Source organism: the organism of the source record quoted next, unplaced genomic scaffold (assembly GCF_019419815.1).
Source record: "Pyrus x bretschneideri cultivar Hongxiangsu unplaced genomic scaffold, Pyrus_bretschneideri_v1 Contig10, whole genome shotgun sequence".
NCBI classification, from domain to species: domain Eukaryota; kingdom Viridiplantae; phylum Streptophyta; class Magnoliopsida; order Rosales; family Rosaceae; genus Pyrus; species Pyrus x bretschneideri.
The window spans coordinates 887356-1031534 of NW_025999391.1; the positions used below are offsets into that span (position 1 = coordinate 887356).

General features: G+C 37.4%; 15 protein-coding genes and 1 pseudogene across 18 annotated transcripts; 13 read left to right on the top strand and 3 right to left on the bottom strand.

Annotated features, from left to right (window-relative positions):
- The first annotated feature begins 865 nt into the window (after positions 1-865).
- LOC103938355 (probable magnesium transporter NIPA6) lies at positions 866-4744 on the top strand. 2 transcript variants are annotated; one of them, XM_048564445.1, is made up of 9 exons: positions 866-1283; positions 1465-1521; positions 1637-1727; positions 1822-1982; positions 2091-2218; positions 2288-2458; positions 2955-3047; positions 3167-3290; positions 3820-4744. In XM_048564445.1, the coding sequence occupies exons 1-9, from the start codon at positions 1160-1162 to the stop codon at positions 3912-3914; spliced, it is 1044 nt and encodes a 347-aa protein (XP_048420402.1). In that variant the 5' UTR covers positions 866-1159; the 3' UTR covers positions 3915-4744. The 2 variants fall into 2 exon arrangements, with proteins under 2 accessions (XP_048420402.1, XP_009346637.1); XM_009348362.3 differs by having other exon boundaries at positions 869-1283; positions 2321-2458.
- Positions 4745-13574: 8830 nt separating this feature from the next.
- LOC103938358 (eukaryotic translation initiation factor 4B3) lies at positions 13575-16141 on the top strand. Its single transcript, XM_009348364.3, has 2 exons — positions 13575-14813; positions 15705-16141. Exons 1-2 carry the CDS (start codon positions 13672-13674, stop codon positions 15790-15792), a joined length of 1230 nt encoding a protein of 409 aa, XP_009346639.2. The 5' UTR covers positions 13575-13671; the 3' UTR covers positions 15793-16141.
- A 5816-nt stretch (positions 16142-21957) lies between these two features.
- LOC103938356 (protodermal factor 1) lies at positions 21958-24067 on the top strand. The gene is made up of 3 exons (XM_009348363.2): positions 21958-22217; positions 22590-23115; positions 23486-24067. The coding sequence occupies exons 1-3, from the start codon at positions 22067-22069 to the stop codon at positions 23835-23837; spliced, it is 1029 nt and encodes a 342-aa protein (XP_009346638.2). The 5' UTR covers positions 21958-22066; the 3' UTR covers positions 23838-24067.
- A 915-nt stretch (positions 24068-24982) lies between these two features.
- LOC108865416 lies at positions 24983-29066 on the top strand (annotated as a pseudogene).
- Positions 29067-29282: 216 nt separating this feature from the next.
- LOC103938365 (probable amidase At4g34880) lies at positions 29283-31929 on the top strand. Its single transcript, XM_018645236.2, has 5 exons — positions 29283-29874; positions 30339-30553; positions 30706-30945; positions 31042-31240; positions 31462-31929. Exons 1-5 carry the CDS (start codon positions 29347-29349, stop codon positions 31816-31818), a joined length of 1539 nt encoding a protein of 512 aa, XP_018500752.2. The 5' UTR covers positions 29283-29346; the 3' UTR covers positions 31819-31929.
- Positions 31930-35230: 3301 nt separating this feature from the next.
- On the top strand, positions 35231-36670 carry LOC103938359 (dirigent protein 23). Its single transcript, XM_048564496.1, has 2 exons — positions 35231-35551; positions 35763-36670. Exon 2 carries the CDS (start codon positions 35993-35995, stop codon positions 36572-36574), a length of 582 nt encoding a protein of 193 aa, XP_048420453.1. The 5' UTR covers positions 35231-35551; positions 35763-35992; the 3' UTR covers positions 36575-36670.
- Positions 36671-36965: 295 nt separating this feature from the next.
- On the top strand, positions 36966-38115 carry LOC103938363 (dirigent protein 4-like). Its single transcript, XM_009348367.2, has one exon. It carries the CDS (start codon positions 37543-37545, stop codon positions 38113-38115), a length of 573 nt encoding a protein of 190 aa, XP_009346642.2. The 5' UTR covers positions 36966-37542.
- A 6144-nt stretch (positions 38116-44259) lies between these two features.
- Positions 44260-45232, top strand: LOC103938364 (dirigent protein 23). The gene has a single exon (XM_048591687.1). The coding sequence runs from the start codon at positions 44367-44369 to the stop codon at positions 44943-44945; it is 579 nt and encodes a 192-aa protein (XP_048447644.1). The 5' UTR covers positions 44260-44366; the 3' UTR covers positions 44946-45232.
- A 23426-nt stretch (positions 45233-68658) lies between these two features.
- LOC125470250 lies at positions 68659-70012 on the top strand. Its single transcript, XM_048569050.1, has 5 exons — positions 68659-68765; positions 68896-69114; positions 69226-69324; positions 69408-69488; positions 69590-70012. Exons 2-5 carry the CDS (start codon positions 69097-69099, stop codon positions 70010-70012), a joined length of 621 nt encoding a protein of 206 aa, XP_048425007.1. The 5' UTR covers positions 68659-68765; positions 68896-69096.
- Positions 70013-71081: 1069 nt separating this feature from the next.
- On the top strand, positions 71082-71663 carry LOC103932390 (dirigent protein 22-like). Its single transcript, XM_009341973.3, has one exon. The coding sequence runs from the start codon at positions 71082-71084 to the stop codon at positions 71661-71663; it is 582 nt and encodes a 193-aa protein (XP_009340248.3).
- A 3034-nt stretch (positions 71664-74697) lies between these two features.
- Positions 74698-79892, bottom strand: LOC103932389 (translocase of chloroplast 120, chloroplastic). Of its 3 annotated transcripts, none has more exons than XR_664972.3 (3): positions 79731-79892; positions 75403-79406; positions 74698-75047 (listed from the first exon to the last, which is right to left on the bottom strand). XR_664972.3 is itself a non-coding variant. In XM_009341972.3 (2 exons), exon 2 carries the CDS (start codon positions 79373-79375, stop codon positions 75500-75502), a length of 3876 nt encoding a protein of 1291 aa, XP_009340247.2. In that variant the 5' UTR covers positions 79376-79406; positions 79731-79892; the 3' UTR covers positions 75185-75499. The 3 variants fall into 3 exon arrangements, 1 of the variants encoding a protein (XP_009340247.2); XR_664975.3 differs by having other exon boundaries at positions 74698-75073; XM_009341972.3 differs by lacking the exon at positions 74698-75047 and having other exon boundaries at positions 75185-79406.
- Positions 79893-96673: 16781 nt separating this feature from the next.
- LOC103932387 (pentatricopeptide repeat-containing protein At2g21090-like) lies at positions 96674-99003 on the top strand. The gene has a single exon (XM_009341971.3). The coding sequence runs from the start codon at positions 96985-96987 to the stop codon at positions 98818-98820; it is 1836 nt and encodes a 611-aa protein (XP_009340246.2). The 5' UTR covers positions 96674-96984; the 3' UTR covers positions 98821-99003.
- A 1548-nt stretch (positions 99004-100551) lies between these two features.
- On the top strand, positions 100552-101971 carry LOC103932386 (PI-PLC X-box domain-containing protein DDB_G0293730-like). The gene has a single exon (XM_009341970.2). It carries the CDS (start codon positions 100694-100696, stop codon positions 101648-101650), a length of 957 nt encoding a protein of 318 aa, XP_009340245.2. The 5' UTR covers positions 100552-100693; the 3' UTR covers positions 101651-101971.
- Positions 101972-102608: 637 nt separating this feature from the next.
- Positions 102609-106555, bottom strand: LOC103932395 (RNA N6-adenosine-methyltransferase mettl16). The gene is made up of 8 exons (XM_009341978.3): positions 106294-106555; positions 105469-105674; positions 104932-105364; positions 104624-104831; positions 103913-104020; positions 103674-103823; positions 103517-103586; positions 102609-102943 (listed from the first exon to the last, which is right to left on the bottom strand). Exons 1-8 carry the CDS (start codon positions 106542-106544, stop codon positions 102876-102878), a joined length of 1494 nt encoding a protein of 497 aa, XP_009340253.2. The 5' UTR covers positions 106545-106555; the 3' UTR covers positions 102609-102875.
- A 22554-nt stretch (positions 106556-129109) lies between these two features.
- LOC103932383 lies at positions 129110-131807 on the top strand. Its single transcript, XM_009341963.3, has one exon. The coding sequence runs from the start codon at positions 129812-129814 to the stop codon at positions 131756-131758; it is 1947 nt and encodes a 648-aa protein (XP_009340238.2). The 5' UTR covers positions 129110-129811; the 3' UTR covers positions 131759-131807.
- A 7568-nt stretch (positions 131808-139375) lies between these two features.
- LOC103932384 (glycine-rich protein 2) lies at positions 139376-140418 on the bottom strand. The gene has a single exon (XM_018643772.2). The coding sequence runs from the start codon at positions 140344-140346 to the stop codon at positions 139702-139704; it is 645 nt and encodes a 214-aa protein (XP_018499288.2). The 5' UTR covers positions 140347-140418; the 3' UTR covers positions 139376-139701.
- Positions 140419-144179: the final 3761 nt, after the last annotated feature.

A 144179-nucleotide genomic window follows, 5' to 3' on the forward strand; every position in this document is an offset into this window, starting at 1 on the left:
TGTTTCTGGGAACTCACACGAGAACTTCCCGATGGGTCACCCATCCTGGGAGTGCTCTTGCGCGCTACTCGCTTAACTTCGAAGTTCCTATGGAACCGGAAGCCAGTGAGCTCCCAAAAGGCCTCGTGCTAGGTAGGATGGGAATATACATTTAAGGATCAGTCCCCTGGGCGATGTGGGATGTCACAAAAAGAGTTTAGATTATAGTAGGACTCTAGGGAATTAGTTAGAGAATATGTAAAGCTTAGTAGGACTCCTCTGTGCAGTCGAAGATAAGATAAGATAAAGTGCACAACAACTCCCTTATCTCTTTAATAGTGTTTCACTCCATCTAGGATCATCTTCCTTGATATTCCTCATCTTCAAATCCTCAAGATTTTTGCACATGTTTGACACTTCCATAAGCTCCAAAACGCCTAGTTCTTGTTCTCCCTCCAATGCAATCCAAAATCAAGTCCAACTCTGTTCCTTCTTGTTCTATGTAATCTCTAATTGTCACCTTACCAAACTGGACCGATAACAAAACGAAAATGACATTAAAAATCATAAAAAAGGAAAATCTACTAAGTCAATAAATATATAAAAAAAAAATATTAAAGTCGTAGAAATATGATCTTATCTCATAAGCCCTAAAGTAACTTGATAAGAAACTCCTCTAGTTTAGGCAGCCAATCCGTGCTCAATATCATAAAATATAATTTTTTTTATTGCTTTTATAATAACACGTGATGTACCATTTGTGTTACGAGTATTTCTCAACCAAGTGTACCTTTTGTTGACGTGGCACCTTCCAGAAGAGGAAGGATACTCTCTTCATTTCAGTGTGGCTCCATCACGGACCAATGAAATCAGCTCCCGCAACATGGTAAGAAGCACGCGAAGCAGGGGATCATTACTTCCTTCCGCACGGCCACGGAAACTTCCGGCCAGACGACGGAACCTGCGAGTCAAGAGACGGAGAGAGAGAGAGAGAGACAATTTCAGTTTAGCAAAATAAATCAGGAATAATTAGAATTATTAGAAATTAGAAATCGCGATCAGATCTCTGTCTTCTCGAGAGCTTCACAGGCGTATTGCAATTTGCAGAGAGAGCGAGAGAGGAGTGAGAAACCAGTTGTTCGACTCTGATTGGCGGGAAATCGAAACCCTAGAAAGAGAGATGGGGGTTCCGGAGAATACGAAGGGGTTGATACTGGCGATGGCGTCGAGTGCGTTCATCGGCGCGAGCTTCATCCTGAAAAAGAAGGGTCTCAAGCGCGCCGGGGCCGCCGGCACCCGAGCAGGTCAGTTTTATATGAATTTCAATCTCAGATATTGAGAATTTGGAGTAAATTGCAATTGTTTAATCAAAGGTTCAATTTTTAAAAATAATTAGTGATGTGTTGATTGAAAATTTGGAGTAATTTACAAAGATTTAATCAAAATTTGTTATGGTGCTCCCTTGGATTTGTTTGAGTTGGGTAGGAGTTGGTGGATATACATACTTATTAGAACCACTCTGGTGGGCTGGCATGATCACTAGTAAGTGTAGCTCCCTCTCTCTTTTTTTCTGCAGAAAATTTTACTGAACTCATAACTAGATATGATCATGAGTTACTGAAATTATATTTGGTTTTCGATTTTTTCAAATGGGTAGTGATTGTTGGGGAAGTTGCCAATTTCGTGGCCTATGTATATGCTCCGGCAGTTCTTGTAACCCCACTTGGTGCACTGAGTATAATTGTCAGGTAAATGCACTTGTAGACGCTGAGTTCATCGCTGTGCTGATTATTGTTTTGAAAGTTTTTGTTACCGACTTAGGTGTTTGTTGGATTTGTCTAGTGCTGTTTTGGCTCACTTCTTGTTGAAGGAACGAATAACGAAAATGGGTATCGTGGGATGTGTTACCTGCATTGTGGGATCAGTCGTGATCGTGATCCATGCACCTCAGGAACATACTCTAAATTCTGTAGAGGAAATCTGGGTCCTGGCTACCCAAACAGGTTCGTGACCCCATATCTCTTCCTTTTCTTTTTCAATGCTACTTGTCGTAAAACCTCCATTGACTTGTAAGTTGTAATTAACTTTTTGTGTTTTCCTTTTCTACACAGCCTTTCTGGTTTATGTTGTAGCTACAATTTCCCTGGTGTTAGTTTTGGTCTTGCATTTTGAACCACAATATGGGCAAACAAATCTACTAGTCTACTTGGGAATCTGTTCCTTGATGGGTTCACTTACGGTAACTATCCTTTTCTTGTTTGCTAAGCACGTATAGTCATTTTGTTCTTATGTGCTCAAATATTGTTAGGCTTGGCTGTGTACCTCTGTTGTGCTACTTCAGGTTGTAAGCATAAAGGCAATTGGAATTGCAGTAAAGCTAACTCTTGAGGGAGTAAGTCAGATTGCTTATCCTCAGACGTGGTTTTTTCTGACAGTTGCTATAATCTGTGTTGTTACACAGTTAAATTATCTTAACAAGGTCAGTTTTGCTCTTTTAATTTTGGCACCTTCCTCCACGACCATCGTCATTGGCGTTTGACTGGCCTTTTTTTTTTTTGGCTAAAAGTCTTTGCTCCACCTGAATGCCTAACTTTTATTGGCTTTCTTAGATCCTGTTCAGCCCATTTGTTACCTTTCAACTACTTTGTGTTCCTAGCCTATAAAGGAGGGGAATTTGATGTACTCTACTTTTGCTATATAACTTGTCAATATAAAGCAGTAGATAAAGCATACAGTATTTGCGTTCTGATAAATTTTTAAATTTCTCAAAATCTAAAATTTTAATTGGAGTTTGAAAGTAACTTTAAGTTGGCCTACTTATTGAAAAATGCAACGTATCACATGCTGCTTGGATGTTAATCTTGTTGGTATTTCATTTCAGCCATCTGTAACTCAGATCTCTCTAGGAAGTTCAGATTATAAATTATTATGTGCTCCGTCTCATATCACTGATGTTGGCTGCATCTTTGTTTCAGGCTTTGGATACATTCAATGCAGCAATTGTTGCCCCAGTATATTATGTGATGTTTACAACTCTGACCATAATTGCTAGCGTAATAATGTTCAAGGTAGATCGCTTGTTCTATATAGTGGGGTTTCCTTCTGATGCCTTCATTTGTTACTTGTTTTCCATGCATTTTTAAGACATGAGAATCTGATTTCATGTTGTTTTCTATATTCTATACAGGATTGGTCTGGTCAGAATGTAAGCAGCATAGCCTCTGAAATATGTGGATTCATTACTGTGCTGTCAGGAACCATCATACTCCATGCAACAAGAGATCAGGAACCATCTGCTCCACAACCACAAGGTATTTATATGGACTTTTTTTCCTTAACTTGTATTATATGGGATTTGGGGCTCTTTGTTACCTTTTAATTTGTCCTTTGAATTCGGATCAATATGACAAGTACAAATTCTTCTCTAATAAACGGGTTGAACATAAAACAGATGCATGCTAAATTTGATCCCAATGATGCGAGACATTTGGTTTCCTCTTGATATGAAAACAGTGATCAGGAATAATATTTACAATGTGCCTGAAGCTTTACTCAGTTGTAACATTCCATCATCTTTGTAACTACTACTCTGTTTGAGCACCAAAAGAGAAAAAATTTTGCGGGTACTGTTTCTTTATCAGGTTGAACTGTTTCAGGTTGTGATTAACACATTGGTTTGACTTAGGGTCATATTACACTTACAGTTGGCAGTAATATTTTCCTTTTTTGCTTATGATTGGTACGAGGGGATGCTTCTTCCTAGTGCTTTTAAAACATATCATGTAAATCTTTGTATTGAGTATTGACTTGAGCTTACAGTAGTTCTTCTCGTCATAGCAGGAACTGTTACATGGTACATTAGAGGAGATTCAGTGAAGAGTTCTGAAGATGAACGTTTGCTCACTTTACAGAATTCAGATTATCCAGAACCGTGATGCCAATTTTAATCTGAAACAATCATCTTGAAGAATGCAATCCCAAGCGATGAAGCTGCACTGCAACTATCATTTTGAGTAGGAGTGAGTCTATGGGCATCCAGCACATTGCTACCCATTTTACCCTTACTCTTTAATAAGTTGGTCCCCCTCTCCCCTCCCTTCACTATCCCCTTTCGTCTCCTCACCTTTCCTCCCCTTTCCTCACATCCCCTCAATCCCATGGCTGGCCTGTTTTATAATTTCTTTTCTTTAGCAATGTGCTGGGTGCCAATAGAGCCACCCTTTAAAGAGTGTGTGTATAGTAGGGAGCTCCTAGTTTGTCCGAGGCAGACCTTGTGGATAGTAGCAGATTGCGGAGTTAATTTTATGCACTTCACCGGCCAGCAGATGAGACCCTCAGCCGGACACTCAAACAAAGTTAATTTTGTGTGGTGTGTTTCTGGAACCCTCTGAATGCTAAGTTCCGAATCATCCTCGGCTCTGGAATGGGGTTGCAGTTCTGTATCAATACCAGGGGATGAAGAGACTTCTTGTCATTGTGGCGATGTCCTATCTCTCCGTGATGGCTAATTGCATCTGTATATATTGATGCTCGGTTTCTGATTCACTAGTTTTTCGTTTATGATTCTCGTTGATATCCAGATTGAGTTTGATTCTTTCCTCTATTTCTAGTGTGTATAATACCGGCATTGAAAGATGATAGAATGGAGCTGCTAGGCACAGTTGCCATGTAATGGGCAAATACATGGAATCTGTAAATCTTGCATAAACTCTTGAAATTTTGGGTTTTGTTGTTGATGAATGATGAGTTCGATTGGGATCTTCAATTTTGTTTTCTTGTTTTGGACATCTTCAATTTTTTAAGGGCAAATGAAGTGCACTTTATTTGTTTGGGCTAACTATATTTTACTCTTTAAGTTAGGGTAATTTTGAAATTGGGTTGAGGTTTAAATTTAATTTACATTATACCTGAGGTTTTAAAATTGCATTAATTTATGTCTTTTGCTTAACCAATTATTTGAGTCTTAATTAAATTATAATTACTGAACTTACAAAGCACACTGGTATGTTTCATAAGCCAATAGGAATACAATTTATGTCTTTCGTTGGGCTTGTTGCACCTCCCTTAGCCACTGGGCTTTAGCCTGATTCACTCATATTTTATTTATTTAATTTATTCGATATTTTCTTTCGGATTGAGCTTTTTTATTTTATTTTAGTTCAAATAACTAATAATAAATAGAAGACTCAAACCAATTAATTAATTATAAAATAAAACATTTAACATAAATAATTTATATTAAATTTGGTGCTTACCAGTTTTATCATTTGATATCATTCTACCATGTGTGACTTTGTAGTTTTCAACTAAAGTTGGTAGTGGATAATTTAATTAATCTAGTTTTACATAATTAGAAACCATTCTAATTTAACCTTGTAGGAATATCCACAAACTGACTAGTAACATCTAGCTATGACTATCGGCTATCCAGATTAGCCAGAATATGTTTGAATTCATACCACACATATTTAGAATCTTAGCTATGGTTACAATGCAATTTGGTTTCATTGTATTCTACATTCCAATCATAATTGTAGAGTATGAAACTATTTTCAAATTCTCCATGTAAACATGATCACCTATATGTATCTCATGTACGTTGCTTTGGCCAAAGACTTATGGAGATAGATCAAAGGGATCCAGGAACATCTACCTTCATGATTACCTAGAAGGTTGCAGATTCTTTATTGTGCATTCACGTATCTTCATATTAATACATATGACCCCGATCCTCATTCTATGGGGCCTTTCTATCATTTGAGAGCTTTAAGGTGTGGCCAAAGATCACATTCACTAACATGAGATAACCAATGATGCTTCAGAACTAAGAACTAGTTGCATCCATACTTGGAAGTGTGGTACGATTGACAACTATGTAATCTTCCATTTGTACACTTCTATGGTTGGTCAATGTTCAATGAATTCAATCTCATAGACGATCACCCTTATGTCTATTATATGTCACTACATGCTTAGTATGAGATTTACTACATACAAACCGGCTTTTGCAGATGTTCGATAGTTCGGTCATCCTATGACTAGGATCATAGTTTAGGACTTAATATTCTTAGGGTATGTATATCAAGATTGGAACTTCTTTCCAATCTTGTCCCTACAACTTAAGGTATTCCTTAGGCTCATCCTAATCAACAACAAACCTTCCTAATCTGCTATCAGGTCACGTGCTTGATTGAAAGATGTTTTCACTTGCACTTGTCGTCGATGGATTGATATTGGGCTGTTATGAATAACCAATTACGTGTGGTCACGTCAATTGCTTTTTGGGCATGTTCCAACAAAAGAATTTCTCAAAGATCCTAAGTGGAAGAAGGCAATGAATGAAGATATGCAAAGAATGGTATGTGGGAACTTGTTCCTCTTCCAAAGGGAAAATGAATTGTGGGGTTCAAATGTGTTTTTACAGTCAAAGTTATGCTCAATAGAAAGATACAATACAAGGTTAGTAGCAAAAGGGTATATTAAGAAATATGGAATTGATTATCATGGAACATTAGCTAGTGGTAAAAATCAACACCGTTGGACTTCTATGGATTTCTATCTTTAGCTGCAAATCTTGATTGGCCTTTGCAATAATTTGTTGTAAAAAACTTTCTTGCATGGTGATTTGGAAGAAGAAGTTTATATGGCTCCCCTACCTGGGTGTAACATGGTTTTGAAGAGTTGTGTGTAAAATGAAGAAATCATTACATGGCCTGAAACAATCTCCAAAGCGTGGTTTTGAAATGAATAAATCACTACATGGACTAAAACAATCTTCAAAGCGTGGTTTGGAAGATTCATTAAATCTATGAAGGCATTTGGGTTTAAACAAAATAATTACTTTGTTTTTGAAACGTAAAAGAGATAACATTACTGCTTTAATTGTGTATGTTGATTACATGGTGGTAATAGGAGATGATCAAGAAGAAAAGGACTCATTACAGAAGTATTTATCTTAAGAGTTTGAGATGATAGATCTTGACTCCTTGAAATATTTTCTTGGGATTAAAGTTTACAGGTCATAACAAGGTATTTTCTTATCTCAATGCAAGCATGCAAACTTGTTGACACTCCAATTAAGATGAATCACAAAAATGTGTGAGCAAGAAGGTCATACACGAACTAATAAGGAACAATATTAGCGCCTTGTTGGAAGGTTAACATGCTTAGCACACACAAGGCTAGATATTTCATATGTTGTGAGTATTGGTAGTCAGTTTATGCATGCACCTAATATTGACCATAGGAATGTTGTGGATCGTATATTAAGATATTTGAAGTTTACACTGGGTAAAAGGGCTTATGTTTGCAAAGCATGGACATCTAAACATCCCTATGTATGCTGATGCTGATTTGACTGGATCCATCATTGATAGACACACTAATTCAGTTTATTTCACATTTGTTGGTGCAAATTATTACTTGGCGAAGTAGGAAAAAAAAATGTTGTTGCAAGATCAAGTGTTGAAGTTGATTATCGAGGTATGTCATATGGAATTTGTGAGTTGTTATGAATTCATAATGTAATGTCTTGTCAAATTTAGGTTTTAAGACTTGGAAAAGTTATGGAATTAATTGTGATAATTAGGCTGCAAATGATATTGCTCATAATCTGATTCGACATGATCAAACTAAACATGTTAAAGTGGATAAAGATTTTATCAAATAAAAACTGGAAAAAGAATTTATTTGTTTTCCTTTCGTAAAGTATCAACTGGCAGATATTCTCACTAAAGTTGTATCAAAGCAAGTGTTTCATAGCTCACTTGGCAAGTTGAGTATTAGTGACATCTATGTACCAACTTGAGGGGGAGTGATAGAGTAACTACACCTAGTGTCCTGTTCTCCCCACTTCTTATGGTATCTTCATATAATCCTTCTTATGGAGAGAAATGCAATCATAAAATTCTCACATATTCTAACAACTTCTATAATAATTAAAGCCCTTTATTTTTCTTAAACCTTGGCACCTTGGTTCAGATACTCAGAGTTGTACCAATTAGTTTTTCATTTGATGATATTTTTCTTCCCATTAGTAAATAAAGGTTACAAAAGAAATACTTCAAATTCAATATTTCACAATTTATTTTTATATATGATGTATCATGAATCGTTATCCCTTTGCTTTTAATCATGTCCCTCTTCATTTCATCCGACATGCATATTTTTTTATTTTTCAATGGATTTACATTTTTCATTAATGGAAAAAATTGATGTAGTGAGTAATAGCTCTAGTTGTTCGTTGTTCAAGAATTCTTGTTTAGGTAGTTCATACCATCTATACATAATGTTTTGATATAATATTTCAATGGGTAAATTACACTTTACCATCTCTGGTTTGGGTCTATTACAATCGCATACAACATATTTAAAACATTTCACTTTTATACCTCACATACTATTTTATTTCAATATAGTACCTCCATTACATTTTCCATCTATTGATCCGTTAAGAGCTGACGTGGTTGCCACAATTGTGTCACGTGCGTGCCAAATTTGTGCTTTTTTATTCATTTAAAAATATTTAAATAAAGGGAAAAAAAAACCAAAAACAACAGACCCAGAACCCATCTTCTTCCCCAACCCCCTCCCTGCAACCTAAACCCCTCATCCCACCCCACCCCCACCTCCCTCGCAACCCCCCTCCTCTGACCACAACAGCAACCTCCTCCGTCCAAGGCTGCACCGCTCTTATCTCGGATTCTCCAACGTGAGCCCATCGTAGTTCTCTCTCTCTACTTCTCTCCAATGGTAGCCATAGCTCGCGTCTCCAGGAGAACCTTAACCTCTTTCGACTGGAACGAGCCGGAACCCAAGCCCATTGAACCTACAACCGTTACTTTCCCACTGCTAGCACCTGCCGCGCCCTCCATTGCTGAAGCACCGGTGCTCCGCCATGCAACGCCCTTCAAGCCTACCGAGCAATCAAGCAGTGCCAATCTACCATGCCCATCATGAAAAACATGGGGAAAAAGATGGGTTTTGGGTGGGGGGGGGGGGGGGGGAGGGGCTACGGGGGAGGTGGGGGTGGGCTGGGATGGGGGGGTTTAGGTTGCAGGGAAGGCGGGATGGGGGAAGAATATGGGTTCTGGGTTTTTTTTTTTTAATAACTTTTCTTTAATTAATTATTTTTAAATGAATATAAAAATTATTTTTTTGCCACGTAACACAAATTTGGTAGCACCAGCTCTTAATGGATATATGAATAGAAAATGTAATGGATGTACTATAGTGAAATAAAATAGTAGGTAAGGTATGAAACTGAAATGTTTTGAAGATGTTGTATGTGATTGTAATAGACCCCAAACCTAAGGTGGTAAAATGTAATTTACCCTATTTCAATTCTTCCATGTTTCAGCAGTAGTTAGTATATTGTTCCATGGAGCTAAGGTCCAAAATATGGAAGAAACAAGTGTTTCCACGACTTTACCAGTTGGAATTGAGATCTCATTCAAAGAGAAAGACATCAAATATCTGGAGTTTCTTTTTGTATATTATATGGATGATCCGATCTGCAAGGACCATGATTGGGAATTGTTTGATTGTTTTTCCCTGAGGAAGAGGCAAAACATAATCAACTTGAATTCGGGTCAGCTATTTGAAATCTTAGTGAAAGATTGGATTTGTTATCTCATGTTTGCTTTTCGTGAAAAAAATACCAATTAAAGAGGAGGGTTTCTTCAAACAACAAGGAGCTAGGTCAATTATTCAATCAAATGAAATTGAGCATGCTTCCTATCTCTTCTCGAGAAACAAGTTGGCTATGCAAAATTGTGCTCAATTTCATATGCTGCAATTCTGCCAAGATCTCTTCTTTGGTTAGGGGAAAAATCTGCACGAATCGAATTTTTTGAGGAACATATTGAGAGAGAATTGGTTAGACAATGTGTGGTTGTTAAGCAAGGATCGGTTTTTTAGCAAGGTACATAATGCATCGTCAAATATTCAATATGATTCCACAAGATCTAGTTTCGTTCAAGTAACGGATTCTAGCCAATTTAAAGGATCTTCTGATCAATCCAGAGATCATTTTGATTTCATTAGTAATGAGGATTTAGAATATCACACATCGATCAATCAAAGAAAGATTCAACAACTAAAAGAAAGATTGATTCTTTGGGATCTTTCTTTTCTTCAAACGGAATGAACAGAGATAGAATCAAACTGATTCCCTAAATGCCTTTCTGGATATTCCTTAATGTTCGGGCTATTCACGAAACGTGAGAAGTAAATGAATAAGCATTTGCTTTCGGAAGAAATTGAAGAATTTATTGGGAATCCTACAAGATCCATTCATTCTTTTTTCTCTGACAGTTGGTTAGAACTTCATCTGCTTTCGAATCGTACTGAGAGGTCCACTAGAGATCAGAAATTGTTGAAGAAAGAACAAGATGTTTCTTTTGTTTCTTCCAGGCGATCGGAAAATAAAGAAATAATTAATATATTCAAGATAATTACGTATTTACAAAATAGCGTCATAATTCATCCTATTTCATCAGAGTCGGGATGTGATATGGTTCCGAATGATGAATTGGATATGGACAGTTCCAATAAGATTTCATTCTGGAACAAAAATCCATTTTTTTATTTATTTCATATATTCCATGACCGGAACAAGAGGGGATACATGTTACACCACAATTTTGAATAAGAAGAGAGATGTCAAGAAATGACGGATATATTCACTCTATCAATAATTGAGCCGGATCTGGTGTATCATAAGGGATTTGCCTTTTCTATTGGATTGGATAAAAAACAATTCTTGAATGAGGTATTCAACTCTAGGGATGAATCGAAAAAGAAATCTTTATTGGTTCTACCTCCCATTTTTTATGAAGAAAATGAATCTTTTTATTGAAGGATCAGAAAAAAAAAAAAAAAAAAAAAAAAAGGGTTCGGACCTCTTGCGGGAATGATTTGGAAGATTCAAAATAAAAAATAGTAGTATTTTTTAGCAACAACTTAATGGAGGCAGTCAATCAATATAGATTGATCCAAAATCTGATTCAAATCCAATATAGCACCTATGGATACATAAGAAATGTATTAAATCGGTTCTTTTTAATGAATATATTCTAATGCAAGTGCGTTACATAATGAGGTAATTTCATGCACAAGAATTCCGGTTGTGCGCCCTTATGATTATGTCCTCTTGAGCGATTTATTGTGGAGTAGGTTTTTAAAGTTCGAAAAATTGAAAAAACCAGAGTCAGATTCCTTTCCATATCAAAAACCAAAAAAATAAAAGAATAAATTACATTTTACCATCTTAATTCTGAGTCACATAACAAACTCATATCTCATATTTTAAACATTGTAACTTCATACATAAACTTACAAATTGGTTGGAGTGTCAGGCCTCCATCTTCTGGTTCGTCAATTTATCTGTTAACTGCTGATGTGGCTGGCGCGTAACCGCTTGTTCAAGATACCTATCTCGATGCCGTTCACTGAATTTGATAGCCGTCTTCATCAATCCATTGCCTCATTGTTCAAATCCAGTTCTCGATCTTCGACCTCGACTCTAATCGTCGCGATTGGGTGACATTAGCAACGCGCTAGTGAGGAGGTGACATTTCTGTGAGGTTGAGCCTTCGAGGTATTTGAGGTTAGAGAGGTTAGGGAGGGTGGCGGGTAGGGTGCCAGTGAGGAGGTTCTAGGCGATGTCGAGGTGCTCGAGAGTTTGACACGTGAAAAAGGAGGATGGAGTTGTTGTAGAGGGAAAGGTGGGTGAGGTTTAGGAGGCGGCATAGGAAGGTTAGGAAAAAGTTGGTGAGGTTGTCGCTGGGAGGAAGAGGGAGCATACGACGGGGGAGGCAAAGCTCGAAAATTTGATGAAACTCGGGGTCCTCTGGCTTACCGAGTGCAACTTAGTCGGTGAGATTCTCAGTTTGTTAGGTCGACTCAGAAACCTCTAGGATTGGACCTCTCCAACCAGTGGTGGATCCAGGATTTTAACATCGGATGGTCCGATCCCAATTTAGAAGCTTTAAAAAAATCAGACAAAAAACCTTGAAAAATTAAATGATGAACTACTAACTTTTCATTTACACGCTACATACTACAGCTTGAGATCATTTCCAAAATGAACAACAAGGTTTCAGTTTCGGCATTTTATATCTAAATGTTTTTATTTTCAGTTTTTATGACTGGTTTAAAACGAAACAAACAATGCAAGTGATGCATTGTTTTGGTGGTTAGAGTTTTACTATTCAACCACAACGTCCCGGATTCAAACTTTCTTTCTTCCTTTATTGTAAAATAAACATAGAAATTGTCTTCTATAATTAGAAAACGGTGCAAACAAATGAAAATAATAAAAAATGAATAAAACAAAGAGAAGAACATACACACAACAAACAAGATGAAATTGATAGCAATTAAAAAATAGATCAAAAAAAGATGGGAAGAATGAGGAAGCGGTAGAGAACAAAAGGATATAATTTCAACAACAATAGAAAAGAAAAGCAAAGACGTAAAATAAAGTGACGTGGCTTAATTTTCTAAAAGCTAGAAAACGCCTTGGCCCAAAAACAAATGGCCATAAAGCAAATGCTTATTAAATGACGGGATGAAACGACGCTGTATCGTTGAAGAGATTTTTCAATATGACCGTCACATAAGACGGTACACCATATATTTCTATATAAATAGTAAGATATGTGTGTTAAAAGGTTTTAAAATTTTTCACCACTTATATAAAAACACATGGTATACTATCCGTATTCCTGTCATAACTAAAAATTTCTCATATTGTTGAGTGTAAAAAGTTGAAAAAAGCTGTTTTTCTTCTTCCTCCTCCTCAGGCTGCCCTTTCTGGTTTTCATTCCCCGCAGCCGCTACCACCAAATGCCCAGATTTAGATGGTCCTCAGTGGTCTTCACAGCCAACTATTTGGATTTTTGGTCCTAGGACCACCTTGCACCCTTAATAGATCCGCCTCTATCTCTAACATCGGCTTAATCGGCTGGATTCCTCCGTGTCATTCCTCGGACTTGGTTTTCTTGGACACGAATACGGGTGGAAGAGTTGTCGTGAATTTCAAATAGGAATCATAGAAGATATGAATGGAAATAAGAGTTTTTTTTCATTAACTATAATTTTGTTAAGACATAAAAAAAAAAAAAAATCTTAATTGGATTATATTTAGTTAACTTCTCAACCTAGTTGAGCAAGGAAATAAGTTCCTCGCCTGTCACGCCAACAATTTACAAATTAATTCACAGAAAATGAGATAGATGTTTGACATTGTAACAAATTTGCTAATTAATGTATGATACTGCAATATTCATAAAATGTGTAGAGAATTGTTATTGGCACTTTAAAAATCTCATTCTACACTTCAAACTTTCTATATTTGGAAAGAAAAATACACTTGTGATGAGTGTAGAATAAAATTTTTAAAGTGCCAATAACTTTTTCCAATGTGTATAAGTTTATTATATGACTTAAATTGATGCGGTGAATATATAATTTACATAAAATAAAAATAAAACCTCACAGATTCCGTCTCTGACAAGGAAAATCATAAACTCCAATCTCAACCGTCGGATTAAATCCTCATCCCTTACCTTACCCTATACATTCGTAACCTCTTCACTGCATCTCCTCTACGCAACCCCTAAACTCACTTCGTGCAAGAGAAAAAAGGAGCGACCATTTTCAGTTTTCCACAGAGCTACCACGGCAACCATGGCGGCCACCGTGTCTCCGTGGGCCAAGCCCGGCGCCTGGGCCCTCGCCGCCGAGGAGCAGGAAGCCGAACTCGAACAGCAAGCCAAAGAGGAACAACAGCGCGCCGTTGAGCCGCCCTCCGCTGACTTTCCATCTCTCTCAGCAGCCGCCGCCACCAAGCCCAAGAAGAAGAAACAGACCACCTCCCTCGCCGTGGAGCATCCCGTGGGCCTGACCCACGAGGACCGGATGCTTTTGCCGACCGGTCCGCGCGAGCGAACCGCCGAGGAGCTTGAACGGAATGGGCTCGGCGGCGGGTTCAAGACTTATGGGGGCGATCGGGGAAACAGTAGGTATTCCAACGGTGACGAGTCGTCGGATTCGAAGTGGGGTCAGAGGAAGGAAGGTGGGTTTGGGAAGGAATCGAATCGAGATGAACCTTCGAGGGCGGATGAGGTTGATGATTGGGGCGCCGCGAAGAAATCGATGTCGGGAAATTCCTTTGAGAGGAGGGAGAGAGGAGGAGGAGGTAGTTTTTTGGGTGGGTCACAGTCGAAGGCTGATGAATCCGACAGCTGGGTGTCGAATAAGAGCTCCATGCCGTTGGAGGGACGGAGAGTTGGCGGTGGTGGTGGCGGTGGCGGGTTTGATCGGGAGAGGAAAGTAGGGTTCCCGTCTAATGGAGGTGCTGATTCTGATAATTGGGGGAGGAAGAAGGAGGAGACTAATGGTGGGTCTGGATTTGATCGAGAGAGAAAGGTTGGGTACGTGTCCAGTGGCGGTGGTGCGGATTCTGATGTGTGGGGGAAGAAGAGGGGGGAGAGTAATTTTGGTCTTAATGAGAGTACTGCGAGAACGAGGCTCAATTTGCAGCCTAGGACTTTGCCTGTGAGCAACGAGACCTCACCAGGGTCGGCCACTGCACCGAAGCCTAAGGGCTCGAACCCATTTGGTGCAGCAAGGCCGAGGGAGGAGGTGTTGGCGGAGAAAGGGAAGGACTGGAAGGAGATTGATGAGCAGCTTGAGTCTGCTAAGATTAAGGAGGTGGCGGGGCTAGCTAACAGCGAGTCGTTCGGGAGGAGGAGTTTTGGGATGGGAAGTGGGCGTGCTGGTGATCGAACTGAGAGAGCTTGGAGGAAGCCTGATTCACGCCCCCAGAGGTTTGTTGTTTTAGTAATATGATCGATTGGGAACTTCAAATACTCGTAGTCAGGATGCTTAGTTGTAAAGTTGATCCTTTCGGTACTTGCATGTTGATCTTGATTGCATGTTAGCAATGCATTGCTGTTAGAATTTTTTGAATGAATTTTTGGGAAATGTTGCTTGATGGAACAGTGAATTAGCGTATTAGTTGTGTGTTGTGTGTGCTGAGTCTTTCAGTTTTTCTTTGTATAAAGGGATTGTTTAGGTTAGCTCTAGGAACCTTGTGGGAAGTTGTTGGGCATTGATGCACACATCTATGTTCAAATGAAGCTTTTCGAACTCTGAACGATGTTTCTGTATTCAAAAGAATTTTACTTTGCCGACCATTGCCCGCTATCTTATTAATTGGTAGAGTTTTACGAAATTGTTGGTTTGCAATCCAATTTGTCATGATCTGTCTCATGTAGAAAAACTTAAATTAGTGGCACTATTATCTCTTTACCGGTCCCTCCTGTAATGTATTTTTTTAAAGCACCCTTCTTTTTCATTTTTTACCTTATTACATATTTTGAAGGCCAAGCAGTGATCCATAGATGTTCATCCTTCTGTTTGAACACACACACTCACACACTTGGCCCCCTATCCCGGCAACTGCATAAAGAAAGAAGGTGTTTTATGCACTACTTGCAGTTGCAAGTATATGCTAATTTCTGAATATTGGGCTAGAAGGATATAGCTAGCTTGAATGGAATCATTTAGAGTTTAAGGCTAATGCAACCATGCTTTCCTCCTCCGTTAGTTTCAACTCTGTAACGTGTCACCGTGCAATTGCATGTGCTTCTAACTACGTGTTTGCTATTTTCAGATTTTTATTAAACTTTGATCCTCATTGTTTTATTTGGGTGCAGTGCTGATAAAAGTGAGACTAAGAGCAACTCTGAGGTACCAGAGGGCGACCATGTTGAACCAGAGAACGAGCATGTTGATGAGAATTGAAGAGGAGGTTTTACAGGTTTGGTGTAAGCCGTGGGAAAATATTTTAGGTTACTCGAGATGTTGGATCCATGAAGCTGTTGAACTTTCAGTTTTTATAATTTATGCTCTCGGATGTGACTGTTATACGTTGAACTTGAGACGATTTTTGTAGGCTTTTTTAAACAGTTATACTAGTTTTGCTCATAGGATTTGTTTGTATCTTGGATTTAAGATTGGGAACTACTGTTACTCTAATTATTATTTTTGACCCTGAATTCTTGGTTCCCACATTTGTTGAGCGCTTGTGCGCGGTTGCTGAGTTTGGTTTAAATTTGTGATCAAGTAAATCTAGATGTTCATGTGTTGTGCATTTGATGATTCACGATTCTTCGTATGTTATCTGGATAACTTTTTCATTGCTTTTACGCGGATGCTGTATAACTTTGTGCATTACGGTGTGATCGATATGTTGCTGGATGTGTAGGCTTGGTGTGAGCTGAATAGGTAGACAATTGACATGTACCGATCCCGATATTCAAGGGACAGCGGGATGGTCACGTGCTGGCCAACACTTGAGGGTGACGCAAGCCATTTTGTGAAGGTATATGCTGAGAGCAAGTGAAGCATGCATATAAATTTCACGCGAATTACATAATGTAATATTCTAATACAAACCTTACCAAAAGAATATAATAATATTCATTCGTCAATAAAATGATAGTGATAATGCATGACATGTTCAGGGCATACATCTAATGCAGAGTACAAGCGGAAGGTGTGACAGAGAGTGCTATTACAAGTGATGTCAAAAGCAGAGAGGATGACATGATATCATTGATAGGGGAATGCTTCGTAACTCGGATCGTATACCTCGTTCCTATGTCCTGAGGGAGCGCAAAACAAATATGAGTGGATCAAGTTGATATATAAATAGTATTAACATAATTATTCAACAACGTACTAACTTCCAAAGTTTATGAAAACTCATATAGCATAATAAGTAGTAGGTTTTCCGAAAACCCTAGCATGCTATAAAACCTTTCAAAAACATATATCATATATAGTGTGTTAAATAGTGGTATCAGGATCACCCAAAGGTATATAGAACTCTTCAGTCGCTTCATTCGCCCGTAGGCTCCTATCACACCCACCCGAAGGCATATAGTATCAATCACACCCGAAGGCATATAGTGACCACTAGATAAGCACGAAAATCATTGTATATAATCTTTCCAACATGAGTACATATATCTCAACGGAGCTCAGTAACTCAAACATCATATCTCAAAATATCTTCATAGTATATAGTCATCCATCATATATACTACAAAGAATATGAAATCGATAAAGCATGGTATTCCAAAATATTCTCAGTAAAGTATAATATCTCATAAAACGTTTCATAAAACGTAATCATTAAATCATTCTTTTCATGTATGCATTTCTAATAGAAAAATTATGCATTTTGGAAGGGGTCCACTCATAGATACTCCGTTGTTGATGAGCTGTGCGAAATAGGAAGGATAGAAATGCCGCTAATAAATGCACCTAAGCGCATAAAGGGTCTAATTAATAAAACTCTACCATAATGATTAAATTTTGAAAAATGGACGTCATAAACTGATTTAGGGCATCAAAAAACATAAGGAGGACCTCGAGTATCCCTAGGCGCCGCCACACGCACCCTCACGGGTCACCACAAGGTGGTGGCCCCGACGCCATGCACGTGATGGGTTGCCGGAAAGTTGGTCAGAAAAGTCGCCAGCGCCATCGAGGACAGTGGAGCACAATGCCTCTGGTGGATGCGTGTGTGCTCCACGCGTCGACATAAACGTGCACGCACGCGCAAGCCCAAGCGTGACCTAATTTTTGGGATCCGATCGGGTCGGTTCAGATCCGGGTCTAGGTTGGGCTTGGTTCCAATTGGGTTTAGGACTTGGGTTCAAGGAGTTTGGGCTTAGAGTTTGAGTTTAAAGGTTTTGGGTTTGTAACCCGGCCCAAGGGATTGGATTTGAGTTGGGCTTAGTGGGCTGAAGGCCCTAGGTTTTGGGTTAAAAGGTTTGGGCTTGGTAGCTGATTGGAGCATATTTATGCAACTTTGTTATCTTATTTCTTTGTATTTACTTCGTTAATTTCTATTATTTTGGTAACTTATGTTATTTTCGTATTATTGTAGGTCCAGTTGGTATAGATGACAATAAATAGCTAAATGGATCTTATCTTATCTTATCTCCAGCTGCAAGGAGGAATCATAATCACACTCCAAGACTCTCTACCTGATTTTTAGAGTCCCAAAATAATTCAAAATGCCAAAACCTTTTCCTCCTTGGATTTAGCCATTCCCCCTATATATATGAAATTCCTGCAGAGATTTAGGGTGTGTCATGCCTACCATTCATCCATTGAAGTTGTTGGAACTTTCAGAGTTCTTTCTATCTTTATTTTAAGTTTCAATGTTTATTTTAAATTGTTTTTCAGTTATGTTGAACATGTGTAACTAAGTTTCTTTTTAGCTAGAGATGAATTCGAAGCCATGATCATATGTTTTATATAAATTGATTACATCCAGTTATTGTTTTGTAAGATACGAATGCGATTTACTTATATGCTTTATAGAGAACTTATTCTTGTATGTTTATTAAGGATGCATACTTAGTTTGCATGTAGGGATTTAATACTAGAATATAAGGGAATTTCACCTAATCGTTATGAACTTATATTTGTAAGTAGTAAAAGTCACTAGTCATGATTCAGTTAAGTAAATTCTTGGCACGAGTATCATGCTTTTCATAGTCACGAATGCTTTGTCAATGCTTATGATTTTTACAGAACTTAATAATCTTTGAGATGTATCTCTATCATGCTTTTCATAGTTAGGGAACTTGAGAAGAATAATTTGGTTGCGTCGCTGAGTCCAATTCAATGAACTTGGGAAAATTTGAGAGCTAATTAGTGCTGTTCACAATTAATTTGGGGCATTGTCATTTATGGTTTATAGGAAGAATAACTGGAAATCGATTTGTATGCATATGTTTCATGTGTGGAGAAGAATCCTTTAGCTATCCTTTCATCCATATTTCATTCACAACTTAATTTACTTGCAGCTATTTACTTTTGTTTTCATTAAATTCGTCCAAAATCCCCCCAGTCACTGTTTTGTTGTTAGTTTAACTTAGTTTTCAGTTTTATAAGTTTAATTTGTGTTGATTAGCATCCCTTCTAATCCCCGAAATAGAATGATCCCTACTTACTCGTACTACGATTGCATAATTAAAGGGTTTAATTTGTGTGTTAGTTTCTACCACATTAGTAGCCCGGCCAAGGCTTTGGCTTTGGGTTGGGTTTCGATCCAGGTCTGACCCGGTTTCAACGAGGGAGAAGATCGGAGCTTCTCGAGCTCTGATCAACTTTGCTACTCAACCCCAAGGTGTGATCTAACTACCAAATTGAAGTTTGGGATGAGAGGAAGAGATTCAACCTAAAACACGTTGTGTGGTGGTCAGAGCTGGCCGGAGTTTGGCTCGAAAGCCACTGGACTCGCCGAGAAAGCTTCCTGGGTTCTCTATGCTTCACAATGGAGAAGAGAGAGAGAGAGAGAGAGAGAGAGAGAAAGAGAGAGACCCAACATGGTGGTGCCGTCGTCGTTGTCGTTTGTTTCGATTTGGATGTGTGGGTGTGTGTAGATCAGGGAGAGGGAGATGAGATTAATGCGAGAGAGAGAGAGAGAGAGAGAGAGAGAGAGAGAGAGAGAGAGAGAGAGAACTCAAGGGAGACAAGGGAGAAGAGGAGAGTGTTATAAAAATAATAAAAAAAGGATAGGGAAAATCCCAAAAGGGAAAAGGGGAGATCCGGGTAGGTGAGGGGATAAGGGGGCAAAATGGTAATTTTATAAATCCGTTAATATGAAAATACACATAATTTGGGATGGGATTTCACAACAATACTGGAAGAGGGTGTGTTGATTGTTCGTTTATTTGCAATTTTGCAGTGTTAGTGTTTTGTGAAGTTTAATGCCTATTTTTTACCTCCATGGAATGCATGGTAGTTTCGAGTAAATTATAGCAAGTTGACATTCTGATTGAATGAAATGTAATGTATTGGTAGGGGTGGAGTCATACACTGGGGCAAGTATTGTATGCTTTATTACGAGAAAGATGTTTGAAATCATTTTCTCATTTCGCCAGACTTGATGTGAGATGTCTTAGGTTCGAATTCGATGGATGACGAATTCGATACCAAATTAGGCTGCTCATTATTTGGTCTAGATGAACTCCCTCTTCTCTTAGTATAAAAATATCTATGTGCTAAAAAAAATAAAAAATTGTTCATGCATTTGTTCTGTTGCTATAGCGACAACATTTGGTTTGTATAATTGATATCTGAACCTAAATGGCGCGAATTTGGAGAATAGAGATTCTCTATGCATGACGTCTATTCTTTCTTAAAAGCCGGACACATCTAAAAAATTTTATTAACTCCAGCTTTTCCGACACAAGAACGACGTCCCGTCTAGAAAAGAACTGAGACATGGACATCAAATGAAAAGTTCACCTTCTTTATGTGCCCTAGCTATCATATAGACATACAGAAGAGAAAGCCCATATCTTTTGCAGACGTATGAGGAGGTGCAGTTGAAACACATTAAAGAAACCCCATTCTTTGGAGTTGCTGGCTTTGCAATTCATCACACACTCTCTCTCTCTCTCTCCTCTCTCTCTCTCTCTCTCATGAATGTGTGTTGCTACTTTGACGGCCAACTAATACCCTCCATCCAACGGCCAGCAGGGGCTTGAAATTCATGTCTATATCTGGCAGCAAACCGACCCACGTTTCTTGATACTTCCAACATGGACCTTTTTTTTGGTCTCTCTCAATGTGAATTCCATGTCCGTGTATTGAGTGACTCTTAAACTAAAATGTCAGCCCACCGGCTAGTGTTTTTTTTTTTTTTTTTTTTTTGCCAATTGTCAAAATTAACAACGTTTACTCATCTATAATTTACTTAAAGTTGAACTCCACATTGAGAATGCAGCGATTTCCACTATTAACTTATGTAACTGGAAGTAACTAGTTAAGTTTACGACGAGTCTTAGATTTCATTAGTACATATAATTTGGAAATCATGCACGTAGATTTGATACATATGGATGTGAAGTTATACAAATCATTGACAATAAACATTTAAATCAAAACTAGTATCGGAAGTAAACCGTAAGCATAAAATTGGTAAAATTACAATCAACACTTAAATTTACTAATTACCATAAACCGCAAGTACCACTTATGACTTTCAGTCAAAGTTCAGAGAAGTCTCAAATTGTAAATTTGTAGATCTAGATTATTTAGGCCATTAATTGTCGGTGGATGACAATCGTGATTCCAACAGTAGTTGTAATGAAAATTGGGCAATTAGTGCCAAGCCTTAAATGTACCTCTGCAATCTGTACCACGTCCCTCCTAGTTTGAAAAATTGTTTTCCCTTTCCACACACCATGAATACAGAGGGGCGTTGGGGGTGTGTAAAAAGTGCAGTGACACATGATCCTAAATTTTTTATCCTCCTATATATCATAAATGTATAAATTTTACAATGAAAAAAGAAAATTTATTAAAAAGAAAATCAACATCATATAATATTATTAAGGGAGTTTTAACGAAACACTCCTCATCTGTTCATTTTTAATAAAAAATCATATTTTTACTTTTCCCTGATAATATTCACTAAACCTTTATTTGTCATTTTTCATTAAAACTAAAGTTTTTTTTTGACTTTTTGTTATTTTATTTATTATCAATTGATTAAGTGGAGCTTATACTTAAACATTTATCTAGCAATAGAAAAAATAGTGTATTATTTTCTTTCACTTTTCTTTAGTAATAAAAAAACTAACTTGTGTATTACTTTCTTCCACAAACACAAACGTATTTATGCATCTGTCTTTCAGTCGTGCTCCATTTTTTTTCATAGATGAACCATAAATCATAATGTCATGGCAATTGGAGATTATTCAATTAGTAAGAATGAGATGTTGATTTCAATTAAGTTTGAATATTTATTGTTCAACTCTGTATGAATATATTGTTTAATTTTTATTTATTATTATTTTTTAAATAAGGAGGGTCACTTTATTAAGTTGGCAAGTGTCAGAGACGGCCTGCATAAATATTGGCTGTTGAGAGTTGGAAATATAAAAAACTTTGCCTTCTTCTTCTCACTATTGCTAGTGTATTGTAGTTCTTCACATTCTTCTTACACCAACAACCTTCTCTCTCTCTCTCTCTCTCTCTCTCTCTCATGGATTGGCCGGAGAATTTAATTTTGGCAGCAATTCTGGTTTTGTGTGCAGCCATTGATGGAGCTCAGGCAAATACAATGGTGAGTGGCACTGTCTTCTGTGACCAATGCAAAGATGGTGAAAGATCCCTCTTTGATTACCCCATCTATGGTGAGTTCCCTATTCTCTGATTCCTTGTTCCACATTCTCTTTTTAAATTTATTTTCGGTGTTTGAAGCCGAAAGAAACTGAGAAACAATCAATCTAGACCTCCAAAATGGGATAACCGGTATAAGATCGGTCCCCGTTTTAGCTAGGAAAATTATTTATGCACATTCGCTAAAGGGACACGTATATATAGAAGTGTACAGAAGGATAAAATTTGTGTATGGAAATCATTTTCCTTTAGCTGACATGTCCGCAGTTGGAGATTTTTTAGTATGCTCTGCTATATACTATAACTTAATAGAATTTTCGTGGCAGTTGGATCACATTCTCTATTTAGATTCTTAATGCTAAACTTATATGCTTTGATTTTTCCAGGAGTTAAAGTACAAGTGGCATGTAGTGACAGTAATGGGCAGATCACAATGTCAAGGGAGGAGACTACAAATTTGTTCGGAAACTATGCCATCAAGTTTGATGGGACACCAGACTTGAGTGGTTGTTATGCTCAGATTTCTTCAAGCACAGGTAGTGGCTGTGTGGTTAGTGCCGGTCCTGCTCAAAGTCTTAAACTTATGTTTAGGATGTTTGACATGGAGATGTATGTCGTCGACTCTTTGCTCACTCAGCCTGCTCAGCCTATGTCTTTTTGCCCTAAGTCATCTTATAATCCTGTGCCTGCACCCGTAACGCCGGTTAACCCCCCGCATAAACCAGTAGCGCCAACTAACCCTTTGCCTAAACCAGTACCGCCGGCTAGCCCTCCGCCTAAACCAGTGACGCCTTGGATCCCTCCGCCTTTTAGGCTTCCCCCAATGCCTCGATTGCCCCCACTGCCACCACTGCCCTCATTGCCTCCAATGCCACCAATGCCATTCGTGGAAGCTACAGCATGCCCACATCAGTAAGTTATTCATTAAGTAAGCCGTATAGGATTGTGTCAATCTATCATTTACGAAGCAAGTAGGAATGACTTTTACCGTTCAATTGACCAAGTTGTACTAGACTGTAGAAATATACTGTATTTCTGTAAGAAGTTTCAAGGTTCTTTAGCACATCAAACACCGAATAATTTAGATTCGTTGCTCCGTAAAAACACAAAATACATAGTTTACTATGATGTAATGCGTTACAACTGTATTATAGTTACCAACTAACTCTTGATAGAGTGATATATGTATTCCCAATAATGAAACAAATTTCAACTTTGAATCCCTCCTCTCCTTTTTACCAATGAAAAAAAGCTGACTATTGATTGGATTGTGATCTCTCAGGCAGTGGACATTGCGGGAGCACAAATGCTACTGGAGGGCGGTGAACCCGAACACGAAGGTAGCCGTTATTTTCGGACCGCTGGCCGCTAGGAGATATGGGACTGACCTAACATTGTGGCAAGGCTTACAAGGAAGAGGAGACCCTTATAGGACACTCCTAAGGGAAGGGATTACTGCCCTTCTCAACTCCTACAACAGTCTTCAGTATCCTTACAATTCAATTGCTGTGGTTCAGCATTTGAATTGGGGCTTGATTGGCTCCAACAGAAATGTCCTCCTCACAGGACTGAGGTTCATTAGGGCTAATTCAGGTTCTGGGAAAGTCCCTTGCAAATTTATTGCTTGCAAGTGATTTATGTTTAAGCTTCTTTCTATGTTTATCTTAAGCTACAATTATGTATTTTTTATTCTAAAGAGAGAGAGGTTGAGAGTCGAACTCTAATTACGAGTATAGAGTTAAAGTGTTTTGCTGCTGAAGCTATAATCTCTTGCATATTATGATATGTACAAGACGTTTTTATGTATTTTATTTGAACAATAGTTCATCTTAATCTATATTTTGAGTTAATGAGTTGTAGTTCATCCATCATCCAAATTTTATAATTAATTACAAATTTAAAGTTTTAGACTCATAAGAATGAGCAAACACTTGAATGCAAAAGGTAAAAACAAAACAATTACTACATAACAAGTAACCGGCCTTCCTCCGAACCTAGTCGATAAGTGCCAAGCATTATTCCTCTCGGTTCCGGGTTCGAAGGTTGGTGTCCATTAGGATGGTGAGTGTGAAGGCAAACTACATACCAAGCACGATTCGTCATTGGGCTTGGTCAGGCTCTGGCAGCGCCCATCGGGCATTTTTAAATTTTGGGGCCGGGCCGACCCCGATGAGTCATGGTCGACTCATCGAAGGAGAAACCTTCCCAGTTATTGGCAACTCTAGTCTCTACAGGTGCATATGTGTTTACGGGTAAAGGATGAACTAATGCTTATGGCTTACCTTAACTTTGGGTTTACTAGTGGGCGGTTCAATGGCAGCTCCATCGGTCTACTTTCAAGAAACCCGGTAACGGAGGTTGAGCAGGAGTTTGCAGTGGTTGGTGGGGCCAAGTTTAGGATGGTGTGAGCTTAAATACATTTTCTTCAATGAAACAAAGGATGATTCTACACTATGGTGATGAGGCATTATTAATAATTTGATAGTAACAGTAAGGCATCAAACTTGTTTATCAAATGAAGCTACCACAACCACAAATCTGCAACATAATGTCTTGAGATTATCAACATGCCTGCTTGTGGTCTTAACTATTTATTTTTTCTTACACTTTAGAGTTTTCTGTCAATTGCCCCGAAGATTTAGAATTAGAGCACCAAACTCAAAATTAATCAATTGACAATGAAATATACTCAACTCCATACCAACGTCAAAAATGTGATACACATGGTTGGTACAATGGGCATGCCAAGGAACAATTACTACCCCACAAAAAAAGAAGAAAGATTCTCCTTTCGGATCCTATTCCTATATATATATATAGATGCCATGGCGGCTCCTGTTCAAGGCGTGTCGCCATTGCTTGCGATTAGCCGCTCCCCTGTGTGATTGTCCCAGCAGGATATGATGATGGGGTACCAGGTGGCCTTTCCTTTGGGGAGCTGAGGCCTAAAGGGTTGGGAGCCAAAGCTAATTGAGATGGCATATGACTTTGAGCAAGCAACTAAAGATTAGGAAGCCTCCTTCACTTAAAGGTTTGAACCTTTAGAGCCACATTTGATTGCTTATAGCAGCATTATTGCAGAATCCTTATAATTTGTCACTGAGAGTTTGTAGATAAGTAGCGGACCAGCAATACCTGTATCTGCAAATACGGTAGCTGTGGCTCTAGGGACAGATACAGACGGCTCCATCTTCTGTTTTGTTGAGAATAGATCCCACGGGAATAGTGGCCTTGTATGGGCTTACAAGATATTTGACGACTTCTTATATTGTCAATTGATTTTATGATAGAATTTTAATTTTCTTCATCCAATCATAATAAGTTGGCCCATGAGACGTACTTTACGCATCCCGCTTGTTGCCACGTGTTATACGTAAGATTGGTCTATTTTTTATATTGCCATCTGGGACTCGGTAGTAGGCTTCAAGCCAACTGTTGGTCTCACCAGTCGAGCTGGAGTCACTGTTCAACTCGATTGCTTGCAATTGGGGTCATAAACTTACCTGATATCTCTGCAGAATAGTAAACAAAATGAAATATAAAAACACAATGATTTTTAAACAACGTATGGTTGCTCTCTCCTCTCTCCTCTCGTTTCTCCTTGTAATTCAACCCCAATTCTCAAATGGGTTCGAAACCGAACCACCCAAAACCCCAATCGAAGAATCCACCATTGATGACCTCCAGCTCGCTTTCAAGCTCAAGACTCTGACTTCACGTCAACTGGTTCAGTTCTACTTGGAAAAAATCCAAATCCTCAACGACCACCTCAGAGGGGTCCTGGAGGTGAACCCAGATGCGCTTTCCCAGGCCGATTCCGCCGACGAACAACGCCGGGATTGGGAATCCAACCCATCAGCCAGAAGCAGACCGCTGCCGAAGTTGCACGGGATTCCGATTCTGCTCAAGGACAATTTGGAACTAGGGACAACCTTAACACCACGGCCGGGTCGTTTGCGCTGTTGGGTTCCAAAGTTCCGAGTGATGCCGGGGTTGTGGCGAAGCTGAGGAGCTCTGGGGCTGTTATTCTAGGAAAGGGTAGCTTGAGCGAGTGGTTGCATATCCGGTCGTTGTTGAATAAGAAGAGTATCCAAGATAACTCTAATGATCTCAAGAAGAAGAAAATAGAGCACACTGTTAAAGAAAGCTCGCAAAACAAACTAATTAGCAAAGCTTTTCTTATTTAGCTCTAGGCTTTGTTTTCCTTGGATGATATACAATGCTTGGGGACTTAGGTATTTATAGCAAACCAAATGAAAGCTATACCACACACTTAATTAAACTAAGATTATTTAGTACCACACAAAACCCATTAATTGCACCTAATTTTTTCCACTCAACCATACCTAACATTACCTAACTTTGCAATTGTAAGCAATTACATCATCAAACTAGATATGGACTTGGACTTTAAATTGGGTTGTGGATTACTTATGATTTTGGGCTTGACATTGATTCTCAACAGTCGTTTTCTGCGCCGGACGGATGGAGTGCCAGAGGCGGCCAAGGTGTGGTGAGTTGTACTTAGACTTGATTACCAGCTCCTTAAATGTTATACGATATCGGTGTGATTAGTGGTGGCTCACTTAACCGTTTCTGAATCTTTAACACATGACATATCTATGCAGTAGCATTATAAAGTTTCGAGGTTTGTTCAGTATCAAGTTGTGTTGTTTATACTGATAGATAGTTGTTCACAATGCCGAAAACTAGTGATATGTTTTGCTAAATTAGTGTTTGCACCGAGTAGTGATCACCTTTAGAACGTTTCTGTGTTTTGTTTAAGAGTTGTGATTAGTAACTGTGATTTCCGTTTTTGTGAAATTCGGGTGCGGTATGCATGGATCAGTATCTAAATTGTACTTCATCTGTGGATTTAATAAACGAATTTGGAATGAACTAGAATCAAAGACTCGCGATTTTGTTTTGATATGCAGAATCCTTATAATCCGTCACTGGAAGTTTGTGGATCAAGTAGTGGACCAGCAATATCTGTATCTGCAAATATGGTAGCTGTGGTTCTAGGGACAGAGACTGACAGCTCTATCTTCTGTCCTTCCAGTTATAACTCGGCGGTAGGCTTCAAGCCAACCGTTGGTCTCACTAGTCGAGCTGGAGTTGTCCCAGTCAGTCCAAGACAGGACACAGTTGGGTACGTGATGCTTATTGTTATCTAACAAATTTACTCTGTGCCTGAAGTTTTGCAGTTTCTTTAAGTGATCGTACATTTACACTTTCCGTTGCTCTGGTATTTTGTATTCATTGATCAATAGTAACATCTAATTTATCTGATTAACTCAAAACTGAGAGTAACAAAGTTATCATTTGGAACTTGGAACAGGCCATTCTGTAGGACCGTAGCTGATTCTGTTCATGTCCTGGATGCTATTGTTGGCATTGATAGCAATGATATTGCTACAAATGAAGCATCACAGTACATTCCGGTGGGTGGCTATGGACAGTTTCTCAGGGCTGATGGTCTCAAAGGAAAGAGATTGGGGATAGTAAGTCGCTTGTTGAGTCAAGTCAAGGACGATCGGTTCTTGAATCAAACTTTTGAGCAGCACTTTACCACACTGAGGTAACAGAATACATTTTCTGTGCATTTTCTAGTCTATAAATATGACATACTATTCCTTGCTGCAATGTAGGAAACAAGGCGCAGTTTTGGTTGAGAATCTTGACATAGCCAATATTGAAGATATTCTGGATTCATCTTCGAGCGGTGAACTTGTAGCAATATTAGCGGAATTCAAAATGGCTTTGAACCCATACCTAAGTGAACTAGATGAATCTCCGGTCAGAAGCTTGAGAGACGTGATAGCATTCAACAAGAGTAACTCAGTTTTGGTGAGTATGAGTACTGAGTACAAGACTCTTTGTTTATGCATTGACGTCTTCATCATTTTGTTATCCCAAAATATTGTGTGCAAACAAGTTTAAACTAAATGGATTCGATAACCATGGACGAACAAATTACGAATGAAACTTAAGGGTCATTTGCAGGAAAAGTTAAGTGAATATGGACAACCTCTCTTAGAAGCAGCTGAGAAGACTAACGGTATAGAAGCAAAAGAGCAAGAAATATTGTCGAATTTAGCAAGATTGTCTAGAGATGGATTTGAGAAGTTGATGAAAGAAGACAGCCTAGATGCCTTGGTAACTTATTCCAACTCTGCTCATTCAATCCTCGGAATTGGTGGTTTTCCAGGCATAGTTGTGCCGGCAGGATATCATGACACTGAAAAGTACCCATTTGGCATTTGCTTCGGGGGACTAAAGGGTTCAGAGCCAAAGCTGATTGAGGCTGCGTACGCATTTGAGCAAGCAACTAAGATCAGGAAGCCACCACCTGTTGGTTCCCAGACCAAATTTATGTCCAACACTGCCAATGTCACTCCTGAAGTTGAGTCCTTGATACCCACCTTCACCACATCGGAAGAAAGATCCCGCCTGGCCACTCAAGAACACCTCGAACACAGTCCCTTGCAAGAACCCAGTCGACACGAGGGGCTCTACAATGATGCTTGACCCTCCAAACAGTAAAGTTCACAATCATGTTGTACAGCAAACAAAACAAAAATTATGCGGCTCATGAACAATCAGTGTCTGGTTCTGCAAGTTGTTCTGATGTGTGTAATATCAAGTCACAGATTCCACCTACAATTTGTTGATGTATCAAAACCCTAGTAATCATTTTGCCTCAACGCATGCGAAAATACAAGACAAATGCCTATCAAGTTCCAAACACAAACAATTAAGCAGTAGAAGTTACATGTACTGGAACTGGGACGGCCAAGGCTCTGAATTGGTCATAAAACAAGTGTCTAGCAAAAAATATAATGCTGAAAACCGTCTCTGCATTTATCTGGACTATGTCTTCTTCTGGCAACGCCGCAGAATATCGCCCATTGTTGATTCAATTCCATATGCTCTTAGCCTTTTTCTGCTAATTTCGTTGTTGTATTTGACTGCACAAAGTATTTTACTCAGTCTTAGCATGTATTTAAAAAATAAACCATGCCAAATTGGGATTAATTAAATTGCCAATTGGTCCAAAGTTTTTGTTTATTTAAATGAATTCCAGATCAAGAAACTAGGCAAATTACTTGTCTCAGCAATCTGCTACTCCATTGCCTTTCCATGGCCACAAAACTTCCATTGTTGCTCTTGATTCTTCTGTCTTTAACTTCATTTGGTTCCCAAACTTTGTATGTCCATGGGTTCTATATTAAAGAAGCTACAATCTCTGACCTCCAACAAGCTTTCAAACAAAACCAACTCACTTCAAGAAAACTTGTTGAGTTCTACCTTCAAGAAATCCGCCGGCTCAACCCTCTCCTTAGCGCCGTCATAGAGGTCAACCCGGACGTGCTTTACCAAGCTGATAAGGCCGACTATCAGCGAAAGAGTAAGGGCCCCAATTATCACTCTGGGTTGCATGGCATTCCGGTTTTGCTCAAGGAAAACATTGGAACGAAAGATAAGCTGAACACGACTGCTGGCTCGTTTGCGCTGCTTGGTTCTGTGGTGCCTCGGGATGCTGGCGTGGTGACCAGGTTGAGGAATGCCGGTGCCATCATATTGGGGAAGGCTAGCTTGAGTGAGTGGGCTCAGTTTAGGTCTCTTACAGCACCTGCTGGTTGGAGTCCCAGAGGTGGCCAAGGAAAGGTCAGTATGAAGTTCTTATCAAATGCTTGCGAACTATGAGTTTTGACTAAAACTATGCACAAACAGAACTGGTTACAATTTTTTAATCAAAATAGAATTGTATGGAACCTAAACAAAGAATAAAAGGCACTAAACCATGGTTTATATACAGATTATTGTCTATGTAATGTTGGCAATTCTATTTTTTTATTTATGAAAAGTTTGTAATGCTTGTGAACTCAGAGTTTTGACTCAAACTATGCACAAATAAAACCGGTTACAAACTTTTAATCAAATAGAATTATAAGGACACTAAACAGACGATAAAGGGCACTAAACCGTGGTTTATTTACGGATTATTGTCTACGTAATGCTGGCAATTCTATTAATTTTTTTTAATAAAAGTTTGTAACTGGTTTAGTTTATGCCCATTTGTGTAACATTTCGTTATAATACAAATGCACTATGGTTGGTGTTGTGAACAGAACCCTTATGTGCTATCAGCAACTCCATGTAGCTCAAGCAGTGGATCTGCAATTTCAGCTGCAGCAAATTTGGTAGCAGTAACTCTGGGGACTGAGACTGATGGCTCAATACTTTGTCCAGCAAGTTTCAACTCTGTAGTGGGCATCAAACCAACCGTTGGTCTCACCAGCCGTGCTGGGGTGATCCCGGTAACTCCCAGACAGGACACCATTGGGTAATTATGTTAATTAATCAGCAATAAAATTGGAGTATGTGATGGATAATCAGATGTCAAAAAATATATTTTGCAAGTGTAATGTTCATTACTTGTTTCAACAATTTTTGGCAACGGTTACTGATGAATTGCGTTGTGTTTGACTGTATCAGACCCATCACAAGGACAGTGTCAGACGCGGTTGATGTTCTTGATGCAATTGTAGGCTATGACTACAACGATCAAGCAACCCGAGAGGCGTCCAAGTACATTCCGCATGGTGGCTATAAACAATTCCTTCAGAGATATGGACTCAAAGGTAAGAGATTGGGAATAGTCAGGAATCCGTTCTTCACTTCTGGCGGCGGATATCTCCAACTTCAGTCGTTTGAGAAACATTTCAAGACTCTAAGGTAAAAACATTTGCTCTTCCCAACTGCTATTCTATCAACCCGTTAGCCTTCGAGGGGCTTATTTGTGAAGAACCCTGTTGTTTTTGCAAATTGCAGGCAAGAAGGTGCTGTATTGGTAGACCATCTAGAAATAGCGAACATTGATGTTATATTGAACTTCAATTTGAGTGGGGAAGCCACAGCTTCACTGGCTGAGTTCAAACTAGCCTTGAATGCGTATTTAAAAGACCTAGAAGAATCTCCGGTTCGATCTTTAGCAGATGTAATTGCCTTCAACCTCAAGTTCTCGTGTGTGGTAAGTAAATACGTACAATATATATATATTTTGGCTCTTTACATGTGAAAAGTCATTCATCCTTACATTGCTTGGGTCATTGGTATATGTGCCATACGATGATATTTAAGTAAGGAGGAATGACTTCATATACGTATGGAGCCAATAATTTTCCTTCACCGACGTAGACTTACTCAAGCCTTTCCTCAATGGTGACCATTATGCTTTGATTGATTTTCCAGGAAATGATCAAGGAATTTGGGCAAGATATTTTTCTTGCAGCCCAAGCAACAAATGGGATAGGAAACAATGAAAAGGCAGGATTGTTGAATTTGGCAAAGCTGACAAAAGATGGATTTGAGAAATTGTTGATGGACAACAGGTTAGATGCATTGGTGACTCCTGGTTCAGATGTTTCACCCGTGCTTGCAATTGGGGGATTCCCAGGAATCAGTGTCCCTGCTGGGTTTGACAAGAAGGGTGTACCATTTGGGATAACATTTGGGGGACTGAAGGGTTCTGAGCCAAAGCTTATACAGATTGCCTATGGCTTTGAGCAAGCTACTAAAGTTAGAAAGGCTCCTACATTTCTGCCTTGAAGCTTTAGAGTTACTGTTTTCGAATCGTGAACGGTGGTGTATTGTAATATCTATAAATGAGCTAAGAGTATTCCACATTAAAGAATTTAATGAAGATATCATTTTACTAAACGGCTATTCATATGAACATAAACGGTTATGGGTAAATAATCGTGGTTACCCGCCCTCCATAACCGTTACCCATCCCTACTCTTAACTCAAGCATATTTACAGAGAGAGAATTTTGTGGCAGATTGTTTAGCCAATTGGAGCTACAATCTTGATCTGGGCTTTTATTTTCTTGAAGAATCTCCTATTTGGATTGGTGATCTCTTGTTTGATGTATTTTGGGAGTTGCTAGGAACCGCTTAGTTTGTACTTCTCAGATAGTTTAGTGTTTTTGGGGTGTTCACCCCCCCCCCCCCAACAAAACCAAATTACCAAAAACAAAAAGGTTTGCATTGCCATTGGCTGGAAAATGACTCTTTAGGTGTTATTCCTGCCCTCCAATCGACTGATTTTGATCCTCCTTGGCCTCTTCGTACGCAATGATCTATTTGTTTGGTTGCATTCGAAAGATGACTTTCTATGCCTCTGCCTCTCAGATATATCGTGAAGGAAATGTAGTTGCGGACAATTTTGCTAATATGGGCTTGTCTTCTCCGACTTTGGTATGGCATGATTCCTCTCCAATGGTGGTTCGCGCTGCTTTGTTTTCAAACTATGTTGGTTTGCTTGGCTTTTGCTTTTTAAATTAATGAGCATTTCGGCATGCAGGTTGGTCTCACTTTTTTTTTTCTTAACCTTGTGTTGTTGCTTGTTATGTTTTGCAGGTTTAGACTTTTAGGTTCGGCTTTAGAGGGGTTAGATTTCATGTCCTTCTCCTCTTTTCCTTGCATCTTTGTTGTTTTTGTTTCTAGAAGGGTAAGGTTTATGTCCCCTCTTCTTTTCATGTATTTGTTTTTTTATCCTTTTTTCTTGTATAATGAGGGGTTAAGTTTACATTCCCCTGGTGTACCCTTTTTTTTTAATATCAATAAAATTTCCCTCATACAAAAAAAAAAAAAAAAAAAAAAAAATGAAAGGCCTATGTGCGAATAGCTGAACACCATGCACAAAATATAGTTCAGCTCCAAAAACTTAGACAAGGAATTTCACTTTTAAAATGTGGCTTTTTATTTTCAAAACTAACATTTATATTTTCTTAGAAAGAACTCCATAACGGAACCAAAAGTACGAAATACTTGCAGCCTGTGGCGGATCCGTATAGGGACCCGGGGTCCCGGGACCCTTCGGAAGTCCGAAGAAATATTTGTGATCGACTTTCAGGACCTTTCAACAATTTCGGTAGGTGCAATGGAGATGTTTGTTACCTCCATGGATGTGTAGACTGTTGGATTTGTGACCAAGTGGACAACAAGACAATATAACTTTCGGCTATTAAAATATGAAAAAGGTGGACAACACCTTACCTTGTTTTGGGGAAGAAAAAAGGGAAAAGGAAACTTTGGTTTTTGGTCCTTTATGTTTTGGTGGTTGCCTTTGCAGCCGAAAGAGAGGAGAGGAGAGAGAGAAGGTGGGGTCTTTTGTTTATATTAAGGCATTTGGTTATGCCTTTGGTTGTGGGGGGAGCGGCAGATGAGAGAAACCAGGGAGAGCATTCGGCTCTCCCATTTGAATATGAGCTGCTCCTTCCCACCATTTGTAATAATCCCATTTTGTTAGTAATCACTCAATCAAAGATGTTGGTGCTACTTGTGTAGCTTTTGGGAGAGAAGGATTTTGATATGTGTTTCTTCTTCTCCATTTGTTTCTTAGTTTGAGTGAGAGCTATTGGTTGTATGTGGGATTTGGGTTTGAGAGTTAAAACTCTATTTGTAATCTCCTTTTGATATTAGTGGAATTTCCTCGCCTTCTCGGAACTGGATGTAGGCTTACGCCGAACCAGTATAAATCCTTGTGCCCTTTTTTGGATTATTTGTCTTGTCATATTTTGCCGTATTAGCTTTGGTTTCATATTTGAAGCTTCCACACAACATAGACAGCAGTGCTTATAACAAAGAAGAAGAATAGGTTTTTAATTTTTGTTTTAAAAGACCTAGTCAAATCGACAGTGTTTTTGAGCCAGGTCATTATAAAAAATTTAAAAACTAAAATATCTTTGTTTTCTCTATAGTAAACCCAAGTTAATCCTAAACTCTAGTTGTAACTCCCAATTAATAATATATATGTTACATTAATAAATTTTATCTTTGTAGAGTCACTAATTGCGTTATGTTGCTGAGGAGAATTTGTTCGTTTTATTACCTTTGAGATTAATCTTGATTTATTCAATGAACCAAATTCAGTAGAAAATAGTGATACGGAACCAAATTAGTCTAATATTTTTTTCTTTTTTTGAGCTTTTATGTTCGGATCTCCTGAGCTTGAAATCCTAAATTCGTAGCATCGAATGTCGTCGATTGATTGACACCTATATGTTGATCAAACAACTACATTCTACCGATTGATCGACTGTTACATCTCTCAACTATCCTAAGACGAAATTATTTTTGGTTTTGCAGTAGCTAATTACTTTGGCTACTCAAAATAGCTAGCAATTTGTCATACGTCCTAGAAAAGAAATGGTGACCTTTGGTCAAATAATTGGCTGTAATGTTGTTTGTATCTCTAATTTCTACCTGCAAGATCGAGATCCTTAATGTGATAATATAAGCATTTGTTTTGAAAACTACTTTGAATCTATGATTATCAAAAATTCCTAATTTTTGTGCTCAACCAACATTCCATTATAGAAAAGATGTAGAAGTGGAAAGAAACTTATACACTCTTAAAAAGGGTTGCGGGTCTGCTGTCTCAGAATGTATGTCCAGTTTGTGTCTCCTTATTTAAGTTTTCAACACGTGTCTATACACTTAATAGACCATTAACACTGTATTTATTATTATTATTTTTTTAACAAACGATATTTTAGTTGCTTGTAGAACCTATTAACGAGAGTGACAAATGAGGATTCGTGGGGATCTGCAGATCGGGGGGTGGGAGGGCTGTGCGGGTTAGGAAATAAAAAAGCTTGATTATGGAAGGGGGAGGTGTGGGAGGGTGTGGAGGTTGGAGAAAGAAAGATTGAGCAAAGGGATGGGATGAGAGGCTTGGGGGGTGCCGGTGGGGGGGAATGGGGATAAAGAGGTTGAGGATGGCAATTTTTTTTTATAGAAGAACCATCCTTTTTATTAAAGGAAAGCCTTCTTTAATTATTTTATATAAATCAAATTTAATATTATAAAATTTAATTTCATTAATTAGCATGAAAAATAATCTATTTTAAACAAGGGCAGTTTATTAATCACGTTAGTTTTACCTTAAATTAGAGTGAACTAGCTTATATAACATCATTTCTATTCCGATCTAAATAGTTTAGTAAACAAATTTAACAGAAACCTAATTTTATTTTCTCGTCAATCCATCTCCTCAAACTGATTATGAATTAGTAAACGAGCCAAATAGTATTAACATAGGTGCATGCATATCTCATTTTTAGCATTTTTTCTGCTAAATATATATGTGCATGCATGCATTCTGATTACACGTCTTTATTTTTCCCGATTATCCTAGTTAGGTAAACAAACGTGCATAATAGCAATAGCATCCCATTGAATCCCGGATTCCTTATGTTTGGATCGGCAAGAATCAGTAGGCCAACCCATCTTTTTCGTACCTGCATCAAGCATGAATTTATGGGTGGGTAATGATGGTGAGAATCTGGTGACCAATGCAATTTCAAGACATCAGTTTAATTTGTTTTTGGGTGTTTTTCCAAAGAAGGTTTATACGTACCTTGAATTTCAAGACATCAGTTTTATTTTTATTCTTACCTCTTTTGGTAATTCATGTGTGCAGTCCTTGAATTTCAATATTTTCTCCTCTGTAATTTTGACTGTTCTTTGTTTTGGTGGAAATCTCAGACACTCTAACTGGTCAAAGAGGGTGGCCCACTTGATAACTTGTTGGCCTCATCATGAAGAACTTGCACCCCAAACAGCAGGTTAATTAGGAGAGCAATTTGAACAAAAGGAATTTATCCCTTGTATCCTCTCGCATTATTTAACCCTTTGCAAGCCCAAAGATATCCCACAGAAACCCACACCGTCCTCAATTAGACATCGATTTCTTCTTCTTCGCTAAGAAAAAGAAAATGGCAAACGCAGCCGTGACTGTGATGCTCATGCTCATCATCGCCGTCGTCGCTGCAACCACCGAAGGAGCTCAAAGCACCTCCACACAACCCAAGTGGACCAACAAGCTCAAGACGAGGAAGAACTTGACGTCGTCAGAGACAGTGACCAACCTCCACTTCTACTTCCACGACACAGTCAGTGGGAAGAACCCAAGTGCCGTCCGTATAGCCCAAGCCACAGACACCAACAAGTCCCTCACCCTTTTCGGAGCTCTGCTCATGGTAGATGACCCGCTAACTGAAACGCCTGACCCGAATTCCAAGCTCGTGGGCCGGGCGCAGGGGATGTACGGGTCATCCGGGCAGCAAGAGTTTGGGCTTACTATGGCCATGTGCTTCGCGTTCTGTGATGGCATTTATGATGGGAGCTCGATTAGTATTTTCGGTAAGAACCCGGCTCTGAATCTGGTTCGGGAGATGCCGGTTGTGGCCGGAACTGGCGTTTTCCGGTTCGCCCGGGGTTATGCAATTGCCCGGACGCATTGGTTTAATATTATGGGTGATGCAATTGTTGAATACCATGTCACTGTAATTCACTAGAGCGAGCTAGCTAGTACACTTGTGATCTTTCATGTATACTTCGCTTTTCTTTGTTGGTTCAGTTAAACTTTGAATGCTGATTTCTGGTTTGCTTGATTGTTGAGCGTGATGACTATCTTCTTGGAGTCTATCTCACGAGCTAGATCTTTGTTTTAGGTGATCGGTTTACTAATTTTATTATGATATGTATGTTGTGTATTAGGCATAATGAGAGTAATTATCTCTAATAATCTTTTTCTATCTCCCTAATTTGATGCCATTTTCTTTGGGTTGGTAGCCTAAATTCTAGATTGCAAAATTGGCACCAAAGTCTACAACATCAGCACTGATATATTTCATCTTACGTGAGTGCATGCATGCTCAAGTCCTTTACTTCTCATTTAGCTTCTTTTATGGTTGCTAATATACATCAGGAACTCTAAAGGGAAATAAACATGTGCAGATACGATCCTACATTCCTATTCAAATCTCGGACTCCTAAGTCTGCGTAAGTACCGATGGTGTTACATCTAGATGTTATAATATGAGTGATTGACGAGTCTAATTAGATGTTTTATAAACATAAATGGACTATAATTTGACAGGAAAAAAAAAAAAAAGCGTGAATAGACTATAACACCATGCAGTATGACGGACACACCCTAATAAATCTTTACCAACACGAAATTATCTGTCCGGATTCATTCTTAATAAAAATAAGGAAAAAAAAAAGGGAAAATATCCATTACAAAATAATATAATGATGATTATATCGGTATGATTAAGTAGAATGAACCTATCCAAATGTTCTCCTCTAAATATTTAAGCACAAAATTTAGCTTTACCTTATTAGCTACTATTACTTTATAGGACTAACTTATTACTAGAAATTAATCAATGATAATCGATATTGGTTTGCTATATAAAACAACATCTTTGGTCCTTAACCCCATCAGTTCCTCGCACAACAAAGCAAAATAGTTAAAAACATGGAACGCGGTAGTTTGGTTCTTCGATTGGCCTTGACTCTCCTAACCGTCGCGGCCACACCAACACATTGCAGCTACCATTCCCACACACTTCCAAATGTCCATCACGAAGAAAAGGTCACGCGCCTCCACTTCTACCTCTTCGACATCATCAGCGGCGACAAACCTAGTGCTGTAGAAGTCGCACGTCCAAACAGCACGAAGAATGACAGTTCTCCCACGCCGTTCGGCAGCGTGTGGGCCATCGACGACCGTCTACGAGAGGGCCCTGAGGCCACTTCCAAAGTTATTGGGAACGCTCAAGGGCTCTACGTGTCGTCAGTCCAGGACGAGACCAAGCTGGGGCTTGTAATGTACGTTGATTTTGGTTTTACTGAGGGTAAGTTTAAGGGGAGCTCATTCAGCGTGTTTTCGAGAAATCCGGTGACAGAGACGAATCGGGAGTTGGCCGTTGTGGGAGGGAGAGGGAGGTTTAGAATGGCGAGAGGGTTTGCGAAGCTGAAAGCTAGTTATTTAAATGTTACCAATGGTGATGCCATTATTGAGTATATGGTCACTCTCATCCACTATTGAATATTGAGCAATATTGATTGATTCATGGTTATAATATCGTGCAACTGTAATGACGGTGGCTTTAATGGAATAATTAAATTAAAATAAATCTGTTTATATTCAATTTTTTTACCGATGTATAAATAGCAGAATACCATGTACAAAATAGCTCTTACTCCAAAAATTGGAGTCAAGTCTACCATTATATTTGGACAACATACGGTAACATTTCGTAACTAATATTAATCCATTAAAGTTATCATTTGTAAAAATTAGAATGCCCCGCATCTTTTTTATAGTTGTTAAATTAAACATTCATCCCTTTTAAAGATTTGATTAAGGTGCTTTGATCAATTGTCACCTCAATAATTTTCTATTTATTTAATTTTCATATCATTAATTTAAATGCATTTATATAGAGGCATAAGATAACTTAGCAACTAATTGCCTGCAATATAGGAATTTAATTTCGTCAATCCCCTTCTACACATTAAATGACATTTTTTAATAAAATAAAACAAAAAATTAATTAACTAATTCCTCATTACCTTATTCTTAGTATAAAAAAAAATTTCTCTTTATATTAAAAATGTCTCAATAAAAAGTCTTCAATATATATTTTTTCACGTATAGATATATAAAAAATAAACTTAAAACTTATGGTACATTTGAAAACAAAAGTATCGACTTTTGATACGTTTAGATTTCAAATATATATTGAAGACTTTTGTTTTCAATATGTACCATAAAACCAAATGTACAAAAATTCATATGTACCATAAAACCAAATGTACCCATTGTTATGTAACCCTTTTGGTACGTTTATATTTCAAATGTACAGATAAACCAAATGTGCCCATTGTCAGGTAACCCTTTTGGTACGTTTAGATTCCAAATGTACCAAAAGACCAAATGAACAAAAAATCACAAATGTACCACAAAACCAAATGTCTCTGATAACCCTTTTGGTACATTTACATTCCAAATGTATCATGAAATACAAAAAATCAAATCCACCATAAAACTAAATGTTCCATATTATAGGTAACTAGATGTAGCTATATAATCAAATAAATCTTTATTATGTGTTGGGTCTTCTAAATAATAAAATCTGACAATTTTTTTTTTATAAATATTCTACTATATTCACAGAAAAAACAAAAAAAGTAAAATTATAACAAACAATAAAAAAATGCATAGAGATGGATAATAAATGCATAAATATAGTGATAAGAGGAAAAGAAAAAAAAAACGAAATGTCTAGGAAAAGTCGTGAAAAACTAAAATTCTAAACAAAATAAACTTATGTGAAAAACTGAAATTAATAACCAAAATTTTAGGAAAATGCTTGATCAAATTTTCAAAGGGAGTATATGTTTAGTCTAAAAAAATTAAAAAACGAGGCGCCTATATCAAAACGCATCAAAAAAAAAAATATATATATATATGTATGTATGTGTGTGTGTGTGTGTGTGTGTGTGTGTGTGTATTTTTCTAGGCGGAATAATTACTGTGAAATGTGAATCCTGATCGACCAGAGATTTTTTGTCGTTCGATCGGCTGCTATACCAACATTCAAATTGCAAAATCATTCATATGTATGTTTTCGGTGTTGGAAAATTTAATAATATTATTATTATATTAAATTTATTAATTGAATGAAAATTAGAAGTGAAACCTTTTTGGTACAAAGATGTGTTTATTCAAACAAAGAGTTGCAACTTTTGACTTTTCATGAATAATCACATTTTTTCCAAAGAGGTATCTCAAATTCTATAAATAGGAAAGCCCCTATAATCATTAAATAACTTTTCATTGTTTACATAATTAATCATACATAGAGTGCCCTAAATATTATAGAGTCTTATTGAGTCCATATTAGAGAGTTTTCAACACAATCGTGGTTTATGGAGCCTTGTGATTTGGAGTGCTACTATTACAAGGACGTGGTCATTGTATCTTGGGAGACAAGCGCCGATCAACCATGAGCACCGTAGTGGGGTGTAAACTTGTCTCAAGATTGTTAGAAAAAATTGGGTCTAATACTATCCCATTAAGAGTATCATGTAGCTTACTCTCTAGTCAGCTAGGTTGGGTTGCTATTATGGCTATTCTTAAGACGTAGGCTTTTAACTCATTCTCCTCGATGATACAACTTACTCTCTAGTCAAACCTTTAATTAATTGGATCCATTAGGTTGGTGACTATCACTTATGGTGTAGACTTCCATTTATGAAATTATATTTCATTCGAGAGTAGTTGTTTTCCAACGTAATTCCTCCAAACATGTGTTCGGACTTGATAAGTAATTTGCCAACACTTGAGTAAACTCCCCCACATTTCAGGTATTTGTAAGAAGGTCTCCAACCTTGACATACTTAAACAATTACTCATTACAAGTTTATGGTTTGATTGCTATGTTTGTTTGAGAACAATATTCTCTCATGTCTGTTTTGGCATGCATTTTCTTTTTCATGATAGAATCTTTTGGTTTCTAGTTTTGCATAAAGAAGTACATATGTTAACTGCTTCCAAATGTACTGCAAGTTAATTTGATTCAAAAGATGCCAACTTGTGACCTTTCACCATTATTTTGTTCGTTTTGTCTTCTGCCTTGTGTAAATGGTATGGTTATAGTTAATTGAACTAAATAACCGTTATAAGTTTATTGGTTTATTTGCTATATTTGATTAACAAAGGTTGGTTTGAGAAACTGAATTTATTTCTTTGTAGCAATCATTCATATGTATATATATTCTATTTAATAGTTACGCATAAGGGCTTATGTATTGATTGAAAAGTTGCATCGTTTTAGTTGCATGCATGTCACCATTTATTTGACAATTTTGCTATATATAATACTGATAGCATAATTGTCTTCTTTTAAGAATTGAATGTTTCTTGGCATACATATTGTGAGTTTATTCTCGTTAGTTTCTGATTTACGTGGTCGTTGTTTCTTGTATATTTTCATTGGCAATTATAACTATGTGGAGGCGTATTTTCTTTTAGTGGAATGAAACCAAGAAAAATTATAACTTATTACAATATAAAGTTTATTCCATACATAACTGAAATATTATTTATTTACTTATTTATCCTTAATGAATGTAGTATTTTCTAAATAGGGTTCTTTGGGCGATAAATATTTTTTCCTTACATGTTTTTATCCTCATTGAAAATTATAATTATTTAAAGACGTGTTTCCTTAAGATATGATCCAGAAAAACCAATATATAACCGGTTCCAAGTTAGGACTGAAATTTTTATGAATTTAAGAAGCTTATTCTATTATAAGAATTGTCCTTATACATTGTGGGCCAATCATCTACCTCCGTGAATAAAAGTAGTATTACTTTAAAGAGGTTTTAGTGTAAAAGCATGAGGACGAAAGGGGGAGACGTGTGGGAGAGCTGTGGAGGTAGGAGAAAGAGAAAATTGAGCAAATGGATGGGATGAGAGGTTGGGAGAGAGATCGGGAGGAAGGGGTTGAGTTTTATCAAAGGGAACCTCCTTGAATTATTTTTTACAGACAAATTTTATTATATAAAATTAAACTTCATTAATTAGCATGAAAAATTATTTATTTTAAATGAGAGCAGTTTAGTAATAAAGTTAGTTTTAATTTCGATTCAAGTGAATTAATAAGCAATTTGTATAACATTTTTTGTACTCCGATTTTAAAAAAGTGTAGTAAACAACTTTAAAAAGAATTTAATTTTGTTTCCCCCTCAATCTGATTACGGATTACTAAACAAGTCAAATTAGTAATTGATGTATATATATGACGGATGTAGTTATCATTTATTTTATGTAGTGTGGCAGATGTAGATGACATTCATTTCAAATTGATGTATATATATATCGGCTATTATTTTACATTGGCGGATATTATGTTTGTTATAGTGGATAATTATTAGTTTTGGATTTTTATTTTTATTCAAAACATAATTTTAGTTTGGGAATTGTTATTAGTATTTCAAAAATCTCATTATACACTTCTCATAAGTGTATTTTTTTTCTAATTATAGAAAATTTTGAATGTTAAATGAGATTTTTGAAATACTAATAATAATTCTTTTTTAATTTTTATATTTATTTTTTATTATTAAGTGTTTTGGTGGCAGTATATATGACAGATTTTTATGTTCGATACGGACGACATGGTTGTTTCTGTATGGGCGGGATTACTTAGCCATTAATGTCACCTGCATCAGACGGGATTGCTCAGCCATTACTGTCATTTGCGGCCGACACGAAATGTCTTCTAATTGCTCTTATTTTAATTTAATGTAGTTTCCTTTTTCTTGGCAGATTAAGAGTACTATCTGACATGGAAAGCCTTTTTGCGATGATAGCATTCCTATGGCTTCTCTTAAACAGACATAACATTCATTTTTTGTAGAATTTTACATGATATTTGATAGAAATAAGTTTTTTCATGTTATTTTTGAAACGTCAATAATATTTTGTTATGTAGTTGTGAAATTTCTTTTCAGCATATATATTCTGGTAAATATATATGGGTGCGTGCGTTCTGATTATATGTCTTTCTTTTTCCTGATTATCCTATTTAGGTAAACAAACGTGCATATATAGCACATCCCATTGAATCCCGGATCCATTGTTTGGGTCGGCAAGAATCAGAGGCCAACCAAGCTTTTTGGTACATGGAGCAATGAATGGAGTGGTTCGGTGGGTAATGGTGACCAATGCAATTTCAAGACATCAGTTTAATTTGTTTTTGGTGTTTTTCCAAAGAAGGTATACCTTTCTGTTTTGGATGGCAAAGTTAATTAATTTATGTTTAATTTGATACGACTTTTATACTGGCCGTTTTTTTTTTCTTTTTCTCCTTTAGTAATTCGTGTGTGCAGTCCTTGAATTTCAATATTTTCTCCTTTTTGATTTAAGTCTAAACACCCAAAGTCCCTCTTAAAATGATTACTTTTTTTTTTTTATGTTTTTTTTTTTTGGAGAGATTCAATAAGGAGTAGTTTCAAATTATTGTATTCAGTGAGTAATTTCAAGTTATTGTATCTAGTTGACTACTCTGCTACCTTTTTTTTCTTTTTTCTTTTTATTTATACAAATGGTATTTTTTATTTTTGAGTATAATGATATGTTTTATACTAAGGAAATCGAGAGTTTGGTTAAGCCACACAATGGACAATACCTGATTTAGTATCTAATTCGTCATCTACAAGATTCAAACTTAAGACCTCTCACTTACAAGTGAAGATGAATACTACCAGATCTCTTATTGAGTGAAGAAGAAGAAAAATCATATTTCAGATCATGGATGAAAAGAATAAATGTTGTTAATTACTTTAGTTAGTGTTTGTTATTCTTGATAACACAAAAAATGGCCAGCTTTAAGATTTGAAATTGCAACGTAACGTAATATTTATAAACGTCGCCGATGAAATTACAAAATCTGTCCAAATTATAAGGTCCAAGTCCAACCGTCCAAGATTGTGATTTTGACTTTTCTTTGTTTCGGTGGAAATCTCAGACACACTAACTGGTCAAAGAAGGTGGCCCACTTGACAACTAGGTGGCCCCATCATGAAGAACTTGTACCTTTTGAACAAAAAAAACCAAAGAAAAAAGAACTTGCACTTCAAACAGTAGGTTAGGAGAGCAATTGTGCAAAAGGAATTTTATCTTCTCCTAGCGTTTTTATTTGATAATACAATAATGTAAAGTATATTTACACAATATTGTATTACTGAATTATAATGCGTCGTAATAACCAACCAGTGTCAAATTTTTATTTTAAAAAGATTTTTTAGTGGATCCGATACATAAATACATACGTCATATATCTTTATATAAATAGAGCACTTTCAAAAAATAATTTTTTTATACTTGTATATTAACATGACATATAATTCGATGTTGAGAAGATATTGAAGGAAGGGTATCCTCGGATCCCTTTTACCAAATTCATCCAATCACTAAATTCGGGCCATTGAAATTTGATTTAACGGCTAAAATTATTATAACTTTTAAAGGAATATCTTATTTGTAGCCGTTTGATCAAATTTCAAATGTCTGAATTGATTGTTAAAGTGAATTTGATGTAAGTAAACTGTCTCTTTTCCTGGGCCCCACTTATTATCTCCTTAGGATTTCATGTGGTTGCTTACCTGCCCTTGAGTCCTCTCGCATTATTTAACCTTCTGCAAAACCCAACGATATCCCACACAAACCCAACAACTTCCTCAATTGGACATCGACTTCTTCTTCGCTAGAAAAAGAAAAAAAAAATGGCAAACGCAGCCGTAACTGTGATGCTCATGCTCATCATGGCCGTCGTCGCTGCAACCACCGAAGGAGCTCAGAGCAGCTCCACACAACCCAATTGGGCCAAGAAGCTCAAGACAAGGAAGAAAACGAGGTCGGAGACAGTGACCAACCTCCAATTCTACTTCCACGACACAGTCAGTGGGAAGAACCCAAGTGCCGTCCGTGTGGCGCAAGCCCCAGAGACCGAGAAGTCCCTCACCCTTTTCGGAGCTCTGCTCATGGCAGACGACCCACTAACCGAAACGCCTGACCCGAAGTCCAAGATCGTGGGCCGGGCGCAGGGGATGTACGGGTCATCCGGGCAGCAAGAGTTTGGGCTTACTATGGCCATGTGCTTCGCGTTCTGTGATGGCATGTACAATGGGAGCTCGATCAGTATTTTTGGTAAGAACTCGGCTTTGAATCCGGTTCGGGAGATGCCGGTAGTGGCCGGAACCGGCGTTTTCCGGTTGGCGCGGGGTTATGCAATTGCCAAGACGCATTGGTTTAATACTATGGGTGATGCAATTGTTGGATACAATGTCACTCTAATTCACTAGAGCTAGCTAGCTAGTACACTTATGAGATCTTTCATATATATATATATATATATATATATATATATATATTCATATATAGTTTGCTTTTCTTTTCTTTGTTGTTTCAATTAAACTTTGAATTACTAGTTTCTGGTTTGCTTGATTGTTGAGCGTGGTATGTTCTGGCAGTTTTAGTGCATCTTATGAGATCTTGGTTTCTCCTCGTTACCATTTGGTTTTAGGTGATCGGTTTACTGATTTTATTATGTATGTTGTGTATTAGACATAATAAGAGTAATTATCTCTAAAATCTTTTTTCTGTCTCCCTAGTTTGATGCCATTTTATTTGGGTTGGTAGCCTAAATTCTAGATTGCAAAATTGGCACCAAAATCTACAACACCAGCGAGCTTATATCATTTAAACAACAATAATTATGTTTACACACAAGACATACCTCATAATTGAAATCGCTTAGATGTGAGTTGTGCGTATCTGTATTGAAGAGTGTATTAGTAACGAGGTCAATTTTAAATAATTGAGCTTTCCTGTAATAACGACACTCCTTTAGAAAGTTTCATCAGTTAAATACAACAATGATTGAAATAGTTTTCTGATGTCTTCATGGTCATATGTGATTGAAATATTTTGTAGCATAAAATTTGTACAAAAATATCTAATCATTTGTTGTCAACAAATTCTCCTAATGTAGCCCCACACGTTTTCCAGTTAATTCTTTCCACATCTTACTCGAGTAATAGGGAATAAGCCATTTTCCCGAAATATTCAACCTTTTCCTGCGACATTGAGATTGAATGGACATTACTCAAAACATTGTAATAAAAAATATAAAAAATCATAGCTAGATATTTGGTTATAATTTTAGCTTTACTGTCTCTTTCATTTGCTATCACAAGAAATAAAGGGAAGGTGATGATTTGTCCATGCAAAAAGAGACATCTTTTTGTTCTTTTTTGCCTCGTTTATTTATGGCATTCATAGATTCTTTGTAAGATATGCCGTCCCCTTATGCAGATATTTTTTTTTAGTACCACAATATATTTTATACTAAAGAAAAATGATAGTTCAGTTAAGTCATACAATGAATAATTTAATTACAGAGATATTTTTATGTAATAGAAATATAAGTCGATTTACCCTATATTATAATATAAGTAGAAATAAAATATGTCACTTTCAATCAATTTGTCTAAAGTAAATTTACTAACGTGTTATAAGACGTGATATACTGGTTTGTGTTTTAAACACATTAAAAAAATTAATCTCTTCTCGTGATGACATCTTTATTTCACTTTCAATCAATTTGTCTAAAAGTAAATATATATCGCATGGTATGGTCCCATAGATTAGGATTATAAAATATGTTTGTAGTATTAATAGTTTTGATTAATCTTTGAAAAGAAACATAATAAATGGTTTGTCTCCAAGTTGTTTCTCAAAAAGTACTTTTTGCTATAAATTAGGGTTAATTTGGAAATATTATTTAAATGATTGAAAATTTTTTTGGTAGAATTGATTTTGGATTTCAAAAGTATTTCAAGTACTTTTTAGAAGAAGCACAAGATTTGTGCTTTTTACAAGAAGAACTTCAAGTACTTTTTCAATATTCATATGAATGTTTACTAAGGATTGATTTAAAAATTATTTTCACCAAAAATGCTTTTCGACATTATAAAAACACTTTTAAATGAAGCCTTAATTGCTGGTAGATGCACTAGCAAGAAAGTACTAAAATTTTTCTTATAATTTTCTTCTTGAAATTGTAAGAAACGTTTTTTTTACTATATATCTCAAAGCCCTTATAAGAATTTTAAAAAGGCCTAATTGGATTATTACTAACCGTAGTGATACGATAATTGGAAGATAGTTCATGAGGTAAAAAAAAAAAAAAAAAAAAAAAAAAAAAGCAAAAAAGAAAAGGATTTAAGCTCCCCTGTGACGAAGTTTGTTAGAATTTATGCCCAAGATTGAAATTTTCATTGATTCTCCATTAATTATTAGCATGTGAGCCAAACATATTAGGCCAAAACAGAACTCTCCCTTAATTGTACATGTGAGGCTAACTTTATCATTTTAGGCGCACATATGAGCCTTACGTGCAAACAATTAATGGAGGGTTGACGAAATTTACAATTTTTGGCATAAATCCTAACAGATTTCAGCACAGAAGCTTAAATCCTAATTTTTTTATCACATGAGCTGTCTTCCAACTATCCTATCACCACATACACTATTAATCCAATTAAGCATTTTAAAAATATTGTCAAACAAGTGTTTTTCAATTGTTGTACACATTTCTCTCACAAAGCGCATCACATTGAAAGACTAGCATGTTACCAATTCCGAGGAGTTGAATGTGAGAGAAGTTGTATAGAGTTTCTAGTTAACAAGTTTACTATGCAGAAGTTTGAATCGTATATTTGAGATGCTCTAACTTGTTTTGTAAGAATATAAATAGAATATTAAAAACTTTGAACAACTTTTAAATAAAAATTTCTCGTTTTAATATCTTATCAACCTCTCAATGGTCAAGGCTATAAAGCACATGAAAGGGTGAGAAGATAATTTAGTCTCAACTCAAGATAACAAAATGAAGATTGTCAAAATATACTATCGACAACAAGTAAATCAAGTATTTTATTTATGCTATCCTTATAATCCCACTCCATTAAACAAAAAGACGCAAAAAAATCAAAAGCAATTTGGTAAACACGTACTAATTAACTGCATGCTAGGATCATAGCTTCAATTCTTTTTTATACAAAAAATGCGTTGGATTATATTGATGAGCCAAAGTATTAATTATTATGGTTACCTCTCTTAGGACGGGACCAAATGCTTTCTTTATGAGCATTATTTTCCTATACCCATGAAATAGGGAACAGATCAGTAGAACGTGCATTTAATTCTGCTAATTGAAATTTTGTGACAAAAAACTATATAAAAAAAAATGTATAGCTAATGGATTCTAAATTGATCATCCAATTACAGGTAGACGTGCGCATAGACATATAGGATAGTGTAAATGTGTCTATATTAATCCGCTTTTCCGCCATTTAGCTTCAAAGTTGGGCTTATTGTCTAGAAATTGAATGGGAAAATTGTATCTCTGCCATTGAATCAATACAAGGCTATATACAATACATAGATGACTTAAGATCCTAGAATTTGAATGGGAAATTTGGGCTTAGTGAACACGAGAAATATTGCCCTAGCATTGCTGCGAGATTAGAAATCTTATGAAAAAAATGTTTCAAAGCTATAATATATTGTTACAGAATGTTAATGTTATCTATACCAAAAGATGTTTGGACTTATTGAATTTTTACATGAAGATCATAAATTGGATGAATGAAGCTCTTGAAATTCTTTAAACCACTCTGAATAGCATTACCTGTGAATGATTGATTGTGTAACAAAAATTTGTAAAAGAGTATAATAGACGAAGCTTTCATATGTATAATTCAAACTTCTACACATTTATTCATACTTTACAAATTGTTAGAAACTGCTAAGATAACAATTGGTATCACATAATTGGTATGCTATTAAACATAATGAATTCCATGAAGCAAAAAAAAAAATGATATGCAATTTTAACTTACGATGCTAAAGAAGCTCTATAAGAGTAGCTGGGTCCTCTATGTTTTATCTATCAAAGGCATTGCAACTGTAGATCTTGGAAACTATAAAAATCCATACAGTCAAGAGACAAAATTCAATAGTTATGGGTAAAGTCAACATGGAACCACGAATGTACGATATACTTGACAAATTTGCAAATTCATTACAATTTCAATTGAATTTGCAACTTGATTTTCTCGCTTAAAATCTTAATCTACAAAACCAAATTAGTTTTATCAAACAACATTCAAAAATAAAATCCAGTAAAGGAAAAGATCAATTGAAAAACCTAAATAAGTGGAAGCATTCATACCTCAATTTAATTTCCAGCTAAATTTTGTTGCTTAAAAATTATGGTCTGCAAAACCAAATCAGTTTTATCAACAATAAAGTATCAGTTTATGAAAGGAAAGATAAGACTTAAAAAGAACATTAAAACTGGAAACCAAGTCGTGATACTTAACCATTTGACATAGAAATGTTATCTTGCCTCCATACACTGATAATTTGACATTCAATACGGAAAAATTAATCATGACAATTCCTCTCTTTTTAAATTTTCAGGGAAAAATTGAACCACAAACAATAAAAAAACCGAAATAAAAAATAAATTTAACAGCAAAGAGATAAAGTATATACCTGACCCAAAAATGGCTTGCAAGCTCCAGAATAAAACCCTAAAAGACACCAAAATCTAAAATATATATAATTCCCACATATTCGACTTTCACACTATAGAAAACACAACTTCACAATATTAAAATAAAATAAAATAAAATTTGTTGCATAAAATGCTAAAAGGAAAAAACTGAAATTATTTACCTTAAGCATAAACGGCTTCGAAGCTACACATAGAAGCCCCAAAAAGCAAAGAGCAAAGTGTCCTGAAACAAAAAAAGATGCAAATCATACAACCATACAACAGGTCCAAGGATAAAACAAAACACCAAAAATTACAAAAACTAAATTCCAAAAAATATAGAGCAACATGTTCTGAAACGAAAATAAATCATACACCTAGACATCAGATCTAACGATATAAAGAAAACACCCAGAATTAGAAGAAAAAAAAATTCATACAAAAATCCCACTTGAACTACAAAATAAAATAAAATAAAATAAAACAACAATACTATAAAGGTTAAAAAAACTCACCACCAAACAGAGGTGGACCTTGGTGGTAACAAATCCACCCTGATAAAATCGAAAAACCAACAAAATCAGTAATGCCCAGGGATTTTAAACGCAAGATGCAGCAATTATTTATTTTTCCAAGGGTTTTAAACGCAAGAAATTTGCACAGATGATTTGGCTGAGAAAGATGAGAAGATCGGAAACCAAAGGTTGAGAAAAGAAAAGAAAATGGAAACTGAAGGAGATTTGGAGAGATGCAATTGAAGAAAACTTATCCACAATGATCGACGCGTGGCAAAACAGTGGAGAACGCATGGGAAGGCTGTGTAAAAGAAGAAAAGCAACGGGCAAGCTGGCATCAAACAGGGTCAAACATGTGGGGTAGAAAAGCACTAAACCGGCTTCTCATACCTTTTATGTTAAAACTTGCTCTACGTCTTCTACGATTGTACCGAGAGAGATACCAAATGTCACATCCCGGCCCGGGCCCCCACCATATCCCGGGCTCGACTCCACCGTAGCACGATATTGTCCGCCTTGGGTCCCGACCACACCCTCATGGTTTTATTTCTGGGAACTCACACAAGAACTTCCTAGTCAGCAATTTCCTCTGGGGTCAAATGATATACCTCCTGTTCCTACCAAGATGCTGGTTCTTACTCGAGATGTGCTAGCCGACACCTGGAAGGTGACGAAGCCATAAAGTGTGATAGTGTATAAAATGTGAATAAATTAAAACATAAAAATGCTTAAGTACACGAGTGCGCGATGAGCGGGTTTGGACTCATTTCACGTGTGATACAGAGCATAGGTATAGTACAGTAAGATAAGATAATGATTATACCATCATAAGAAGACATCTGTACTGAAAAGTATCACGAATCATCGTCGATACAGAACTCTGTTGCTAGAACCTAGAGGGGTGCAAAAATAGAAAATATGAGTGAGCGAAACAAAAAATTTCAAATCAATTTCAATTACCAAAGGCAGTAACCCCTTGCCGTAACACTTGTATAATTTCCCAAAAAATAACAAGCGTGACTATAACTCAAAACCATAACCAAAATAACAGTCTCACAGCTATGCCGTGTCAAATATCTCAACAAGAATAAGTAACCCAGGTGAAATAAATCAATATGAAATGGTATGTCAGCCGGATCCACCTATTGTGGCATGTACGACTAAACTAATAGCTCATCAACATGCTAGCCGGAGTCACCTCACGTGACCTGTACGGCTGAATCAATAACTCATCAACATGCTAGCCAATAGCTCATCAACATGCCAGCCAATAGCTCAATAACATGCAAGCCAATAGCTCATCAACATGCTAGCTGGAGTCACCTCACGTGACCTGTACGACTGAATCAATAGCTCATCAACATGCTAGCTAATAGCTCAATAACATGCTAGCTAATAACTCATCAACATGCTAGCCCATAACTCAATAAGTATACCTACACACGAGTAAGAACCACCTAAAGTTCCAGTAGCTCAATAAGTATACTTGCACACGAGTCGGAACCATCTAAAGTGGTCTGTACGACAAGACTGGGTGTAAATAAATACGCTCAAGTGCTACCATCACGTGAAGGCCATGCGAATAATCACGGGTCACCTACGAGTTAGAACCACCTTGATTAACCTCTGTATGTGGCGGTTTGAGGCCACGAAAGTTGACGGTTCTCACGATGCTCCGGCTACCTTTTTTGATTTTTTCGACAAAATGGCAAAGCGATGGCTGATGCCACCACTTGGGCTTTGTATCCCATCATCCCAGGAGCAAAACCCAACGAACGTTGACACCGTTGGACCACCGTACACGACAAATCGACACTGGGAAGCTTTAGGCACCCGTCGGCTTCGTGGGAAAATTTGACCATCTTCCATCCACTCTTGAACTTCATGGCAGGTATGAAAGTTGTTCCTCTCTTTGAGATCTTCATTTCTGTGAAATTTGAGAATTTTTAGAAATAGTGAAATTTTCCGGTGAACCATGGCGACCAGCCATCACGCGCAGCGGCGCATGTGGTGGCGCATGGGCCGAGACTCCACCTGACCTTCCTAAGCTAATTTTGAAGCCTTGATTCCACATTTGACATCCGTTTAGTGAAATTATGATGTTTAATATAGTTTCATAGTTGACCACCTAGTTGGCCATTAAGAGGTCCTTGCATGAATTGACGATTCGACCATTGGATCGTCACCAAATTTTAATTGATTATGGTATGTAATATTTTAGGATATTAGAAACTTACGGATTAGAAATCTGACTTACGGATCTTCCCAAATTGGATTTGTAAGTTCATAAAATAAAACATTGATCGCCACTTGAATTGGCAATTGGCGGAGATCCAACCATTGAATCGTAATGAAACTTTAGTATTATATTCTAGAAGTTTAATGTGGATCTTTAGAAGTTTCGGATTGGAAATCCGAGATGCGGATCTTCCAGATTGAGTTACGTAGGGTTGTGGACCCTATCGTTGTTCTTTGACAGAAGGTTGACTTTTGGTCAATGGATCTCAAATCATTCTAGAACGTCCTTGGGATGTGTTTTATGTAAACTATGGGTTCTATGGATAAGACTTCTAAGACATAACTGAATAATTTTTCTAAGTGATGATCGTTCGTGACATCTCGATATTCGTGCTTAGGAGTTGTAGCGCAGTCCTAAGGCGAGTGGGTCTGTTCCTTTCTATCGTGTATATATATAAGATTGACATCTCCACAAACATTTATAAATTGAATATTTCATATAATTTATGTGAATGCTTTGGAGGACTAGTACGAACTACCAATGGCTTGATCCCTGTTTAGGGTACGTAGAAAGTTTAACAAGACATTAGATGCAACCATATAATAAATGAGACTAAATAATTAAGACAATAGCCTTGTTTGGGGAAATGAGCAATGTGAGGGACATTGGTGGAAAATGTGAGATTTAACCTTATGATTTAGTGGTTAAATGTTGGTCATAAATCAATGTGAGAAGAATCAAGAAATTAAAGTAAGGAAACGTAAGTAATGATAGTTAATTAAACTAGTGTCTAGTTGGGCTTATCACCGATAATTATTCCCGAAAATAAAGAGTTTGGAAGTGGGGTGTTATAGATTATGCATTTCACGCCATGTTATGTGTGTGTGTGTGTGTGTGTGTGTGTGTGTGTGTGTATTTGGAAACATTATGTTATAGTTGAGTATTAGATTGCATCATGGCAAATCCATATGAATATTATCTGCACATAATTATTGTGAATGCTTTGAAGTGCAAAGGTGAACACAGGACATACAGGTAAGTTCAGGTGAGTTTATGGTATTAGTTGAAATGATGAGTTATGGCATGACTACATTTATGTTTTAGGCAACTCCGACATTGTCGTACATGTTGCAATATACTCCGACCTTGTCGTACAGGTTGCCCAAAAGGCATCGCGCTAGGTAGAGATGGGAATATACATATAAGGCTTACAGGATCCACTCCCTTGGGCAATGTGGGATGTTACAATTCACCCCCTTTAGGGGCCCGACGTCCTCGTCGGCACACACGCGGCCAGGGTTTAGCTCTGATACCAAATTGTCACATCCCGGCCCCGGCCCCGACCACTCCCTCACGATTTTGTTTCTGGGAACTCACACAAGAACTTCCCAGTGGGTCATCCATCCTGAAAATGCTCTCGCGCAAACTCGCTTAACTTCGGAGTTCTGATGGAACTTGAAGCCAGTAAGCTCCCAAAAGGCCTCGCACTAGGTAGAGATATGAATATACATATAAAGTTTACAGGATCCACTCCCCTAGGCGATGTGGGATGTTATAATCCACCCCCCTTAGGGGCCCGACGTCCTCGTCAGTACACACGCGGCCAGGGTTTGGCTCTGATACCAAATTGTCACATCTCGGCTTGGGCCCCCACCACATCCAGGACTCGACTCCACCGTAGCACGATATTGTCCGTTTTGGGCCCCGACCACGCCTTTACGGTTTTGTTTCTAGGAACTCACACAAGAACTTCCCAGTGGGTCATCCATACAATATACTTTTCATTAACTGCCTTTCTTTCTTTACAAGCCTCTATTAATACCGACCTCCAACTCCTAACAATCTCTAACTAACTCTTTAACCTACTAATATCTACCGTACAATTGTTAATCACAGATGATGCCATCTAGCATCCTAACAATACCCCCATCAAACACAAACACTTCGACACAACACAACAAAAAACTCAACTAATTTGACAATAGCATGCATACAATGAATTAGACAGAACATGATAACATCAACAAAGTATATCACAACTGCGTAATTTCTGGAAACTTAAGTTTGAGCTCCTGATAGTTTTCCCACGTAGGATCCTCCTTGGAGTCGTTATACCAATGCACCAGAATTTCAGTCACTGCAGAATTATGTCTTTTCACCAATCTTCGGTCTAATATTGCCAGTGGAACATCTTGAAGAATACCTGAATCTGTGATAACAGGCAATGGAACAATAAGTTGGATATTTGAACCCAAATGTTTCTTTAGAGAAGATACGTGGAACACAATGTGAAGTTTAGAATGATGTGGTAGCTTGAGCTTATAAGCCATATGACCAACTTTGGACAGAATTTGAAATAGACCATAAAATCTTGGTTGAAGTTTATGAAAGGGTGGGAAGCTAAAGACAATTATTGGTATGGAACCAATCTCAGATAAACTGAATCTCCTACTTCAAATACCCTTTTAGACCTCTTTTTATCAGCATGAACCTTCATTCGACATTAAGCAGCTTCTAGATTGCTTTTGAGTAAGGATAAGATTCGATCCCTTTCTTTCAAAGCTTGGTCCATAGAATCTACCTTAGTGGTACCAGTTTCATAAGCATGCAATGTCGGTGGAGCTTAGCCGTACATAATCTCGAATGGAGTCATCTTAGTTACAGAATGAAAACTTGTATTGAATGACCATTCTGCCCAAGGAAGCCAGGAAACCCATTTCTTTGGTTGCAAGCTACAAAATCATCTCAAATATGTTTCAAGACATCGATTCAAAACCTCATTTTGACCCTCTGTTTAAGGATGGTAACCAGAACTGAAACACAAGGAAGACCCTTGAAGATGAAAGAACTCCTTCCAAAATTTTCTTAAGAAAACCGAATCTTTGTCACTAACTATGGAATTAGGCATGCCATGGAGTTTGAAAATGTTATCAACAAAGAGCTGAGCAATCATGGATGCAGAATAGGGATGACCAACAGCAGTGAAATGAGCATATTTGGACAATCGATCCACAACAACCCAAATTACAGATTTACCTCTTCATAGAGGAAGGCCCACAATGAAATCCATGGATATGTCAGTCCAAATCTTGGTGGGTATAGGTAAAGGATTCAACAATCTAGGAGGAGACAAAGTCTCATATTTGTTTTGTTGGCATATTGAACAGCACGCTACCATTTCCTTCACAAACTTCTTCATTCCTTCCCAATAAAAGCATATGGAATATCCTCTTATATGTCTTCAAAAAACCCTCATGACCAGCAATGGGTGTAGAATGGTTCTCAGTGAACACCTTGCTCCTCCAGTGACTAGTAGGACTAAGAACAATTTGGTTCTTGTATTTAAGAAGACCATTATCCACTTGAAACTTCAAAGTAGCCATTATGGTAGCATTGTCATCTGTAGACATCAGGCTTCGAATTTTTGATAATATCCAAGGATCCTTGTCCATTTCTCTTCTCAGTTCATCCAACCATCAAGAATAGGGATAAGAAATAGCCAACATTTCCATTCCAGTGAGTAGTTGATCATCAAAATTGGAAACATTCAAATGAGATCCTGATAAGGCATCAGCAGCTTGATTATTACAACCTTGTTTGAATTGAACTTCATAATCGAACCTAAGTAGTTTGGTAACCCACTTCTGTTGAAATGGAGTATAGGCTCTACCTTGAAGGAAATATTTCAAATTATGGTGATCAGTTTGAATGATGAAGTGATTTCCCACTAAATAAGACTGCCACTTGTGAATGGCATGCAAAATTGCCAACATTTCCCTCTCATATGCATATAACACCTGATTTCTTGGACAAAGCGCTTTACTAGTGAAAGCAATTGGTTTTCCGTCCTGTTGGAGCACAGCACCAATACCATGACCTGAGGCATCAGTTTCGATCACAAAAGGCTTAGTAAAATCTGGTAATGCTAAAACTTGAGGAGATAACATTGCTTCCTTAAGAGTATTAAAAACTGTAGTGGCTGCATTAGACCAATGAAAACTGTCATTTCATGTTAATGCAGTCAATGGAATTATGATTTTGCCAAAATGAGGAATAAATTTCCTATAGTACCTCGTTAATCCCAAGAACCCTCTCAAAGCTTTTCACAGACTTAGGAACAGGCTATTTGGCTATAAAATTTAGTTTAGTAGGATCAGTAGATACACCATCCTTGGAAACAATATGCCCGAGATATTCAACTTGTGACTGACCAAATGCACACTTAGATTGTTTCACAAACAGATTATGCGGCTTTAATGTCTCGAAAACTACTTGTAAATTATCCAAATGCAATTGCCAAGATGAGCTATAGACCAGTATATCGTCGAAGAAGACAAGAATAAATTTCCTCAAATATAGTCGAAAGATGTCATTCATAAGGCATTGAAAAGTGGCAGGAGCATTAGTTAAGCCAAATGGCATTACGAAGAACTCATAATGACCATCATGGGTCCTGAATGCTGTCTTTTCAACATCATCGGGATGCATTCTAATCTGATGATATCCTGCCCTTAAGTCCAACTTTGAAAAATATTGTGCACCACATAACTCATCCAACAGTTCATCAATAAGTGGAATAGGAAACTTATCTTTAATGGTGATGGAGTTAAGACCTCTGTAGTCCATGCACATGCACCAAGTTCCCTCTTTTTTCCTCATCAAGATCACTGGAGAAGAATATGGGTTGTTGCTCACTCTTATAAAACCTGCTTCCAATAATTCAGCAACACACTTCTCGATCTCAGCTTTTTGAACCAATCCATATCTACAGGGTCGACTATTTGGAGGTTTGCTACCCTGAATCAGTGGACTTCTGTGGTCCTGAATTCTGTGAAGTGGCAAGGACTTGGGAGTTTGAAAGACCATCTCATATTTATCCAGCAAATTATGCAGTTGTTGTTGTTGGAAACTGTGTGAGATTTTGAGTATGCTTGTCTATCTGTGCAACATCTATTTAGACTAACCCACTTCCTTGGATTCAATATGGAACAAAACTGCCCCCACTGTTGTCTCCTGATGCAGTAGTTTCTGCATCTGCAATGCAGAAATATCCTGGAGATGATCCTGAGATACCTTTGGTCTAGTGATACAAAATGTCTGAGAATGCCTTGTGAATTGCATATACAACTTATTGAAATCCCATAATATAGGGCCTAAGGTTCTAAGCCATTGCACTCCAAGTACAACATCACATCCTCCCAAAGCTATATCATAAAGGTCCGAGACACATTTGAAACCTTGAATTGTTATAGGAACTTGAGACAAGGTTCCTTGAGTAGCAACCTTACCTCGATCAACAATTTTCACGTTAAAAACATGTTTGGTGTCCAATAAACCTTTCAATCTCCTAATTAATCACACATCTATGAAATTGTGAGAACTACCTGAATCGATCAAAATGGTGGCAGGACAATTCTTGATATAACTTGGGACTTTCATGGTTTGAATTGATGAAGATGCAGGGGTCCCAAACAAGGCACATGCTGTGATTTCTGGTTCATCATCTTCCACTTCAACATTATTGCACAATTCAGAGTCTTGCACATCTATCAACAACAATTGCTTCCTTTCGCAACTATGACCCCTAACATATTTCTCCTTACAATGGAAGCATAAGCCATTTTTTCGACAGTGATCGACTTCCTCAAGTGTTAACTTTCTGATATTAGTGGGTTGAACACGATTCTCATACATAATATTAGAATTAATATTCTGAAATGGAGTTCGAAAATTTGACTGCACAAAAGGAGTTTTAGTACTAGATTTCACCTTCAAATATGCAATCTTAGCATCAATTTGATGGGCAAAAGCTGCTGCTTCCAATACATCTCTGGGTTTTAACAGCTTAACATCATGGCGTAATTTCGGTCGAAGACCACCGATAAAGCAAGATTTGAGTAAGGAAAAGCTGATATCCTTTGTGTGATTCGCCAACCTTCGAAAGTTCATTACATAATCCTTAAGAGTGCCAGATTGTTGCAATTTAACCAAACTTTTAGCCGAGTCTTCAAGTTCTGAGGGACCAAATTCTTGGCACAACACTGCAGTGAAATCTTTCCAATTGGGGAAATTCGTCAAACATCTCGCCCATTGAAACCACTGTAAAGCTTCACCTTCCATGTGAAAGGACGCCAATTTCACCTTCTTGGACTTGTCGATGTTGAAAAAATCAAAGTAGTGCTCAGCCTTGTAAATCTACCCTAATGGATCATCGCCTTCATTGAATCTTAGAAACTCCAACTTCAACAACGGTGACCAATGTTGCTAATTGAAGTTATGCCCAAATTCTTGATGATCTAGGTTTGAGGTTCCTGCAATCTTGAAATTGATTCTCGCCCAAGGTTGCTTCTGAAGAATCCCCCAAAGATCCCCCATTATCCCTTGCCATGAGCGGTTGTTATTGCCCCATAATTAGCTCTAAATTCGCCTGAACCTTCTCATGCGATTGCTAGACTTCATCAATCATCGTCTCCAAATTCGAAACTCGAGACTCCATATTCTTGCACGAAGCTTGCCGCGACATACAACTTCGAAGGATTGAGAGGATCGAACTGGCTGATACCAATGTTAGCACCTGCTCTACTTCTTCTACGATTGTACCGAGAGAGATACCAAAACAATATACTTTTCATTAACTGCCCTTCTTTCTTTACAAGCCTCTATTAATACTAACCTCCAACTCCTAACAATCTCTAACTAACTCTTTTAACCTACTAATATCTACTATACAATTGTTAATCACATATGATGCCATCTGGCATCCTAACATTTTAATAGAGTGTATTTTTGCTCACTACCATTTAGTGTGGTGTATGTTCACTATTTTATTTATCACCGTTAGATGAGTTTGAATTTTAAGATTTATACTTATCTACTACACAAATTTTTAAATTCAAGCTCATTTAATTATGATAAATAAGACCGTAAACATAGATCATACTAAACGATGATGAGGAAAAATGGTTCCTTTTTAACAATTGTTTTTTCATACATTCAATTCGCTTTATAATTGTTTATCGTTTGCTCCCACAAACCATGTGGCCTGCTTTAATTCCCATTTTTCAAATATCTTTTTGGTCCTGGCACCCATGCATCCAATTTTTTTTTATAATTGTTTATTGTTTACCGTGCCATGGCCTGGTTTAACTCCCATTTTAAATAAAAAATTTATGCTACCACCAGTTTTTTAATTATTATTTTATATTTCTCTGTCTCCCAAATGATGTACGTGGGTAAAAAAAAAAAAAGCAAGAACGGGTCGATGGACGAGAGGCCAATAAGGACAAAACGGACATTTTACTGTAGCAAACGTAAACAGTATAGAAAGCAAAGAAGAACCCGAGGGCATTTGCGAGGAGGACAGCAGCAGAAAGGAAAGACGTGATGAACTGTTGTGGGGAACTGTTCTAGATGTCATGAGGTTGTGTTTTTTAATTACTTTTTTTTTGGTGAGAGGCGTCCTATCTCACTCAGTATCCATGCTCAGCTTTTCTGTGCATGTTCCAGATTTTTGTTTTTTTAATTATTTTTTGGTGGCAAGGCATGCATCATTGCTTCCAGGTGTGGTGAGGTACGGTTTTTTAATTATGTTTTGGTTTTTTAATTATGTTTTGGTGGAAATGCATGTACCATTGCTGTCCTGTGTGAATTAGGTAAGGATAAAATGCAGGAGTCGAAGAGAGAGTCGGATGGCGACGCAAAAGTAAAATAAAAGAGGGAGTTGGAATGGGAAAAATGATGGAGGCAGATTGTCTGCTTTCTTTTTGAGTGCCCTGTTTATTTCTTTTTATTTTATGCGATTATAATTAAGTTACGTTAATATTTTATATTAATATTTTTTAGTGATAATAAGGTAAAAAACAACAGAAATATAAAATATCAACGTGTTTTAACCATGATAGTATAAATAAAAGAGGATGGGAAGAGCATTCAAACAAGAGGGTAGATAATCTGTTTTCAAAAAAGATAATCAGGATGATCAACACGTGGCCAAAGAGCCAAAGAATCCCAAAGAAAAGAAGGGTAACAATAAGAGTAAGGAGGTCATTCTTCTGCAGCAGAGAAGGGAAAATGGCCCAGCAACGAAGGAATGGGAGGACAGCTTAGGGAGTTCACTGCTGGTGAACAATTGCCCCTCCCACATGATGAACAGTGAAGGCCAATTGAGCTATAGTAGATATAAATATAAATATATCTCTTTTTTTTTTCTGCCACTTCTCGTCATGTCTTCTGACTTTAAAATTGGACCTTCATTACTACCACAACCATATACATATACATATACATATATATATATATATATAAATATATATTTCTGCCACTTCGCATTCATTATCTCTTTTAGAGAAATGGACTTTCGTTACTACCACCAGACCTCTCTCTCAAATGAAAAGGGATGATCAACACGTGGCATAATGTAAACCAAAATCAAACCATCTTCTCCACAAAACACAACGCGCACACGCACACACCACACGGGCACACATCACCAAGAGCAAAGGCTGAAAACTGTGCGTTGGATTAGGGGCAAAACTAGAATTGCACTGTTAATGAACACTGGTTTTAGTATAGATAATAATAATGTCAGCTGGTTGTTGTGATGTTGGTAATGTGGGCTGTCTTGATCATTTCGCTTGGAACCTTTTCTCTAACAAGATGACGATATATCTCTATGGGTTTGGTCCGTTCATGAAATACAAGATTCGAGGCAATGGGGAGTGCAGCTTGGTTATCACAATATAGCTTGACAGGATGTTGTGTGCAAGATCCCCAAGTCACTTAAGATGTGTTTTAAACAAACGGTTTCGCAACATCCAGCAACCATAGGTCGACACTCCGCTTCTGCATTTGACTGAGATATGGTGGCTTGGTTCTTGGTTGTCCAAGAAACTAATGATCTTCCGAGAAATATGCATTACCTGGTGACTGATCGTCGAGTGTCACAACATTGTGCGCAATATGCGTCGCAGAAAACATTTCATTGGATGGAGCTTTGTGAAGGCAAAACAGATCTTGCCCAGGTGCGCTTTTGATGTAGTGTAACACCTGATGTGATGCCTCTATGTGTATTGTTCGTGGCTTATCCATTTAAGCGACTGAGTACGTGAATCGAGTAGACAAGGTCGGGACGTGTGATGGATACGTAGATGAGTCGCCCAACTAGTCTTTATACGATGAGGCATCAGGTAGGCATTCCCTGTGTCTTTACTGAGAGACATATTTTCTTTTGTGGGACTCGGGACCATTGTCACTTCAGATAGTTTTTATTTTGGTAGAGAATTAATTAAGTTTCTACAAGACAGACGAAGTTTGTCAATGACAGGTATCAGATTTTCGATATATGAGATAAAACCCAAGTGCATCTTGTAAAATCATCTAAAATGGTGAGAAAATAGAGGTGGTGATTGTACATTTCAAATCAGTACCCACCCCCCCCCCCCCCCAAAAAAAAAAAATGTCAACATGTATAAGTTCTAAAGGTGCTTGAGTGCTCACGGAACTTGTTGAAAAAAGAGAACACGTGTGCTTAACCAGAGGGCAAGTAGAACAATTATTTACTTCACAAAAATTAACGTTCTTAACAAAATTGGAATGAAATCGAAAAAACTTTACTCGATAAGTGCCCAAGGGCCTGGCGCCAAATCTGTGGAGAATTGGGTGATGCCACTGAACTCCAACAAAGTTGCATGCTGTCTTGTCCTCGGAATGGTGAGATAATAGAGTCCCTCATGTTAAGTTCTCGTCCCAATCATCGACCCCAAGCGTAGGTCCTGTAATACAAACAATATGTGGTCAATCGCCTATAAATCAAGGATTCATACTAAATCTTTCCAAAAAGCGATGCCCCGAAGTGACTTGCGGGGCTATGGGGACTGGAGGAAGCACCTACAAGATTGACCGTGATTGGTGACTTATTGCTGCCCCGTAAAGCCAAAAGGTTTTGGTATTGTTGTATAGAGAAAGGACTAGATTGTGTGCATGAGGCCTCGTTGGTCTGAGCATGATTCACTTTGGGTGTGCGTAGGTCCATGGGCTTCTGATGGGTATCAATTGTGTGTCTTTGGTCTTCTTTGGTTTCTGACAGGTATCAATTATGTGTTCTTTCGAATTACAAAAGCCACACTTGAGATGTGATCCACAGGTCTTGGAGATATGTCCAATCATGTCGCATTTGTCACACTCAGATGGAGATTGCGTGGGGCTCTACCAAATCCACAGTTACTATCTCGAACCGCAAATGCTGCTGTAATATCGAGTGTGGCTGTGGTAGCAGATGAAACATTGCGTGGCTTCTCGTCTCGTAGAATGTGTGAGTAGGTTTGATTAACTGGAAGAAGCGGGTCCATTAGAAGAATTTGGCCACGGGCAGCAGCATATGTATCGTCTAATCCCATGAGGACTTCATACTCTTCTGGTTCGCGCGGTATTTCTTGACTTCCTTTATGGTTCCACATTTACAAGGTGGGATAGCTTGTATTGCATCATGTTCATCCAAAAAACCCTTGAGTTTGGTCGTCACCCAAAATTGTCTTCTCTTTGTAAGTTTGGTTTTGCGTGTTACCTGCACCTAGAAGCTTATACTACTTACAAACTGGGACTTCGTTCCAAAGAAGGTGTTTTTGCAGGTTACAAGTTGCAATATAAAGGATATTGATGCCTTGATCCAGAGACAAATCGAGTTTTCATCTCCCGCCATGTCACATTCGAAATGAAATTTGGTCTTGCTCACCCTACTGCCCCTGCAGCCCTGTCTACTGCCATGCTTCTCCTCATGGTGCCTGGCTGCTGCTCAGCCCTTGCTGTCCAGCCCACTTCCTTGTGCACATGGGCGCAGCCCAAAGCCCAGAGCCTGTCTCTCATCTGGCCACTGCTTCATCAGGCCTGGTCCAGTTCTAGCCACCATACTACCATGTTGTCTCATCAGTGCCTCAGCCCAGAGCGCGAGCCATCCGACCGCAACCCATTCCCAATCCTCCAGCCGCTGGCTTGCAGCAACCCAGCCACGTGCCTATTCCTCAGCAGCCCAATCCAGCCACTGGCATGCCCCATCCAGAACATGTCGTGCCTTCTTCCCTCTATCCCATGGCAATCCGCTCTTATACCGGTCATTCCAAACACATACAATCCACCGTCCCTTATCCACTTCCATATGCACTCACTGCCTTTGTCTCTGATCTTGTCAAGCCTACCAACTTTTCCCTGAATGGCGTGCAACAATGACAGAGGAATTTAATGCTTTACTTAAAACTAGTAGGTTGTCTCCTTTTCCATCACATCCCTCTCAAGATTTAGTTGGATGCAAATGGTTTTGTCTGATTAAGCATAATGCAGATGGTTTTATTGAGAGGTATAAGGTCCATTTGGTTGCTAAATTTTTGCATCAACATGGGTTCGATTATGATGAGACTTTAGTTCCATTGTTAAGCCTGCTACTATTCATCTTGTTCTAGTTTAGCAGTTACTCATGGGTGGTCCATTTGTCCAACTGATCCTCATCGCCTTCATAATGTATGTAACTTCCTTACAACACTCTATGGTCTCAATCGGGCTTCCCGTGCTTGGTTCCAGCGCTAAGTACTTGTATCATCTGTCATGGTTTTGTCCAAAGCCTAGCCCGATCCTTCTCTCTTCACTTTTCATCGTTTTACAACTCATCTTATCTTATTACTTTATGTCAGTGACATTGTTTTGACTGGGAAATCATACAATTATAATTCTACACATTCCTTTAGTTTCTACTTTAAGTTTTTAAAAAGTGAAAAGGAGAAAGAAAATGGTTATCAATCAACTCCCTTGTTAATTCTAATTGGTCATGCAACAAGGTGTCAATTAATGCAATATTTGTTGAAGAAAGAAAAAACTCTCACATCAATCGAAAAATTGACAACACAAATCATAATACAGAATAAACATTTCTACTTCTAGTTGAATTGAAGTCTTTTGTGATACAACTTCATAATTGTTGTGTTAGTAGGTGGTAGGTAATGGCGGAGCTAGAAATTTTTCACAGGTGGCTAGCTTAAAGCTTTAAATCTTTATAAAAAAAATGACACTGTATTTTTCATAGTATTAGTTAGCTAAAGCAAATTTTCACAAGGTGAACTAAGAATTTTCGTTATTAAACAAATACATTTTTTTTAACAAACAATATTATTTACAATAAGGGGGTGGAGGTGTGGGTTAAGCCTCGCAATTGGCTGACAATAATGTACTTCAAATTTGCCTTTGGTGAGAATCGAACCTAAAGACCTCTCATTTACGAGTGAAGAGGAATACTACTAAATCATAGTACTAAGTGGCCAAACAAATATGTGTTAAATTTCAAACAAATTCAAACTTGTACATGTACAAGAAGCAATAAAAAAAGGATGTAAGAAAAAGAGAATGTTTGTAAACTGTATTATATAAAGGAGAAATTAGGTTCACATCCTTCTTTTTGTTACTCCATTGATTAAAATCCTATTCATTTCAATTTTTGATCAAGGTCCTTGGGTATTAATAACATCATTAATTATTTGAATAATAAAATATTTTTATTTTCAAAATCTATTCCTTTAGTGTTAAAAATATTACAATTAGTATATTTATATTTATGGCTAAATTTTTTATCATATATTTTTATTTTTAGTTTGTACCTATTTTTAAATTGCAAATATTTTTTAATTTGTACCAATTTTCTTTTCATTTTTAATTTGTACCCATATATTAGTTTCTTTTTGTGCCCATATTTTTTAAAGTTTTATTTGTGTTTGTAACCATGAGTATATCGTCACGTGACATTGTATATTTAATCATTGATAGAAAAATTACATATGGTATATTTATGTTTTATGCCTAAACTTTGTATCATATATTTATATTTTTAGTTTGTACCCACTTTTAATTTGCAACATTTTTTTTTAATTTGTAGTATTTTCTTTTTAGTTTGATTTTGTACCCATGTATTAATTTCTTTTAGTGCCTATATTTTTTTTTAAATTCATTTGTACTCATAATTTTTTAATCTTTTATCTTTACCCTAATTTATTTATAAAGTACCCATTCTTCTTTATTAATGTACCACTTTGTTATATGTGAAATGTACCAATTTTTTTAACACTATGGATACATTCTTTTGCCATTTAGTATTTCTTATTTTTGCATAGTTTTTATCCATTTATTCAATCAAAATGTTTGAATTTTTTTATTGTAACCGTTTCTAATAGTATGATAATGAGGGATCACTAGTACAAAAATCAATTTGCGCGACGGAAATTTGCGCGACGCATCAAATTTCGTCGCCCAAAGTGTGTTTGCGCAACCCTATACAAAAAGTGTCGCGCAAAGCTATTTTGCGCGACGAAGACAACGTCGCGCAAAACAGCTTTGCGCGACGAATACATCGTCGGTCAAAGTTTCATTGCGCAAAAGACGTTTGCGTGACCCCTATATGCGTCGCGCAAGATTTTGGCGCCAAACGAAGGATCTTTACCGCTTTTTTTTTCAAATTTGCGCAACGAAGGCAGAAACACGTCGCGCAAAATAGCTTTGCGCGACGTAGTTGGGAAGGCGTCGCGCAAACCAACTTTGCGCTACGTGTACCTATCTATGTCGCGCAAAGCTCTTTTGCGCGACACAGTTGTACCTACGTCGCGCAAAGTCCCTTTTTTTTTTTTTAATCCCTTTTGCTTTTCTTTTGGGGTTCTTTCATTGCCTTTTCCTTTTGTGGTATCCACTTGTGTAAATATTTTAAATTGACGATCCAATTAGTTCATTGTATTCATATAGGGTTAAAGAGTGTAACTGTAAAAAATCATCAAAATCAGAGTTAAAATAATCGTTTGATCGTGATTTTTTCGTTTATGGCCATCGAAATGGTTTGTCCCATTACTTGATTTCTGAATGTTTGTTTTTTGCGATTTTGGTGTATGCGATCTCGAAGTATATACAAATAAGTTTGATGGTCAGATTGTTGAAACTAGTTTCGTACAATGCGTTTCCCATCAAATTCAATGGTATATGTATTTACTAAGTAGATTTCAATTTATTTATTTTGTACTCATAAGCAAAAGGGCAAAAAAAAAAAAAAACAAAAAAAAAACTTTGCGCGACGTAGGTACAACTACGTCGCGCAAATATGTTTTGCGCAACGTAATTGTACCTACGTCGCGCAAAATCCTTTTTTTTTTTGGGGCTTTTAGATCCAGGTCCAAAAACATAGATGGTTTTTAGGAGTGAGTCCGATTACCTAATTATATGTATTTATTTTTTAATGCTCATAATATATTTTCTAAAAATATTAAAAATCAATTAAAATCTTCTAATATTATGAATTTTCAACCCCAAAAAATATAATTAATATCTTATAACAAAAAAAATAATATATTGACATAAATCTATCTGCAAATCATTCTACCCTAACTCAAGTAACAAATATATGAATGTATATTATACCTATAAGTAAGATATGAAACTTAACTAAAAGGTGGAAAAAACATAATATATCTACAAACAAGACACATGAATCTTACTTGATTATAAAAAAGAATCTGTCATATAGGTAGATAAATATAATTAACTTATGATATAGGTTGATTATAAAAATAAAAACTAAAATCTATAAATGGGGTTTAAAACATGATAAAGAACAAGAAAGAACAAAATAAATAAATAATCAAAGAGATAATTAGGAAGAAATTTGATTTTTATAATAAATCTTATCATTTAAGAGATAATTATTGATAATAAAATAATAAGATTTAAGGAATTGGACTAATTTTAATAAATTGGACTATTCCTACTATTGGCTTAAAAAATTGGACCTATATCAAGTTTCCCCTTTTTTTTTTTCCTTTTGCTTTTCTTTTGAGGAGCATTGCCTTTTCCTTTTGTGGTATCCACTTGTGTAAATGTTTTAAATTGATGATCCAATTAGTTCATTGTATTCATATAAGGTTAAAGAGTGTAGCTGTAAAAAATCATCAAAATCAGAGTTAAAATAACCGTTAGATCGTGATTTTTTCATTTATAGCCGTCGAAATGGTTTGTCCCGTTACTTGATCTCTTAATGTTTGTTTTTTGCAATTTTTGGCGTATGCGATCTCGAAGCATATACAAACAAGTTTGACGGTTGGATCGTTGAAACTAGTTTCGTACAATGCGTATCCCATCAAAACATTAGCTTCACTAACACTTGGAGTTTATTTATACTTTCATTAAGTATAACATAAGATTTTGTGGTATCCACTTGTGTAAATGTTTTAAATTGATGATCCAATTAGTTCATTGTATTCATATAGGGTTAAAAAGTGTAGCTGTAAAAAATCATCAAAATCAGAGTTAAAATAACCGTTAGATCAAGATTTTTTCGTTTATAGCCGTCGAAATGGTTTGTCCCGTTACTTGATCTCTTAATGTTTGTTTTTTGCAATTTTTGGCGTATGCGATCTCGAAGCATATACAAACAAGTTTGACGGTTGGATCGTTGAAACTAGTTTCGTACAATGCGTATCCCATCAAAACATTAGCTTCACTAACACTTGGAGTTTATTTATACTTTCATTAAGTATAACATAAGATTTTGTGGTATCCACTTGTGTAAATGTTTTAAATTGATGATCCAATTAGTTCATTGTATTCATATAGGGTTAAAGAGTGTAGTTGTAAAAAATCATCAAAATCAAAGTTAAAATAACCGTTAGATTGTGATTTTTTCGTTTATAGCTGTCGAAATGGTTTGTCCCGTTACTTGATCTCTTAATGTTTGTTTTTTGCAATTTTTGGCGTATGCGATCTCGAAGCATATACAAACAAGTTTGACGGTTGGATCGTTGAAACTAGTTTCGTACAATGCGTATCCCATCAAAACATTAGCTTCACTAACACTTGGAGTTTATTTATACTTTCATTAAGTATAACATAAGATTTTGTGGTATCCACTTGTGTAAATTGTTTTAAATTGACAATCGAATTAGTTCATTGTATTCATATAGGGTTAAAGAGTGTAGTTGTAAAAAATCATCAAAATCAGAGTTAAAATAACCGTTAAATCAAGATTTTTTCGTTTATAGCCGTCGAAATGGTTTGTCCCGTTACTTGATCTCTTAATGTTTGTTTTTTGCAATTTTTGGCGTATGCGATCTCGAAGCATATACAAACAAGTTTGACGGTTGGATCGTTGAAACTAGTTTCGTACAATGCGTATCCCATCAAAACATTAGCTTCACTAACACTTGGAGTTTATTTATACTTTCATTAAGTATAACATAAGATTTTGTGGTATCCACTTGTGTAAATTGTTTTAAATTGACAATCGAAGCCTGGTGATCACGCTTCCTCCTCCTCCGAAGTCGATGGTGGGGCCTCCCAAACAGGTAGTTTTTTTTCTAATTCTCACTACGTTGTATTTTTTTTTCTATTTTAAAACTATTATTTTATGATTGTGAAAATTTGTTGGATTGTGAAAATATGTTGCGGGTTGTGAATTACTGTTTTAAGGTTTTGGGAAATGATATACTATTAGGGGAGGTTTTGCCTAATTTTTTGTACAAATTTAAGCTTTTTACCATTTAAGTTTTTTTGGGCAGCTAAAAAAAACACCAGGGGGCCTAATCGAATGCTAAAGGAGGCACAGGCTGTACGTATGTCTGCCTCCTTGATCAAGATTGCATATGACTCGCAACATCGTGGAGCGGCTACCTCACAGTAGCATAGCAGCATTGTTACTAGCTGTGGTTATGTTATTCGGAATTGTTGTCCTATGCGGTGGGAGTCTTGGGCACAAATTCCCGAGGAGACGAAGAAACTGGTGCGAGACAAGTTGTCGGTTAGTAAATTAATTTTTAGCCCTTATCATTTTTTTTTTAAATTTTGTTTACAAATATTATAAACCAAAGTATATTATCTTAATATTATTAAATTTCTTAATATTATTTTATTGTTTTTCATATTTGTAGGTCAATTTTGATGTTAAGGACTTATCCCCTGAGGTCAGTGCCTACTTAGAGGGGACCTTAGCAAACCGGTACAAAGATTGGAAGAGCGCTTTTCACACGCATTTTTAGCTATGGGATGATCCGGAGATTGCTCGCCTAGAGGGTTGCCCAAACGAGTTGAGGGACCGGCCAGAGGATTGGGAGTGGCTCTGTAAACATTTTATGGATCCAAAATTTGTGGTATGTACATAATACTTTAATAATTATTTACTGTTTTTGTTATTTTTTTAAGCTTTTTTTAATAATTTCATTCAAATAATCGCACTAACATGTATATTGTATGTTTAACAGAAGAAATCTATTGCTGGCAAGAAAGCTCGGGACTCAAAGACACTTCTCCACCATTCCGGTTCGAAGCCCTTTTCGTATAGGCTTGAGGCACGACGTCAGGTAAAAGTATATTAATTTTTAAATTTTATACATTTTATTCTTTATTATTGACTAATAAAATTTACTTAATGATTTTTTTTTAGGAGGGTTCTAAGTTCCCACAGATTGACTTGTTCAATGACGTTTATGTTCGACCCGGCAATGAGACCGCTAAGGAGCTTCATGTAAGCATATGTAATTCTTATTATTCTTATTTTTACGAATCGTTCAAATATTATTTATATTTTGTTATTGAACATTATATGTTTGTTCTTTATTATTACAGGATGTTATGGTGGAAAAGTCCACTGCTGTTCTCCAAGAAGCAACATCCCAGCTTCCCCCGGAGACCCCGATCGAGGACGTCAATGTACCCGAGGATGCAGATATTCAGATCGTGACTGAGGTCTTGGATCAGAAGTTGGGTCGTCGTTATGGCAAGGTTGTTCGATGTATGGGGAAGGCGGGGGTTCGTGAGACGGCCTCCTCTTCCAGATCGTCCACAGGAGAGGTCAATGCCTTGAAGGAGGAAGTGACAACCCTAAAAGGTCAGCTTGCGGCCCAGGGCGAGCACATTAGGGCCCAGGACGAGAGGATGAGTATGATTGTACAAGCTTTAGCGATGTCCGGCCTCCAGATCCCGATGCCAACACGTGATGTTGCTCCACCTTCAACTTCCCAGCCACTTCACCCAGCTGATACCCAGTAGCATGATGTATCCTAGAAGACTAGTAGTTTTTTTTTTGTGTTTGGACATCATGTGTGTACATTTTTATATATTTTATAATTAAATATTTTTTCTTGGTTTAATAATTATTGTTTAGAATTTCATTACAATATTTATTAAAAATTAAATAAAAAAAATTCTTTGGCCAAAAAAAAAAAAGAAAAAAAAAAAGGGTTTGCGCGACGAAGAAGTGATCTGCGTTGCGCAAAACCACTTTGCGCGACCCTGGTTCTTAGTTGCGCAAAGTTGTTTTGCGCGACACAGGACCTAGGTTGCGCAAAGTGGTTTTGCGTGATGCAGGAAATTCGTCGCGCAAAGTGGTTTTGCGCAACGTAGATCACTTCTTCGTCGCGCAAACCCTGCTTTCACGCACTTAGCGCAACGGTGAATGCGCGACGAACGTCTGTTGGGCTAATTTTTGCATGACGTTTTTTTGACTTTGCGCGACGAAGGTCCTGCGTCGTGCAAAGCCTTTTTTGTACTAGTGGATTTTAAATTTATAGGATTATAAATGTCATCAAATATCAAACAATTAATGTCAAAACTATAAAACTATAAATATTAATAGTAATATAATGAGGTGTACAAAGTCAAGGAACTTTGATCAAACTTTGAATACTATTAAGGTTTTAATCAAAGAATGTCAAGGATTAGAGACCGCATCCAAAGTATTCCTTATATAAATTTTATATAATTAAACCAAGAGAAAGTGGATTAATGACTACATATATGATGGGTTGCATATGAAAATCAATAAAAATTACCGTAAAATTTTATTTTTCACCAAAAACTACTAGGGTAGCCCTTAACATGCCTCCGTCAATGGTGGGAGGTTGGGATCATATCGTTGAAGGATGAAAATGTTGGTCCGACATAAAATCTTAAATACCATAATATTTGACAAAATACAAAACTTTAAAAATGGGCCACCACCAATGGGCAAAACAATTAAAATATAGCTATAGAAAACAAAATATATATTTTGGATGCTTCAAGAGTTCCACTATATAATGCCTCCCTGCCCTTCAAGCTTTGATACATACAGCGAGCAATGGAAAGGGTCGGTACAATACTATTTCTCAACCTTTTGTTCATAACATGCTTGTCCACGCAATTAATGGTACAGAGCGCCATTGAAAACCCTAGGGAGAACATTGACCAATGGTATCAAAACCTCCCCCATGCACAACAGAAGCTGACCATGCTGCACTTCTACTTGCACGAGGTCGTTTTTGGCCCGCATCGGACCTTGGTGACGGTGGCCAACGCATCCAACACCTCCACAACACCACCCTACTTCGGCCTAGTCAACATCTTCGACAACCCCTTGACCAAGGGACCCAAACCCGGTTCCAAGCTCGTTGGTCGGGCGCAAGGGCTATATGGGTTTAGCTCGCAGGAGGAAGTGAGCCTGCTTACGGCTATGAACTTTGTTTTCACGAGTGGGAAGCACAGCGGCAGCAGTCTCACCGTTTTGGGGCGGAACCCGATTGAGCAGTCGGTAAGAGAGTTGCCCATCATCGCCGGAACCGGTGTTTTCCGGTTGGCGCATGGATTTGCATTGGTCAAGACTTATTTCCTTGATACTAGTGGTGCCATTGTTGAATATAATGTTACAATTTTGCATTATTGAATGAGATTTGTGGTGTAAATCGTGTGGGTTCCCATTAAATAAAGTATGTTGAATTTTATTTATTTATTTTATTTTATTTTATTTTTTATGGTCAAGGAAGATTTTATTAACACCAGATTACATACAAAAGGTCACAAAGAGAGAAACATAAACAAGAAAAAAAAGGGGTCAACCAGACAATCCAACAAGAGCCCAGCCAAACAACTAAAGCCGAACGACCAAAAAACACAAAACCAAGAAATCCATTGTAGCCGCCTCCACCGAAACAGTACATCTCGATCTGCACAAATCCATGACCATCACTGAGCATCGCCTCACCAAACTCATCATCCAAACCTGAACAGCTTCTCCGAGCACAGCCATAAAGTAGAGATAACCAACTAAAAGAAATAGAAATCAGTCGACTATCAAGAGAAAGAAGCCCATGGAAAACCATGAGCAACACTGCCAGAAACGGTAGACAATAGAGAGAAGGTGGTGGTGTTGGAAACACCTAAGTTGATTGAAGAACAAGAACTCTACACACCATCTCGATGGAAAGTATGGCTAAAATACGAATACCAAAAGAAGGAGATTGAAGCCCAAATGAACAAGAGGAAGGGATGCCACAAAGATAAAAAAGGAGGACATATTGAGATGTAGAGGAGGAAAACACAGCAGAAAAGGGGAACAGAAAAGATAGAAAAAGAAAGGGGAAATTGGCAACCGACTCCAGCCAAAACTAGAGTCGGAGCCATCGATTTTGAGCAAGATTAGAAACCTTTACAAAAAGAGGGGAAAAACTCTCACAATAGAGTGAAGGTCTCTCATGGAAGGAAAGAAAGAAGTATATTGAATTATTTGGGTAAAGAAAAAGTATTTAAAACCTATTTTCATTAAAGCTATTGTATTTTACACTTAAGCACATTATTCTCATATAATACACGTAAAATGTTACAAACTGTGGCAAATATTCCGCACACAAGAAGTTGTAGGACGTTGCCAAATGACAAGTGGCTTGCCTTGTGGTTTATGCAGCCGAAATTTTGTACTTTGTGTTTGGATTTGATGAGCAAACTTTTGAATTCTTTGCCGGCGATATGAAAGATAAGGACAATGATTGTATGCATTCTCATCTTCGGTGTTCTCCTGTTTTGTAGGGTCACAGTTAAGCCATATCAACATTTTATATTAATTTTTTTTATAGATAATAAGACAAAAATAAATAGTAATATAAAATGTTGACGTGGCTTAACCATGACCACACAAACAATAGGGCACGAGAGGACACCGAAAGTGGGAGGGTAGACAATCCTTGTCCAAAAGATAATGCACCTAAAAACATATTTATATGAGCCATTGGTGTACCCTTAAGATAATGAATACTATAATCATCACAACTTTTTGTTTTGGAAGTTTTAACGAAAAATCCACGGTACTGTTCACTTTAACGTAAAACCATATTTTTACACTAAAAAGTCAATTCTAGTACTATTCACTTTACCTTTTATTTTGTCATTATCATTAAAACTGAAAGTTTTCAAGCCATTTTCATTAGTTTTCCTTTTTTTTTTTTTTTCAATTAAAATGATATGGAAGCAGAGTTGGATGTATGTTGTTTAAATTAAATAAGGGTAGTCATTCAATACTACGGTCTGGTGGTATTCCTGTTCATTTGGAAGTGAGAGGTCTTCGGTTTGAATCTTATGGATGACGAATTCGATACCAAATTAGGTTGCCTATTGTGTGGTTCAGCACTCTTCCCTTAGTGTAAAAATATCGATGTAGTAAAAAAATTAAATAAGAGTTGAAAGTTGAACCAAATTAGAAAATGAAGTTGTAGACCTTTAACGTTGCTCTTTTACGTTAATAAAGAACAGGGTCTGATATCCACACTTCTTTTTATTTTTAACATACCTCTTATTAATTTATATCATTTGATCTTTTTCAATTCATTCAATCCAACGGCCAAAAATTAAGTGGCCGAAAATTAAGAGGGTGTGAGAAGTAAAAAAGAATTGCACACCCCTAAAAAACAAGTTACAACTTTGATCTTTTTACTGTTTCATTGAGCAAGTTAAAGAAATTCCAAACGGAAAATGACGGTGTTTCGAGTTTGAGTTTTAAGGTTCCAGAATTAATAGTTTAACTTGATGGAGGTATAAATCTAGAAACGAGTACAGTAGTGTTACTAACTTACTAGTGGAGGAAACGGCTATGATGGTTGTGGAAACGGCGACGGTAGTGATGGGAAAGCGGTAGTCACGGTGATAGTGGCGGCATAACAGTGAGAGTGGTGGTGATGGCCGTGGTAATGCGGTGGTAGCCGAGGTGATAGTGATAATGGTTATCCGTTAGTGCTCAAAATAATTTCATAGGATAATTCAAGACACTACAATCAAAATCTTAAATGATAATGCAAAAGGAGATTTTATTTGACTTATATAACATCTTTTTATACCCAACTTACCTTTTACACTCATATTATTTTTAATTCAAGAACCAACTTCTATTTAAACAAAATTTACTACCTAAAATACTATCGCAACTCAATTCATTATGTAAATTTATCTTTACACTAAATCAGAAAATAAAATTCCAAAATCAAAGAAATGTTGTGCAGACCAGTGAAGTTTGAATATTAAACTGTAATTCCTCAAGACAAACTAAAAGGCTCGGAGCTCAAGTAATTAATAGCATTTACAAGCATCTCACGTCCTGTGTTCCATTCACCACTCCCAAGGCCGTCGCCTTCAAAGATGTATACAAAATTTCAACAGTATGAAAACACCTAAACCAAATATATCACTTGAAAGGGTGCCGCCGGTCATTGGTTGTTATCCCTTTTGGCACCTTGCAAGTAGAACCTAGCAATTGGCAGTCTTCTAATATCACAGTAAATTCGAAATTATGAGCCACACACCGCGACAGGAAAACTGAGCCAAGTCAAGGCAAGCATTACCAAGACTAGTAATAGTCCTGTCTTCTAAAGAAGAAAATGAAACCTCGTAACTCCGATCTAATCACTCGAGCAACGGCACAACTCTTAAAAATCTAAACGGAAAAATGAACTCCCGGTGCATTACAAAGAAGAGTTTACAATGGTCTAACTGATGCACGATTCTTAATTCTGTCAAAATTGCATTACAAACACGAGAAGAAGAAAAACAGCGTTGAGCAAAAGATAACCTCGTTATTTTCCACCATCCTGCGGATGACTCCCCCTACTAGAAGAGAATCTGAGGAATGCTATTGGTGCTGCTCTTTTCCTTCCCTCACAAAAACGAGTGGAAGGACAGGGTTAAAGCAGAAAATTATTCATACTCCAGGCTTCCTTTAGGTGCAGCTCACATTGATCAAACACCAACAGCAAAAGACTAAAAACTTGGTCATTTTCAAAGCCCTCTGCCATGCACAAACAATATCAATGACTGAAAGTAAACACTCGGTTTCATATTCAAGGCCCTCAACCATCCACAAACAATATAAAGTAAATGAAATGCGTATTGAATTACGAGCATGAGAACCTAAATAAGCAGAGATTGGAAGCGATACCAAGCAATCAACAACTTTGGCAATATAAATGAATTTTCACACCCATATAGATAATTAAGACAAAGGCCTGAGTGAAATAGAAGCAACACCACGTCCACTACCTTAATTTAACAACTGCCAATATATAGTTACGAAGCTAAAATCACTACGATCAATTAAATACTAGATTGAAAGGACATGAAACCAGCAGCTTAGAATCACTCACTTGTGGTGATGGCCATCACAGGATGAACTCCTCACTCACTCTTGATGACGACCTATACCTCAATGCTGCCACGGCACAATCATTATTCTAATTTTCATCATTGTCCATACTGCAACTGTTGAGGAAAAGTGAAAAACTTTCTGAGCAGAGGAACAAGGCCAATCAAAGCTAACTGAAGCTGTTCAGAGCTATTTAAGCGCAAGCTGAGTTGTCCTGCCCCCCTATTGTTCAAATTGGCACGAGCAATCAGGTTCGTATGCCGTCCAACAGGAATCTGAGACTGTATATTGCACCCTATGGCAAGATCTCCATGCCAATCCATGACTGAGAGCCCAAGGGTTGATAGGGAACGACCCAAAGGATGGTCTTTGTCTCTCAACTGAGCCTCCAAACTACCACCATAAGCAACGTCACCACGGGCAGTCATTGCGCCACCAGTCATAATCAATTGGAACCGTTTATTAGCAATAAATTTGTCTTCAACTTTCATACCAGCCGATAAAGCATCACCCAGGAGAGTAACTGAGAGACCAGCCGTAGCCTTATTCTTCCTAAAATTACTGATCCTTGTGTCACTTCGTAGAGTATAAGCCAAGTCCTTTCCAACAGTCTGCATATCAAACCCGAATGAAGTCGCTTTCCCTTCTCCATGCTTTATTGAAGTAGCAATTTCCATTTGGACATTGGCGTCCTTCTTATCCTTGGTAACCTGGCCAGAAAAAGATAAGGGTATCTTTTCTTTAACAACAAACAGTCTTTCTGCATTTATACCCTCATAACCAACATCATGATCCCAACCATGCTGTTCCAGAACAGGTCTTACGAGCCACTGGTTGGAGGAATCTAGGTACCGGTAACGGTGAGTTGGATTATCAGAATCAAAGGAAGCAGGCAATGCCAAATCTGGCATGGGAATAGGTACAGATGCTGCACCAGAACTCTCTTCTTCAACATTTTCGACATAATCACTTGGCAGTTCCTTCGCTGCAGCTGCCATTTTTTTCATCAACTTCCGTCGCTTTTTTTCCTCCTTCAATTGTTTCTTCATAAAGAGCTTTTCCCTGTACTCTAACTCATCAAAATATGCCTTTTTCTGTGCTTTAGACAGTTTTTCCACCTGGGCCTTGGTCAAACGTCTGAATGGGGGCAATTCATCAAATTCTGATTCATCATCAGAATCTGAAGATTCATCCAGATCATCATCTAGACTGTCATCCTCACCAAACTGCTCCTCAGGCAGCTTCAACTGTGGTCTTGACTGAAGGAGTGATGAAAGCAAGAAAGGTAAAGGAGGTGCCCTAGTTCGAGTTGCAAAAGGTTTTCCAGGTGGACTATCTTGCAACTTCAATAATGCATTTGCTTCGGCCAGAATCTTGGATGCAAAGGAGAGCAACAACAAATGAGGCTTCCAAACCTGACCATTTGGCAAGACTCTTTGCCCAGCCCTATTAGTTCTGCAAGCGGAGTGGTTCTCTACTAATGAAACAGGATTCATGAGGCGCATATCCCCGGCTGCCTGACGAATGGCTTGCTGAACAACATGAGATCGTGAAGTGACAAACATGTCATAACTAGAAGCGGCACCATTTGGGCCCTCAGGTGGAGCTGATCCAGCATGAGTCAGAACCACAATTGCATTGAACCAAATAGAGGCCCCGAAAATGTCTGTGATGGTGCGCAAGAGTGGCATATCGCTAAAATCTCTGCTCTGCATGTCCAACCTATCAAAATACAACACAATATCCGGAGGTGTTTTCTTGATAAAGCGCTTAACATTGAGGAGAGTCTTCTCATTCTGTCCCTGGTCTGACCAGGAAGGTAAAAGTCCAGGTGTGTCAATGACCCGTACCTTAATCCCTTGCACAGTACCCACAACATCCTGAACTTTCTTTGTCCCCATCTGAAAAGCATCAGTAGTGAACTTCTTTTCATCAAATATAGAATTGATGGTTGCGCTTTTACCAACTCCTGACTTTCCAAGAACCATAATGGTACAAGCAAAATCAAGGGGTTCATTCCCCGATGCCTCAAGCTGTTCCGCCATCGCACTTGCACGGTCAAAACTAAAGGCACCAACACGGCCCCCATTTCTACCACGCAGCTGCTCAGCTAATCCCAATCTGTACAAAACCTGAGCCACAACAACATTATGCGGAGTCTGCCCAAGTCTATGTGCAAGACGTAAAAATTTCACTCTTATCATCTGAAGCTTTTCACGAGTCTCATCAGACTCCTCTGCCTCTCCATTAACAGGGTCCTCAATTTGCTGGTTTTGCACATGAGATATTGTACCATTCACTCGAGGATGCTGTACCACCCTAGGAGAAGGTTCCAAAAGTGGGGCAGCACGACCAAGGCCAGCTGGACGAGCAGGAGGGGGACTTGGTTGTGTAGAATTTAAAGATGAAGAAAGAGCTGGTGCAGGCTGAATCTCTTGTTCTTTGTTCACTTTAGTGATTCCCCTTTCTCCCTGAATGTTTTCTTTCTTTTCAGGCTCTTCAGGCACAGCAATGTTGTCGCGAACTTCACATGCAATTTCACCAACTCGCTGAGGTTGATCAACTTTGTTACTTTTTGTTCTCAAATTAGTGGCTCCATCCTGAATCGTCTCTGTTTTCTCAGTTGCAGATGTTTCAGAAAGAGCTGAGATCTCCCTTTCTGATGTCACAATCCTTTCCTCACCACCCTCCCCAGACAGCTGTTTAGCAGATGAAACGCTTTTTGGTTCAGATTTTTCCTCGTGATGCTCTGAACCCGGCACAGTGAAAGAGTCCTTCACTTCCCCATTACTGAAACCTTGATGTTCAGCATCTGTAACAGTCAAAGTATCTTTCGGTTTTTCAGTCTTATTATCCTCCTGCTTTTCTTCAATGCTAAGGGTGGCATCATTTGAATCAGCACTATGACCTTCCTGATGCACTGTATCCATGTTTCTATCATGCAGTTCTACACCATTATCATCTTGAAGCTTCAAAGGAACGCCATCTGAAGCACTTGCTAGGTCCACAGTCTTCTCATCCTGATTCTCAATGCTCAAGGAATTCTCCTCTAACTCCTGACTATTACCAGCTTCCTTCAAAATCTCCTTAGTAAATTCAGTTACTTGAGGAGAATCAAGATCTTCAGTATCTAATTTTTCATCTGTAGGCACTGGCTCTGAAGTTGAACTATCAATATCATTCCTCTCAGGCTCCTTATTCTTAAGAACTGCATTGGGCTTTGAATCAACCTCATCCACATCTGTCAAACCTGCTACTTCCGCACCAGTAATAATCTCAGAAACTTCTTTCACCTCAACGTCTTGGCTACCCACCAATCCATCATCCACAAGTCCATTTGATTCAAAATTGACTTTTTCAAACTTCATATTCTCAAGAACTACAGACTTTACATCAGCCTCATCCCCACCTGTCAATCCTGCTATTCCTCCACCAGCCCCAACCTGAGTAACCTCTTTTACTCCATCTTCTTGGCTGCCCACCAACCCATCATCTGTCAATCCATTTGTTTCCTCACTGACTACTTCTTTTATAGTCTGTCCATCATCAATTCCAACTGGCACTCCAACCTCATCATCACTGTTCTTACCCACCATGTTTTCCACCTTCACTTCACCTGCCACGATTGCCTCCTCCCCATCATCACCATCAGATTTCCCAACCTCATCAGGAACTTCAATTGCCTCTTCAAACTTTTCGACATTAGGACTCTCTATAAGAGAGTCCAACCCCAAACCACCAACCATCTCAGCCTTTCTTTCTTCACCAACAGCAGCAGCATCCACTAAATCCTTTTTGCTCCCCTGCTGCTGCAAATTTTCCTGTGTCTTTATTGCCTCCTTAAAAACCTCATCTTCGGCGTCATCCTTGAGTCCATTAGACCCCTCTACAACCCTCTCCTCAACAACCTCAACTTCCACACTCTTGTTCTCCCCCACTTCAGACCCACCAGCATTCTTATCACCATTTTCCATCCCCAAATCCTCAGAATGCAGCCTCAAAACCCTAGATTCACAAAAACCAGGAAAAACCCAATTATCAAGCTTTGGAATGAACATATAAAAACCTTTTTAGCATCAGATTATTCAACTTATATCCCCAAAAATTGAACATTTCCAGTACGTATCTATCAATCACTAATAACAAAAACCAATTGAAACGAAACACCACAGATCCTAGCTTTATTTTTTATTAGGGTTTATGCAGAAAAAAGAATTAACAAAAAAAAAAAAAAACAACAACAATACGAGACAGAAAAGGAGAGTAATTAGAAATAATGCAGAAAAGGAGAGCAATTATAAAATAATAAATAGCAGATAAAAAGCTTACCAGGTTTTCTGGGTTAACAGAGATAAAGGCTCTCTGCCTTTCGCCTCGCTTCGATTCAGAGAGGAGAGAGAGAGAGAGAGAGAGAGAGAGAGAGACTGAGGCTCGAGGATTTTCTTCTAGTTTGTGAATCCGATATCTGTACTAGGCTTCATTGCTTCAACCAGCAGAGTAATTAAAGGATAAGAGTCTGATGGACGGTCACAAATGATTCTGGGGATTTCATCTGACGGTCAAGAGTTTTTCATCGGTATCATCGTGAAAGTCGTCAATCAGGATGACGTGGACGGGGAACCTGGAAAAGGGATCTCTGTTGGGTCTACTATTTGCCTGGTGGGCTTTTCGCACGTGCGGATCAGCGGCGGGTTTGGTGGCTCTTTCAGTTGTCACGTGACTTGTGCCCACCGTCCGATTGGACGACTAGTTGATGATGATCATCAACTCTTTTGATTGATCACGACGACGGATGTGGGAAGGTGTTCGTTTGCTTGTCCAATTTTTACGAGTGATATCACGTGACGGTCACGTGGTAAATTTAGGGCACCACTTTCCAAGCAGTTGCACGAGCCTCTCTTCCTTTGAATCGATGGTTGGATATTTTGAGTAAAAAAATGTGGTTGAGGAAATGATTTCTCCTACATACTAGAAAAAGAAAAGACTCATCTAAAGAGTCCCTCCAATCAGATCCTTGCATTAAAAATTTATGTAGTTTTCAATCCTTTTTCTAGACATTCTAGAAATCTCATGATTGTGTTCGTTCATTGTATATCGTACAATTAGTTTTGGTTAGGTACTATTTATAATTAATTTTAAATTTTAAATTTTAAACTATTTCTGACCGCATAATGTCTGATGAACAGACACAATCACTGAATCCCTACAATCCCCATAAAAAAGATCCGATGAGGATCCTTTTCCGTTTCCAAGAATTTGCTTTGGAGTTTGGGCAGTTCACATTTATAAGAGGATAATGTTAAGACATACTCTAACTTTTAGAGTAAAACTCAAATTTTAGATTATAAATCTACTCCAACTTGCTCCAACGGTTCAACCCATGAGTCAAATATGAGTTTTACCCAAAACTCATTTTTAGGCAAATTTAGCCTAGAATTCAACCTGGGTTAGTCCACCATATATATGTACTTTTTTTAGTTTTATATTATAAATTCATTGAATTCAACGGCTAAAATCTAATACGATCAAATCTAACAGTAACGAAAAAGATCTAATGATTCAAATTTAAATCCAATGGCTAAAATAATTTTTTTTAAATTCTTTCATGTATTTCATATTCCGTTCCACGAGTTTCATGATACCAGTTTAGTGATTTTTTAATATTTATAAAAATCTAAATATTTTTAAGTTAAAATCTTCATAAAATTAAATTATGATAGTCTACATAATTTCTTTTTCTTTTTTTAAAGTTACTTTAACAATTCTAAATTTATTTTTTAATGATCTCAGACTAAAAATTTAACCCAGACGGGTTGGAGCAGAAAACATGTTTCTGGCTTAAAACCTAAATTTTTTAGGTTAAAATTTTTAGGTTTTAACCCAAGGATTGGAGATGGTCTAAGGAGACCAAATTTTTTAAACCAAATTTGTAAACCAAATGATATAATTGTTGATGATTGGATTATTAATTAAAAGTTGATTAACATGCTTATTTTCTATTGGTGACACATCATTTGATTTGCAAATTTGGTTTAGAATTTTAATCTTTTTAGCATTACTCTTTGTCATAGGGTGCCTTACTTGCGTTATGATTGTATGTTTAACGAGAGTTTTTATCGTTTATAACCAAAATTTGGTCTCTCAATACATAAATAGAAATGCTAAGCATCACAAAGTGATATTTCTTACGAACTCTCAATTCTCGTGCTAATATTATAAAACAACCAAAAATATGAAGTAGCAAAGAGTCCATGAAGAGTCCCACTTTTGAGAGTCTCTTTAATATTTCTCATTCATAAATATCAATGGCAATATAGCCAGTCAAATTCAAATCTTGCAGGTAATCGATCTAAATGGTTCAGCTCTAGGATTAAATTTCGTCTATGTAAATTTTTTTTGTTTTGAGTTCAGTTATGGTTATGTTAGGAATAAATACAGAGGATAATTGACTTACAAATGCTTTATTTGATTTTTACAAAATGAACAGTGGACACATAGTTACACAATGGGTATTTTGCTATGCATTTAGGATCAGACTCATATGTGGGTTTTGGAATACCTTGATTACTTCTTGGTGAAAGTTGTGATAGTGGTAGAACATCTAGTACTGGAGGAGATTGGTTATGGCTATCGGGATCAGGCAAAGGGAAAATCGTGGATACCTCTGCCTCCGGCTGTACTATTGCTCAATGCTAGCTGCTGGTACATCGGTGTCAACTGTTGAACTCTCAGAATTGGTCTGGTTCATTAACAAATGTTGGTAGCTCGATGTTGATGGTAATTGGGTTGGATAATTGCTACATCTCTTAACCGTTTTATTACATCTCTCAACAGTATTAGACACAACAATAGAGTCAAACGTCTGTACTTCATGTTGCCTCTCCCCCTAAAGTGAAGACTCAAATGTCGGATAATACATAACGGACTTGTTGAACGACACATCCATGGTGACAAGTGTCTTCTTGGTGGGAGGATGATAGCAATGACACCTTTTTTTACGACATGCATACCCAACAAAGATGCATTTCAAAGCTCTAGGTTCCAACTTAACTACGTTGTTGCTTATGGAAATGTATGTAAGCAACATATCCAAAAACATGTGGCGGCAGATTCAATGTAGGTGGTGTGGCACTAAGTAAGTGTAAAGTATCATGTGGAGTTTGAAAATCAATAGTGCAAGATGTCACCTTGTTAATCAAGTAAACAACAGAAACAAGGGCTTCACCCCAATAATACAATGGTACATTTGCATCAAACAAAGATGATCGGACTACATTGAAAAGATGTCTATTTTTCCCTTAGTAATACTAGTGGTGTATACGGGCAAGTTATCTGATGAACAATACTATGATCATTAAGAAAGGTTTGGAGATCATTATTTACATATTCTTAGCCATTATCACTACAAAGTACGGGTACCTGTGCTTTTATATTGAACTGTCTCATTTTATGGAATTTCTGAAATGCAGAAAACATGTCGCTCTTGTTTTTCATCAAAACAACCCACGCCATGCGAGTGCAATCATCAATAAAGGTTACAAACGAATAGGCACTGCCTAAAGTAGCAAGCTTAGATAGACCCAACTATCGTAATGAACTAACATAAATGGTACCAAACTTTTAGTCAAACTAGGTGAAATTGAAAACATCACATTGGCCATAAGCTAGTTCACAAACATCACACTTAAAAAACAAAGTCAGAAATAGTTTCTATAAATAATCAAACGAGGCATGTCCTAAATGATAATGCCACAACCAAATCTCAGACATAGACTTTAGCTCCACCAGAGAACTATTAATTGACAAAGCTTGAGTCAAACGACGATTGCTCTCTAATGTCAAGTCCAGGTAATACAACTTCCACTTCCTAGTGCCATAACCAATTGTCCTCCAAGTTTGAATGTCCTTAAACACAAAAAATGAGGCAAAAAAAAAACAAAAAAAACAACAACGACAACAACCAAACAATGTAAGATAATGCTTATTTGAGCCATAAAAAAAAACAATAGATTATAAGCAAGTAACGAAACCATGAGAACTGTATCAAGGTTAATATTATTAGTAAGGGATATCGTAGCTCTCCAAAAATAAGGGTGGCACCATCATCAATCATGGTAATAGTCTAAATAGATGGTCTTATGTTTCAAACATGTTTAGAATCAAATGTCATACATATATGTAGTAGCACCAGAGTCAATTATCTAAGTATTATTCTTAACAGAATAAAAAGCTTGTTACCTATAGAAGTGATTAAGGTCGTGGCTAGCTCAACCATAAGTTCTGGTTCATCCTTTGTCTTAGCAATGGCATCACGTTATTGGTTGTGGTAAGGTTCACAATTTTTAACTCGCCCTTCGGGATAACCAATTAGCTCGTAGTATATAGCTTTTGAGTGATAAGGAAGATTGCAATAGGCATACTTGCTACGCTCATTGCATTCAGATGAATCAGTGTACGGTCGACCCCCTAAACCAAATGAATTAGACCGATTCTGTGGCGATTACGAACAACCATTGCTTCAGTCTTCTCCTTCTCACCCTTCATAACATCTTTCATGTTTGACTCGCAACGTACATAGGCATATAATGGTTCAAGGCCTGAGTTGGTTCTTTGCTTATAATCTCACCAAGAACTTATTCAAATTTATCAGCAAGGCCTCCTAGGAAAAGTTAAACTCGTTACCACTCATGTGATTCATGATAAATCTTAATATCTTTTTCACAAAGCATGGATAACTTACTGTAATGATCTAACTCTTGACAATTTTAAGTGAGTTCACCAAAGTAGGTAGACACAAGTCATCCATTTTTTCGGAGGTGAGATACCTTCTGACTCAAGGTATACAATCGCACTTCGTTCTTTTCATCAAAGAAAGCAATCTTCAAGGCTTTCCAGATGTTAGTTGCAGTCAGTAAGCGAATATATCGCTTCCTCAGCTCTGGCTTCATGGAGGATAGAAGCTAGCTCCTGACTTTCTGGTCTCGAAGTACTAATCATCGTACTTGGGATCGTCTTTGGCTGGAACCTTACTCGAGCCACAAAAAATATCCCATCTTCTTTCGTCCGCCTATGTGCATCTCAATGAGAGGTGCCCATAGGTCATAGTTGTGTTCATTTAACAACACTCCAATATTAAAATTGAAGTTGTCTGACTGAACAAGGAAAATATAATATCGGACAAGGAGGAAAATAAAACTAATTACAAATGTCAACATATGGATGTGTTGGTCTATCTATTTTCCCAAAACAATTTAGGAAATTTACTAAAATGTATGCTATATATATATAGTCACTTGGTTTTGATACCAAATGGGGCGGAATGGCGGAATATCTAATGATAATAACAATGAGAGCAATTGAACCAAAGGCAATGATGATCATAATTGAATGAACTGTTACTTGAATTATTAGAAATAAGATGTGGAGGATAACCAGGATTAAATATGCCATGAAACCAACTGTTATAAACAAATAGAAAGAATTGAACAAATGATTGGTCTGTGTTTACCTTGAATTTGAGATATTCGATGAATTGACTGTGAGTAAGGATTTTATACCATTCAAAATCAATTGTTATGAAAATATTCTTCATAATGAAAATAATGAATTTAAAATAATGATGCAAATATAATTTGAAAATAAGTTTTATTGCAAAACTTACATTGGAATTTACAATTGATTTACTGACGATTGAGTCAGCAAATAAGAAAATGACTGATGAAAATAATATTAGTGTACGCAGGCATCCTTGACATTTGAAAATTAAAAGCGTTTACAATTTTGATTTCTTTGGGTACAGTGTGAACTCAAAGAAAGTTTTTACTGAGAAATTATGGAAATTCGAAACTTGATGTTTCCTTCAACTGAGTCCCCTTCATATAGACTTGGATGATTGATTGCTTTACTGTGGAAGCACGCGATGGATGGTAACTTGCTTGCTACTGTTGATGAATATTGGTCTTGTTAATTACTACTTTTACTGTGGAATGTGCAGATGACTGAATGATTCCTTGCTTTGTCGGACTTATTGATGAAACTTTGTCCGAAAGCTTCACATGGTGACTTTGGAAAGATGATTGAATTTCCACATGGTAATTGTCCTAGTGTTCACATGGTGACTTGACATGATGACTGAAGCTTCACATGGTGATTAATTGTCTTCACATGGCTTTATGCAAAAGGGTCTTGGGAATCCTGGTAGTCGACCCACTTAGTGGACTGTGTTTTTTAGCTTGCTGAGTTGGATGGTTATTGTGAGGATGCGTTTGAAGATTCGGAGTCTACGGCTTCTTCTTCTTCTTCAGTATAGAGCATCGCTACTTCTGCAAGTAATTGTTGAGCTAGGTCTTTGAGTTAGGTGGCTTTTTCTTTGCTTTTTAAGCTAGTTAACATGGATGATTTGGTTGTTCCTTTAAGTGATGATGATGAACTAATGTCCAATAATGACTGTTCTGGGATGAATGGCAGAGATGGTTGTGCTGGCTGTACCGGAATTAATGGAGATGAAGTAATGGGAAATTCTATGAGGACCTGACTGATGGTCTTCTGATGGTTGAATTTATCTCACCACTTAACTGATTTGATTCTATTGACTTGACCGGTTTCGACTTCATAATTCCATTTCATGATCCACGAGACTTTGTATTTGGCCATGAAAATTGGAAGAAGTGTAATTTTGTAGTTGAATCGGCTTCTGTCAAATTTTTGTTGGAAATTGGCAAAGAAGACCTGCATAAACTCTTCTGGTAGGAGACTGGCTGTTGGGCTGTGAATTGACCACCATTTAGGGAACCATGTAGGAAAATTTAATTTGAAACTCTTGTCAAAATTAATGAACCACAAATGACTAAAATCTTCTGTTTGATGGAGAAAGATGTTAGTCCTTGTATCAATATAATCAAAGTAATTGTAATGGTTATTGGGAATTTGAACATATTGGGTGTGAAGGGGTTTGCTTTTGTCAAGGGGGATTCCTCAATCTGATTCGGTTAAAAAATTTCCAATGTAAAGAGAATAGTAGAGGATTTTGTTTTCATGGGTTTTGCTGTAGAGATGTTTAATTGAAATGGACTCGGTTTCACTAAGGATGGCTTGATAGTATTTTAGTGTTTTATGTGGTGCTGTAGGATGATAATGGAAATTGGGTGGAAAGATTATTTTGGCTAATTTTTCTGGTGCTTGTTCTTTATTGAGATTGAAAGGGATACTGAAAAGATATTCACTGGGGTTTTTCTTGATGTATGATGATGTTTTGGTATAACTGATTGGTTGGGATGCTGATGATTGGTATGTTAGCGTTGAATAAGGATCATAGTGACTGACTAATGCTGTTTGGTAATTGGGACGTGGTGTTTGGTAATTTGGCCTAAGGTTTCCTATTGTGGAACCTAAGGGAGTGAAACGGTTGGTAATAGCTAACTTGATTCTTGTTTCACTGGTGGTGGTGGTAGAATGGCTGGAAGCCTCCTCTGATCAAGTCTTCTTGCTGTCATTCTTCCCCTGCAGAAATTCTTTGGTTCGGAAATCAGGAAGGCAATTTTGACTACCTTTGATATATTCGATTTCAAAATAAAAAATACTTAATATAGCTTGCCATCGTGCAAAAATCTATTTTGATGCAATGTTTTGAACATCTTTTTGTAAAACATGTTTTGCAGATTTGCAATCGACTCTGACTAAAAACTTTTGATTTAATAAATCATCTTGAAATTTACTAATCCATAATACTATAGATAATATTTCTTTCTTAATAGTATTATAATTACTTTGTGCTGAATTCCATACTCCTGAATGGAAACGAACAATTTGTTCAAGAGATCCGGAAGAAATTGACTGTTTGAGAATACCTCCGTAACCAATTTCAGAGTCATCAGTTTCAACAATTTTGAATGAATTGGGAGTTCGAATGCCAAGACAGGGCAAAGTCTTAACATGTGATTTAATTTGTTTGACAATGGAAGTATGAGTATTGGACCAGGGTGAAGGATTTTCTTTTAGATGATCAAACAATGGTTTGCATTGTTACCTAAGATGTGGATAAAATTCTGCAACATAATTTAAAATCATATAAATCTCTATAATTGGGTTTTGTCAATTATTTCATCTGGGAAGTTATCTGCAAATTGAATTACTCTATTTATTGGTTAAATGGTTGACTGGTGGATATTGTCTCCTAAAAATCTAAAACTTAATTTTGGTTACTGAGACAACTAATCCATTTGACTTAACTATCCTAGCAAACATGTTTAAGTGTTTCCAATGCTCATTTATTGATTTGGAATAAATGAGAACATCATCAATGTAAACAATTGAGAAATGACTGTATTGATTAAATATTTCATTCATGATATTCTAAAACTCACTGAGTGCATTCTTAAGACCGAATGGCATTACATTTCATTCATAATGGCCAAAATGAGTGATAAATGTAGTTTTGTATTTGTCATCCTCATGAATTTGAATCTGCCAAAATCCAGACTTCATGTCGAATTTTGAGAAGATTACAGCTTGACTAAGTCGCTTAATTAAATCTCTTTTGTTAGGAATTGGATACCATATCCATTCCAAGACTTCATTAAGAGGTTTGTAATTAATGACTAACCTAGGAGTTCCTTTTTCTAATTCAGTGTTTTTCTGGACATAGAAAGTAGGACAAGATCATGGTGATTTACTTTTCCTAATGATTCCTTTATTAAGAAGTTCTTGGATTTCTGTTTTGCAGAATTCCATAACTTCTTGACTCATTTGGATTGGTCTGGCTTTTGTTGGTATTTTCTTTTCATTAAATTCCTTATTGTAAGGAAGTTTAACAATGTGTTGTTTTCTGTGCCAAAAGGCGTTGGGAATATCCGAACAAATTTCATATTTTGAAAGTTGTTGATGCTTTGGAACAAAGATTTATTTGTTAATTGTTCTTCAATTCTTTTGTAGTTTATTTTTTATTTTATTTTATTCAAAGAAACAATAAAATTTCATTAATAACCAATCATTTATAAGGATGCCATAACCATCCACTTACAAGGATGCCAGATGGGTATATAAGCTCCAGTGAACAATTTCTTGATCTGGAGGTAATGAGCACAAATTACAAAGAATTAAAAAACCATGATACGACAATCACTCAAAACATACCACTACAACGAGGAGTCTCGAGATTGATATAACCCATAAGTGGCATACTAAGCACCAAAACCCTTACCAAAACCTACGCTAGACAGCGAGGCTACAAAATCGCAGCAACGACACAAACCAATTGCCAAAGCAACACAGACCAGTCATAAAAACTAGACTAAAAAACAAAAGAATAGGATGACGTGTGTCGTGTCCACAAGGAGATGCAGCTGCAAGTTGGCAGTAGATGTGGGTAACAAATGCAAAGGCACGTGCAGGAATGTCGGGAGAAGTGGAAGGCCAGCTGTAGAAATGATGAGCTCAGATAGGTAGGGAGAAAGATCCAGCTAGTGCCATTATAGTCATCAGAACGCTCCACACCCCAAAACCAACATAAAAGTACCAAGAATCGCCAGCGATTCCTCCAGCCAGAGTTGGTCGCAGTGATGGCAAGAAAAAGCGGTTGCCCCGCCATCCCCACCACCACCACCATAAACCTAAAAGGACAAAACGATAGTTCTAAGGGCAGAGCCCTTAGATGTCCAATCAACCAAGAGAAACCAGTTGGCAAATATGCAAACCAACAAATCGGGAGACCAAGAAGCCGCCGCCAGGAAGCTCCAAGAAGCCGTCGGGAAGCACACCAACAAATATGCAAACCTCACCTAGGAGCAACACGAAATCGAAAAACAAAATCTCGGGAAGCAAGACCGCCACCAACCAGGTAAGAAGAGCAGAACAAGAGCAGAAAAAGAACTGCAAGTCCAATAACCACAAACCGACCCAGAAAACCCACCCAAAACGCAAATCTAAGCCCCAAATAGGAGCCAAGTGCGGCAATTGATCGAGGGAGTGGGTCGGAGGCTCGCAGAAGCCATGAGAACTGGAAATGCACAGAAGAGTATGAAGAGAAGGTGTAGGTCAGACCAAGGAAATAGAGAGGAAAGAGAAAGCAGTTATTGGAGGGGTTCGGGGGTGTATATAGAAAGGAAAAAAGTGTGGAAAATAGCAAGGCCAAGGAGTAGAAAGCGAGGGGTGGAAAGGTTAGGATGAGGGGGATGCTAGAGAGAGGTAGGAATGGCTGCCGCTGGCCCAAACCTAGGCAAGGGACCAACGGCTGAAGGTTTGCAAGGTTAGGGTTTGTTTCCTAGCAGAGAAAATAAGAAAAATAGTGAACAAATTAGGATGACATCATAATTAAAATCCCCAACCACCAAGGTACAAGCACAGAAACTGTTCAAGGCAAAGACGGATGACCTCTTGCACAACTCCCTTGAGAGGTTAGCACTTTGGGTGTATGTGTTGGTGTCTGTTGGCTGCTTGTTGTTTCCTTATGCAACACGACAAGTCACAGCGAAAAGTTCGAACACGGGTCCTCTTTGTCACTACAGAACAATAGAACCAGCGCCTCTAGCTATTCGAACTTTTCGCTGTGACAAAGAGGACCGATGGGTAATATGGTTTAGGGGGGAAGGGAATGGGGGGTTTCCCCAGGGGGGGGAGGGGATATGGGTTTGGGATTTTTGGTTTTTTTTTTTTTTTAAATATAATTTTTTAATAGAAAATGGGTCCCGCCTCAAGCCACGTCAGCATTTTAACGGAGGAATTAATAGACAACTGACAGGAGGTATGACATTGCAACAAATTCGAAGATAAGGTATGACATTGAAACTTTTTAAAGATGAGGTATGAAATTGTTAATGACCTAGTAGTTGAGGTACTGTGTAATTTACCCAAATAAAATCCTCTACCATTCTCTTTACATTGGAAGGTTTTTAGCCGAATCAAATTGGGAAATTCCCCCTTACAAAACCAAACCTCTTCATACCCAATATGTCCACATTCCTAATAGCCATTACAATTACTTTGATTACACTGATGCATGAACTAACATCTTTCTCCATCAAACAGAGGATTTTAGTCATTCAAGGTTCATTAACTTTGACAAGAGTTTCATATTGAATTTTCCTGCATGGTTCCCAAAGTGGTGATCAATCCATGGCCCAACAGCCAGTCTCCTACTAGAAGAACTTATGCAGGTCATTTCCGTCAATTTCCAGCAGAAATTTGACAGAAGTTGATTCAACTACAGAATTACAATTCTCCCAATATTCATGGCCAAGTACAATGTCCCATGGATTATGAAGTGGAATTATGAAGTCCAAACAAGTGAAGTTTACATAATCAGATTAGTCAAGTGGTGAGATAAATTCAACCATCAAAAGACCATCAGTCAGGTCCTCACCGAATTTCCCAGTACTCCACCTCTAGTCATTCTGGCACAACCAGCACAACAATAATTGACAGTCATCTTGGAACAGTCATTATCGGACATTAGTCCATCCTCATCCCTAAAAGGAATAGTCAAGTCTTCCAAATCATTAGGCTTAAAGATTTAGCACAACAAATCATCAGGACTCCCAAGACCTATTTTGCTCAAAGGAACAGTCAAGTCTTCCAAATCATCAGGATTCCCAAGACTTATTTGCATAAAGTCATGTGAAAACTTCAGTCATCATGTCAAGTCATCATGTGAACACTAGGACAATTGCCATGTGAAAATTCAGTCATCTTTCCAAAGTCACCATGTGAAGTGTTCAGACAATATTCTCACCAATAATTCCAACAAAGCATGGAATTATTCACTCAACCAGCACATTCCCACCAATGATTCTGACAAAGTTTGGAGTCATTCAATCATCCATATTCTACAGTGAAGACAACAATTATTCCAACAAATTTCACTGTTCATCAATAGTGAAAGCAAGTCATCGTTCATCAATAGTAAAAGCAAGTAATCCAAGACCTTTTTCCAAGTCTATAAGAAGGGGACTTTGGAGGAAGAAAGTCTTAAGTTTGGAATTTCCACAATTTCTCAATAAAACTTTCTTTGAGTTCATGCTGAACCCAAAGAAATCAAAATTGTAAACACTTTTAATTTTCAAATGTCAAGGATGCCTGCATGCACCAATATCCTTTTCATCAATAGTTTTCTCATTTGCTGACTCAATCGTCAGTAAATCAATTGTAAGTTCTAGTGTAAGTTATATATATATATATATGGAGGTACTGGAGAAAATTGAAATCTAAATATATCAAAATCTAAATCCATTACCTATATCATATGTACGATTTTAGTAGTTAGCAACGAAGTGCTGATCGATCTAGTTCTCTGACTACCATGATGAATACTGCCAAGAGGTTATCCCTTAATTGGGTAAATTATGTCCTCCTCAATACCATAAACCGATCCATACTTCCTTGATCGTGAGATCATATAAAGGTATTTTCATTTCACAAGTCAAGTATATGAATACAGATTGTTGAAAGTAACTTGCATTTTTGGAGCTAAATTATGTTTTATACCTACGGGATTCTAAAACTCTCAAGAGAGATTATTTAGTTTATTCGACATTTTATAAGTTAACAATAAGTGCACTACCATACCTCAACTGGACAACTTCATATTTTTGATTTGCAGTCAATCAAGCCTGTTAACATATGAACATGCCTCAGGAATGTCATTTAGGAACTAAAAAAAATAAATTCTATAATATTTCAAAGGGATTATGGATCATGATAATTGGTTTCACAAAGCAACTTCTGGGATTCAAGCTTTCTCCAATGCTTAATGGATTAAGCATCCCATTGACAGAAGAACCACAAGTGAATTTTGTGTGGTTTCTAGTGCCAAATCTTATGTTCTTGTATTGAGTTTATATCTTCCAGATGTGGTTGTTTTCTATCAACTCCTTATGATTTATGGTATAACTAAGATTAGCATCTAATTCTAACATTCATGCTCATATGAAGCATGTAAATGTTAGGTTGTAAGTTTATATAATGAGTCAATGGCCAATGCAATTAAAATATGAAATCCCAAAAGCCCATGTTTGTTAGGACAATGTTTGTTTTAAAACCCCATTTGTTTTGATAAAAAAACATTTCAGGGCTCCCCTTCATAGCTCTCCTATATCCTTTTAAGGTACACCATAACCGTATAACTATCAAAATGTTAGGACAAAAAATCACATTTGAATTATGCACGGAAACAAATAAAAAAAATTAAGACAATTACAAAAAGATAGTATCTCAAAAACCATCAATCTAGTACTAAAAAATCACAACAAATTAATTTTTTAAAAGAAGAAATTAATTACAAAAGAATTGAAGAACAATTAACAAACAAATCTTTGTTAAAAAGCATTGACAACTTTCAAAAGAAACTTGTTAATGAAATTTGTTCGAATATTCCCAACGTCTTTTGGCACAGAAAACAACACATTGTTAAACTTCCTTACAATAAGGAATTTAATTAAAAGAAAATACCAACAAAAGTCAGACCAATCTAAATGAGTCAAGAAGTTATGGAATTCTGAAAAACAAAAATCCAAGAACTTCTCAATAAAAGAATCATTAGGGAACATATATCACCCTGGTTTTGTCCTGCTTTCTATGTCCAGAAAAAAACACTGAATTAGAAAGAGGAACTCCTAGGTTAGTCATTAATTACAAACCTCTTAATGAAGTCTTAGAATGGATACGGTATCCAATTCCTAACAAAAGAGATTTAATTAAGAGACGTAGTCAAGCTGTAATATTCTCAAAATTCGACATGAAGTCTGGATTTTAGCATATTCAAATTCATGAGGATGACAAATATGAAACTACATTTGTCACTCCTTTCGGCCATTATGAATGGAATGTAATGTCATTCGGTCCTAAGAATGCACCTAGTGAGTTTCAGAATATCATGAATGAAGTATTTAATCAATACAGTCATTTCTCAGTTGTTTACATTGATGATGTTCTCATTTATTCCAAATTAATAGATGAGCATTGGAAACACTTAAACATGTTTGCTAGGATAATTAAGTCAAATGGATTAGTTGTATCAGCAACCAAAATAAAGTTATTCCAGACCAAAATTAGATTTTTAGGATACAATATCCACCAGTCTACCATTCAACCAATATGATCCTACAACACCACATAAAACACTGAAATACTATCAAGCCATACTCAGTGAAACCGAGTCCATTTCAATCAAACCTCTCTACAGCAAAACCCATGAAAACAAAATCTTCTACCATTCTCTTTACATTGAAAGGTTTTTAACTGAATCAGATTGGGGAATCCCCTTTTACAAAACCAAACCTCTTCATACCCAATATGTTCACATTCCCAATAACCATTACAATTACTTTGATTACATTGATGCATGGACTAACATCTTTCTCCATCAAACAGAAGATTTTAGTCATTCATGGTTCATTAATTTTGACAAGAGTTTCAGATTGAATTTTCTTGCATGGTTCTCAAAGTGGTGGTTAATCCATGACCCAACAGCCAGTCTCGTACTAAAAGAACTTATGCAAGTCATTTCCGCCAATTTCCAACAGAAATTTGACAGAAGCCGATTCAACTATAGAATTACACTTCTCCCAATATTCATGGCCAATTACAAAGTCCCATGGATTATGAAGTCGAAACAGGTGAAGTCTACATAATCAGATCAGTCAAGTAGTGGGATAAATTCAACCATAAAAAACCCATCAATTAGGTCATCACCGAACTTCCCATTACTCCACCTCCAATCATTCTAGCACAACCAGCATATCCATCACTGCCAGTCATCCTAAAACAATCATTATCAAACATTAGTCCATCCACATCCCTCAAAGAAACAGTCAAGTCTTCCAAATCATCGGGCTCAAAAAAGAATAAAGCCACTCAGCTCAAAGATTTAGCACAACAATTACTTGCAGAAGCAGCGATGCTACACACTGAAGAAGAAGAAGTTTCAGACTCCAAATCTTGACATGCATCCTCACAACAACCAACCAAGTCAACGAGTCAAAAAACACAGTTAGCTAAGTGGGTCGATTACCAGAATTCCCAGGACCCATTTGCATAAAGTTATGTGAAAACTTCAGTCATCTTGTCAAGTTACCATGTGAACACTAGGACAATTACCATGTGAAAATTCAGTCATCTTTCCAAAGTCACCATGTGAAGCGTTCAAACAATATTCGCACCAATAATTTCGACAAAGCATGGAATTATTCAGTCAGCCAGCATGTTCCCATCAATGATTTTGACAAAGTTTGGAGTCATTCAATCATCTTTCGAAAGTCACCATGTGAAGCGTTTAGACAATATTCGCACCAATAATTCCGACAAAGCATGGAATTATTTAGTCAGCTGACATGTCCCCATCAATGATTCTGACAAAGTTTGGAGTCATTCAATTATCCACATTCTACAGTGAAAACATCAATTATTCCAACAAATTTTATTGTTCATCAATAGTGAAAGCAAGTCATCATTCATCAATAGTAAAAGCAAGTCATCCAAGACATTTTTCCAAGTCTATAAGAAGGGAACTCTGGAGGAAGAAAGTCTCAAGTTTGAAATTTCCATAATTTCTCAGAAAAACTTTCTTTGAGTTCACACTGAACCCAAAGAAATCAAAATTGTAAACACTTTTAATTTTCAAATGTCAAGGATGCCTGCGTGCACCAATATCCTTTTCATCAGTCATTTTCTTAGTTGCTGACTCAATTGTCAGTAAATCAATTGTAAGTTCCAGTGTAAGTTATATATATATATATATGGAGATACTGGAGAAAATTGAAATCTAAATATATCAATATCTAAATCCACAGTTTATATCATATGTACGATTTTAGTAGTTAGCAACGAAGAGCTGATCGATCTAGTTCTCTGACTACCATGATGAATACTGCCAAGAGGTTATCCCTTATTTGGGTAAATTTTGCCCTCCTCAAGACCTTAAACCAATCCATTACTTCCTTGGTCATGAGATCATATAAAGGTGTTTTCATTTCACAAGTCAAGTATATGAATACGGATTGTTGAAAGTAGCTTGCATTTTTGGAACTAAAGTATGTTTTATACCTGCGGGATTCTAAAACTCTTAGAGAGATTATTTAGTTTATTCGACATTTTATAAGTTAACAATAAGTGCACTGCCATACCACAACTGGACAACTCCATATTTTTCATTTGCAGTCAATCAAGCCTGTTAACATATGAACATGCCTCAGGAATGTCATTTAGGAACTAAAAAAACAAATTCTATATAATATTTCAAAGGGATTATGGATCATGATAATTGGTTTCACAAAGCAACTTCTGGGATTCAAGCTTTCTCCAATGCTTACTGGATTAAGCGTCCCATTGACAGAAGAACCACAAGTGAATTTTGTGTGGTTTCTAGTGCCAAATCTTATGTTCTTGTATGCTAAAAAGCAAGAGTTTATATCTTCCAGATGTGGTTCTTTTCTATCAACTCCTTATGATTTATGGTAGAACTATCAGTTTGCCATAAGATTAGCATCTAATTCTAACATTCATGCTCATATGAAGCATTTACATGTTAGGTTGTAAGTTTATATAATGAGTCAATGGCATGGTAAGGGTAGGTGTAAGTTTTGAGTCGTCATTCACGACCCATACATGTTGCATTATGAAAGTCAAAATCAGTACACAGCGTGAACTTCTAATAACAGAGAGTTAGGAGTCATTTGTTAAGTTGTACTAATTGGACTAAATACAAGTAGTCAAATGTATGTTCTAATATGTTTTGTGTTTTACATATAATAGCGCTATTGAATTAAATTGTCAGTTGTTAGAGGGCACGAAGATCGGTAGAAATCAAATCTGTACCAGAATGTATTGACATGCTTTTTAAGCTTTTATTTAAAATATTATTAAAACAATAGTAATCAATTCTAAGAACTCCTTTTACATTTTATAGATTTATGAGCTCATAGAGATTTTGTTATCCTAGAAGCAAGATAGGGAGTGTGAACGTACATTAAATTTTCTAAATTCTTCCCATCTTTTGGCTAGGAGCTTATTTAAAATGCCCATTAGAGATGTTTTAAGGCCAACATTTGCAAATGTAATTCCCGTAGACTTGATTTCTATCCTTAGTCTTTTACCAATCATTATCTTAAAACTACTCTAACTTACCCGGATGAAATGGTTGTGTTAGGGAAAATTTGAAATAGGTCCAATTTTATAGACCACCTTTTGAAATAAGTCCAATTTTTAGTGACTTTTGACTTTTGAAATAGGTCCAATTTTTAGTTACTTTGGACCTATTTCAAAAAACCCCGTTGTGTTATCTGGCCGGCTTAATTCACGTTTGCTTGATTTTTTTCATTAAAAAAAAAAGAAAAAAAGAAAAAAGGAGCAATTGGGTCACCGGGTAAGGCCGAACCGGGTTAACACGGGATGGATCAAAAATCAATGGTCGGATCGATGTCCAGAGGCCCATTGTCAGTTGTCACTGTCCATTCAATCATCACCGCTATCCACTATCGGCAATGCTCGCCGGAGCTGAACCCTCAAGACCCACCGATCCAACAACTGCCGCCGCCGCCGCCACAAACCCACCATAGATGAAGACTTCAATCCAAACCTCTCATGGTATCACTCTGAAATGCCCTCTTTCTCTTCCTCCTCTCTCCCTCCTCTGACCAAGCCTAAACGCCTCGCCGCCACCAAGCCTCCCTGCGTCGTCCAGTCTCTCCTCAAGCTCTGTTCTCAGGGAAATCTCTCGCAAGCCCTCTCCTCTCTCGACCTTCTAGTCCAAAAGGGTATCCGCTTACCCGCCAAGACTCTCGCTTTCCTCTTGGAACAGTGCGGCGCCGCCAGGTCCCTCCGAGAAGGCAAATGGGTTCACATCCATATGAAACTCACTGGATTCAAGCACCCCACTACGTTTTTAGCCAACCATTTGGTAAATATGTACTTTAAGTGTGCCGATGATGTAGAAGCCGGCAGGGTGTTTGATAAAATGGCTGTGAGGAATTTGTACTCTTGGAACAATATGCTTTCTGGTTATGCTAAGATGAGGAAGTTGAGCGAGGCCAGGAGTTTGTTTGATAAAATGCCGGAGAAGGACGTCGTGTCGTGGAACACCATGGTCATTGGTTATGCCCAGAGTGGAGTTTGTGATGAGGCTTTGAGGTTTTATAGAGAGTTGAGAAGGTTGTCAATTGGTTTCAATGAGTTTAGTTTTGCGGGTGTTTTGACTGCTTGTGTGAAGTTGAAGGAATTGGGGCTTACTAAGCAAGTTCATGCGCAGGTTTTGGTTGCCGGGTTTTTGTCAAATGTTGTGCTTTCTAGTTCGGTTGTTGATGCTTATGCAAAATGCGGGGAGATGAGAGATGCGAGGAAAGTATTCGATAGCATGCCTGTGAAGGATGTTCTTGTTTGGACAACACTGGTTTCGGGGTATGCAAAATTTGGTGATATGGAATCAGCTAGTGAATTGTTCAATCGGATGCCCGAGAAGAACCCTGTATCGTGGACAGCTGTGATTTCTGGCTATGCTAGAAATGGTTTGGGGCATGAAGCCCTTGCATTTTTTACAGAGATGATGTTCTATCAAGTTAGGCCTGATCAGTTTACGTATAGTAGTTGCCTTTGTGCTTGTGCTAGTATAGCTTCACTTAAGCATGGTAAACAAGTACACGCGTCTTTAATACGAAGTAATTTTAGACCCAACACAATTGTTGTGAGCTCTCTTATCGACATGTATTCAAAATGTGGGGATTTAGGGGCAGGAAGGCGAGTTTTTGAGCTCATGGGTGATAAGCAAGATACTGTATTATGGAACACGTTGATATCTGCCTTAGCACAGCATGGTAACGGTACAGAGGCAATGCAGACGTTTGAGGACATGGTCAGATCAGGAATGAAGCCGGATAGGACCACCTTTGTGGTCATTCTCAATGCATGTAGTCATTCTGGTCTAGTGCAGGAAGGGCTTACTTTTTTCGAGTCCATGACTAGTGATCATGGCATTGTTCCTGATGTAGAACATTATGCATGCGTAGTTGATCTCTTGGGTCGAGCTGGACGTTTTGACGAGTTAATCAACCAGCTCAAGAATATGCCAGGTAATGGTGGGGATCAAGTTTGGAATGCATTACTTGGTGTTAGTAGAATTCATGGAAACACAGAGCTGGGAAGAAAAGTGGCTGAGCACCTTATTGAGATGGAGCCTCAATCTTCTGGTGCCTATGTATTACTTTCAAGTATATATGCCGAACATGGGAAATGGGAGTTGGTAGAGAAGGTGAGACAGCTTATGGATGAGAGACAAGTGAGGAAAGAGCGAGCCCTTAGTTGGATAGAAGTTGAAAATAGAGTGAATGCTTTCACTGTATCGGATCGGTTGCATCCTTTGAAAGAAGAAATATACTCAGTTTTGGAACATTTAGCTGGCCAGATGGAAGAAGATGTTTCAGTACCTAATTCCTTGAGGTAAAAGTTTGTTGATTTGTTACTTTGCGGGGTTTTAATAGGGAGAACTGGTGATAGAACATATCCATTCAATTTTTGTAGTTCATAGCATTTTTGTAAGCTACTGTTTTCAGATTCTTTAGATTTGAATCTCAAAAAATGATATACATGCCAGATTTGTGCAATAAAATCTAAATTTCTGATCGCATGGAAGGTATTATGTTTAGTTTTTGCATCATTCACTTCTTTTTATTCATAAAGGACTACCATACTTGAACTTGCATAGTATGCTTATTTCTCATTCCGATCACAAGAAGTGAACATGGGTGGAAACTATTAGGTTGGATTGATGCTGCTAAAACTGTGCCAGCTCATGTTTTGCTAAACCCCTCAAGAAAGTCTCATAATCTCTTTAAACATTTGCTCATTGCTTCTGAACCGTTTCTATTTCGATCGAGACTGCAAGTGATCCTTATCCTGAATACGAACTTACTCTATTGAGTTCAGATCTGAACGGGAACGACATTCAATTTTTCACATGGCAGGCCCCATGAAACTTCATGGTTTTAGCTTGTCAATTTTGTTGCTTGTCTAATTTAGGAATGTGGTTGCGGACCACTGAAATTGAATTGTTCAGATGACCTTCCAGTTCATTCATGTCTTCTCTCTGACTAAAACGTTTTCCATATGTAGTGAAAACCGTCTGATCGGATGATGCTTAATGATGATTACTGATTAGATGACAAGTAAACATTGTTTTTAACCTTCAAACCAGTGTTAGAGTTCACATTCAACAGATGTAGTGATTATCCATGTCAATTTCAGTGGTGTTAGCAATTGTTGCAATTTCCTTCAATTATTTGGCATTTGGTGCTCTGACTTGATCAGGTGGGTATCCTTCTAGGCCATAGTTTATGGTTAATCCAGACAGTTCTTAAACTTACAGAGATGTCCTAATGTTACTATTCAACTCGATACCTGTCACGTGTACCAAGGGTTTTTTTAGTTAAAATGATCTTTGAAATTGATATAAATTCTTATTTTGATCTCTAATATTTAAAATCGATAAAAGTGTTTCTCAAATTGTTTATCGTCAATCATTTTAGTTATTCTATGAAAAATCTCCGTTAAGTTAAGGGGTTAGTTATCAAATCAATCCCTTCCTTTGAACTGATGGTTTCTTCAATTTAACGGAAATTTTTAATGATCAAAATGATTGACGGTCGACAATCTCATGAATTAAAGTATGAAGTTATGAGTAATTTTTATATATACACGTCGCAAAATCGAGTGGCATAGTAATGTTTTACCGTGGTTAAGGGTGATGAGCAAAAACATTCTAGAAATGTTTTAGGTACTACAGTTCTTGTTAACAGATAAACAAAAGATATCAAACCTAACAGGAGCGAAAGGCTCATACAGCTTAGGACAACCATACAATTGTACCAACCAATTAAAACAGACACATCGATCATGACTCTCCACCAATAATTCAATCAAACCAGCGACCCACCAAGATAAAGATAATTACATTTCGCCCTCTTCTTAATCAAACCTTGAAGATATATTTTATAAATATTTATGCACGAAAACAAAGAAAACAATTTCCACAAACCTTTTTCTCACTGTTTTTTTTTTTAATTTTCGAATTGAATAAATAAATAAATAAAAAAAGAACAAAAAATAAACAGCTGTACTGAAAAGAAAAAAAAAATAAAAATAAAAGACGAAAATCATTTAATATAAACAATAATCTTTTTTTTTCCGCATCAATTGGTCCTGCAACAATAAAGTCTTTTCTGCACAACTTCCTCCATTTACAACCAAAGGGTAGAAGCAAAAGAGTTTTCTTCTTCTCTTCTTCTTCTTCTTCTTCTTCTTCAATTTTCATATTGGAGATGGGTTCCCATGTCTCGAAGCAGGTAGAACGTCGGAAGGCGATCGCGGTGGAAAAACACACACTCTGTGATCTTCACCAGAGCTGTGGTGAAGAGTTTCCATCATGTGCCTACAAGCCTTCGGACAGAAAAAACTGGATGGCTGGGATCAACCCTGAGAAACTTCACATAAACAAGATTGTATGGCCTGGAACTCATGACTCTGCAACCAACAAGATTGGATTTCCATGCATCACTAGGCCTTTTGCTCAGTGTCAAAATCTGTCCATCTACCAGCAGCTCGAGATAGGCGCCAGAGTTGTCGATATTCGAATCCAGGAGGACCGAAAAGTCTGCCACGGAGTCCTCCTCACTTACAACATTGATGTTGTGATCAGCGACGTCAAGAAGTTTTTGTCCGAAACGCAGTATGAGATCATAATACTCGAAATCCGAACTGAATTCGGACACGAAGATCCTCCTGAGTTTGATAAGTACTTGGTTGATCAGCTCGGCGAGTTTTTAATCCCCCAGGATGATCATGTTTTCGACAAGACTATTTCGGAACTGCTGCCGAAGAGAGTGATATGCGTGTGGAAGCCGAGGAAGTCACCTCAGCCAAAGGCAGGGAGTCCTCTGTGGAATGCAGGGCATTTGAAGGACAACTGGATCGACACGGACTTGCCATCCACGAAATTCGAGAGCAACCTGAAACATTTGAGTAATCAGCCGCCGGTTTCATCAAGGAAGTTCTTTTACAGGGTGGAGAACACGGTCACGCCCAAGGCTGATAACCCGGTTTTGTGTGTCAAGCCTGTGACCAGACGGATTCATGGATATGCGAGGCTGTTTATAACTCAGTGCTTCTCTAGAGGTATTGCGGATAGGTTGCAGATCTTTTCTACAGATTTTATAGACGAGGATTTCGTGGACGCTTGCGTTGCGGTTACATATGCAAGAGTTGAAGGGAAAGCATGAAGCTTCCATGTCTGTGCAGTCTTGTTCTTGCTTTCTTGTTGATAAATCTTCCATCCCACAGTAACTCAGTCCCTTTTACTTTGTTAATATTTTCTACATCCATAGAGTTTGGGTTGTTATTCTTAAGGGATAGCGGGAATATCAAGGTGGCGGAGTTCCAAATGTATCATGCGTCGTTCTGCTGTTAGTTTGATTATCTGCAGGTTTATTTGTGTTTGTAATGTAAAATATGAAGGGTGTAAAGTAGATGTAGTGATCGCAGAGTCTTGCTGGAGAAGAAACCTTTTCTGTGAATAAAAGTTGATATGTCTCTGCAGTAAAGCTACATATTCTAATGAATTTAATCAGCTGCAACATGCAAGTTTGAGCATGCCACGGAGTCCAAAGACAGCATAAAGATCTTCAAATAAGAATTTCGAGTTCATGACTAGCTCAGGCCTGAATTTTGAATGGCTAAAAAAGCTTTCAGATAATCATTCATTTGAAAAATCGACGACATGAATCAAGGCCAAATTTCTCCGTCTGACATGTATCATAATTAACCGAGGTAAATAAATGTATGAGAAAAACTTCCTGCCCAGTAGCTCGTCGTTATTTCCGACCATCCAACTTTTGAACTAGTAGTAAATCCTCCTTCCAAATTATAAGAAGCTCCGAATCCCCTCTTCCACGATGATAAATTAAAACAAAAAAATGCGGGTCTCTCTTTTCCCTGATGTGGGATTCACTCTCAACATGACTACAACATATCAGATTTGATATACCAAAGAGACGACATTGATGGGTAATGATGCAGCTTTCCTTTTCATTGGCATCATGAGCAACACTTGGTTGCCAAGAAGAAAACTTTTATCACTTTTCTAAAAGAAAGAAAGTAATGTCTGCCACGTTAATTTATTCATGTTAGGAGTATGGCATACAATACAACACAAAGTGAAGTGAAGAGCAGCACAAGATGTGTTCAAGTCAGTACAATCAATTACGAGTGCAATATACACACCGTTGCAGGTATGTTTTACGAGTTTGGGGGCATACAAAAGAAATGGGAAAACTACAAGGGGATGAGAAAAATGGACCGGAGATTACAAGGGAAAAAGCAGGGCAAGCAAAAACAAAAATATTTGCTGCTCAATATCTTCTAGTTAAGAACTAACCACTTCAGATATGACTGTATATCCAATGCTGCCATGTTGCTGGAATCAGACAAGGAAAGCTTTACCATGGTCTACTTCCTTCTACAAAATTTCTGTTTCAGATCTTCCTCAAGTCGTTGGAATATTGGTGAGAATGCTCCTGCAATTAAAATAGAACCATATCTTATACATTTTACATCCAAAACATTTGGAGAGAGGTCTTGCAAGTTAAATATGTTGGATGTAATGATTATTCTTTCTTTGGGAAAGTAAACAAAAGATACGAACGTTGTTTTGCTGGCCAAATGGTGAAAAAAAAAAAAAACATTTGGATTACTTATGCTGTGATCATCACTATCATTCTTAATGAGAGTGTTTAGCATATTTTTTTTTTGAGCTGCCTCCAATTTGAAAATATACAACTTTAAAAATTTAGTGACATCCAACCGATTATAACGGAAACTAAAGTGGATGAGAACAAGTAACATATGAAAAAGTTATGGCGATAATTCATAACAGTATGAATGCAAGGCAACAAGGCAGTTGAGACATTTGTAGGTCAATCATTTTGGCGATCCAAATCATTCACACACACAAGGAAATATAGATTGCACTAATGTTGGCGACAGCTCAAAGCTAGTAAAAAAAATGTAAAAGCATCACCCGAGTGTAGTACAAATGTTTATATTAATAAAATTTATAAACAAAATTTAAGAAATAGGTGGGTGAAAACCTGAAAGTTGACAAGCTCTCTGCTGTAGTGAGCCTTTCACCAGAAGTGTGCCAGGGTTTTGCTGAAAGACCTATAAGAAAGAAAACTTTGTAAAAGTCAAGCACAAATTCTAAAGACAAAGCCACCACATACAAGCCAAGTAATGACATCATCGTACCGAAACACGAAAACCTAGATTATTTGAAGGCAAGTTCAAACAGCTTGAGCTTGTGCATGCCTCTTGCTTATCTTCACAACTGATAACTCTATCACAATCTTGTGGCCCACCCTTCAAGATTGCATCTGAGTGATCTTTTGTCATGGTGATCTGTTAAAAGTTAGATAGTGCTGCTTGTAAGTACACACCAATATCACTTGATAAATAAACCGAAAAAACAAATTAACAGATGAGCATACATCGAGCGTAAATGAGGATGTGTTCAAGTTACATGATGCACCACCACAGCTGAAAAAGGATTTGGTTGATTCCAATACATGTATAGCACCAAATTTTCGGTCGAGGCCCTGCAAAGCAGACAAGACAATGACAAAATGCAAGAGATAATGGAAATTATGAGACGAAACTATGTAAGTCAGTCTTCTCAGTCCTCATAGATGCTTAGTGTATTCCTAAATAAGCACGCATTTGCTTATTATAGAAACAAATGATATATGCTAGTGCAAACTGTGGCATAAAAAATGGAAGGAATTTTAAAATCTTTTCAGCTCACTGCTCCTGGAATTGCAACTTTAGGGAAGCCGTAATGTTGTACTAGTTATTGCAGGGAAGGACTAAGAAGTATTCATCTTTCAAAAATTTGAATTGTTCGTAAAAAACTCAAGAATATCAATCTTGGAGGTCTCCAATTGACATTAGAATAATGGCATAATTGCCACCAACCTTTATACCAAAATTGTTCCTAGTCTTTTCTAAAAGCAGGTTTGTCATTCAAACAATCAAATGGATGGGTATTTGTAAGGTGGGTCATTGGGTTTAAGGGAATCCTTGACCTTTTGTTGAAAACTCACAACTTCTGATTTGCAACGTTCAGAATATCAGGTAGGTACATTTTTTATATTGGGAAAAATAGAGATCGTTGAAACAATAAAAAAGAAAGACAAACAAACCTCAAGCATGAAAGAGAGGTTGTTCTTCACAGCCACATGAGATGATACTAACTGCTTGGCAGGAGGCAAAAAGGACCAGGCCAGCCCCCATCGCGAAGTTTGGCCTTGGACAAATTCAGTTGTCTTTACCATGGTGACTCCAACTTCCCAAAGCTTTGATGTTAGGATTTTGACATTCAGTTTCCTACCAACCATTGATGTGTACCACCTGCAAGTCAATGTTGAGACATAAGAGCTAAGTTTCTGAGAAGATTACCCTGAGACAGAAGAGATTTGGAAAGAACATAATGGGTAATAAAGAACATTACCGAAAAGTATGCTTCAATGTGACGCTATCTTCAATAATGCGAGTGATGAAAGCCTTTTCTCCACCAGGACAAACCATCTCGGTTGGGGTCCCACCACATGCAGTTTTTGGATTTAGTCCTGCTTCCTCCATGGTCTCAAAAAATGGAGGGTTACACATGCAGAAGTCAAACTCCTCACCATCCTTAACCACACCAAGGAGAATAGCTGGCCCGTGATATGTGGATGAAGAGGAGGGCAAAGGCACTGCTTCCCTTTCCATATTCTCGGTCAATTCTATTTTGCTTTCAGTACTATCCAACATCCCATTTGGCGATCCTTCCAGTGGAAGGGTCTCTTTAACACTTTCAACCTTTCTAATTTCAATAAGTTCCGCGATATGTGGATTATCTCTAATATTTTTTTCTGCCCACTCTAGTGCTACATCACTCACATCTGCAACCAAGGTCAGTGAAAATGAAGCGTTGTTAAGTTGTAAAGTATTGATGTATTCAAAAAACCAAGTATGAAAATGCTAACTAAAACAACTAATAAACAACCTGACCCAACAAAGCTCCAACCGAGAAGAGAAGCACCAAGAAGCGGATATATGCAGTTTGCTCCAGTTCCAATATCAAAGCCCCTAACTTTATCACCATTGCTTGTAGTCTTCACAATGATGTCAGATGAGAGAAGATCTTCAATCCAATGAATGTAATTCGATCTATTGGGCACAGTGGGGCACAGCTGCCCATCTGGAATCCACCTGGGAAATCAAATTCAAATTGAACGTCCTATATTATGAACCCCCATGAAAATGCTTCTTCATTAACTGAATAGACTTCGGGAATCAAGGATTCAACTGGGTTTACACACCGTAACAAAAAGGCGAGACTTGAGAGGGAACTATACAATGAGTTAGGAGTTATAATAAGCTGGGACTCGAAGATATAAAAGCTAAAGCCGCAAGAGCTTTATCACATTACTAAGCTAAGTATAATTGTGTCCTCAATGTAACATTAAACCTACGATTTTATCTGCGTAACGAAGATGGTACCAAGATTAGGAACCTTTTTAATTTGATCATCCAAGTAAACCGAACAGGCTGCAACGTTTCATACTTGCATGCCTACTGGGATCCTAGTAAAACTTTTGAAGCCAATTAAGGTGGCATGGTTATAAATTCAGTGACAGAATCAGAAGTTTTCGACACAGCCGCTACACAAAACAAGTAGAACCAAAGAATATTCAGCCAAAACAAGAAACTGGGTAACCTCAAAAATCGAAAAAGATACAAACTTTCAAGTCAAAACCCCTCGATTCCAAGTTCTAAAAGCTGCCCAATTAAGCAAATGCAATGCAGAGTTGGATGAGAAAAAAATTACCAGATGAGGCGGTGGTCGTGGAGGAGGAGGACCCGAGTGAGTTCCCGGGTGGCGTTGAAGTCGGTCCAGTCAATTCTGGGCCGACCATCTCGGGAGAAGAAGACGAAGGGCTCGAAAGAGGGGTACAAAGAAGCCAAGTGAGCGAAGTCGGGTGGGTTCTCGGAGTATTTGTTTCTCAGGTGGGTCGCTGGTCGCTCCTCCTTTCTCTTCCTCTTCTTATTTTTGTTCATCGACATTTGAGAGTGAATCATGCTCCAGTGATTTTGCGTTCTGATACTTGTGGGTTAGCCAGCTGAAATTTGGGCTTACCCATCACCCACATTTTTGATTGCGACTTCGAAGGCCCATGAGCTGAACTACATTTTCTTGCTCCATTTTCAGGACGAAGAAAAAATCCATTGCTAAAACATAAGAATCAAATTGTGTAGAAACTAACCACCACGGAATACTTCAGTGATTAAGAACGAATGTAAGCATATATTTCACACGATATGTTTTGAGTTTAATTTCTACTGTTGGTGAATCACACGATGGTGGTTAAGGAGAAGTTGAAATGCCTATGTAAGTCTTCCCGGCTTCCGAAATAATGGATTATCGTTACGAAGTCACTAACTAGTTCCTTTTTAAGAAAAAAAAAATTGTACAGAAACTATCAAACCCTTCAAGAAACTCTCATAGTTTGGAAAATTGTTTTGATATACAATCTCATTACCAATAAACAAGACTACAAATATCAATGAAAAGCACCGAATATCTTGTCCAAATAGGGGACATGCCTTTATATTATTACACAGGGTAATTAGTCACAATAAAGATGTTTTGGCATTTGGGTGCACTTTTGATCACACTTTCTAAAATTGCTCTTTTAATCAAATTTGCTTGTGAGAAATGCATATTATTCTTCGTTAATTAGAAAAAGAACAAAAACACATCGTCGTTCTAACGACACTCTCCCTTTTCGACGTTGAACCCCCTCTAAGACAACACCACAACGACACTCTCCCTTTTTGCAGCGTTCGTCCCCTTTCTAAAAAATTGCACGCAAGTTTTTACAATATAAAGGACGCTATGGACTTTTCAAAGGCATAATTGACGAATCATCATCAATTTTTAGAAAGTGTGATCAAAATTGCAACTAAATGTCAAAATATGTATATTATGGCTAATTGCTCTATTATATATTCACTTTGCCTTTATATTGTTTGTACTAGCTAGACAAGGCCCAAATCATTGGGAATATTTTTTACTCACTGCTCTGATAATGTTCATCACCCATCATATTTATTATTGTCAGATGAGTTTAAAATTCGAGATTTATGTAGTGGATAAACATAAATTTCAAAATTTAAACCCACTCAACGATGATAAATAGAATGGTAAGCATTACTATCACTTCAGGACAGTGAGCAAAAATACACTCTAAATCATTTATGAGAAACAAAAGTTCAACACACAAATGGTTGATGAAAAGCTCCCCACAATAGTTGCTCAAATGTTCTTGTCAATATGGTGTCTCGTGCATGCCTTTTTTTTTTTTGGTCGAATTTCGTGCATGTTTAATGAACTTATACATTCAAAAATGGACAGACAATAAAGGACTAGTGTGACGACCCGTCCCTAGTTTTACAATTTTATTAATATTAAAAGAGTGAATTTACGAAAATGCCCTTATAGGCGAGGATGTTGACCTTAGTTGACCAACGTGTCATGAGACTTATGAAACATTCTTTTAGCATATCCTCATAGTGCTCGTCACTATGAACGCGTGGGCGCAAGCGGAATTGAATTTGGAGCTAGATGGAGATTTTATGGACTTACAAAGTTCAAGAGCATTTTGGAAGATTCATTATTCTAGATAAACACCCTTCATTATTTTATTAATTTTTCTATGTAGATTTTCTGCATGATGGGACCCACCCACGTGGGTCTCCAATCACCATTGTTCCCGTGTCCTCTCACTCCCACTCTCCTGGACCTATTTCTCTTGAGTAATGCTATTCTTACCACAATTTTATACCATATTTTTTTACCATCTTAGGTGGTAGATGAGTTAGACAATCTACATCATTTTAATTTCAATATTTTTATTAATTAAAACAATTCAATAATCTTAGGTGGAAGAATGAGACTCATCGTATATCACAATCATCATTTAAAAAGATTGAAATTAAATGATGTAGCTTGTCCAACTTATCTGCCACCTAAGATGGTAAAGAAATGTGGTATAAAATTGTGGTAAGAATAGCATTACTCATTTCTCTTTCAAAAAATTTCTTCACTGTCTCTCTCTTTCTCATATCTTCCGCACCTTCATCTCTCTCGTTCTCCTTCCCGTGAACCACCAAGACAGCACCCACACACAAACATCTTGCCGCTTTGGCGAGCTCCATCACCGTTGCTAACTAGGTTGCTTCGATAAGATCTGTGAGTTCTCAGCCCAAAAACTAGGACTTACACTATCAGTGGCCACTGCCACTGTTTATCTTCCTTCTCCAGCAAGTTTTTGGATTTCCGACGACAGTAAGTTCCAAAAACCACCTCAAATTATTGTGGATCGTGATGTGGTGTGTGATTCTAGTAATTTGATGGACTTTTGGTAATGGTTTGGCTCAAAAACACCTCAAGTGTACTTTTCTAGATTTTCCTGCAAGAGCTCGACGGTTTCGAGTCATTTTCCGACCACCTCCGGCCACGATCGAGGAAACCAAAGGTACATTTCAGTTCCTTGTTATTCGAGCTTTGATTTGATATATTGGAAGGCTAGGTTTAGTAAAGAAATTAGGTGGTTGAAGCTGGGCTTTACCCGACGGTTACAGTGGCAACCGGCCAGAACCTGGTCCAAACCTTTGGGATGTTGGCCCACGATCCAAGCCCAGATTCATGGTCCAAATTCGGCCCAAACCCATTTCTGAGTTGGGTTTGGAATATTCTCTGGAATATTCCTTATGTTGGCCTTTTTGGAAATTTCTCGGAAACCCTTTTAGGCTAATTTCGACGCCCTGAGTCCATTTTTGGCATCCATTTAGTGAAATTCTAAAGTTTTAACGTAATTGACCACTGAGACATCTCAGTTGACTTTTTAGGGTTGACCGTTGACTTTTTGTAAAATTTACTAAGGACCCTCCTTAGCGTCTTTCGATGCCCGGATTCTAAATTTGCACTCTCTTTTCCCAAATTTAATTGTTTTAGTGAAGTTTTACTAATGGGTCCTAATATTATGCTTAGGTGCAATTATTATTGGTGACTTCGGCTATTCTAGTTCGAACGGGTTCGACTCAACGACATGATCTGTGAGTGAGTCTTTACTTTTAAATATTATATATTTATTTAGTTTCCAATTATACATTTGAAAAAGAATTTCCTACGCATGCCTAGATTAGACTAATGCTTATAAGAATTAGCGAAATAACGAAAAATTTTGAAATTATCAGAAATCCTACGGGATGCACAGATATGCGCACTTTTATGGGGTTTTAATTATGGCCATGAGTAATATCTTATTTATTACTATGGCATGAGTAATATCTTATTTATTACTACGGCCATGAGTAATATCTTATTTATGTTGACTAGAATTATCGAATTATTGTGGCATGATTATATTGATGTTATTTGCTCATCGTTTGCTGCACCGGTGTTGGTACTTGCCCGGTGATGTTATTTGCCTAGTGCTTTCTTAATTTGATTTTTCCAACACTGTTTTCTTTTCCCTTCAGCTTCAATATTGCAGATTGTCTTATTTTTATTAGTTAAATTCGCTTTATTAAATTGGATCATAAAAATCAATCACCTCAATTTTCTCCTTTACAACAATTAATTGGAATTTGATTTGCTTCGATTTATTTAATAATCATTGTGGAGATTCTCCTTTACAACAATTAATTGGAATTTGATTTGCTTCGATTTATTTAATAATCATTGTGGAGAACGACCTTGCAAGATCCATTTATACTACAATAACCTTGTCATTCTTGCAAGTAATATAGGAGTTTTTAACCCTTTTGCGTGTGTGGTAAAATTCCTATCAAGAACCACTAGTTGTTATTTTGTGGGTTATGCAGAAAGGTCCAAAGGCTTCAGGTTTTATTGTCTTAATGCATTTACTAGGATAGTGAAGAGTAACAATGCCAAATTCATTAAAGATTGCAATGATGTGCATTCTTAATCCAAAACTTCATATGTGTTTGAAGAGAAATGAAAAACCTTCAATCATTGAGAGTGAGTTGACTAAAAATGCCACTATCAATGGTTTGATACCTATGCCAATGGTGAGTTCACAAACAGGGAATATTGCACATGTGCCTTATTCACCAAGGCATACAATGCAAGATGTTGTTGCAGATCCATTGCAACACGATTTTCATGATCATACATTGCAACAATCCCTTTATGTATCAATTTCCAATTCTTCTTAACAAGTACTTGCACCTGCATCCACTTCAGCACCTATGCTAAAGACCTTACCAATTCAAACAAGAAAGTCTAGTAAGCCTAAGAGGTCTGGTATTCCCAGTGATTATCTGTGTTACTTGCAGGAAGTAGAATTTGACATTGGTGATCATGATGATCCAACCACATACCAAGCAGCAATGGAGAGTTCAAATTCCTCATAATGGCAAGCTGCTAAGGAGGATGAATTGGAATCAATGCATAAGAACAATGTTTGGACATCGGTTAACCCATTGGATGTAAATGGGTGTATAAGACTAAAAGATATTCACAACGAAGGATTGAGAGATATAAAACAAGGTTGGTGGCAAAGGTTTTTACACAGAATGAGGGTCTATATTATAATGAAACATTTTCTCCAGTTTCAACCAAAGATTCATTTTCAGTGATCATGGTACTCACTGCTCACTTTGATCTTGAATTGCACCAGATGGATGTTAAAACAACTTCTTAAATGGTGGTCTTGATGAAGAGATATATATGAAACAACCAAGTGGATTCATTGGAAAAGGGAAGGAATATATGGTTTGTAAACTTAATAGATCAATATGGACTTAAACAGGCCTATAGACAATGGTATAAAAAGTTTGATCAAGTTGTGACAGATTTTCGTTTTGTAGAGAACAAGATTGATAACTGTATTTACTTCAAAATGGTAAAGTCCACTTTTATCCTTATGGTTCTCTATGTGGATGACATTTTACTTGCCAGTTCTACCGTTCATTTGCTTAAAGAAACCAAAAGCATGATTTCCAATAGCTTTGACATGAAAGATTTAGGTGAAACACACTATACTTTAGGCATTGAGATTGCTAGAAATTGGTCTAAAAGATGGTTAGGCTTGTCACAGAGAGCCTACATTGATAAGGTTCTCAAAAGGTTTAATATGGAGAATTGCAGTGGTGGAGATTTACCACTTGGCAAAGATGATACGTTGTCATTATCTTAGTATCCTATAACTGACTATGAAGTGCAAACAATGAAGGATAAGCCTTATGCTTCCTTAATTGGTAGTGCGATGTATGCACAGGTTTGTACCAAGCCTAATTTGGCTTTTATGTTAAGTGTCTTTGGAAGATTTCAATCGAATCCAAGGTTGGTTCACTGGAATGCAGGAAAAAAAGTGTTGAAATACATGAAAATGACTCAGTTGTATGTGTTGTGCTATCATCATGTAGAGAATCTGGAACTCGTATGTTATACTGATGCAGACTTAGGTGGATGTATAGATGACAGAATGTCTACCAATGGCTATATTTTTCTAATGTGCGGTGATGCTGTCTCATAGAGGAGCAAAAAACGAACTACAAGAGCAATATCCACTATGGAGTCTGAATATATTGGATGTTTTGAGGCAATGAAACAGTGTAACTGGATTAAAAAAAAACTTAATTTATGAGATGAAGATTGTGAGAAGCATTGAAAGACCAATCAAGCTTTACTGTGATGACACATCTGCAGTATTCTTTGCTAAAAACAACAAGAGATTAGAGGCATCAAGACTTATAGATATTAAGTATTTGAAAGTTCAAGATAACGCTAGAGATTGTGTGATTGACATTCAACATATCAGCACACATGACATGGTTGCAGATCCAATGACAAAGGCTTTGAATGTTACAATCTTCAATAAACATGTACAGAAAATGGGTTTGCAGTCAACATTTGATGTTCTTTAAATGTGGGAGTAAGCTACACAAATCTGTATGTATTGTGTAAGCCATCAGTAATGTAATAATGCTAATACATGTGCTGTAATGCTAAGGGTTAATGTTTTTAAGATGCTTAATGATTATTCAAGTATTCAAGGTATCTACAGTACCTTGTGACCAAAGAAATGTGGGAGTATTTGACTTTCATGCAATCATGTCCCAAGAATTTTGTTCTCTCGAATACAACATAGATATATTGAAGGTTAATCAGTTTGTGGTTTTAGAGTTTTGACATTGTATCCAATGTTGAATAGCTCTAAAACTCAACCGGTAAATTTTCAATAAATAGTTGTTAAAGTCATTGAGAAAATGCAATCAGTGATCACATTTGTATGTATATTAGCAATTCAATTTAATGAACAAATTTTGCTCATGTGGGAGAATGTAAGAAACCCTAAAATGAAGTGAGCTTCATCAGTTCACGTTTAGTGCAATTGTATAGAACAAAATGGTTGTATTTCATTTAGTACTTGTATGTGTGACTCGTACAAGAGCAGAGCCACAAAGGAGGGAAACTTGAAGTTATAATTATTTAAATTAATTAGCAGTTAAATGGATAAACTGCTTGTAACTGCATCCTTGATGGGAGGATGAGTTGCAGTACATATATATATATATATATATTTATCACTTTGGTCTCTCTTCTCGGGTATGTATAATCTTTCACGCTAGAAACAGTCCCATTGAGTGTTCTTGGATCAATTTCGTAATCAAGAGAAGAGAAGACAAGTGATTAACTTGCTATCAATGTCTTCTACTACAAGTAAGTAAACCCTTATTGTTTGTTGTCATTACTGCATGCATGATACTACAATAATTGCAGTAGTTATCATTTAATGTTAAATTGTCAAGTTTTTGGCTTAGGGTTTGATTGTTAACAATCCTTATATATATTCATCATTCCAAAGTTTTTAGACTTATCACTTAGTACTACAATCTAATAGTATTTCTCTTCTCTTGTAAGTGAAAGGTCTTATGTTCGATTCTCGCTAAAGGCGAATTTTGATCCACACTATTGCTCGCCCATTGTAAGGCTAAGCCCATCTCTTCCCCCTTGGTGTGGATAATATCGTTTGTTAAAATAAAAAAATTAGACTATGGATTGTGTCCAATGTCACCTACTCAAGTGTCATAAGAGAGATTCCTTCATTACACAGCTGACGAACAGAAATGAATCGAACTCTATGCCCCATATACTGTAAACAAAACAAAACCATACAATGCAACATCCAATGAATCGAACTTCTTTACACTGCTGTACAGCTGAAACCTGGGCCAAACATCCACAAATATACATATTTCATCAAGTGGCGGCAAAAGAAGGACAATATTAATTAGATTATTTAGTGATAATTTGTAATCTCCTATATAAGCTAAGATTAAGATGTGTACAATGCAATGTTGCTGTTCATGGAGTCCAAAAACAGTTTGGTTTCTTGTATACTCTTCATAAGGCATCCAATGTTTTATTATGGCTCAAACAGGCCGACAGAAAAAGGATGAAGAGGAAAGTTCGATAATTCAATGTCTGTATAAGAAAAAGCCCATGTGACCACTGGTTGAGGGGGTGGGGAAGGTGTTGGGTTGAGATGGGAATGAGCTGTAATACGACAATTGCAAGGAGTTGCTACAAAGTTGTACCCCAATTAGCTCCCTTGTCGGAGCAAAAATCCATTTACAACGCCATTCTTTTGTCTCAAGTTTTAGCTCCCTGACTTTAGCTTTTCTCAGTAAATCGATGCTCCAAGAGTCACTTTTAAAGCCACTAATTAATCACATATATTTTACCACAAATTTTGTTCTCTCTCATAATCAGCATGCTTTTTTTTTTTTTTTCTCATATCTGTGGTAACTTCCAACACGTACGTGTGAATAGTTTAGCAAGTTTTCTTCGAGATGACAACCACAATAAAATCGACTTCGTTATTCTCTTTCCTTTTTCTTTTAGTTTTTCTAGATGAACGAATTATTCTAGTTCTAGATATTCATTGTTCAAAATTATACGATCGACTAGTAGAGTTAGTATACATGCATGTAAATTGTGTGTGTATGGCATTGCCCTAGTCCGAGTAGAGCACGTACAAGAGAATCATTCAATGCCAATTTAGCCTTGGCCTTCTTGGAATGTTCATCGCGCTTTCCATAGATTACATGTGATGGCCTGTAGCTAACAGGAAGGAAAGGATTTCATAATATCCAAACAAACAGCAAACAGATTAACCAGAAAAGTTCTTCTATCAATCATCACCTTTCATACCAATTTTCAACCGGTGGTACGCCTGTCCCATATTGTTGGTACATCATGGATTTTCCCCCGGAAAGAGATCCTCTCCGGATCTCTTCCACCAAGGCCACCGGATCAAGTAATCTGGGTCTTTCAAATTTTATCCAACGGCCAAAAATTATTACAGATTTTAAGGGGTCAAAATAGGTGGGTTGTTGGATGAAATTTGAAAGGCTCGTATCACTTGATCTGGTGGCCTTGGTGGAAGAGATCTGGAGAGGATCTCTTTCCTTTCCCTCCCACACAAACACCCACACTAGGTGATCTATGGCTGTATATTTGCAAGAAATCATAGGTGAAACATGTATCTAACCATGAATTTATCTCTTTTATTACGTAAAAGAGACCGCTACACTCATAGTTATATATACAACTAATGACATGTATGGTAGAGAAATCGATCGGCGGTGAAAAATCCAAAAGACAAAATGTTTGCTACATGGGTATATGAACAATTGGACAATGCATGCCATAATACAATTCGACAATGCAATACTGCATATTATGGACAAATTCATGTAACAAAATATTATTTGAAAAAACTTTTATCAACTTAAGTGATTAAGAACATTCACTTAGCAACTTAGGTCTTGTATTCCATTCCCTAATAATGTGAATCATATGATTACCCTTTTGTGTTGATTTCGTGCTTATATTCAAAATGATGTTGTTTTGTGTTTTAAAAAAACAACATATATATTTTTGGACATATTAAGGACAAGAACTAGAAGAATAAAAATTATTATTATTAAGGAGAGAGAGATGATTCGGAACTTTTTCATTAAATTACAGGATAGGGAGTTTTGCCCCTAGGACAAATGGATATAAATTCAACATCCTATTCATTAAAATATTGGACCACATGCAACTATGATATACACCATGTGGCAATATGTACTATCTTCACTACTTTAAAGATAAAAATATATAAGTGTGCAAGAAAATTTTGAAATTTTTTATGCATCATTCTTGGAGATACACCACGTGGCAAGTGGTGTAACTTGAACACTTAATCATAAGTTTCAAATTTTGATCCCTTGACCATTACATGCATGTGACTAACATGTTCCACTTTTAAGGTATATTAATTAACACAAAAGCACACACCTGTTATAACTGGAGTGAAAACATAAGTTCATTAAACATGCATGAAGGCTATTGCTTGTTAAAATTGAACATTATTGTTGATGCCCAAAGCATAATTGTTATAAATGAGAATTAGGAAACGTAGCCATTTAAATGAAATGCTGGTTTTTAGCCTGCAGCTATTTGTCTGTAATATTAACAATTAAAGCACGAAGTTTTGGTCTCGTGCATGTTTAATGAACTTATGCATTCAAAAATGGAGAGACAATATAGAACTGGACTGAAATTAATCTCAATTATTTCATCGAAGAAAGTGAGATTTTATAGGACCGGACTAAATTTAATCTCAATTCCATACACTTTCTGTTTGTATGATTGAACTGTTAACTAGTAATCAAGAGATATTACTGATGTGGAATAATGAAGATTGAGATATTAATTATAGTTCACTAACCCTCACATAAATTATAATAATTAAAATAGAATATCGATTCTTGTCAAAAATTAAAAACCTATTAAGAATCAACAAATTTCAGACCTCCCTGCATCACAGTTCACTAAATTACACGAGGATGAACCATCTTGGGCATTTAAACATACATTTTTGAATATTGCTACTCGCTTCTCATATCCAAAACTTTGGTCAATACAACACGCAAAATATTTAGAATTGTAGAGAATCCTGTATAATGAATTGAAGAGAAGAGTTCAATGTTTTAACCTGCAGCTTAAATTGTTAGGAAAAGTTACTCATGTATCGGAAGTTCTTTGTTCTCTTATTCATCACTGTATTTAAAAAAAAAAACATATAATTATAGTCTAAAAAAGAAGACATTGTTAAAAATATGTAAAAGTTAAAGAGATAACTTTTTTAGTGAATGGAGCGAAGTAGATGTAAAATGTCACACTGAAATTATAGCACAAAAGGATAACAAATAAAAGACGGAGGAATAGATAATGTTATTGATCTTTCTTTCTTTCTGTTTGTATGTTTTTTGCTGTGTATTGAAAGCATACGGAGTGCTCTATTTATAGAGCAACTCCAATACTAATGCATTAATTATACATTGAAAATTTACAACACCCTTTTGGAAAATATGATCTCCAGCATTCCCAAAGTCCACATTCATCTGCCAAGGTTTTCATTCATCTGCCAAGGATTTCAATATTACTGTGCCAAGGTTACTGTGGGCATTCATTACCCACTAGCATTTTCAACACTCCCCCTTGGATGCCCACATATCAATTAAAAACTTGCTTGGAAAAACCCAATGGGAAAAAACCATAGTGAAGGAAAAAGAGTACAACTTTTCCTGGATTGTTGATATAATGTTAAATATGCTTATGTTGCCTCATTAAAACTTTAATAGGAAAAACCCAGTGGGAAAAATCCTAATCGAAGGAAAAAAAGTACAACAGGCATGCATCATGGATGCCCCCCCTGATATATATCTCCCATTGATGCCACATTCTCCAAATTCAGTTGTTTGGTAAGTCGACCGATACTTTGCACTAACTTCTGAAACATGCATTTTGGTAGAGATTTGATGAACAAATCTGCCAGATTTTCATTAGAACGGATATGTCTGACTTCAATAACTTTAGCCTTCTGAAGCTTATGTGCACTGAAAAACTTTGGAGATATGTGTTTAGTTTTATCGCCTTGATGAATCCTTCCTTCATTTGGGCAACACATGCTGCATTATCTTCATGAATGACAGTTGGATTGTCTGTCTTCGAAGTTAGACCACATGAATTCCGAATATGATGGATCATGGATCTTAACCAAGAACATTCACAACTTACTTCATGTAAAGCAAGTATTTCTAAATGATTTGAAGATGTAGCAACTAATGTTTACTTTGTTGAGCGCCATGATATTGCTGTATCTCCATTCTTGAACACATATCCAGTTTGTGAGCGGGCTTTATGCGGATCAGAGAGAAAACTAGCATCTGCATATCTAACAAGGACCTGGTCATTTGTGGAGTTCTTTGAGTAAAAGAGACCCATGTCTGTTGTCCCACGAAGGTATCGCAATACATCTTTGATACTCTTCCAATGACGAATTGTTGGAGCAGAGATATACCTTACTAACAAGTTAACTGAAAAAGCTATATCTGGTCTAGTACATTGTGCTAAATACAACAAACCACCTATTGCACTTAGATATGGTACTTCTAGACCAAGGACCAGTTCATCATCTTCTTTTGGACGGAATGGATCTTTCGTAATGTCCAAAGAACAAACGACCTTGGAGTGTTGAGTGGATAACCCTTGTCCATGCCAAATCACTTCAGGATTTTTTTAATGTAAACTGATTGGTGGACCAAAATTCCATTAGCATAATGCTCGATCTGCAGGCTGAGACAATATTTTGTTTTTCCAAGGTCTTTCATTTCAAATTTGTTTTTCAGATATTCAGCAGTTTTAATGAGCTCTTCAGGAGTTCCAACTAGGTTCATATCATCGACATATACTGCCACTATAGCAAATCTAGAGTTGGATTTCTTAATGAACACACAAGGGCAAATGACATTGTTGATATACCCTTCTTTGATCAAATACTCACTGAGACGATTATACCACATTCGTCCAGATTGTTTCAGCCCATACAATGATCGCCTTAATTTGATCGAGAGCATACCTCGTGGTTTGTTAGTTGTTTCAGGCAACTTAAGTCCTTCTAGGACCTTCATGTATATGTCAGTATCTAATTCTCCATATAGATACGCAGTGATGACATCCATAAGTCACATGTCAAGTTTCTCTGAAACCACTAAACTTATTAAGTAATGGAACGTAATTGCGTCCATTACAGAAGAGTATGTCTCCTCATAATCAATTACAGGTCTTTGCGAAAAACCTTGTGCAACGAGTCGTGCTTTATATCTTGCAATCTCGTTTTTCTAATTACGTTTCCTTGTGAATACCCATTTGTAACCTACAGGGTTTACACCAAGCGGGGTTTGGACTATTGGTCTAAAAACATTTTGCCTTCCAAGGAATTTAATTCTGCTTGAATTGCATCTTTCCACTTAGGCCAATCATGTCTCTGTTTGCATTCATCAACAGAGCGGGACTCAATATCATCACTTAATATGATTTCAGTGGCTACTGCAAAAGTACATATGTCATCGATAATTATTTCATTTCGATCCCATAATTCATTTGTACAAGCATAATTTATGGAGATTTCTTTGTTTTCATGTACCTCTGTTTCTTGAGGGACATGTGTCTCATCAAAGACAACTTCCTTTTCTGAAAGTACAGAATCATGAATTGTGGATTTGTCATTCATTTTCTCTTCTTGAATGATTTCATTTGGATTCAGTTGTGCCCTCGACTTTCTCTTTCAAGAAGCTGAATCTTTTGAACCTGGAGGTCTACCACGCTTCAAGCGTGTACCAGATGAATCATTCACTGCCACTTTATTTTGTCCAACAGGGACATCAATTCTTGCAGGTGCGTTTGCAGCTGGTATATGTGATTTTGTCACTTTCATAACATCATTAAATGCATTTGGCATTTGATTGGCAATACTTTGAAGATAAACAATTCTTTTCACTTCATTTTCACATTGAATGCTTTGAGGATCAAAATGAGACAAGGTGAGTACAACCCATGTCAGCTCTTGCCGTTCTTCTGGAACGGTCTTTTCTCCCCCTAACGACGGGAAGACTGTCTCATAAAATTGACAATCAGCAAAACGAGCTGTAAACATATCACCTGTCAGGGGTTCCAAATATCTAACGATAGATAGTGAATCAAAACCCACATAAATTCCCAGTCTACGCTGAGGTCCCATTTTAGTGCGTTGCAGCGGTGCAATAATCAAAACCCACATAAATTCCCAGTCTACGCTGAGGTCCCATTTTAGTGCGTTGCAGCGGTGCAATAGGCACATAAACAGCACAACCAAAAAACTCGTAAATGTGAAATGTTTTGTTGATGTCCAAATACGAGTTGTACTGAGGAGTATTGGTGGCTGGCTATAGGTCTGAATCGAACCAATGATGCAGCATGTAAGATGACATGTCCCCATGCAGAAACTGGCTATTTTGTTTTCATGAATAGAGTGCGAGCTATTAACTGAAGCCGCTTAATCAATGCTTCTGCTAAACCATTTTGAGTATGGACATGAGGAATAGAGTGTTCAACATCAATGCCCAATGTCATGCAGTAATCATCAAAAATTTGAGAAGTAAATTCACCAGCGTTATCAAATCGGATTGACTTAATGAGGTAATCTGGGAACTGTGCTCGTAATTTAATTATCTGAGCAAGAAGTCTCGCAAAAGCTACATTCCGAGTAGACAATAGATAAACATGTGACCATCGGGTAGATGCATCAACCAAAACCATAAAATATCGAAATGGTCCACATGATGGTTGAATAGGCCCACAAATATCCCCTGGAATTCTTTGCAGAAATGATGGGGATTCAGCATCCACCTTTAGTTGTGATGGTCTAATTACCAACTTCCCTTGAGAACAAACCTTGTAAGGGTTATCATTTGAGATAGCAATGTGTCTGCTCAATAATGGATGTCCATTAGAGTTGGAAATGATTCTACGCATTATGGTAGATCTTGGGTGACCCAAACGGTCATGCTAAAACATGTAAACTTTTGAATCAATGAACTTCTGGTTCATGACATTATGTGATTCAACTGTCTTTATGTATGTATAATACAATCCACTCGACAAACCATGCAACTTCTCCAATATACGCTTCTGGGTATCATTTGAGGTACTGCATAGATACTCCACATTTTCTGTACTGTTCGTTTCAATATGATATCCATTTAAACGTATGTCTTTGAAACTCAACAAATTTCGAGTGGATCGAGTAGCGTACAACGCATTCCGTATGGACAATATTGTTCCATTTGGTAATATAATCTGGGCTTTCCCTGAGCCTTCAATTACATCTGAAGGTCCTGATATTGTTGTTACCCTTACTTTTGTAAGCATCAATCTTGAGAAATACTTTCAATCTCAAAGTATTGTATGCGTAGTTGCGCAGTCTGCAAGACAAGTATCTTCACCATTTCTCAAGTTTTGAGAATGACCATAATTTTTATCCATGCTCTCTGAGTAAGGGAATCAGAGTTAAAAGCAAGTTATAACAGGAAATTTACATGCCACTTTTATTGAATCTGAAATGCTAGTTTTAAACTACAAGTTCAGCATAATAAAAGTACATTAAGCATAAACGATTCAGTCGGACCGGTATACTTCATTTCCTCTTTCCATAATAAAATTTGAAACATCTAAGTGGGTTGTGTTCAACTACCCTGATAAGTCACACATTGGATTAGGTATATGCATTGGTTTAGCCTGGTCGAGAAAATTGGTCTCGACACCCTTCTCTATAAGGGAGGCTTGATACAGATCCACCAGATGTTTTAGGGTACGACAAGTACGTGCCCAATACCCATTACCACCACACCTATGGCAGGCTCATTCAGAGTTCTTGGGAACATTGTTCATATGAGCTTTGCCTTTGTGGTGATTCATATTTTTGAAGCTCAGGCCTGAATTATGCCTTGGAACCTGATTGTGAAATTGACCACCATGGTTCTTGCCTTTCCTGTTCCATCGACCTCTTTTGTGGCCACGTCCTCGTTTATGATTATCGCCACCAGAGGATGTGGCGTTCACCTTGAGGGAAGCAGCATTCACTTCTGGGAATGGTGCAGATCCAGTAGGTTGGTGATAGGTGCATATTCATGCGACTTAAATGGCTTGTTCTCGTACATTTACGTTATGTTTCTTTAGTTATTTTAGTCCTTTATGCTTCTTTTGTGTGTTTTCAGGATCATAAGACGTGTTTGACGAAAGGATGCATTGTGGAGTGTTTTGGGGCCTTTTGGAGCACTATTGGGCTAAGGATGGATAGCTTATGCTTGGAGCCCAAGTGTTGGATGAAATTGAAGGCCTTGTATGCACTTGAGGACACAAAACAATGGCCCTAACCCAATTACATTCACCTTGCCGTGGGCTTAACACAAACACCATTCCTTGCCATGCAAGGGGGAGCAATTTGGGTCCATTTCATGCACTTAAACCCTAGCCCAATTACACACCATTGCAGCGAAATCCATTCTTTGCCATGCACATTCACCACCAATTCAACCACATGCACTTATTCCTCCATCATTGCACAACATTGCAGCCACATGCACCAAAACAATTCCATGCCGTGCATCCCTTTGTTCCAGCCATTTCCAACACACATGCACCCAAACAAAGCCAACCTAGCTAACCCTACATGCATTTCTTTATTCACTCTTCATCATTGCATTTTCACCACCATTTACACACACATGCATCCTGAAAACCTTGTGCCGTGCACATTCCCTAACATTTCCAGCTTGTCTTCATCATTATTCCCCCTTTGTTCCAGCCATTTTCAACCCACATGCACCCTTTATTCTTCATCATTCCAGCCATGCACATTTAATCATTCATTTCCCAATTCAAATGCCATGCATTCACATGCATTTCCAGCAAGAAAACATCCTTGCCGTGGGCATTCTTTGCATTTCCAGCATCTTCACATGCCTTTCCAGCTTTCCCTTTTATTTCCAGCTCTCATTCTTCATCATTGCAGCCACCAAGCAAATCTAGTTGTCACTCACATGCATTCACCCTTTAATCATTTAACCATGCAGCCACACATTCATTTTCCACCCTTGTGCCGTCCAAAACACACTCATTTCCAGCCATTGCACATGCTTTCCAACCTAGCATTCCCTCCATAAAACAGCCACATGCACACTCAATCAATCAACCCATCTTTGCCGTGCATAACCCACCTTAATTCCAGCATTCCACATGCATTTCCAACCTAACATTCACCCACATGCACCCTTTAAACAAACCCAAACATGCAGCCGCAGAAATTCCTCCCTTTTGCCGTGGCTTTCCCATCACAATTCCAGCTTTCCAACCTAGCCACATCCACATGCATTCACTCATAATCATTCACTAACATTGCAGCCACATTTCCACCCACTTCCTAGCTGTCATGTTCCCTCTTATTTACCTATAAATAAGCATCCATTGCAGCCACAATTCATTCATTCCATTCACAACACAACACACCTCAATTCATTCTCATTCACTCTTCCATATTCAGAATGTAGACCATCAAACCACCATTGTCGTGCTCTCCCTTACAATCCAAACACCATCCTTCCATTTCCACCACTTCCCAAACCATTCACACCATCAAACTATCCTTAGACCTTGTGCTACGACAAAGAGGAAGAGAAGCGGGCCTAAACGTTCATACAATTCAAGTTTGAGTTGTTGGAATGTTTAGGTGTTTCTTTTCCTTTGAATTCAATGTTTAATTTCAATTCTCTTTGTTTTGTACGTATGAGGAACTAAACCCCCCTTTGGCTAGGGGTGGATTCGAAATATATGTTTATGCTTGCGTTTTGATTTGATTACTTCTAATTGCATTTCATAAGTCGTGGATTCAATTTGTTTAACTGTTTGATTGATAACTTATTTATGTATGTTTATTGAGAGTGCACGCTTAATTTTCATGCATGAATATGACGCTAGAATATAAGTGAGTTTCACCTAATAGTTACGAACTTATATTCACAAGTAGTGGAGGTTGCTTATAAACAATCGCGTTAAACGAATTCTTGGCATAAGTTTCATGCAATCATAGTAACGAATGCCTCGTCAACACTTATAATTTTCATAGAGCGTAATGATTCTTGCTTGTATCTCTATTATGCAATCATGTAGGGGACTTGTGGGGAATGTTTTGGGTTGTCGTATGCAATCATCCAATTCAATAACGTTAGGAAGATTTGAAGGTTAATTTAAGCGGACCTAATTAACCCGGGGTGATGAGTTTCATAATTTATTGAAATGCAATTGGAAATCTTTTTATTATGCAAGTGTAACATGTGTGGAGATGAACCCCTTGGCTAGCATCCATTCATTCCATTTCATCAATTTCATATTTACATTCTGTCTAGTTTATTAACTTGTTTCGTTATTTCAATTTTCGTCAAACCTCAATCCCCCTTTTGCTTTAATGTTCAATTTAGTTAGAAATCAATTTAGTTTGTGTTTTTAAAACATTTTGAGTCTTTTGGTTTGTCTTAGTGTTTTAACGTTTAGTTTCACATTCTTTGAGTCTAGTTTAGTGTTTTATATTGTTTTTACGTTTTTGAGTCAGTTTCCAAGAGATTAACAATCCCTCCTAATCCCCGGTCCAGAACGATCCCTACTTATATCTATACTACAATTGTCAAAAAGAGGGTTTAATTTGTGCGCGTATAATTCTCGCATCAGTTGGGAATGATGGTTTTTCATCAGGAGCTCATTGTTCTGCTCAGCTACCAAAAGCACAGATATCAGCTGGTTGTATTCAGTGAAGCCTCGCACTCTATACTGCTGCTGGAGAAGCACGTTAAAGGCATGAAATGTGCTGAAAGTCTTTTCCAGCAAATCTTCCTCAGTAATAGTATCCCCACAGAGCTTCATCTGAAAGGTAATTCTGAACAACGCAGAATTGTACTCTGTCACTGACTTGAAATCCTGGATCCTTAGGTGAGTCCACTCATAACGAGCTCTTGGAAGAATCACCGTTGTCTGGTGATTGTATCTGTTTCTCAAGGCCTTCCATAGAGCTAACGGATCTTCAATCGTTAAGTACTCGCTCTTTAGTCCCTCATCAAGATGGCGACAAATAAAAATCATGGCCTTTGCCCAACCTTGAGAGGATGAGTTGTTCACTTCCCTTATAGCATCCCCAAGATTCCCTGATTCCAGATGAATCTTGGTATTCAGTACCCAGGTAAGGTAATTCTTCTCGGTAATGTCCAGGGCAGCATAATCAAGCTTCGTCAAGTTCATCATTCTCATTGAAATAATATAATATAGAATGGGCGATTATTCCGTACCACTCAAGTAGCAGGAAAAGTTTAAATACGCAGAGTAGAGTGGGCAATTATACCGCACCACCTAAAATTGCAATGAAATTAAACAGCAGGAAAATTTAAATATGCAAGGTAGGGTGGGCGATTATACCGCACCATCTAAAATTGCAGTAAAGTTAGATCTGTAGTCCAAGATAGACAATGATACTGCATCGTCTTAGATCGCAATAAGATTAAATTTGCAATTCAAAATGGACGATTGTACCGCACCATCTTGGATTGTAGTAAAATTAACATAAATAAATATTGGGTTAGTAATCAAGATCTACACCAAACAAGAAATCAAAGATGTATGTAATTGTTAGTTTGAGAACTAAGAGCAGGCATGGAGCAAATAGTTCGTCGCGAGGGTATATCGCGCAGTTGAGGTAGAGGAAGAAGATGAACAGTAAAAACCTTCGAGGAAACTTTTTTTTTTTTTTCGTTCGGCAAAGAGAAATGAGAGAATAGTTATATTTAGAGTGTCGTGCTGATAACGTGTTATAAATATGTAACAGTTAAATAGATAACCTTTTTAGTGAATGGAGCGAAGTAGGTGTAAAATGTCACACTGAAACTGTAGCAAAATAGGATAACAAATAAAAGACGGAGGAATAGATGATGTTATTGATCTTTCTTTCTTTCTATTTGTATGTTTTTTGCTGTGTATTGAAAACATACGGAGTGCTCTATTTATAGAGCAACTCCAATATTGATGCATTAATTATACATTGAAAATTTACAGCACCCTTTTGGAAAATATGATCTCCTGTATTCCCAAAGTCCACATTCATCTGCCAAGGTTTTCATTCATCTGCCAAGGATTTCAATATTACTGTGCCAAGGTTACTGTGGGCATTCATTGCCCACTAGCATTTTCAACAGACATCTCATTTATATATCTATGCTAAATTTTTGGTTCAAATTATTGTGGAAATCATGGAATTCCAAAGTTTTTAGACTATGGATTGTGTTCAAAGACCTACTCATGACACTTTTACATAAGATTAAAGGGTGAACAAGAAATGATTGAGCTGAAATTCATGTGCTGAAAAAAGTGCATGCAGAGAACTTTGAAGTCTCAAGTGTTAGATGAGAGATTCCTTCATTACACTGCTGACGAACAGAAATGAATGGAACTCCATATGCCCCATATATTGTAAACAAAACAAATGCAGATGCAGAGTAATATAGTATTTGTTGTACAGCTGTAGCCTAGGCCAAACTTCCACAAATATACATATTTCATCAAGTGGCTGCAGAAGAAGAAATATTAATTAGCTTACTTAGTAATTAATTTGTAATGTCCCCTTCTAAGGTAAGATTAAGATATTGTACGATGTTGTTGTTTTTGGAGTCCAAAAAAAGTTTGGTTTCATGTATATTAATTCTTAATAAAGCATCCAATTTTTCATTACCTATGCTGGTCCAAACAGGCCGACAGAAGAAGGATGAAGAGGAAAGTTCTATAATTCAATGTTTGTATTAAAAAAAAATTTATAAAAATAAAAATAAATAAATAAAAGCCCATACGACATAAGAGCATCTCTCCAGTTATAGCGTATAACGGGTAGCTAATACATGTTTATTTTTGTAGCAACGCCGGCAAATGTCGTATTTACAACTTGTTGATGCTTCAATTGAGAGGAAGGGGGGTGGGGAGTGCGTGAAGGGGGAATCAACTGAGATATAAGAATGAGTAAATACATGTTTATTTTTGTAGCAACCCCGGAAAATGTCGTATTTACAGCTTGTTGATGCTTTAACCGAGATGAAGGGGGGTGGGGAGTGTGTGAAGGGGGAATCAACTGAGATATAGGAATGAGTAATGCTAGCAATACTAAATTTGTAAACTAAATGATGTGTCACCAATAGAAATAAACACATTTATCAACATTTAAGTAATAAATCAATCATCAACTTCCATATCTTTTTGTTTTCAAAATTGTCTCCAAATTTTGTCTCTCTAATATTATTCTATAAGATTTGAAAGGAGTTGCTACAAAATTGTACCCCTATTAGCTCTCCTTTGTCCAAGAAAAATTCATTTACAACACCCCTTTCTTTTTTTTTCTTTTTTTTTCTTTTTTTTTTTCTTTTTTTTTTTTGTCTAGAAGTTTTAACTCCCTGAATTTAGCTTCTCTCGGTAAATTGATGCTCCAAGAGTCACTTTTAAAGCCACTAATCACATATTTTATCACAAACTCTTTTCTCTCTCATAATCATTGTTCTTTTTTTTTTTCTCATATCTGCAGTAACTTCCAACACGTACGTAAATAATTGTAGCTAGTTTTCTTTGTGATGATAACCAAAGCAAAATTATACGATCGACTAGTAGAGTCCGTATCCATGTATGTAAATTGTGTCCATATGGCATTGCCTTAGTCCGAGTAGAGCACGTACAAGAGAATCATGCAATGCAATTTGGCCTTGGCCTTTTTGGAATTTTCATCGCGCTTTCCATAGATTACATGTGATGGCCTGTAGCTAGCAGGAACGAACGGATTTCATAATCCCAACAAACTGCAAGGAGATTAACCAGAACAGTTTGCCTCTGCTATCATTCACCACCTTTCATGCCAATTTTTAACTGGTGGTACGCCTGTCCTATATTGTAGGTACACCTTGGATTTTTTCCCCCACACAAACACCCACACTAGGTGATATATGGCTGTATATTTACAAGAAAATCCTAGGTGAAACATGTTGTATCTAATCATGAATTTATTTATTTTATTATGTAAGAGAGACTGCTACACTCATAGTTACATATACAATTGATAAGATGTATGCCACAATGTACATACACATTGAGAGAGGTGTCAAGAAAACAAATGTACATATAGTAACCACAACAAAGTTACAAACATCCATAGCGCTATGGGGCGAACAAAGTTGCTCTCCTAAGGTCATTTTGACGACTTGTGAAGACGTCTTTTATATGAGCCATCAAATTAATCTAACGGTAGCAACACTAATAAGATTATATAATCATGTTACACCTAAACAAAATGAAACTCCACAAAAATAGGGTTGTAGGAGTTTTGAGATCCCTCTTGTCCCACATCGGGCAACAATGGTTTTTCACTAACCTTTATATAGGTTTATTCCTTCTTCTTAGTAATTAGAACTTGGACCGTTTAGAATGAGGATTGAGGTTTGGGCCACTAATTGTGTGGATTAGGCTTGATGATTATACTATAATATTAATATTAATCAATCAAGACAAGGACCTTGGGCCTTGGGGCCAAGGAATTAAAATTAATCTGATCAATTAGTTTTAATTTCAAATTAAATTAATTAAAAACGTTCAACTCTTTGGAAAGAGTTGTATAGCTTCAGATACATCCAAAAGATGTTTGAAGAGCTATGAAATAGCCTATATAACTAGAGCCCTCAGTTCCATCAAAGATCATCTTTTCTTCCTCCTTATCTTCCGTACAAAATTTCCAAAGAGTAAACACATAAAGCAATTCACTAGAATTCTATAATCCAGTGCGAGTTGTAGAATTAGGTAGTTGTATCCTAGTCAAACAGACATTGTAGAACCACAAGCACACGAGTGAGACGGAAATACTATTCGAATGACATAGCGTTTGCGCTAGCCTCTACCTTCAATTCATTCAAGTTAGTATCATTTTAATTTTTTTGTAATTATTGTGTAATTGCATTCTGTATTGCAAGTATTTTTAAATAATAAAATATAAGTATTTCGATTCTGTATTTCTGTTATTTTATTGTTTCTAAATTGTTCTCCAACCGTTCACAACTTCAGATTTCTCAGGTTGAAGGGAGAACAGGCCGTGATTTCAAATTTCGCAGGATCCTCGAACTTGGGAGAACAGCCATGTCTTCTTCTCCCTCGTCTTCCCTTTTCCTCTCCTCTTCTTTCTTGTTTTTGTCATTTCTGGCATTCATTCTTCCATAATCATTACTCCTTAATTAATCTCAAATCTTTCACATCCATTGATCGATCTAGCATTGCATTGCATCTGAGATTCTGTTATGGATTACAATTATCTTCTCCTTCTCTCATCAGGAAATAACACAAAGATTAAACAGAAAATAAAAGGAGGAAAAGAAAAAAAAACTTCACAGTTTGGATCAGCCTTGATCAAGGAAAGGGGAGGTGGTGGTGGATTTACCAAATTATGGAGCCTGACTATTATTGTTGTAAAAGAAAAAACCTTCACAATTTGTTGCTTTTTTGACTCGATAACTAGATCGTTTCGATTTCGAATACTGGTTCTATAATTTCTACGAAATCTGCCGACGGCATGATTTTTTTATTTTATTTTATTTTTTTATTTGCATTTCATTTTGTTTAGATGTAACAGGATAATATAATCTCATCAGTTTTGCTACCGTTAGATTAATCTAATGGTTCATATAAAAAAGGTCTTCACAAGTCCTTAAAAAGAAGACCTTGATCGGCAGTGAAAAATCCAAAAGAGAAAATGTTTGCTACATGGGTGTATATATGCATCTGTCATAATACAATTCGACAATGCAATACTGTATATTATGGACAACTTCATGTAACAAAATATTATTTGAAAATCCAAGAGTGAGTTTTTTCTTGGATAAATAAATCCAAAGAGAGTTTAGACCAATCAATATTCACTTGCTATATATAACGTACGTCAACATGAATTGTAGGTTTTTCACTTGTAAGTTGGAGAAAAACCCGTTTCACCGTAACAATTAACTCCTCTTCCTCCTCCTCGTACCGGTGGCGCCACCCTCCTCTTCCACCCCCAAAACCACCATCACCATCACTGATACACAATTGGGAATGTAAACGCATCCATAATCTTCCCTACCGGAACACCAAAGAAACTCCATCTGCCATAAAAATGATCCCATTGTTACGTTAATGTTTTGATTAAATAAACATGAATATACGATGATTAAAGGAAGAATCGCATTGCATTGTTGACATTGTTGAAGGACAAAAACCCATCTCTGATTGGGATTTTCTGAGGTGGGTTTCTTCAGTTTGAAGGTGTTTCAGGTTTTGGGGGGCCTTGGCCATGGCGGCGATTGTGAAGGAGATCCTGGCAAGGCCAATACAATTGGCGGACCAAGTGAGCAAGGCCGCCGACGAGGCACAATCAAACAAACAAGAGTGTATGGAGCTCAAATCCAAGACCGAGAAGCTCGCCGGCCTCCTCCGCCAGGCAGCGCGTGCGAGCAACGATCTCTACGAGCGCCCCACGCGTCGCATCATCGACGATACGGAACAAGCCCTCGACAAGGCCCTCATCCTCGTCATCAAGTGCCGAGCCACCGGCCTCATGCAACGCATCTTCACCATCATCCCCAGCGGCTCGTTCAAAAGGATCGGTCAGTCCCTCGACAACAACATTGGAGACGTGTCGTGGCTCCTCCGAGTCTCAGCCTCCTCCGACGACCGCGATGACGAGTATCTGGGGCTTCCCCCGATCGCCTCCAACGAGCCCATACTCTGCCTCATTTGGGAACAGATTGCGACCCTCCACACTGGCTCGATGGAGGAGCGATCGGATGCGGCAGCTTCTCTAGTGTCGTTAGCAAAAGACAACGACAGGTACGGGAGGCTGATTATTGAGGAAGGCGGGGTGCCTCCGCTGCTGAAGATGCTGAAGGAAGGAGGAAGCGAAGGACAAGAGAGCGCAGCCAGGGCAATTGGGTTGTTAGGAAAGGACCCCGAAAGCGTCGAACAGATTGTGAACGCGGGAGTCTGCCCAGTTTTTGCGAAAATCCTCAAAGAAGGCAACATGAAAGTCCAGGCGCTTGTCGCCTGGGCGGTCTCCGAAATGGCAGAGAATCATCCGAAATGCCAAGACCCTTTTGCCCAAAACAATGTTATCCGATTGCTCGTGAGTCATCTCGCTTTTGAGACGATTCAGGAGCATAGCAAGTACGCCATACCGAGCAAGCAACAAATGTCGTTGCACTCGATTGTCATGGGGAGCAGCAAGAACACCGAGCATCAGACGACACACCCTATAACGGGGAATCAAAACACGTTTAGTCAGATGCAGAATCTTGTGAATAGCGCAGTGACTATGAAGAATCAGGGTTCGACTCCCCCTGACTCTGGTCATGGCCAAGGGAAGCCAACTCAGAATAGCAATCACCAGAACCTTCATCATCCACCTCCAACTCACCACACTGCGAGACCACACAATCACCATGTGGCACTGTCCGGGGCTAGCATCAAGGGGAGGGAGTACGAGGACCCCGAAACCAAGGCAGAGATGAAAGCAATGGCGGCGAGGGCGCTGTGGAAGCTTTCCAAGGGGAATGCGAGTATTTGTGGCAGCATCACGGAGTCAAGAGCGCTTTTATGTTTCGCAGTTTTACTAGAAAAAGGTTCTTGGGACGTTCAGCAGAATTCGGCCAAGGCGTTGATGGAGATAACCGCGGTGGCTGAGCAGAGTGCGGACTTGAGGCGGTCGGCTTTCAAGCCAACATCCCCCGCCTGTAAAGCCGTGGTCGAGCAGCTTCTGAAAATAGTCGAAAAGGCAGACTCCGACCTGCTTGAACCGTGCATACAAGCGATCGGAAACTTAGCAAGAACTTTCAGAGCGACAGAGACGCGATTCATTGGCCCATTGGTGAAGCTGCTCGACGAAACAGAAACGAGTATTTCTACGGCGGCTGTGATTGCACTGAATAAGTTTGCATGCACTGAAAATTTCCTCCACGTAAATCACTGTAAAGCGATTATAGACGCTGGGGGAACCAAGCATCTGATTCAACTGGTTTACTTTGGGGAATCCGGAGTGCAGATTCCGTCGTTGATTCTGCTGTGCTACATTGCACTGCATATTCCGGATAGCGAGACGCTTGCTCAGGAGGAGGTACTAATTGTGCTAGAGTGGTCGACGAAGCAGGCTCATTTGGCGAATGATGAATCAGTCGAACAATTGTTACCGGAAGCTAAAAGTAGGCTGGAGCTTTATCAGTCTAGAGGATCAAGAGGATTTTATTGATGTAATCCAGGTGTACAATATTAACTTTTTAGGGGATATAGCCAAAAAAGATTTAATCTCAGTGTTAACTGTTTTGTTTTTGTTTCTTCGTTATCTGAAGATGTACATAACATATTTATGTGAATTAGGGTTCAGGGTGCCGAATTGCCTGCGCTAGCCGCTGCATTTTAGTTTCTAGGTCCTTTTTCTTTTCAAGTTTCTTCATTGTTCAAACTGAAACTTCTGTCAGAGGTGTAATGTAGTTTGAGTTCTTTTGCGTTCTTTTTTCCACATTGGGGAAATCCAAGTAATTAAATTTACGACGGTAGAACTGCAAGCATGAGTACAGGTGAAATTATATTTCAAGGACGCTGCAAGTTTGCAAGTTTCTATCTGCGAAATCCGTTACTGAATTATTTTAATTGAATTATCAGATGCTGCTCATTTATATATAAAGTCAATCGTTGTTCCTTTTATTCGATTGTGATATATAGTACTATATATATATATATATGTATGTATGTGTATATATATAAGTACTATATGTATATATATAGATATATAGTACTATATATATATATATATATATATTGTTGTTTTGCCAACACTTCCGGCCTCTAGTAATTTTTTTTTGCCGGTGAATTCTACAGTTGGAATTGGCAGGGAGTGCAGTTTTTCATTCTTCTGGTGGCAGAGTTTGTCTTACAAAACATATGAGGACCCAAAAGATAAGATAGGAAAATATTAAGACGATGTTAGACAGTCTATTGATTTGAAATATTAGATGATGTCAGGAAACTTCTGATTTAAAAATATGGAGTCATTGGTACAACGAGAGATCTTGTATATGTATAAAAGCAACCAAATGCTGCCTCAATGCGTATGCGACCACCTTGAGATCTTGTTGTCTCCTCACCCTGCTGCATATTGAAAAGGTCTTGGCTACGATCCTAACACCACCGCCATCGATATCGTGTTGTCAATTCCTATTTATAACATAGGTGGACGATGAATTTATATTCGAAGTTATAAAAATAATAAATAAAGTACGTGTTACAATATAGGTATTGTAACATCACATGACAACACAACAATAAAACTGAAAAATTCTTACACATTCACATTTGTTTTGGCTTTTTGTTAAAGAAAGGATGTTGAACCCAAACCAAAATACAATTTTACATGTGTGTGTGTATATGTATACATACATATATGGACCTAACATGTCAATCGTTACATCTTTTAAGATATTATATGTATACTAAAAGCCAGTTGAAAAACATTGTTCCTCTAGTTTGTATAAATTGACAGGTTATCTCCCCCTTTTACTCAAATCAATTTCCCTAAAATCCTCTATTTCCCCTCATTTTCTTTTGCCCCAAATCCCTCATATCCCAGTTCGTACGATGGTCGATTCCACCAGTGGTCTGTGTAATGGGTGTGAGGGAGGAGTATCTGGAAAAGAAGACAAAGATTACGCATGTATTTGTTGACAATATCATTAAAAAAATATATTTTATTAGGAATAAGAATTTAATTTGGACTTTAGGTACTTATTTTTTTTCGTCTTGAAAATAGATTCTTAAAGTACTATTATTGACATGTCATCAAACTTTGGAGTCAACTACTTTCTTCAACTAGCACAGATTTGCTAATCTGTGCTACTTGGAAAAGTTAGTTAATTGCAAAGTTTGATGACATTAGTATTTTAAGAAACTGTTTTTGAGGCAAAAGAAAATAGATATTTACTTTTCGTCGCGCAAAGGTAAACAAATAATTCGTCGCACGAAACACTTCAAGTAAACATTGGGCGACGAATATTTTGTCATGTAAAGGGGCTCTGAAATGGTCGGTGTGCGTTGAAGTTGTCATATTTAACATCCCACATCGCCCGGGGGAGTGATCCTTAAATGGATATTCCCATCCCTACCTAGCACAAGGCCTTTTGGGAGCTCACTGGCTTCGAGTTCTATAGGAACTCCGAAGTTAAGCGAGAAGGGGGCTAGAGCAATCCCATGATGGGTGACCCATTGGGAAGTTGCTCGTGAGTTCCCAAAAAAACAAAACCGTGAGGGAATGGTAAGCCCAAAACGGACAATATCATGCTACGGTGGTGGAGTGAGTCCAGGAAGTAATCCACCTCGGACCGGGATATGACAATTGTCCGCTTTGGGCCCTAACCACGCCCTCACGGTTTTGTTTTTGGGAACTCACACAAGAACTTCCCGATGGGTCACCCATCCTGGGAATGCTCTCGCGCACTACTTGCTTAACTTCGGAATTCCTACGGAACCCGAAGCCAGTGAGCTCCCAAAAGGCCTCGTGCTAGGTAGGGATGAGAATATACATTTAAGGATCACTCCCCTGGGCGATGTGGGATGTTACATTTACTACGTATTTTATGCGGCAAATGATTCGTCACGCAAGTTTTTGGGACCAAAACACTTGATTTAATGTTTGTCACACGAAGTCCTACGGTTTCTTTATAAGCACAATTTCAGTATCACTTTTTTCACATTATTTTCCCACAACCCTAAATTTCCTCCCATTTTCTTCATCCCAAAACCCTCTTATTTTAATTTTGGTGAGATGGTCAATTCCGATGCTCCTACAACTAAGTGATTCGAGGGAGAAGGATCTGGGAAAGGTAAAAATTCAATTTACATGAATCTAATATTTATATTTTTGGAATAAAAAAAAACAATTTTAGATATGTATTACTTACTTTAATTTTAAAATTTACGTTTGTTTCTGGAGATTAAAAAAATAAAAAATAAAAACTAGGAGAGCGTCGGTACGGACTCGAATGGAGTGCACAACATAAGTGAATCTTTTACTATGATATGAGAGGAATGAGTATGCCGAGATGTGTGGAGTTTATGCATGATGTGCGGATCAACTGTTCTACGAAGTGGGTGATGTGCCGAAGGACTGAAGAAGTCTAGGCTAGATGAATTATCAGTAAGTGTGGATTAGTAAAATAAGAGTTATTTTTGTTAAATAGAATATTATAATGAATAATTTGTAATTTTTTTTTTTTTGTAACAATATAACTATATTATTGAAGTTACGAACCAAGACTTGATGAAGTTTATCGATGAGATGTTCAAGAAGTGTTACCGGCAGTGGCAGTCCTCACGGATCAGTGGAGTAGAAGTGTTAATTAAGCGTTATGGACAAATAACATATTTTTATATTTTAAATTTATGTATTTGAGGATGATGTTTGTAATTATCTCTTTGTTATGTATTTGGATTAAATTTTTAGTTTAATTGGTTAGTTGATTAATTTGGTTAATTTAATCGAATTAAGTTTTTAATTCTAAGATTAAATATTGAATTTAAGTATTTGTTTGTAATTATGAAGTTTATTTAAACATGGACAATATACTTTGTTTATGTAAATTTCATAATTAAAAATAAATACTTAAAATCAATGTCCTTTGTCGCTTCAATGTTTATGTGACGAATTTGTTGTCGCATAAAGTCTACGCGACGAAATTAATTTCGCCCCATGAAGTGCTATTGCGCAACAAACTAGTTGTCGTGCAAAGTGAGTAAAAAAGGCGGTTAGATTTGCCGCCAATCTTGAGGGTATATGTTTTTCACCCGTACAAGGATTATATCCAAGTAGGCACACCAATACATCTTTCATACAATGAACCTAACCTATAAGATAACAAAGAGATTGTGGGAAGTTAGACAGTCTTCTCAATACGAGGGATTGACCTAGACTAGAATAAGGTGAGAAATGCTAAAGAGATTCTTTTGAAGTGTGATTTTTCATAGATTCTTTGTCACTTCACAATTTAACGTTAATTCTCGCACCAAAATTTTAAAAAATAATGTTCCAAAACATACGAGGTGGCAGAGAGTGCATGAAGAGTTTCATTTTTGAAATAGAGTATTCTTAGCAATTCTCAAGTAAACAAATATTATACACTAATTACAACAATTATTTCCTTTATAACCAGAGCAACCTGGGAATGATTATTGAATCTGAAAATGGAAGCACCCATAACCTCCAAAATAAATGATATGAATAAATTACAAAATATACATGCCACCATGGTGTCGACACTAATTCCATGAGATGTCGACACTAAATCAATGAGCTGCAATTTTAAAAGTCAAAAGTAAAATTTAAACAAATCAAAACTGAAAATTTGAAAAATAAAAATAAATAAATAAAACCTTTTAATTACAAAAATACATGCCCTGATGTCAACACTAATTGATATGATGGTGATTTGGTGAATCCTCTTGACTAATTTAAAACCTTAATCACTATATATAGCGTCCCTGCTCTCACAATATACGTTCTAAATAGCTAGTATATCTTGATTGCTGAGAGTAGACGACTGCTGCCTTGTGATCCTTGGAAGCCATGCATGTCTTCTTCAGTTCTTCTGCAGTTAACTGAAATTTTAGGTCTTTTTTGTCTCCTATTTACATGTCTGATGTGATCCTAAATCTGCGTTGTTGCTCGTTAGTTATGTCTTAGAGTAGGTGACCTATATTTGATCGGATTTTGGTTTTACCCTAGATCGTGGCCTTAAAGCGTCTACAATATGCTTAATTGGTTCACCCGTATCACCTTCTTCTTGTTCTCCAACAATTATACATGAACTCATCAAACTTTAAAGTTTCTACATTCAAATAACCAAATTTGTAAAGCCTGATAGAGCGAAAAATTGAGAAGGCATAAACTTTGAATTTTTAAAGTGTTGCATACTATTTTGTTTATAAGTATTGTTCTTCACTTGTAAGTAGAGATATTGTGTTCGATTTTCGCTAAAGACGAATTTAAACCGAATTACTATGACTAACTCATTGTGAGACTTACTTCACTCTTGTTGCTCGAAGAAAAAGTGCCACATAGGCCAGCGAAGTGGTGTTTGAAGAAGATCCTACTATATACCCAACTAACATACGTGGGAACCCATTGGAGGTAAAATGTTAGGCCATCAGATTCCCTAATGGGTCCGTAGAAAACATATGAAAGCCCATCCATTCATATTTCGGCCTCACTATCAAAGCCCATAAACTGGTCTAGTAAAGTAGGTCCACATTGTGTATAAAATAAGTTTGAACTTTTGGGTTCATGTCGACTGTGAAGCACATGTAAACCTTAAACCAGGCAAAAATCACGTTGACTGTGAAGCACATGTAAACCTTAAACCAGGCAAAAATCACGACTAATCCATCTTATTTGCTGTCCACTTCTTATTTAATTGTCCTCCACACACTCCCAAATTTCTTAACTCTAAATTAAACCCCACTAACCCCACAAACTCCATCACTAACCCCACAAATTTCCGAGTTCACTTGCATATATGCATGCAAATAAAAAAAACTGAAACTTTGCTGTTTTCTTCAAGGTAAAAATTCACCCAAATTTTGTTCGTTACTACTTCTCAACTTGTTTAAAGTCTAGATTCTCTTTTGATTTACCCAATCACCAGACATCACTGTTCTAAAAATCACCGCTTAACACCACCTAGCCTAGGCGCTAGCCGGCTAGCTATTGCCCCAATTAATGCCTAGGAGTTTAAAAATTAAGACAGGGCGCCCAGACCTGTTGGCACCCGCCCAAACCGTCTAGCCCACCCATACTCGCCTAGGTCGCGACTCACTTTGATGGAAAATAAATAACTTTGATTTTGCATTTTATTTTTTTCAATAAATTGTAAGAGACTTGTTGAATACTTAAATGAACACATTATATGCTTGTTTCCCATGTTTTCATTATGTTTCTGTTTGGGCCCAAAATGATAGTTTGGGCCGAGTTTAGTAACTATCGGCCCAGTGACTACTGAGAGTTTTGTCATGGGCTGTTTAGTCAAGGTCAGCCGAGTCCTACTATTAGGAGGATTGGTTTAGATAAAGGTAAGGTAGTCGAGACCTAGTGCAACAAGGAGTCTTACGGCTAAGGCTAAGGATGCTGAGATTTAATGGATGAATCTGGTTCGTTAAAAGAGGTTGGTTCAAAGTTCCATTAGAGTTAGGATTGGCCGAGACCTAATAAGATTAGGTTGAGGAGTTCTAATCCGAATACGGTTCTAGCTCGGCCATAAGGGGGTTTGATACTATAAATAGAGAAGGGAGTGCATCATTCAAGTCTCTCCAATTCAACACACAAATTGCCCTGCGTAAACCTTCGCTCTACGTGAAACCTCTCAACAACCTTGAGATTTTTATTTTCTTTTTTTCGCCTACACATCTTCAGTTTAGATAAACAGCACTGTGAAGACAACCGGTGACATCTTCAGTTGGGATAAACAGAACTGTTGCCATAGAGTCAGCCGATCGTGAAGCACCTTCAGTTTGGATAAACAACACTGTTTCGAAGTTGACTGATTACCTATCCAAGTCTCGGTGGATAAGGATTTTCGAGTCCTTGTTGGTAGAGGTCATATCATCAACCTTCTCGGTGAAGTGAGGTGTTACCAAATTACTACATTCGGCACATTAAAAGCCAAATCTGATATTGAACTTGCAAAACTAGCAGTCTTGTCTTCAGGCTCTAGAACCTGAAAGTCGAGACGTGTTCCTTCCTCGACCGCTGTAGCAAGATCAAGAAGTCAGCAGCGCGCTTAACGCAACATAAACACATTTTACTCCCCCGTCGAGCTCAACCGTCGAGTTGGCATGCCCCGCACATAACCGAATGATGTAGTTAGCTTATTAGTTACTCGGCCTGCACGCCACGTAGGCTTAGTAGTTTTTACGATCAACAGCTTCAATACTTCATAATAAATATGTCATTCTATTTTATAATTTATGATGAAGTTATATATATTCAAGTATAAGCAGACACTTATTTATACAAAATATAATAGATTTACTTAAATCTACTTAGTCCGCCTAAGCTCTGAGTCCCAATCAGCCGCCCGACTAACGCCTAACGTTTTTTAAAACTTTGCCAGACATAAATTTTACCCTTTACGATTGACTCTCATTTCATTTACTTCAATTGTCACACGCTAAAAGGTTTGTTTGCACACATGAACAATTTTTTGGACTCCTTTGACGTTCATGATTGGATTGAATTGAATTACTCCTTAATTGGATTGAATTGAATTACATCTAAAACATTTTGGTAAGATCGGAGAGATTGGAAGAAAACATATCCCTCCATGTACTCATCAATGTTGATGAATAATTATATTATCCAATCCAATCCTTGATCACAGATTGAATCTAGTATATTATCCGATCCGATCCTTGACGTCAATCGAACACCTAATCCAGTCCTAGACGCCAATCAAGGATTTTGTGCCTTGCTTAATGTACGCTAAATTTTAATTAGGGTTGGTCGACATCAACAAATAATCTCCTCCTTGGCTCAAGTTGGTTCAGAGAGAAAGAATCTGACCCAATTAAAGTAAATACGCAATTAAATGTGTAACATATTGAGTAGACGCCTTCCACTCACCTACCTAAAGCCAATTGACCCAACCACAACATAAGCGTGGCCACAAACAGTCCCATAATAGTACGTTTCTGTAAATGGTTAACAATGACAGGTGCATTATTGTCCTTTTACATCCGATTTAGGTCAATTGAAATTTCCCAAATCAGATAAACCCTAAAACCACAAGGATCCAGTTGTTGCGCAGCGATAAACAAATCAAAATAAGGAGGAGCAGAGTATATTAATGTGTATGAATCAACATCCAACCACTAACCACAGATCCACATTTTCTGCCAGATTAACACCAAATCCTCACTAAAAAAACCTTAACCAAAAAGAAAGAAAGAAAAATTACTACATCAAAAGGAATCATCATTTACTTCATGTTTCCATAGATTGAAATCAAAAGAGATGACCCATAAAACCGCAAACCACGACTACTCGAAACGAGTTTTTGATTCATAGAAACCAACACTTAATTAAGCAAAAACCAAACACACCAGCACCACCAACACAGGCAGACAGACGCTGAACTGGAAACGACTGCTTTAACCCCTGTTCGGGCACTCCCGAGCGAAATGGCCCGACTCACCGCACTGGTAGCACCCTCCAGAAGCACCTCCGCCTCCACCACCGCTACGGCCGCCTCCTCCATAGCCGCCTCCACCGCCTCCGTAGCCTCCACCTCCCTGAGAGCAGTCCCTCGCCATGTGTCCAGACTCGCCACACTTGAAGCAAGCGCCACCGCCACCGCCTCCACCTCCGTATCCACCGCCTGAGCTGTATCCACCGCCTGAGCTGTACCCACCACCACCCGAGCCGTAGCCTCCTCCGCCATACCCACCACCTCCTCGGCCACCTCTACCGCCACCGCTTCGCCCTCCAGAGCCACCGTTAAAACCGTAGCCTCCACCACCGCCGCCTCCACGGCCTCGTCCACCACCCCCACCGCCTCGGCTGCCCTGAACGGGACCCTCCTCTGGGCCGGTCACGTCAACAGCCTTGGTTCGGCCACCGGCATCCTCCTCGACGGTGTACTCGACCGTCTCGCCGTCTCCAAGAGTGCGGAAACCTTCGGATCGGATCGAGGACTGGTGAACGAACAGATCCTCACCGCCGTCGTTGGGGGTTATGAAGCCGAACCCCTTCTGGTCATTGAACCACTTGACGGTGCCGCTCAGCCTCTCACTCATCTTTCTCGCAAATCTCAGAACCCTAACCCTAGAAATTCCCCTCTCTCTCTACCACTGTGGGTCTTTCGGCCTCAGGGTTTGACAGCTACTTATACATCCAACTTGAACGAAAAAGTCCCACTGCCACGTGGCACTCTAGAGAACCCAACCCACGGCTCCCTTTTGCCCACGATCCATCCGACGGCTGGGATATTTTTTATTTACACAGATTTATATGGGCCGCTGGATTCGGCATTGGGATGGCACGATGGAATTCGAATAGTCCATTTCCAGTGGCTTTTTCGTCTTTTCATTCCCACCCAAAATATCTTCCTCTTCTTTCCTCCATGTACTTCTTGTTATTTACCATTTTAACCCAAGGTGGAGGGGCAGTTTCGGGAATCTGGAACATTGTGGTGCTTGGTTTCAATAAAAAAATGTTTAATTAAGGTAAGAGTGTTGATAAACTCATCCTATTGTCTTTTTTTTCCACCCATATTCTAGTATAAATTTAATGTCACTTTTACCCTCTTGTAAAATGACATGTAAGGACCAAAACAAACATGTACTATAGATTGCCAATTTCCTTATGCTCACTGCACATTGCTGGATTGCCCATTTCCTTATGCCCGTGCACCATCTTTGTAAAAGAAAAAAAATTTCTTTCTTTCAATTTAATTATTGTGCACTTCTTGGACAAAATCTCATCTCTTGTAAACAAGTATTTCTACTTTCATTTTTTCTTTTTCCAAGACCTTAATTCTAGGGATTTAATCAAATACGAAACAACCGATTATATATCACTCATCATTACTTCATAACATACATGGCTTTAAACTCTCTGTCCTCCCAGCCCCTTCTTTGGTTCTAATCCCAACCCAAACCTCACCTCCCTTCTCTCTCATTTCCCTTCTTTCTAAAACTTTAAATACATAAACCCCCCAACCCCCCCCCCCCCCCCCACGTTGAATTCCATTGCAATATGCAATACTTGAAATTCATACGAAAAATAAAATATCTAGACTATGCAAGGGAACAAGAAGATGGTTGGTGAGGCAGTTTTGCTACCATGGTGGTGTTCCGATGGTTGGGGGACCTGGGTTGGATGTTGGGAGTTGGTGCGGCACTCCAGCGGAGTAAGGGTGTCAAGGGCTGAAATCACATTAGGGTATTTTAGGAAATGGCAGGTGAGAAAAAAGTGTTTTCTTCTTTTAACACTTTTGAAATTGAAAAAATAAAATAAGATGAGAAAATAAGACAGTAAGGTGGGCGTAATACCACTCTTAAGATGATTTTTGGGGGAAATATGGTGTTAAATTACGATGCAATCCCCATGTCCTCACGTAAAACAAAAATGAGGTTTTTCTTTTCTTTTTTGGGTGAGGTCAACTGGTCAAATAGATGGTTAAAGCCACTGCAGGTAGAGTCTAATCCGCTGCGTCTTTCCAATGATAGGGTTCATGCTTTGGGAGAGTCATTGGAAGAGCTGTACTATACAGTATACACACTTTTTTTTTTATCACTGCATACTTATTTTAATTTGCGTGAATTGAAAAATATTAAGAGATAAAAGAAACAAATGATATGTGAAAAGTAAAAATAGTGTGATAGCATCACCCTAAATGGAATTGAAATAATTTTTCTCAAGAAAATTATCAAGTAATTCATTTATCTCATAAGACTTTATGTTATGATTCTAAATGTGTAAACATAAAAGTTACTTAGTGTTACGGTTTAGTGGTATTCTTCTTCTCTTGTAAGTGATATGTCTTAGGTTCGATTCTCACCAAATGCGAATTTGAAGCACATTATTTCTGGCTCATTGTGAGGCTTAGCTCACTCTCTCACCTCTTAGTGTAGATAATATCGTTTGTTCAAAAAAAAAAAAAACAATGTGCATACATAAAGAACTAATTTAATCTAACACGACTTATAATTGATTCTAATTTTAAACTTTATCACTCAACTAGGTGTATAATAAAGCGACACACGCTAGTTGAATTATTTATAAAAGGTTGTAGTCATCGGATTAAATGAATGAAGAAGATCCATGGTCAAAATTAATAATAGTGTGTGAAGGGTAAAAAAAAAATATGAATAGCACTATCCTTGATAAAAAGAAATTTAAAAAATGTATAATTTCATATGACATTAAAAAAAATAAAAATCCTATTAAATTCAGGGTGGGTAAAATTTTAATGCACCTTCACAAACTTATGCGAACTCTGAGTGAATTACTTCAAAATCTGAATGGGAGATGCTAGATTTACCAAGAGCATCTTCAATGAAAAATGCCTTAAAATGGACTCTTTTTTTTGTTGGCTCAAAAATGGTTAACACTCATTTTAAGTAAATAAATATATTCAACTTTTTTTTACATATTTTGAGGGTGAACTAAAATAGAATCTTTAATTTACATCTTTCTCGTTGAAGTAAAACTAAAATATACATATTTCGAAAATATAAAGTGAGATGTAAATGTGGCTTTCACATCTCAAATTTATATCTCTATTGTAAATGCTTTTAGGCATAGAATTCACTTAAAATCCCTCTTAATCTACCAAAATTAATTATTTTTTAAAATTATAATCAAATCTTGATTTTTTTATAATCAAATTTGATTGAGTATACTTGGATTTGTATAGACATTTAGAATCCAAATTCAACATTCTTAACTTATCTTGTTCCCAGTCTCCAATTCTCTATGACTCAATAGAGAGTATTTTTGCTCACTATCATAACTATAGTGTATGCTCACCATACACCTAATCTTTTGTCATATGTCATTTTACTTAACCTTGTTGAATTTCAATTTATTACCAAAGTCCCTTGACTGTGCAGGCATTAGCATTTCACTTCTCACATACTTCCCTGGCAACTTTATTTATTTTTTTTTTGAAAAATTTAATTTATAATTTCTCTCTCCCTATTTAACGGAAGACGTGTCACAGAACCGAGCGCAATAGCGTTCTAGGCAGACTCCACCCAGTGGGAAAAGACTTTGTCAAGTTATTCAGTTTCTGGTATTTATGTTTATGTTTGCATTCAAATTCATAAATATCAACGTGGATATCCATCGTCCAATTCCCAGAATTTGAGTCGGACCCATTTTCCCTCCACCATCGTTACGCATATTTTGCAGAAGATTTTGAAGATACTGCGTCGGTTTTCGGACGGTTCTCCGCCGGCGTATCGTCCGTGGAATTACTGCGTTTTCTTATAAGAATTAGCTCTAGCCCTCGAAACTGAAATAACCGATACCAAGCTACTTCACTCAGGATTCTTATATTGCGGAAACTTTGTTAAGATTTTTACTCAGGTAATCTTTGAACCCATAGTTCTACCGAGTCGGAGGTATTTCAAGCGGGGAAGAATTACGCATGCATTTGCAGAGGAAGCTTGGAGATCCTACGACCAGTTCGAGGTATATTATTTTACTTTCTTTTTCTTCTTTTTTTACCAGGTGTTTTGTATCTTCATTTTGATGACTTGAACGGAGTACTTTGTTGTAGCTTGTATGTTTTTGCTTACGATGCACAACAAGTGTTTGTAAAAAATGCGTGAATTAAGTTTTTTTTCCTTTTACAAGGCCATGCGACTGCAAAACCAGCTTTTCAATCAAACTATGTGAACTACAAATACCGCATTCATTTCATATATGCAAAACCAGCTTAGTTTGGATTTTTTTTTCTTTATTCTTTGGATATGGAAGGTGCTATATTCGAGAGATGCACTCATCAGGGTACCACTATATCTTTCCCAATTTTTTGCCACACTGCATTCTTTGAAGTGTATCATGAAGTTTGCTCAAGGTTTAGTGATTTGACTTATGGCTCCTTCGATTTCAAAATTTC

Coding starts and splice junctions, on each gene's coding strand:
- LOC103938355 (XM_048564445.1), top strand. CDS start 1,160: ATGGGGGTTCCGGAGAATACGAAGGGGTTGATACTGGCGATGGCGTCG. Junction 1,522..1,636: donor GTGGGCTGGCATGATCACTA/GTAAGTGTAGCT, acceptor TCAAATGGGTAG/TGATTGTTGGGGAAGTTGCC. Junction 1,983..2,090: donor GGTCCTGGCTACCCAAACAG/GTTCGTGACCCC, acceptor TTTTCTACACAG/CCTTTCTGGTTTATGTTGTA.
- LOC103938358 (XM_009348364.3), top strand. CDS start 13,672: ATGGCGGCCACCGTGTCTCCGTGGGCCAAGCCCGGCGCCTGGGCCCTC. Junction 14,814..15,704: donor CCTGATTCACGCCCCCAGAG/GTTTGTTGTTTT, acceptor ATTTGGGTGCAG/TGCTGATAAAAGTGAGACTA.
- LOC103938356 (XM_009348363.2), top strand. CDS start 22,067: ATGGATTGGCCGGAGAATTTAATTTTGGCAGCAATTCTGGTTTTGTGT. Junction 22,218..22,589: donor CTTTGATTACCCCATCTATG/GTGAGTTCCCTA, acceptor TGATTTTTCCAG/GAGTTAAAGTACAAGTGGCA. Junction 23,116..23,485: donor GCTACAGCATGCCCACATCA/GTAAGTTATTCA, acceptor GTGATCTCTCAG/GCAGTGGACATTGCGGGAGC.
- LOC103938365 (XM_018645236.2), top strand. CDS start 29,347: ATGGCCACAAAACTTCCATTGTTGCTCTTGATTCTTCTGTCTTTAACT. Junction 30,554..30,705: donor CCCAGACAGGACACCATTGG/GTAATTATGTTA, acceptor TGACTGTATCAG/ACCCATCACAAGGACAGTGT. Junction 30,946..31,041: donor AAACATTTCAAGACTCTAAG/GTAAAAACATTT, acceptor TGCAAATTGCAG/GCAAGAAGGTGCTGTATTGG.
- LOC103938359 (XM_048564496.1), top strand. CDS start 35,993: ATGGCAAACGCAGCCGTGACTGTGATGCTCATGCTCATCATCGCCGTC.
- LOC103938363 (XM_009348367.2), top strand. CDS start 37,543: ATGGAACGCGGTAGTTTGGTTCTTCGATTGGCCTTGACTCTCCTAACC.
- LOC103938364 (XM_048591687.1), top strand. CDS start 44,367: ATGGCAAACGCAGCCGTAACTGTGATGCTCATGCTCATCATGGCCGTC.
- LOC125470250 (XM_048569050.1), top strand. Junction 69,325..69,407: donor GGCTTGAGGCACGACGTCAG/GTAAAAGTATAT, acceptor ATTTTTTTTTAG/GAGGGTTCTAAGTTCCCACA. Junction 69,489..69,589: donor AGACCGCTAAGGAGCTTCAT/GTAAGCATATGT, acceptor TTATTATTACAG/GATGTTATGGTGGAAAAGTC.
- LOC103932390 (XM_009341973.3), top strand. CDS start 71,082: ATGGAAAGGGTCGGTACAATACTATTTCTCAACCTTTTGTTCATAACA.
- LOC103932389 (XM_009341972.3), bottom strand. CDS start 79,375: ATGGAAAATGGTGATAAGAATGCTGGTGGGTCTGAAGTGGGGGAGAAC.
- LOC103932387 (XM_009341971.3), top strand. CDS start 96,985: ATGCCCTCTTTCTCTTCCTCCTCTCTCCCTCCTCTGACCAAGCCTAAA.
- LOC103932386 (XM_009341970.2), top strand. CDS start 100,694: ATGGGTTCCCATGTCTCGAAGCAGGTAGAACGTCGGAAGGCGATCGCG.
- LOC103932395 (XM_009341978.3), bottom strand. CDS start 106,544: ATGATTCACTCTCAAATGTCGATGAACAAAAATAAGAAGAGGAAGAGA. Junction 103,587..103,673: donor ATCTAGGTTTTCGTGTTTCG/GTACGATGATGT, acceptor TCTTTCTTATAG/GTCTTTCAGCAAAACCCTGG. Junction 102,944..103,516: donor GAGAGCTTGTCAACTTTCAG/GTTTTCACCCAC, acceptor TTTTAATTGCAG/GAGCATTCTCACCAATATTC.
- LOC103932383 (XM_009341963.3), top strand. CDS start 129,812: ATGGCGGCGATTGTGAAGGAGATCCTGGCAAGGCCAATACAATTGGCG.
- LOC103932384 (XM_018643772.2), bottom strand. CDS start 140,346: ATGAGTGAGAGGCTGAGCGGCACCGTCAAGTGGTTCAATGACCAGAAG.